The sequence below is a fragment of the Artemia franciscana genome, chromosome 19 (genome assembly GCF_032884065.1).
Source record: "Artemia franciscana chromosome 19, ASM3288406v1, whole genome shotgun sequence".
Lineage (NCBI taxonomy): Eukaryota > Metazoa > Arthropoda > Branchiopoda > Anostraca > Artemiidae > Artemia > Artemia franciscana.
The window spans coordinates 13,727,023-13,836,609 of record NC_088881.1 but is presented as its reverse complement, the minus strand read 5'-3'; the positions used below and the strand labels follow the sequence as shown (position 1 = coordinate 13,836,609).

At 34.6% G+C, this 109,587-nt stretch overlaps 1 protein-coding gene across 2 annotated transcripts; it reads right to left on the bottom strand.

The window, feature by feature from the left end:
• Positions 1 to 31,163: 31,163 nt before the first annotated feature.
• LOC136039307 (monocarboxylate transporter 12-like) lies at positions 31,164 to 108,712 on the bottom strand. Of its 2 annotated transcripts, XM_065722915.1 has the most exons (13): positions 108,109 to 108,712; positions 105,114 to 105,414; positions 99,457 to 99,724; positions 95,922 to 96,102; positions 92,928 to 93,228; positions 78,560 to 78,691; positions 67,414 to 67,603; positions 61,216 to 61,359; positions 56,659 to 56,864; positions 55,671 to 55,806; positions 45,320 to 45,465; positions 37,252 to 37,474; positions 31,164 to 34,670 (listed from the first exon to the last, which is right to left on the bottom strand). In XM_065722915.1, exons 1-13 carry the CDS (start codon positions 108,279 to 108,281, stop codon positions 34,426 to 34,428), a joined length of 2,646 nt encoding a protein of 881 aa, XP_065578987.1. In that variant the 5' UTR covers positions 108,282 to 108,712; the 3' UTR covers positions 31,164 to 34,425. The 2 variants fall into 2 exon arrangements, with proteins under 2 accessions (XP_065578987.1, XP_065578988.1); XM_065722916.1 differs by lacking the exon at positions 78,560 to 78,691 and having other exon boundaries at positions 108,109 to 108,710.
• Between the last annotated feature and the right edge of the window lie 875 nt (positions 108,713 to 109,587).

Sequence of the window (109,587 nt, the reverse complement as noted above, 5' to 3'; positions counted from 1 at the left end):
CCAGGGGCTTGGCATTTACAGCTAAACAATGGTAATAGGAGTCCGCATAGTGGGTGAAGTTTTTAGCAGTTTGATTTGACTGCGACAATCCCATGTCAAATCTTTAATTCCTTATTCTTCTGTAGCTCATATATCGTTTGTCATTCTAGCTATACTTACATCTCATCACTATTCTAAAACTAGATCAGTCGTAATGATGGTGTCTCACGGAATTTGCTCCTCTAGTCTATTTTATCTGAGCTACCTATTCTGTACGCGCATCTGAAGTCATATATTCTTGCTTACTCATAGAACAAACTCACTTCTTCCATACCTATGATTTTGATGACTCGGTCTTAGTTTCCTTAACAAGGGACTGCCCCCCCCCACTCAATTTCTTCTTCGAAATATATATTTTTATTGGCGTGTTTAATTTAGACGGATTGGTAATAGTCTTATCCTGGATTTTATGCTTCTTTTCATCTTACTACTGCATCTGGTTATGCTCTAGCACCAGCCATGGAGAAAGTCCCTACATTTCTAACTGTTTAGAGCATAACCTAAAGGAATACATAATCGGAAGAGTGCATTTCATTCCATTATTAATACTGGTTCTTCTTCACTGTTATAGTTTAAAAAGAACATTAGTTTGTGGAACTAAAGAAGAATCATCTCTGACAGTATTGTTATATTTCATACTAAATAAAATTTTAACTGCGACTTTAACTTTTTTTAAATGAAATTAATCAATGCATGCATCTCTTTAAACCCCCCCCCCCCCCACACACACAAAAAAAAAGCTCCATTGCCTTTGAACGTAGGAAAAAACATTAAAATCACATCTGTCAAGATTCATAATAAAATTTATTGGAAATAAACAAGGAGATGAAAAAATAACAGAAAAAAGAAACAGAAAAATGCAAATAATTACATCAAACCTCTTTTTTTTTTATTTACGCTCAGTTGAACTAACCAAACAATATATATATATATATATATAACAATTATTACTTAAAAAAAGAAGAATAAGAAGAAAAAGTCACCAAAATGACTTTTCATTAATATTTTGAAGACCCCAATGGAGTGACAATCTCTGATATTCTTTGGTTGGGAGTTCCAAACCCTACTTTATGCGTATACAGGGCTGAAATCTGACCTCATGGTTGGAATCTTAACAACCAATAAAACTTCAGAGTTACGAGTTCCAAGAAGATTTACACTAACTCGGGGTTGTAACACTTTCAAAAAACAAGAGGGAAGTTGACCATAAAGATATTTATGAACAAAAATAACCCAAGATAGGAAATACTGTGGACGGAACCTATATCTAAAACTAACTGACGGGCATTTTCAAGCAGAAGAGACATTGGTTTTAATAGAGATGGGAAAGTACTCATCCAAACAATAGAATAGTAATTTATCTACTGCTATATGAGAGAATTATAAAGAAGCTTTAAAATACACCCTGGAAAAATATACCTTAGCACACGTATCAAGTTTCTTGACACTTTTAATCAGATAAGGTTAATATGGTTCTTAAATAAAAGATTTTTATCAACAAGGCCTCCTAGAAACCAGATAAACTATTTTGTGATCTAGAAATAATACTTTTAGAACTTGGGATAATATTCAAACCAGGAAATCGCAAGGCAATTCCGGAAAAAAACAAAACTTTGACTTGGAAATTTTTACAGCAAGACAAAATGCTTCAAACCCTTCATCATAAGGTCTGTCCATCGGTATTTGAAGCTTTATTACTAAATTATTCTGATCCCGCTTGGCACAAACAATCGTACTATCATCAGCAAATGCAAATAAATCAACATTTTGTTTAATATATATTGAATTAGGATACTGCAACTCATCTGGGTGACATATATTGCAATAAATGGACCTTGGAGCATCTATTATAGCCGAATATAAGTCATTGGCATATACAATATAAAGCAAAGGACAAAGGATAGACCCTTGTAGAATTCTAAAGTCTACTTCGGCCTTAATATCAGGCTTTGGATCAAAAGAAATAAACCGGCCATGAAGATAAGATTACAACCATTCTAATACTTCTCCCCGAATGCCAAAATATGAAAATTTTTCTTGAAGAATATCATGGGACACATTGTCAAAAGCTTTTCTAAAAAATTGTCAAATTTTTGGAAAAAACATTCTAAAAAATTACCACTGGCGTTTTCTTCAATTCTAAAGAAATATTCACCAAATTGAGAAGGTCAATACAAGCCTGTTCAGTAGAATGCTTTGGACGAAGCCACATTACGTCTTATTAGCTAATAGAATGGTAGTCATTTGTTGTTAGTTCCTACTATTTGTGTCAAACGAAATTTATTTATTGAAAATATCCCTACCGACTACTAAGATAGAATACAGAATCTTTCCCCCTAGTAACAAAGTCACTACTTTTTAGGTGCGAGATGTGGAGAAGTGGCAGATGTTAGGAGTGGAGTGGAGTGGAGTGAGAGTGGAGACGACTCCAACTGCCAAGACTACTATGACAAATTTTGGGGTAAATATTCTGTGCGATTCTGTATAGATAAGAGTTAGAAAATTTATTTATCTGAAGTGAAACATTTTGCTTAAATCAATAAAATTTTGCTGTTTATTAACTGAAGAAAAATATACTGTTGGCATTTTCATTGCATAAGTAGTTAAAAGAGTCTCTTTTTTTCCCTTTTGGAATTTTTTATGAAAATTTTATTCTAAAATTTTATTATAGACGCCAAAATTTAAACAGTTGCCTGGTTGTTTTGCTTGACAAAAGTTACTTTGCTTCGCTTGTTTTTGTTTTGTTTTTATTAAGTTAAACAAAAATTTAGCTTTTGAGACAACGCCAATCGACACAATAGAACAGATAGAAGATCCACTTTGAATTTCATCGGATTTGAAGCTTTTTACGGTTTTTTTACGGTGAATTTGTTTTAAAACTTTGTAATTTTTTTTCAAATGCAGCAGTTTTCTTTAATAGGAGCACTTGGTCATTACTGGGTCACTCTAGTCTAGGGTGGATAAACATTCTAAGATATATTCTTAGAAATTATGGTTTGTCTTTTTATCTTTGTTTATCTTGTGCTAAGGACGCCTAATTAGCATACAGGTGAAATACCCGCGGTATTTTAGTTTCACATCTTTTCTTTCTACTGGCTGCCGTTTCATTTGATGTCTTTTCATTGAGTTTTATCTCTTTGTTGTTTATTGTCATGGCTGGCCAAGAACTTTCACTCTTTCTTTAGAATAAATTTGGTCAATTGAGCATAAAGCTTCAAGAAGTATAAGATTTCAATAAGAGAAGATCTTAAAGTATATAGAAAGAAAGTTTGTAAGGGTTTTGATCTGCATGTTACTAGAGAGAATTGGAACTTTGTTTTGATGTAGTATATAAGCCTCCACAGAGACTGCTCTATGACTTTATGGACCTATTTGAAGAACAGTTAATGAAACTCAATTAATTCTATGCCATGTTTTATAATTGGGGACTTTGATAATTAGGGGCTCTAAGCCTCGTTGTTGTATTGTTTTGGGCTTAGATCAGGGTTTTCAGTGGTTGGAAGGGGAGGGAATTCTTCATTAGTGAGAACTAGAGCCAAGACTTGCAATTGTATACCTGATTTAAGGATAGCTTCATACTTTTTTGGCAGCATCAATGGTGATATTTTCTTCTATTGCCTTATTGATAGCCTTTCAAACATTTTTTTTTTATGGGACCTGCTTTGTCTTTAGTATGATTAAAAAAACAAACAAGTTTTTTGAAATGAAAGTAAGGAGCGACATTAAAACTTAAAACGAACAGAAATTAAACCGTATATGAAAGGGAGTTTTCCTCCTCGACACCCGCTCTTTACGCTAAAGTTTTTTATTGTTTTAAACAGTAGAGTTGCGAGAAAGAATCAAACTTTAGCGCAAGGAGCGGGATGTCGAGGAGGAAAACTCCCTTTCATAGACGGAGTAATTTCTGTTCGTTTTAAGTTTTAATGTCGCTCCTTACTTTCATTTCAAAAACTTGCTTTTTTATTTAATTTCTGAAAGTTTTTGAATTAATGCATGTCTGATTTTGGCTCTCCGTACATAAATTATTAAAAGTTTTGATTAGACGATTTTGAGAAATAATGTGTGGGGAAGGAGGCCTAGTTGCCCTCCAATTCTTCGGTTACTTAAAAAGGCAACTAGAACTTTTAATTTTTAACGAACGTTTTTATTAGTAAAAAATATACGTAACTTAAGAATTAACTTACGTAACAAACTTTTATATTCTTATATTTTTGATTATATGAGGGGGTTTTCCCCCTCGTTAATACCTCGCTCTTCACACTAAATATTAAGTTTTGTCCCAATTCTTTAAGAATGACCCCTGAATCAGAAAGGCCGTAGAATCAATAGTTGAAATTACTGAAAACAATTTAGCATATAAAGCGAAATATTTATCTCCTCCTAAATACCTCGTTCTTTATGCTAAAGTATTTTTAGAACCCCCCATATGCGTAATATTCTCTGTTCGTTTTAAGATTTAATAAACTTATCTTTTTGACGACTACAAGCGCAGCTAGGCATAATAGTATAACCTGCATAACAAATTAAACTTAAATATTATAAACTGGCAACAGAATAAGTACTTCAGGGCTCAAGGTTCTCATACATATAATCTTAAGAGTTAGTTAAAGCGGCAGATACTCCACGTGAATGAGCAGCATAGAGGATCGACTCATGAATTAGCGAATTGGAAGCTTAGCCTATATAGAGACCTGCAAGAACATATTGCTCCTTATTTAAAGCCACATCTACTATAATGAGCAAAGGGTAGATGGGGCATGGGTATACCTCAGGCGATTTTGGAACCCAAATTTATATGGCTTTTTTGATATTCTATTGATATGGTTTTTTGTTGTTTTAAAAAGTAGAGCTGATAGAAATGGTCAAACTTTAGCATACAGAGCCAGGCGTTGAGGAGGGGTCAACCCCTTTTATATTCGGAATAATTTCTGTTCGTTTTAAGTTTTAATGTCGCTCCTTACTTGCAGTTTAAAAAACTTTTTATTTATTTAATTTCTATCAGGAATTTGATTTCAAATTTCTAAGCATTTTATTGAGCAAATTGAGCGAAAGTATCAAATTAATAAAATGTTAGATTGAATCGACGTCATAATAAATTCAAGAAAAATTAAAAATCTAGGCACATTCAACAGCTTCATTTTTACGCTACCATTTTAAACTCATGTTAATAACGTCTTATTGACGACTATGAAACTTTAAAGGAATCTCAAAATATATACCTAGAGCAGAGTTTCTTAAACCTTTGACATAGGTTACCCGTCATTTTATTTTTTCTAATTTTGTGTTCCTTTAATATCTTTTTAATTTTACTTAACAAGGAGTAATTTTCATTAAAATATTGATTTAGTCTAATAACCACTAAAATGTGCTTATTTTTCAGTTTTTAGCCCAAACACAAAATAATAATTAAAGAAGTTATAATATAATCATAATATATAATATAATTGAATTACGAGGAACATTTAATTTGGATCAATTAAATATTTAATTTGGATCAATGAGAAGGCTAAAACAGAGGGCTTCGGACTACACATCAAGTGGTAGTTCTCTTTTGACGAATTTTTATTTCTTATACAGAAGCATTAGCTCAATTATTTATAGCCACACCTCGTATATAATTGCTAGTTGAATTTCTTATAAAGTGAGCATGTTACTATTTGGATTATGTTACGTTTTGGAGATAAATTTAATTGTTTGAACGACAATTTTTGTTGGAAGGGTATGAAACTACTTTGTTTTACCTAAAAGTATTAGAGCGAGCATGCTAAGTTCTAGGAAAAGGGGGGCTAAGATTGTGTTTTTTCAAATCCACGTAAAGTTTTTACCATGCAGGCTTTTGCATTACGTAGTGCAGATTTACTTCACTAAAGATATTTGTTAACTATCTTTGTAAAGGAAATTACGACAGTAGATTCATATAATTGATTTGTTCTCATCAGAAATGGTCACCTTATGACCCTCCCTCGAATTAGGATCACTAGTTTTTATACGATCACCCCTGGGGAAAATAAATCAACAAATTTACTTCCAAGATCTACAAAGTTTCTGATCCATAAAGTAACGTAGTGAATATATTTTTTAACTAAAGATGTTTGTTAACTGTCTTTGTGAAGGAAATTACGACAGTAAATTCATATAATTGATTGACTGATTGATCATATATTGATTTGTTCTCATCAGAAATGGTCACCTGATGACCCTTACTCAATTTTGTAGGATCAACAGTTTTTATACGATCACCCCTGGGGAAAATAAATCAATAAATATGCATTAATGATCTTATTTTCCGATCACTCGATGTTCTGGGGGGCAGTGATGTATGTTCCCGCATATTGAAAACCGGGCAAATTTTCTCTGTCTCCTTACTTATTGTGTGAAATTTAATAAAAGCTTAATCAATAAACTATTATTTACTTTAAAACTCTCTAAAATTACCATAATTAATATTTAAATGTCATTTGTGTTCTTCCAAGGTTGTTTGTTCTTCTTCTTTTATGCAATGATTTTTTACATTCGAGAAAAAAATTCAGTCATTTAGGCATTTAGTGCCGAAATTAATATTAATTTGGTTCTCTCCATGTAGGTTCAATTTTAACTTTTAGATTTGTTTTTTTTATTGCTTCTTTACTTGTCTTTTATCTCCAATCGATTGACCGTCCCAGGTTGAATCTTGTAAGAGCTGAGCAATAATTCGAACAAATTTATGTGTAAACCTGGACGCTGTTGCTGTCTTTTTGTGTGATAGCGTTCAGCTTTACGTAGAAAGTCATTGCAGCAGAACAGGCCTCTTATAGTCGTAAAAGTTAAATAAAAATCAAGGGTTCTAAACCTTAAATTTATTATATTCTTGGTAAAATTGTTATATGTTCATCTTTCTCTCCCATTTCACATTTTACAAGCTGAAGAACCCTTAATATGTTGGAAATAAAGTTTTTTCCTCTCTTACCGAATTTACTGTTCATTCAAGCTCTTCACTTACGTGGCCTCTGCTCCTCTGCCAATAAACTGATTCCTGAGTCAAAATCTAGTTATTATTGTATTTTATAATATTGAAATGATTAATAAAATATTGTTTTTTGTATTCTGGCAAACTACTTGCTTCCCTTAGGGTTCAAACTTGTATAGACCATCTTGCTTGTTGACGAATCCCAGGAAGTACTACTTCTCTGTTCTCATTGATTTATACCATTGAAATGGGAGAATAATAATTATAAACTAGCTATTACAATCCATTCTTTCAAATATTTATAGGAATAAATTGCGAAAGCGATACTCTCAACCGAAAAATGTCTATCAAGGAGGCACACTCGTGCCTCTTTAAAGAGGCGAACCATGACAATGTTAAGCGATCTTCGGTTCCAGTGGTTGCAGAGGGATCGGGAGGGATGCATTTCATAGCCCGAGCTCCAACTAAGAAACCTGCCAAATTTCATCCACCTCCGACTTTTCCTTCATGGGGAAAATCTGGCCGAAAGTTTCGACCCGTCAACCCCAGCTCCCCTTTAACGTTGTCCGATCGGGCTGAAATTCACAAGTTAAGGTCCCCTAGGGCCCAGGAGCTTATGCGCGAAATTTCAGCTCGATCCGAGAACTCCTTCCCTGTTTTCCAGAAACCACGCATAGCCACATAATGCTCATGTTCTCTTTTTTCTGAGACGCCTACAGGTTATAGCCAACATCGGATCTGGGTGTACGAAGACTCATTCGACGCGGAATTCTCCGAGTAATTTTCCTGGAAAGTTTCGTCGGAAAATCTTAACTCCCCGATTTTCTAGCTTAGAAAAACCCATTTCCCCATTGAAGGTAAAATTTTCTCTTGTAATAACATCACTTATTTGAAAAATTCTTACACTAACAGTAGCTTGGCGTAGCGGAAGCGTCCTGGGCCCATAATCCAGAGGTGGGTGGATCGAAACCACTAGCTGCTAATTTTTTTCAAATTTGTAAAATTAGGTAATTTTGTCAGTTTGACTTTATTGATACAGAAAGGGAGAAAATAAACATGAAAACATGTGATCAGAATTACATACTGGAATGTTCACAAGAATTTATACTGAAGCGGGGGTAAGGCTTGATGGAAGCAAGTTAAAAAAACCATTTAAATTGATTTCCTAATTGAAGCCGTTGGTGAAATTTTCTATTGTAATAACTTGTTTGATAACAAGCATAACAGCAGCTTGGCGCAGAGGAAGCGCGCTGGGCCCATAAACCGGAGGCGGATGGGTAAAAACCACTAGCTGCTAAATTTTTAATTAAGCTGCTAAACTATTAAAATTATCAAAATTAGATAATTTTGTCAGTTTGAATTTATTGATACAGAAAGCGAGAAAATAAACATGGAAAATTATTATTAAATTACATCCACCATGGATTGTAGAAAAACGTACAGAAATAATATGAAAAAAACTTCGTTTTTTTGAGGGGCGGCAGCCCCCCAACTGCCTCTCCTAATTCCTGTACGTTTTAAGGTTCGACTTTGGGATGTAGCCTCTTTAACTCTTTAAAAAAACGAAGTTTTTTTTTCATATTATCTACATTAAAGAGCCAATGACATCAAATTTCCCGTTGATGTAAATCAACACATATCCTTGAATCATACTCTAAAATTCGTTCCAAGGTTAATGGTCTGGTAGGTGCTTGACTTAATTAGCTGCCAAAACAAAAAAATGAGACTAGAAACAAAGAGTTTTTTTAAACAGCCATGCACAAGCTGCAACACCTTAGTAAAAAAAAAATGCCAAAACCACGTGTATCTTCATCATCAATTTTATAGGCAGGTAAACCCTAAGCAATAAATTAAGTATGGGATAAGAAAACAAACATATGTAAAAATAGCTTCACGGATAAGTTAATAAATTTAAGTATCTTTTATAAATTTATTAGCCCTTTAGGTCTCTGTTTTTTCTATGGTTTTATTAACACCGTTGGCGTACGTAGCTTCTTCTCTAGAGGGTGGGGCGGGCAGCGGATTCTGTGACGAAGGGTGGGGGAGCTGAATTAATATTGGCAGTTCACAAAACCTTACATTGCCAGCAAGTTCTATCATACATATGGAACAAGCATAAGGTACAACACAAGCGTACAGCGTAAGGAACATATCCAATTGAAGTTAAATTACAGCTACATTTTTTGGAAAGTGGGGGATTTAATATTCCCCCCTTGCGTGTATTTACTAGCCAAGTGCAGTGAAATAGGTTTATAGACGAAATTGGATATACTCTTCTGGCCAAAGGGCTTTTTAGCCTACTTTGTGGACATCTCAAACTTTATCACCAAAGAGAATACAACCAACCCTTTCGAAAAACCTCATAAGTTAACAATTAACAACTTGCATAATTTCTTACTCTTGCCCCGAGGGCTCCGGGCTTTCAAACCCAGGACCATAGCTATTTGAGACTTGGACTGTTTCGAACAAAATTACTATCTAAAAAAATTTCCAACCGTGGAGACATTATCATATACTCTTTGGACTTTCTTTGAACAAAATGGTCATATCAAACTTTTGATTAGATGCATTTGGGGAATACAAGGACGTGCGGGGGCTATTTGCTCTCTGATCACTTTGAATCTTGGAAAATGATCTAGAACTTTCGATTTCCAATCAAATGAGGCTCCTTAAAGATTATTAGACCACCTCTTCCATAAAAAACACTATATACCCTGGGGCATAACTTACAATCCTTAGCCCCAATCTTCGGGTAGTTTTTCGATCCTTGAGGCACTGTTATATAATCTTTTGGCTATCTAGAATAAACTGGCTATATCAAAATTTCAATCAGATTTTTTTCCGGCAAAAAAGGGCATAGGGGGGGGGGGATGGCCAGCTAATCTTCGGTCACGCTGATTCAAGAAACCTTATATTTCCTGGGGCATAACTTACAACACTTGCTCCCGTTTAATTGGAGGTTGTGTCAACCCCAGAATTTTTGTTTTCCGATTCTGGACTATTTTGAAAAAATGTATATCTAAAAATTTTAATCGGCTACATTTGGGGAAAAGAGACGAGGTGGGGAGGGGGGCTAACTGCTATTTGATCACTTTTGATTTTACAAGGGCACTAGAACATCCAATTTCCAATCGAATGATCCCCTTCCGAAGTATGTTAGACTACTTCTTCCACCTTGGCGTGATTGTTAGTGCGAGTGTGAGTGAGTATAACTGTGATTGAGTGAGTGAGTATGAGTGAGTGAGTGAGCTCGAGTGAATTTTGTAAGCCCTCATGTGAGTGTGAAAGTTTTTACGGCCACTTCTTCCATAAACACCTTGTATGGCCCCGAAGGATTACTTAAAATTCTTACCTTCAGGCTCTGGGCTTTGTGTCCAACCTAGAGGCATTCTTATATGATCTTTGGACTTTTTTGAAAAAAATGGATATATTAAAATTTTAATCCTATATGTTTGCCGGATAAAGGGCGTTGGAGGAGCTAGTTCCCTCCTATCACTTTTGACTCTTAAAATCGGAATTGGAACTTTCATTTTTTAATGAAATGAGCCTCATGCATAGTTTATGCGACCACCCCATCCATATGACGAATCTCTGGTAAAGAAATAATAATAATATTTGGAAACTTGCATTTAAACAAACAAGTTAAAATAAAACACAATCAGAATAAAACATTCTCCCTTTTCGTTGTATAGTTGTATAATTTACAATTATTGCCCTAAGGGTTTCAGGGGCAATATATCACCGGAAGCATAATTACTAGATCTTTAACCTAGTTTGAACAAAAGTGTAGGGATTCTAAAAGGGCAAAAGAGGGGAATTTTAGTCCTCCAACTTCTTTTCAACATTTCCCCTTAATATAACCTTAGTCTCAAGTTTCGGCTTAATACCCTAGCCGTTCTTTAGATATTCCAAATATGCTTTCGTGAAAAACTGGATGCAAATAATATCTTTTAGATTGTACTATTATAGGAATTTATTTCTGTTTGTCATGTGTCAAACAGTTTGTCATGTGTCAAACAGTTCGTGGTAACGAACAGCGACCCGGCTCAATAGTAAACGAAACTCTAAAAAACGGAATTTCGATGCTAAAAGATATATCAAAAGAATCAGATTTTTATGCTGATTTTAAATATATAAGTTTCATCAAATTTAGTCTTTGTCATCCAAAGTTACGAGCCTGAGAAAATTTGCCTTATTTTGGAAAATAGGGGGTAACACCCCCTAAGAGTAATAGGACCTTAACGAAAATCACACCATCGCATTCAGCGTATCAGAGAACCCTGTTGTAGAAGTTTCGAGCTCCTATCTACAAAAATATGGAATTTCGTATTTTTTGCCAGAAGACAAATCACGGCTGCGTGTTTATTTGTTTTTTTTTTTTTTTCCCCCAGGGGTCATCTTATCGACCAGGTGGTCCTAGAGTGTTGCAAGAGGGCTCATTCTAACGGAAATGAAAAGTTCTAGTGCCCTTTTTAAGTGGCCAAAAAATTGGAGGGCACCTAGGCCCCCTCCCACACTCATTTTTTTCCCAAATTCAACGGATCAAAATCTTGAGATAGCCATTTTGTTCCGCATAGTCGAAAACCATAATAACTATGTTTTTGGGGATGACTTACCCCCCACAGTCTCTGGGGGAGGGGCTGCAAGTTACAAACTTTGACCAATGTTTACATACAGTAATGGTTACTGGGAAGTGTACCGACGTTATCAGGGGGATTTTTTTGGTTTGGGTGTGGGGTTCAGGGGAGGGGGCTATATGGGAGGATCTTTCCTTGGAGGAATATTTCATGGGGGAAGAGAAATTCAATGAAAAGGGCGCAGGACTTTCTAGCATTACTATAAAAAAAAAACAATGAAAACATAAACATGAAAAAGTTTTTTCAATTGAAAGTAAGGAGAAGCATTAAAACTTAAACCGAACAGAGATTATTACGCATATGAGGGGTTCTAAAAATACTTTAGCATAAAGAGCGAGGTATTTAGGAGGAGATAAATACTTCGCTCTCTATGCTAAAATTTTTTTAAATAATTTCAACTATTTATTCTACGGCCTTTCTGATTCAGGGGTCATTCTTAAAGAATTGGGATAAAACAAGATTTAGTGTGAAGAGCGAGGTATTAACAAGGGGACAAACCCCCTCATATATATAATCAAAAATAGAAGAATATAAAAGTTTGTTACGTAAGTTAATTCTTAAGTTACCTATTTTTTTTTACTAATAAAAACGTTCGTTAAAAATTAAAAGAACTAGTTGCCTTTTCAAGTAACCGAAAAATTGGAGGGAAACTAGACCTCCTTCCCCACCCCTTATTTCTCAAAATCGTCTGATCAAAACTAAGAGAAAGCCATTTAGCCAAAAAAAGAATTAATATGCAAATTTCATTTTAATAATTTATGTACGGAGAGCCAAAATCAGACATGCATTAATTCAAAAACTTTCAGAAATTAAATAAAAAAAACAAGTTTTTTTAAATGAAAGTAAGGAGCGACATTAAAACTTAAAACGAACAGAGATTGCTCCGTATATGAAAGGGGCTTTTCTTCCTCGACACCCCGCTCCTTGCGCTAAAGTTTGATTCTTTCTCGCAATTCTACTTTTTAAAACAATAAAAAACTTTAGCGTAAGGAGCGGGGTGTCGAGGAGGAAAAGCCCCTTTCATATACGGAGTAATCTGTGTTCGTTTTAAGTTTTAATGTCGCTCCTTACTTTCATTTAAAAAAACTTGTTTTTTTTATTCAATTTAATAAGGCTCGTTACGTTTTTTTGAAAACGAAATATCAATGTGATACATTTGGGAAAAAGAGGGCATTTGGGGGGCTAGTTACCCTTCGATCACTTTGACTCTGAAAAGGGAACTGGAACTTTCAGTTTCCAATCAAATGAGCCTCTAGTTTATATGCCACACCTTCCATAAAAAGTCTTATATTCCCCGGGGCATAATTTACAACCCTTGCTCCCCTAGACTCTGAGGGATGTGTTCAAAAACGTCTCAGGGGGCTTACCGCGGACGCATTTTTGTATGATAGACGGAAAATTTTGAACAAAATGGCTTTTTCAAATTTCGATAAGATGCATTGGGTAAAAGAGGCCATAGGAGGGGCTAGTTACCCTCCAACCACTTTTGGCTTTTAGACAGGGAATTGGAACTTCCAATTTCCCATCGAATGAGCCCTCTCCGAAGTCCATTCGACCACCCCTTCCATATGAAGTGCATCTGGGAAGAAAAAAAAAACAATAAAAAATATTGAAGATTTATGGCCTTTACTATATGCATAATGGTACCTAGGATTTTTTTCGGGGGGGGGGGGGGTAAAAAGTTTTTTCTCGAGGAGGGGTGATAAAAAAATTAAAAACATATAAAATAAAAAAATTACCAATATTGTTTGCAGACGACACAGCAATTAGTTTGAAGGCTGGCAACGAGGAGGACCTGAGAATGGCCCTCGAAACTGTTGCTTTTAATGTAAATTCTTGGTTCCATGCTAATCCACTAATTCCTAACCTAGAGAAGTCGGAATTTGTAATTTTTGGGAGAAGTTTGAGAGCAGTGAAGTGTATGTCATTTAAAACTATTAGCATTGGAACTTCCTTCATAAAAAGAGTGGATGTATTAAGATATTTAGGTATCTACATTGACTCAACTCCGTCTTTCAAGGCGCATATAATTAAACTCGAGGCAACAGTGTCCAGGAATCTCAGCTGTTTGCATAGAGTAAAGTTCTTGTTTCCTTACCAAATAATGAAAAAATTATATTTTTCATTAGTGGAATGCTATTTTCAATATGGCCCTACCGTTTGGATGCTGACATTCCATTCGCATTTACGAAGACTCCAAATCGTCCAAACCAAGGCAATAAGAATTCGGGACCTTTTTTTAACACACCCTAGGAAGACAAAAGAATTATCTGAAACTAAAACATCATTTTTATTTCTTGATATTCTTCATTTACAATAAATTTTTCACCCTAATATAGGCATATGGTTTTTAGAAATCCAATGTAGGGATAATTTTTTCAATAAAATGAAACTCTTGGTGGAAAATAAGCATAGCCATTTATCAAGAGCAAGGAATAAGTTTCTTTTTCCTTTTATTAAAAATGAGAGATCAAGACTAAGTTTAAGATATCAACTTGGATATCAAATGGAACACTGAAAACTTCAGTTTTTGATCTATTGTGTCCTCTTTTAATATTTTTCGACCACTTCTTTGATATGGTCACCCAAAAGGAAAAAAAAAGAAAAAAAAACGCGCTTCCGTTACCCTATTTCTTATAAGAAGAATGTAAAATTTCGTGCTTTTGTATCTAGTAGTTGGAAACTTCCATAAAAAGTCTTTGGATATTGTAAAGATGATTACAAGATTTTCAAAAATGTTTCCCCCTCTTTAGGGGTTGCTACAGAAATTTGGTTCGCTCGTGACTCTTATGAGTTATTTCAGTTTAATTGATTAACAATATTGTCATCAAAGTTTCACGTTTTTAACTGTTTCGGTCACTAGTGGCTTGCGTTTCTCTTTACTTACAGTTCGTGACCATGAACTGTTTGATACTGTTATAAACTAGTATATTTAGGTAAAAATTGTACTGTGATATGGAATGCCGAACTCTTTGCAGAAATTTTTCAAAACAAAGACTTTAGTGAACAATTATTATATCAAATGTTCATAAACGGATTAATCTAATAAAAGATGAGCTAATAAAAATTGGATAAAAACTAGTTAGTGGAGCGACTGGAGCCTTGCTGAATAGAAGTATTTTCTATACTTATTGGTATTTTATGAGTTTTTTTTCCTTTTTTAAAAATTAATCCAAATGGCTGTCGTACCTAAATTGTGAATAAAAGATTATCAAATTGCAGGGGTATATCTAATATATAATCAAGAAGAACAGCTACAGATACCGTTTTGTAATAACTATCAATCTTATCATTTACCAAGATTCAAATCTTGGCGCCTTCTTTCTGTCAATTAGTATTTTCCAAAAACAAATCAAATAGATTTATACAGCAATTAATGTCAGCAATTATAATGAAAAAATTCTACTGCTAAGGCCTTGATACGTGTTGTGGAGACTATTACCCATGGGTCACGTCTGTGGCACAATACATTGAACTTCTTCTCTTGGAGAAAACTGGTCTGTCTCGTTCCACGTTTATACTGGAATTATACAACTCATAAATATTTTCATGCACGCGAAACATCCGTAAGGTGATAATATTTTCTGTTTTCATTACCTAAGTTATGGCTCTGGATGATTTCGTAATCTTCAGTCATGAACCGTCAATGAACACTTTATTTGCAATGGTATTTACTTCTTCCTACAATTTCTCTTTTGTACTGTAGGATCAGATTGGAGCCCCCTGAAGATGCAACTAAGATCCTTGCTGGAAATTACTATCCTATTTAATTTAGATCTGACATTTCCTGATGACCTGATTTAAAGCCGTCCTTCATTCTCGTCAACAGAAATATAATTGTGCCCTGGCTTCAAAAAACGGGGAGCTGGTCAATCGCTCTTCTGCTTAAATTTGGGTGACTCGAGGAAAACTCTTTTGGCACACGTCTTGATCAGAAGAATATAGGGATACCAAATAAATTAGATTGTTCCTTTACTCCAAAAGGCACAACTAGAACAGTATCTGTTACCTCTTGTTAAGTCAGCTTTATATCCAGCATGCTCTTTTGGTAGATATACAGACGAAAATTTGGGCAACAGGTAATAGGAAGACTTTGAACCTTTGAGTTTCTTTATGGTGTTGGATATGAGAGTACCTAAACCTTCAAAAATTAATGCTTCAGATTTGAAAGGACGGAAAGTCTCCCTCTTGAAAAATCGTTTTGTTTTGTAAGGCAATTCGCTATTAAGCCCTTATTTCAAAATATTGCTAGTTAGACTTTTCCGTAAAATGAAGAAACTTAAAACGAAAGTAACTTATCTTACCTATGAGAGTGGATACGACCCCCTACCCTCATTTTTGTGGCCTTAAAACCATATTCAGGTCTTAATACCATCTTAATACCAACTAAATCATATATATATATATATATATATATATATATATATATATATATATATATATATATATATATATATATATATATATATATATATATATATATATATAGATATATATATATATATGATTTAGTTGGTATTAAGATGGTATTAAGACCTGAATATGGTTTTAAGACCACAAAAATGAGGGTAGGGGGTCGTATAAAATATCTTCTATTTCTGTATCTATTTATGCCCCCGGCATCCCCGTTGTAGTTGTGTCCCAGAGTCCCGGTCGTCATTTATATTCCCAGTGTCCCGGTCGTGATTTGTGTCCGGGTGTCCCAGTCTGTAATTTCTCTTTGAGGTTCCCGGTCGTCATTTATATCCCGGTTTTTAAATTCAAAAATCAATTTTTGAATTTAAAAAAAAAGGGAATAGTTGTGGGAAAAGTCAAAGTCATGGCCAATTGTAGAAAAAAGCCAAGACAGATTGTTCAATTAAGTGGGCAGCCCAGTCAAGGTTAATTTTATCCCTTTGATTGCCGTTGTCACTGTCTCCCATTTATGCTACACCTTTCCGTGCATGTGTGTATAAATGGGAAACAGTAAGAACGGCAATCAAAGGGAAAAAATTAACCTTTTAACCATTCTATCCACCATTCTCGTTTATTCTATCCACCAAGCTTCATCCCGATTTCTACACTCCAAGTGTTTTTCCAAGATTTCCCCCTCCAACTCCCCCAATGTAAAACGATCTGGTCGGGATTTGAAATAAGAGCTCTGAGACATGAATTCTTTCTAAAAATCAAATTTCATTAAGATCCGATCATCTATTCGTAAGATAAAATACCCCAATTTTCACGTTTTCCAAGAATTCCGGTTTCCCTCTCCAACTCCACCCAACGTCACAGGATCTGGTCGGAATTTAAAATAAGAACTTTAAAGCACAAGATCCTTCAAAATATCAAATTTCATTAAGATCTGGTCACCCTTTCGTAAGTTACAAATACCTCAATTTTCAAAATTACCCCCCCCCCCTCCAATTCCACCAAAGAGAGCAGATCCGGTCCAGTTATGTCAGTCACGTATCTTAGACAGGTTTTTATTCTTCCCATCCAGTTTCATCCTGATCTCACCGCATTAAGTATTTTCTAAGATTTCCGGTCCTCCCCCCGACTCCCCCCCCCTTACCCTTGATCCGGTTGAGATTTAAAATAAGAGATCTGAGTTACGAGGTCCTTCTAAGTATGAAGTTTCATGAAGATCCAATCACTCCTTCGTAAGTTAAAAATACGTAATTTTTTCTTATTTTTCAGAATTAACCCCCCCCCCCAATAGATCGGATCCGTTCAAATTATGTAAATCACGTATGTAAGACTTCTGCTTATTTTTCCCACCAAGTTTCATCCCGATCCCTCCAATCTTCCATGATTTTAGGTTCCCCCACCCCAAACTTCCCCCGACGTCACCACATCCAGTCAGGATTTACAATAAGAGCTTTGAGACATGATATCTTTCTAGATATTAAATTTCATTGGGATCCGATAACCCGTTCGTAAGTTAAAAATACCTCATTTTTTCTAATTTTTCAGAATGAACCCCTCCCCCAACTACCCCAAAGAGAGCGGATCCGTTCCGGTTTTGTCAATCATGTATCTAGGACTCGTGATTATTTTTTCACCAAGTTTCATCCCGATCCCTCCACTCTAAGTGTTTTTCAAGTTTTAGGTTTCCCCCTCCCAACTCCCCCCCATGTCACCAGATCTGGTCCGGTTTAAAATAAGAGCTCTGAGCCACGATATCCTTCTAAATATCAAATTTCATTGAGATCGATCACCTGTTCGTAAGTTAAAAATACCTCATTTTTTCTAATTTTTCAGAAATACCCCCCCCCCCCCCCAACTATACCAAAGAGAGCGGATCCGTTCCGTTTATGTTAATCATGTATCTAACACTTGTGTTTATTTTTCCCACCAAGTTTCATCCCGATCCCTCCACTCTAAGTGTTTTCCAAGTTTTAGGTTTCCCCTCCCACCTCCCCCCCCCAGTGTCACCAGATCCGGTCGGGATTTAAAATATGAGCTCTAAGACACGATATCCTTCTAAACATCAAATTTCATTGATATCCGATCACCCGTTTGTAAGTTAAAAATACCTCATTTTTTCTAATTTTTCAGAATTACCCCCCCCCCCCCCCCGCCAACTACCCCAAAGAGATTGGATCTGTTCCGATTATGCCAATCATGTATCTGGGACTTGTGCTTATTTTTCCCATCAAGTTTCATCCCGATCCCTCCACTCTAAGTGTTTTCCAAGATTTTAGGTTTCCCCTCCCCCTCCAACTCCCCCCAATGTGATCAGATCCGGTCGGGATTTAAAATAAGAGCTCTTGAGACACAATATCATTCCAAACATCAAATTTCATTAAGATCCCATCACCCACTCATAAGTTAAAAATACTTCATTTTTCCGAATTAACCGGCCCCCCACTCCCCCCCCCCCCCAGATGGTCAAATTGGGAAAACAACTATTTCTAATTTAAGCCAGCCCCGTCCCTGATACGCCTGCCAAATTTCATCGTCCTAGCTTACCTGGAAGTGCCTAAAGTAGCAGAACCGGACCGACAGACCGATAGACCGACAGAATTGGCGATATGTATAATAATACATTTCCTGTGAGCATCAGAAACATACTGAAGCTTCTGTTGCATATTCGGCTCGCATACGCTAACGGCTGTATACCATCGCGGTGATTGGCTGGTTGGGAGTTAACGATATTTCTAATTATAAAGGCTAAAGTTTTTCCTGGGGGGTCCTTTGAGCTGATCACGGGGGAGGTGTAACCCCCTCCCCCTTCTACCAGAGCGTCAATTTGGTGATATTTTTTGCCCTCTCTTCTTTGCAATCGATTTAAGAGAATACGAAAGAGGGAAGTATTTTTCCTTATTATTAAAAAATCCCAACTCGTTTAAGAAGAATAATAAAAATGAACAAAAGCTAAGAGCTCATATAATACTCGTGACGAGGTCGGAAGAGCCAAGAGCTCATATGGCATGAGCTCTGGCAAAGTTCTAAGAATCCATAGATTGGTTTAAAAGGAAAATCAGAAGCTTAATTCCGGTCGGGATTTAAAATAAGTGCTATGATTCAGGAGGTCTTTCAAAAAATATCAAACTTCATTAAGATCCGATCACCCACTCGTAAGTTAAAAATACCTCAATTTTTCAAATTTTTCCTCTCCCTTCAGCCCCCTAGATGATCGGATCTGGGAAAACAACTTTATCACGGTCAATTTGTGCAGCTCTGGCCGTTAAAATCTGGATAGCCGTTAGAAAATTTTGCAGTTTGATTGCACCTATTGTTTTTCTGAATGCAGATTTACAAACAGAGGGGTAAAACTCTGAGAATTAAAAAAAGGAAAAATTAGAGAATTAAAAAAGAAATAGCAAAATATACAATATACAAAAGGAGGCTAAGACGATGCGGTATCTTAAAGAATCACTTTTTGTCTATTTTGCCAAACTAATTAGAATTGATTGGATGCCACAACTTGTAGAGCTTGGATAAAAGATCCGAATACACAACAGAAAACCAAATTGCCGACACATACTTTCAAAAAGAACTTTTAACTCCAATCTTAGAAAAGCCATTTAATTTCACCAGTTTTTGTCCACCTAATGAACCTTAAACCATTATGTAAGTTTTGCATTATATAATTTTCATCATGATGTAAATTTACATCATTATGTGAGTTTTAAAATGTCCCTTTTAGGTAAGGCGTTCGCCAATGTGAAGTTTTATCCCCATATTTAATCAAGATGTGCATTAATCATACGTTGACTAATATCGAATCTACCTGTTTTCTAGGCTACACTAATATCTTCAATGCTGGTTATACAGACCATCTCTTCTTGATTGGTAAAACGAAATTGGGCCTCGGTCCTCTCGGTTGATCTTCTTTCTCATCTTTTTCTAATATGGGATTAAGTCTGAATGTTGATAAATGTGGTTACCTAGCATTTAATGTAAAATCACCATCTAAAGTTTTGGCACTGCCATGTGGATCTTCTTCAATCCAATGTTCTGGTGCATTATGTGCCTTGGAATCCATATTTTCAGTAGGCTGTCTAGGCTCCACGAAAAGGCTCTTGTCGACATGAAACAAAATATTCAAACAGGCTATGGGAAAAATCGTCACTAATCGTGGTCGTTACTCACGTCGAGCCCTTTCCCGTCCTTACAGTACTTTCTGTGGTTGTTCCGTTTTATTTATGTTTCGTATGTATCCTCTATTCGAAAAAAAGCAATTAAAATCAATTCAAGTAATGCATTTTCGGTGTCTGAAATACCTATATTATTTGCCTCGATCTTGCCGTAATCACACCATTATTTCTGTGTCGTTCAAAAGATTAAATTCGGTTTTAGCTGATCATCCTTTTTATTTCGCGGGGCTGTTCCCACCCGCTAATCCAATTGTTTTGCCGCTAATGGTTGTGTCATATTTGTGCAGATTGAACCTTTTTTGCTTCTTTTTCCTATCACTCTGCTTGATTTCTTTGTTTTTAGTTGCTAGTTCGAAGCTATTATAAAGTATGAATTTTGGTTTATCAATTGATATGAGTAAAATCTTCCTCTCCAAGTTCATGAAAGGGTAGTCCCTAAGAATATTCTACCAAACCTGTTTGGAAAAAGTCAAGAATCCGCAAAAAGGAGGTATCTTTAGATTGATTTAACAGTTTTAGGAATTTCCTGTAGCTTACCCACCTTGACTGAAAACCTTGAAGGCACATAAAGCCGTTTACTTACCAACGGTCATTCGACACTGAAGCTCGCAAAATAATTTTTAAGATATCAAATGGCCTCAATTTTCTTTTACCTAAACCATCCTTCTTACGAAGAAAAATTAAGCAAACAATTCTGTTTTTTCCCCTTTTAAAAATATTAAGAATACATTTTTCTGTCTTATAAATAAAATCTTTCTTCTATTTTAAATTAATATTTTCTTTAAAAATGCTAGAAATTGCCAAACTGCTAACTTATCTTACATAAGTACCATAGGTTAAAAAGAGTATTCTTTAATTTGTTATTGTCACCTTCTAAAATTTAATAACATTTCATCTTTCTTATATATGAAAGGTTTATTTTTAGATTCAATTCAAAAATTAGAAACATGCTAGAAATTACCAAACTGCTTACTCACCTCCCATAACACCATAGGTGAAAATGAATACATAAAAATTGTTTGCCTGTGAAGCCCCAATAAATGATACAAATCCAAGAATACTGCCAAATATCACTGTCCTCGCAAAACCAATTACGTCTGCAAGTGCATGAGCAAATGGACATTTAAAGAAAACAAAAAGAAAACCTCAATTTCAAATCATTGAGCATTAACTATCGTAAACTAAAAGAAAAAAATTAATTATGAAGGTTATTAATAATTAATAATAATAAACATTAATAAATAATACGAGTATAAAAATAATAATGACATTAAATAATAATAACAATAATAATAAGCATAATACAGTACAACTAACTATTAGATTTAAACATAATAATAAAGACAGAGAATAATAATGTAAATATTTAAAAGAAGATTTAAAAGAAGAATATTTAAATATAAAAAAGAAGTCCAACAAGTAAAAGTACTTAGTTTCAATAATCATAAATCAACGTAAACAACAAGCCAATCTTCCTCCAACGCAATCTATGCAAAGACGCTCTCTTTACCCCCTCCCAACAAGTTCAAACTTACCCTACATCTTTCCTTACGGCATCCTCCCACCAAATTTGGTAGGACCTGCTTTTTGTGTGTCCTTACAAGAGTGATATTTTGAAATTTGTTGTCCCTCATCTGGAGGGACGTTTCCTAGCCAACTCAATCTTTCTTTCATTACAGCCCGTGAAAGCGAGATTGAACCAAATTTTTTGTATGCCTCACTACTTAAAATACGGTCAGTCAGACAAGTACCCAGATTAATCCGTAGATAATTTCAATGGAAAACATCTAACAAATCCTTCTCCGTTTTTATGAGCACCCAGACTTTAGAACCCTACTTGGCCATTGTCCCATTGTGCCTTCTAATATTCTAATCTTAGTTTAAACTTTTTTGAAATTTGAAAAAGACGAAGGCCTTGGCTATTCTACTTTAACATCTTCCTTATACCTACCGTCTTTACTAATAATACTATTAGTGGAATTTTTAGTGGAAAAGACGTCTAAATACCTTTGTTCCAATTATTGTCTCAATACTATCTTAATAGCCTAGTCTACAATTAGAAATAAGAAAAGCCCACTCTTACTGTAAAAATAGCTTTAAAGTTTAAAAATACTTTAAGACAGTAGAGGGTCAAGATTTTTGGCATCTCCACACATTGAATTCTACATGAAGTTCCAAAGTATAGAAAATTTAGTTCAGAAATGAGAAACATCACAGCACGCAAAAAGGGAATTTTCCCTTTGCGTCACAGCAATAGCTTCAGTTGCTACTTGGCATTCAATCAGATATATATGTCATTCAACTTGAATATATATTCAACAGAATTGGCATTCAAACAAAATATATATGACATGTACACTTTGAATTGTTGTTGTTGTTGTTGATTATTAACGTCTCCTCTAGATCCAGCTTCTATTTCTTGATGGAGTAATCTGAAACAAACTTCATAATTTCTGTTTTTCCCTTTTTATTTTATTTCAAACTAATGTAATATTCTAGCTAAAATCATCCAGTCTATCATAGAATTCTTGAATAGAATTCAAGAACAGCATGATCATTTCCAGTCTTATAACATCATCATTTATCCCTATCCCAAGCTTAACATTGAGTTTGACAAGTTTGACATTGAGTTTGAGCTTAACAAGACTAACATTGAGACTGCCAAGCTTTTCTCTTTGACATAAATTTCTCATATTCCTTCTAAGTCTCTCGCAAAAAGAGACACTCAATTAGAAAGTGATGTAGAGTCTCACTCTACAAATTACAAGCTTTACAAATTGGGCTATAAATTTTCCCAATCCTAAATAGTCTTATATTAGTACTTACAGGATCTGATAGAAAAAAGAATAACAATTTACAATTATTTTTATCCAACTTACTATAAATTTTATTATCAAAGTGGTTACGTTTTATCTGGGCTACAAGCTGATTATGGATTAAATCCATCAAAATCTCCTTTGACTCAATCCTCTTCTGATAGCTCTCTTATAATCATCTCCCTCTGCACAATGCAGGTACTGTGCTGATGTCTATACTATCTGAATTTCAAATCCGTTTTGAAGCAATTGAACAAGTGTGCTGTAACAACTGCTGATTTCTTGTTTGTTTTTTTTTAAATAAAACTTTGGTGCTTTTTCATTGCTGCAGTGGACCTGCCATCTGCCACTTCTATAGCTCAAGGTCTTCTTGATAAAGTAAAGGATTGGTGCTGGTCAAATGGTATGGCTTTTAACAGCCGAAAGAGTGCCATTGTCAACTTCAGGACCCCTTACCGTATGAGAGACGCACAGGAGCCAATCACCCTGACTTTTGGGAACGACATTATATCACCTCACAAAATGGACATCATCATTTATCCCTATCCCAAGCTTAACATTGAGTTTGACAAGTTTGACATTGAGTTTGAGCTTAACAAGACTAACATTGAGACTGCCAAGCTTTTCTCTTTGACATAAATTTCTCATATTCCTTCTAAGTCTCTCGCAAAAAGAGACACTCAATTAGAAAGTGATGTAGAGTCTCACTCTACAAATTACAAGCTTTACAAATTGGGCTATAAATTTTCCCAATCCTAAATAGTCTTATATTAGTACTTACAGGATCTGATAGAAAAAAGAATAACAATTTACAATTATTTTTATCCAACTTACTATAAATTTTATTATCAAAGTGGTTACGTTTTATCTGGGCTACAAGCTGATTATGGATTAAATCCATCAAAATCTCCTTTGACTCAATCCTCTTCTGATAGCTCTCTTATAATCATCTCCCTCTGCACAATGCAGGTACTGTGCTGATGTCTATACTATCTGAATTTCAAATCCGTTTTGAAGCAATTGAACAAGTGTGCTGTAACAACTGCTGATTTCTTGTTGTTTTTTTTTTAAATAAAACTTTGGTGCTTTTTCATTGCTGCAGTGGACCTGCCATCTGCCACTTCTATAGCTCAAGGTCTTCTTGATAAAGTAAAGGATTGGTGCTGGTCAAATGGTATGGCTTTTAACAGCCGAAAGAGTGCCATTGTCAACTTCAGGACCCCTTACCGTATGAGAGACGCACAGGAGCCAATCACCCTGACTTTTGGGAACGACATTATATCACCTCACAAAATGGATGTATTCTTTCTTATTTCTGTGATATGATTTGAGCTTTTCAACATAGTTTTGAAATGAATCATAATTTTTATTATTTTTCCCAAAGCACCCACCAGCCTTGCAAGTACTTTCACATCCTCCTCTTCCTCTAACAGCATCATTTTTTAATGATTTTATTGCTTGATATTCAACTTCTTTTACCATGATTTCTGTTATTAAACTTTTTAAGGGATAGATTTTAGTGTAGTGAGTAACTTATGAGCTGGAATAAATTAAAACTTAGTTCAAATTTGTAGAAAATTTTGTAGTTTGAAAGACCAACCCAAAACTTCTACTTAGAAGACACAAATATTTATGCAGTTTATAAAATAACTAAATATCTTATAGTTTACATATTTTGCAATTATTTTTATAGTTCGTTCTTTGTTATAAACTATCAATTAAGATTTCAATTATTATGAACTAGCGTTTGTCCTAAATTATAACAAGCGAAACAAAAACCAAACTAATTTTAAAATTTCCAGGTATTTTTCTGGTTTGAATCAAAAATTTAAATTATTGGTAGGACATCATAAATATTTTTGTAGTTTGGAGTAAAATAAAACTATTTTATTTAAAATTTTCAGGTATTATTATAGTTTCAGTTGACAAATCAAGTTTTTGATAAGACTTTCCTAAAAACTACTGCAGTTTACGTAGCTATGTCTACATGTTTCTTATAATGGAAAAAGTTCTTTGTTAAAATAAAAATTTATTTTAAGATTTTTTTGTTAATTACAAAAACACGTTAAGCCTGGATTATTATGTTTAGTTCGTTCGTTTGTAATTTCATCTTTGGTAGAACTTGCTATACTTTTGGTGTTTTCATAGATGATTTTTTGCGTTTCGAAAGGAAATCGTTGCTTGGCTCTCTATTAGTTGGAGTCCACATGACTGTAGGTAAAAAATCCATTTTGCTGATTTCTGTTTGATTTACTCTTGAAATGTTTCTTAATCAGGTACCTACACATTTTTAAACTAAAACGTTTAAAAATTAAAGTTTTAGTTTTGTTTTAAGAATCAAAATAATAGGAGGGGAACTAGCCCTCCTCCCAAAGCTTTCTTTTCCTCAAACGTATCTCTTCGCAGTTGTGAGATACCAATACAGTTTAAAATAGTTCAAAGAACACAGGAAAATCCATGCCCTCTAGTTTACTTTTCAAATTAAACCTGATCTAAAGCAACAAAATAGCTAGCTGATTATACCACTACCTATTTAAGTACTTTACCAATGTATGAAATCTTAAGTATACTTCAACAGGCTTACCTTAAAGACGGAAGTAAATGAGCCTTGTTTTTAGAGTGTTGAATTTGAAACCAACTTTTTTAAGCGAATAATATTTTTTTTAATTTTCTGACAAAACTATAGGTTCCCTTCAAATCACAAGACTAGAGAGAAAAGTCGTTAGCCATCAGTGTTTTTGCAACAATAAAAGGTGAGTATTCTAATCCTGGCCATCTAGAAAAATTTGGAGTACATATATCGACTCGGCAGCAGTTTTGAAAAATTTTGCTGAATTTTTGCCTTAAAAAAGTTGTACAGGTCGGAAGAAAATATATTTATTTTGTTACAATTGTTCCACACATTCTAAAACTAGATGGGATGCTAAATGAGGACTCAGTTGACTTATGCTGGTTATAATTTGTAAAATGTCATTTTCTTTTTGCTGGACAGAATGTTTTATCTAACTGTTTTGATTTCTTTTTTGAAATGCTGAAAGTAAGGAGCAACACTAAAACTTATAACGAACAAAAATCATTCCGTGTACGAATGGGGCTGTTGCCTCTTCAACGCCCCACTCTTTCCGCTATTTTTTGTATTGTTTTAAAAAGTAGAGCTGTGAGAAAGAATCAAACTTTAGCGTGAAGAGCAGGGTGTTGAGGAGGGAATAGTCCCTTTCATATATGGAATAGCGTCTGTTCGATTTAAGTTTTAAGGTTGTTCCTTACTTTAAGTTTTAAAAAAGTTGTTTTTTATTTAATTTCTGAATGTTTTTGAATTAATACAAGTTTCGATAATTTTTTGGTTGCATAAAACGGCCACTAAAATTTTTAATTTTATTTACGAACGTTTTTATTAGTAATAAATTATACGTAACTTGCAAATTAACTTACGAAAAGAATTTTTATGTTCATATATATTTATTAAGTATACGTGGGGGATCGCCCTCTTGTCAATGCCTTGCTCTTTACACCAAAGTTTGATATTTGTGCCAATTCCTCAAGAATAACCCTTGAACCACAAAGGCCACTTAATTAGAATAAATAGCACTTTTGAAATTACTAAAAATAGTTTAACGTACAGAGTAAGGTATCGAATAAAGGACGAGCCCCCTCATATACGAAGTATATTTTATTTAAAGTCTTAATGATGCTCTTTACTTTCAGTTGAAAAAACTTGTTTTTTTATTTAATTTCTGAACGTTTTTGAAATATTGTAAGTTTTGATTTTGGCTCACCGTGCATGACCAATCAAAACGAAATTTGCATGTAAATTTTGCCTTTTTTGGCTAAATGTCCTTCTCAATGTTTTGACCGGATGATTTTGAAAAAAGGGTGGGGGAAGGGGCCTAGTTGCCCACCAATTTTTTTGGTTACTTAAAAAACGTCATTGATTCACAAATGTTTTTATTAGTAATTTATAAACGTAACTTACAAATTATCTTACCTAAAAAACTTCTATATTTGTATATTTTTATTACGTAAATAAGGAGGCTCGCCCTCTTTTCAATACCTCGCTCTTTACATTAAAGTCCAAATTTTGTTCCAATTCTTTGAGAATGACCGCTGAATTACAATGGCCGTTAATTAGAATAAATAGCTCTTTTGAAATTACTAAAAATACTTTGGTGTAAGGAGCAAGGTATTAAGTATGGGACAAACCCCCTCATACATAGAATAATTTTGTTTTCGCCTTAAGTTTTAACGTTGTTCTTAAATTTCAGTTAAAAAACTTATTTTTCATTTAATTTCTCTTTGTTTTTAAATAGTACTGGAAAAGCCAGCGCCCACTTCATGGAAATTCTCTTCGTCCTTGACAAATTTATCCATTGAAAGATTCTCTCACGTAACATCTAACCCCCCCCCAGTCATCAGAAAATAACCCATGAAAAAATTCAATATTTTCCCTCAAAAACCAGTAATATATGTAAACCATGGGCAGTATTAAGAGCTTGCAGCCCTTCCCCTAAGGATTTTCGGCAATTTTTGACAATGGTGAACAAAATGGCAACCTCAAAAGTTTGCTCCAATGACTTTGGGGAAAAATGAGCTTGGGAGGGGGCCTGGTCATCCTCTATTATTTTTTCTTACTTTAAAAGGGCGCTAAAACTTTTAATTTCCCTTAAAATGGGCCCTGTTATGATATTCTAGGACCATTGGGTCGATGCAATCACCTCTGGGAAATCTTTTTTTTCTGGCAAAACTACAAAATTTCAAATTTTTGCATATAGAAGCTTGAAACCTGTAAAGTAGGGTTCTCTGATGCGGTTAATCTGATGGTGTGATTTTCATTAAGATTTTATGGCTTCTAGGGGCTTCTGTTTTCCCCTATTTTCGAAAAAAAGGCAAATTTTCTCAGGTTCATAACTTTTGATGGGCAAGACTAAACGTAATGAAACTTGATAAAAAGAATGACATTTTTATGATGATTTCAAATATACAAGTTTCATTACGTTTAGTCTTGTTTTAGTCCTTGATATTAATAAAAATTAATAATTTATTTGTTACCCGCTTGTTTTGACAATTTAAGCGGAGTAAAAACGTTAAGGAAAGAAAAACAAAATAACACAAACAATACAATCAATACAGTCTAAATAAAAGGGTGGTAAGGACCCAAGCGTTGACAAGCCTCAGCACCTAATCTAGCATGGGTTTTTTATAAACAAAAATAATATCAGTGGCACAAAACCTTCTAATAATCTTCTGATTTCTATAAGAACGCGGCAGATACAATAAATATTTGCAATAACGAAAATACAGAACTCTTATACCTTGCAAATCTTGATTATTAAAAAACGGGCACAAACCGAAAGAAACAATATAGAATGATTGCAATATGTAGAATAAAGCCTGGATAAAGCCTTTCGTGAAAATCTGCCTCGGTTCGGGACAATTTTTGCGTACCAATTTTAAGTTTACTTTTAATATCATTAAGCCCACAAGATCAAAAAGCCGATAAAGATGAGCAAATACTAATACCAAGCCACCGAATCGAAGAAACAAGCTTAACTGAACAATAACCACAAGCAAGATCACTACTTTGATGCTTAGAATTAAAAACTAAGTATTCACATTTTTCAGTATTAAGTTTGAGGCCAATTTCCTCAAAAGACTTAGAAACAAGCTGGGTCGACTTAATTAGGCTAGATTTAGTACGGCTGATCAAAATTAAATCATCTGCATATGCAATATTCGAAAGATTAGTTAGGCCTAAGAAGTATGATGGATTAATACGTGGCAAAACAAAATAAAGACAAGCATTAAAAAGATAAGGGGATAAGACTCCTCCTTGTCTAAGACCAGAACGGATGGGGATATTATCAACGTAGGTGTCACCTGACTTGAGTTGAACATATGAATTAGCATACCAAAAACGAAGATTTGATATAATAAACACATTAGCACCAAGTTGGATTAAAGAATACCAAAGTTGGCTATGGCATATTGAATCAAATGCTTTTGAAACATCGAGTGCACAAAAAAGAACCTCAAAATCATTTTTATGCGCTTCAAGTAATAGCGAAACTATAGCACGATGAGCATGTTGTCGTCCTATATAAGGCTTGAAGCCAAACTGATTAGAAATATAATCACTTTAGACAGGAGATCAGGGAGCAAAAAATATTCAAATACTTTACTTAAAGTAGAAGCAACCGTAATAGGCCTATAAGAAGCACAACTAGTTGCATCCTTACCACGTTTCAAAATTGACGTAATGTTACCAACTAAAAAAGACTCAGGGACTAAAGAAGAGCATAAACATCTGAAAAAGTAACTGCAAATGATAAGCTAATTCTTCCGAATCGGTATTGAGATGAAGAGCACTGATGCCGTCTATATTATAAGATTTCGTTTTAAGTCTCTCTACACTTCTTTTGACACAGTCAACACAAATGGGAGGTACATGACCTTGAATGATTTTCCATGACTTTTAAGGCGACAGATTAGAACAGATCTTGGCAAAACGAAAATGAACCGCATATATCACTGTATCGAAAATCTTACTATAATGATTGATCAATGATACATTAGGGATTCGGTCGACCGCAGGCGATCTATCGAACTTCGCGACATTAATCACTTTTTTCCACTGGCTAAGAATCTGAGGAAATTCGGCACCATTATACCTGATTCTTCAAAAATAGCGCTTAAAATCAACCTTTGTTCTTTCTTTAATTTTGAAAAATTACCCCTTAAAGAGCGGCTGCAAGTTATCCACATTTTTAGCCACAATTTAGCCCGATTTTGTATAGTTTTGAGCTCTGGGTTATTCTTCCAAATTCAACTTCTTGTTTGGGCTCGAAAGCGACATAGGGGAACAGCTACCTCTTCAGACCTCTTTAAGCACGATACAATGTGGCTATAATAAATATTAAGCTGAATTCTGGCTTGTGGGGATCCAACACCTGTATACAACAGATTAAAAGGGACTTTAAACGTTGATAGAAGGCTAACGAGCGTAGAAAAATAAAGAGGCCAGTCAGCTTTGTTCCATTCTCTTTTAGAAATCCATTTTCTAGAATTAGAACGAAGGTTCTTTTCAGTAGTAGCATTAAGGGTAACAGGGAGGGATGGGGGTAGATGGTCATAATCAGGCTCATCCTTATCAACATGGACTTTGCGACAGATGAGACGAGAAGAAACGATACAATGGTCAATGTCCGAAAGTGAGCCACTATTATGGATATAGGAATGGGAGGCATCTTTTTTCGAAATTTTGTAACTATTCAGTAGGGAATCGAAAAGAAGCTCAGTCCGCACTTATGAAGAGTTAATATTACAGTTCATATCACCGATTAATAACCAGTCCAGTCCATTACTCTCAATGCCATTCAGAAGACTTTTCATTAATGCGCAAGATTTTGTAAATTTAGTTAAACTTCTGAGGGATTTCTGGTCGCAGGGGAGATTGACATTAATGAGGACAAGGTTGGCAAGACGAATAGCTATATAACAATCACTCTCCTGATAACATAAAGGGGGTGTTGAAAACATCGTCTTTTTTATTAAACATGCTAGGTTACCTGATGGTCTGCCAGAGGTTTTGCGTGCAGTTTTAGAAAAAACTAAGTGGTCATTACTTCTCCGTAGGGAGTTTAAGCTCACTAAAGGTAGGAGATGTTCCTGGAGGAATAAAACATCAAAACTTTCTAATTTCTGATCCAAAGAAACGTCTTTATCCTTAGTACCGTTAATATTGAACGAACATAAAGTGAAGTTAGTCTTCAATATATTGTGGTTTCAAAGACTATATAGTTGAGCCAAGCCTCTTCTATCGATTCCTTCAATGCACCAGTGCAGATTGAAAACCACTCTTGCGGTAATCGTCTTATCGCTTTATGAATACCTTTAAGTTTGACAATTCTAAATTAGTAGTGATAGGCGTATTTTCCCCCCTCCCCTATCGCTTGGAGACTTTGTCCGAGTGCAATATTAAAAAGCAACAGAGAATATAAGACAAATAAAAATGATTTTAAAAAAAAATTTAGGAACTTTCTCCCAATGTTAAAAAGAAAAAAAACATGCAGAAGATGTGGTTTACAATATTTTATTGTTCACTTTTACAATTTGTTCCCCTACCCCAAGGGTTCTTATGGCTACACTATCATTGGATAAAAATTTATTGATACTTTAAACTATAGTGAACAAAAGAAACACATCAAAAGCTAGATAAAATATACACAGGGACTAGATTAAAGAGATATAATCAGAGCTAGATATAATCAGGGGCTAGATCTAAAATATAGACAGGGGCAAAATATATACAAAAACTAGATTTCAAAATATGTTCTAAGAAAGTGGCTGGTTTCCCTCTAATCACTTTAAGCTAATATAAAACGTATATTGTTCTTTCGGTGCAACAGGATTTATTGCTAAAATTTGGAACTTTTGACATCAAATAAACTGAGTTTTTTTTTAATAAACCAAAATATTCATATTAAACCTAAAAGTAAGTTATAACATATTTCTTATATGACGGGTATTGCCACTCTTCATCTCCTTGCAAATCCCAATAAATCATTAGGGTAAATAACTTTTTCTGTTTTCTTGGTTGACAAAGAAATACATGATTAGATCTTCTTAAGGCAAACTGAAAAGTATTTTTTACTCTGGTCTTATTGCCCTTGTATGTGATTGGGCATCAGGACTTCTCATGATAGGGGTCAGAATGGCTTCAGCTCTATAATAAACCAGAAATTGCAAAGACTTGTAACCTAAATAATGAGAAAGCCCCTCCTCTCTTTCTGAATCACATTTTTAGTGGTGATTTCCTTTCTTTCCTGCAATTAAGACATTATAAATTTATTTTTATTGAAAAATGAAAATATTTTTAGTTTTTAAAAATGTTCTCAATTACTTAAAGAAAAATATCGACAAAGAATTTATTTAAATAAAACAGTAGAACAACCTAAAATTATCAACAACCTAAAACAAAATAAATAAAGCCACAAACTATTAGAACGAACAGAGTTTACAATGAATCACTTATATAATTATAATTAAAGCATTATACTACTTATTATAGTTATATACGAACAGAATTTAGCCTTAAAAGAACGTTCCCAGAGAAGTATTTCAAGGAAAAGTAAAGAACAACACCAGAGTGTAAGAGAAAAAGAAACAAATTTATTTCACATCGAAATAGAAAAAATAAGTTTCAAGGGCATCGTAGAACATGGAATTATTAGGCCGAATAATTGAATAGCCAAATCATCATTGTATCCCATGATTTGGATAAATTAATGCTAATTGGCACCTGGAATCAGATTTATCATCTTTCAAGGTACGTCAGCTTTTCAAAAATTGCTTAGTTAGATGAAAAGAGATCAATAGGGATCAGTTTCCCTTGTTTGTGTAAAGTTTTTTCTTTCTTGGGTTTCGGTTTGAACTAGCTGAAGTAAATTCTCGCATAAACTCGTTTAACCGAACTGGGTGATTCTACTTGGGGTTTGTGTCTGTGTCTATCTTTTTTTCATCTAATATAGCAATTTCTCCGTCTATGCCAGTTAAATACAGATGAAATCTTGCGTTCAAAAGTACTTAACGTTATTTTGAATAAAGTTAACGTTAACTGCTTAAAAATAATTTGTAAATGAAATATTGAAAGTGAATAAAATAAAAGGTTGCTAATGAACAGATTTCAAGATATTCCATTCCATTGCTACTCAACACTTTACATACAGGCTAAGAATATCGGTCATTAGGTAACTAGAGTTTTCTTTTTCAATGGTCACCATCTCCCTCTATAGTTTCACGAGTGATGTTATCATTAAATCATTTAATTTTTGAATATACATATCATTTGCTGGTTATATTTTTGAATTTAAATATTTTAGTGACTGCTGTTTTGTTTAGTTTTAGTTCTGGATTAAAGTTTACAATTATGAAGAAGCATAAAACAAACAGCTTGGAATCCAAAATTTAGGTCAAGAAAAAAACTTTCGGATATTTCTTTATACAGTTAAAAAAAAAGTATTTGGGTTTTCAATATGTTTTAAAAGTAACAAGGACGTGAGTATCTACCGTTTCTGTCTCAAAAGTTATATGAGAAAATGAACTTTATGTTGAACAAACTTTTTTTTTTTCTTTCACTTAGATAAAGAATTTTCCTGGAAATACTTTTCTGCTCAACATCAGCTTTATCAACGTCATATTTAGCCAGAATTAGTTCTTGTATCTCAAGACTGTATCCGTAGGGGAGGGGGGGGGGGGGTTAATGGGTTTGAACCGATTTTTCCACCCTGTCTTAAAGTGACAAGTGTATTTTTAAAAAAATTTGATGTGTTTTTTAAAGGTTTTCTCAAACAAAAAACGACCCCGGCAATTGATCCTCACTTAAATGAATCAACAGGGGAGATTATTTTTTATTTTATGTCCTTGGCACTTTTAGTGTGACTTCATTTCCGTTTTTCGGTTTCTGTTCTATTGCCTGAAGAAAATGAATTGGTATTGCTAGGGTCAGCCATCCTTGCCCGATTTGATGCTGGTAAGTCTGAAAGCTTACAGCTGCCATTATGAAGATCTCTGGTTCAGCTAGTTCAGTTACACCGAATGTCGTGAACAAGAGTTTTGTTGGATTTTACTGATTTTGATAAAGTACTCAGGTAAAAAGCTAAGCCTCCTCCCATGCTCTATATTTGATAAAATTTCGTTGACAGATTATTTTAATTATCATTTCTAAAGACTGAAGCAACAGCTACTCAAGTCAAACAATACTATTTTTTTACTTTTTCTTCCATTTCTAGTATACTATTTTTCTTTTCTGTCATAAAAATGTATATTTTAATGAGGGAGCAGTCGAAAATGTGATAATTATCATATAAGTGAAAATATTGAGCAATACATAAAACAAAAAGAATGTAAAACAAAGCTAAAACTAAAACAACAAGCTGTAAAAAAATAGAAATTTCACAGGAATTCTCTTGAAACATATAAATATCCTTATTTTAACAACAACAACATCAACAACAACATCAACAACAAGCATCAACAACAACAACAAATCAAATATACAATTCAATAAATTTTACAACGGGGGGAGGGAGAGATAATAATTTTAAGGCCGTCAAATTTTCTGATAATCTTGGAGAGGAGTTACTGTTATTTTTACGATGATTCTGAATCACATATATGAAAATTTAATTTGAAATTAAAAAAAAAAGAACAAAAGTAGTCAGGGAAAATAACAGTTTTCTACTAGAATCCTGGCTTCTTATGCATAATAAATGTACATCAAGTAAACTAAAGCTTCGAATAATTCTGATTTTAGTGAGACGGCCACAATGCAGCCAACACAAGCCGTTTCTATGAAATTTTTGGTTTCAGAAGATTTTTGACTCAGCACTATCACTGTCACTGCTGTACAACTACTTTTGTGCAACTTGTACAACTGCTATTAAGCAATTGCACATTATAGAAAAACACAAAAACACTCCAGCGACAGTAAATAGAACTTCGTAAGAAAACGTTGTGGCGTAGAGCATACGAGCAAAGGGTGGTCCGACTATTAAAGCGATACCACGGGAAATGCTGTTTACTCCAAGGTATCTTGTCAATTTTTCGGTATCAAAAACGTTGATAATGACAACTTGTATTAGTGCGTCAAAAGCGCCTGAAAAAAAACATATACAAAAAGAAAAAAAAATAGTTATCGTATTATTAGACATGAAGGAGACATACTTCTGTTACTACTACTTTGATTATTAACAAATAAAATCTGCTGCTCCTAGTACTTCGTCCTTGTAACCTCTCCCAAAATCTATTCGGTGATAACCTAATATGATCCCAGATGAATGGACAATTTCGTACAATCCATGGTAATCATCTGTGAAACTTGGCTAAGCAATCTTAATGTTTCTTTCATCAGAGCCTTAGAAAATGGGATCTAATTACGTTTTTGTACAGTTAATTGATTAATATACGACCAGTTGAAATAATGCTTTAGATAATTTCGCTAGAATACATTTAACAAGCCTTCCTCGGCCTTTCAAAGCATTCACTTTTCAGAACCATGCTTAGCTATTGTCATTACTGTAACTTTCAATATCCTAATCTCATTATGGACAATTATCTACCTATTCTTCCAACTTTTTCACTATGAAATTCAGCTTTTTCATCGTCATCAGCATCTTATTTACTAAATTGGTAATTGCTTCAGTATATGTACTTGGTATACCATTTGAAAACTGCTGCTTCTAAACCCATAAATATTCGAGTGGTTCCTATCACTATTTGTAAAAGACTAGTTCATGAAGTGTCCACTCTTTGTTTATAAACTGATTCGTATCAGTGACTAACTTATTCAACCTATCAGAATCACGTAATGGCTGTTAATATGGTATTCCTGTTAGTTGGTTGTCAATCACTGATAAGAGTCTGTATATAAATAAAGTCTAGGCCCTAAATGAACTAGTTTATTACAGATAGTGCTTAGGATCCATGGATGTTTGCAGACTTAGAAACAAATGCCAACAGAAAGGGGATTTTCCAAAATTTCTATCTGGTGCCACTTAAAAACAGCCACTTCCAAATCAATGTGGTTCCAATCACAATTTGTAAAAATTTTAGCACACTGGGGATGAAAGTGCTGTGAACAAGCTATGTTGCAGGTCATCAAATGATATCATCCTCAGATGATAAATGCAATCAACTGGTTTGGAAATGATTTTTATTCCCTAAAAGTTGTGTCTGGTACCACTTTTCCTTAAAAATATTTTGAACATTATTCAGCCACAACTTTGGCAGATTAATTATAGTAGTATGAAATACATCTGGTGAATGATTTTGAATCCCCAAAAGTTGCATCAAGTGCCATTTATTCTTAAAAACATAAATACATTCAATTATTAATCTTAGATTTATTTGGTTGAATCATCCTCTGCCTTTTCTAAAATCATACTGTTTTTCTTTAAAAACTTAATCTACACCAACTATTAATCTAATAAATATCATCATGATAAGCACTTTCTTTCCTACAGAAATCAAACTGATGCCTCTGTAATTATTACACTCACTCTTGCAACCTTTCCTATAAAGTGGTTTGATTAAAGTTTTCCTAAATTACTTTGTACCTCCTTTTTTTCAAAAGTCACATCCACAATCTTCAGTAACTTATCTCTAATTCACTAATTTTTAGTGTTTTCATAGGAAAAACAAAAAAATATTGCCCCCTAGATTTTAATAAAGACATCCCCTCCTACTTTTGAATGAATTGACACGGTTGTATCTGTACAATATTTCAGGAACAAAACATGAACATTTCATAAATTTTCAACTGAAAACAATAAAAATCATTTCAAAACCATTATTAAGGCTCCCTTTTTGGATAGTTTTTACAATTTTTTTAATTAAATTTAAAAACACGCGCTAGTGTCAATCATTTACTGTTATCACGAGCACTTATGACAGCAGTAGGTAAGACGGCAATGTATAGTTATTATCACGTGCCACAAAGATGTATCATAATTACTTGCGTTTCGATTCAGTTAATTAGAAAAATATGTTTTTAATTTAATTATACTGGAACACAAATGACACAGTTACAACATCCAAGCATTGGAATATGACCTCACCACATTAGAATATGACATCATCTTAAAAGGATGAACCAAAGACTGTGAAGCTGTTGGCAATGTAGCTTACGCGGTCAAAAATTATTTATTTCCAAAAAAAAAATTTTTTTTTGTGCGGTCAAAAATATACCTGACACAGTCAGATTATATACGAAAATTCTACAACAACCAGATTTTTCTATAAGAGAAAAAAGATGTCCCTAGAATTTATTTTTACATTTTAGACCCTCCGTCCTCTAAATATTTCCGAGGTGAACTTTTAGTGATGCCCATAATTTTCAAAGCATTACTACAAAAAAGCTAAAATTCAATTTAGACTGTGGGGTTGAAAGAGGTGACAACCTCCCTTCAATTTAAGCGAGTCCTTTATGAAACCTTCCATTATAAGAAAGTATGAGTAAAAAGGACGCTGTGTCAATTGAAATCGTAACTCTAAATATTAAAACAATATCCAAGTCCATGAAAACGTCATGAATAAAGTATATAGAGCTGGCAAATATTAGTTGAGTAATATAAAAATAGGCAGCTTGTCCTGGTATCACCCTAGCACCTGGCCGCCACCATCACCCCTGGCATCCTGCTAACTCTAACTGAGGAAGAAACATAAAAAAGCAAGCTTACCTGAAAAAATGCCAAAAAGGACAGTAAGTATTCTCATTTCGTAATGGACTTTGAAAAAAAGGAAACAGAAAATGAATAAGGCACTCCAGGCCCTACAAATATTTGTCAAAAGAAGGATATGCCCAGAGGCTAAGTCACTCAAATAGCCAATCAGAAAAGTGCCGAATATGTTTGCTAAGGTAATGAAAGTTGAGAGGTCATCAGCTGCTGTAGAGTCATCGCCCTGAAAGTTGATTAGTAAAATTAAATTATTCTTCCTGCTTCACAAATTTCATGTGAGTTCCTTTTCTAAATATGGAATCAGAGCTTAAGAACCACTTACACACTAATAAAATTGATAGTTATGAGTAAATTACTCTGTACGTTATTCCACCTAAGCCATCTGTTGATTTCTCCAAATGAAAAGAATGAAAACCTAGGGAACTAATTGGTGTGGGGCTATAAGCAATCACCTGCATGAATTAAAAAAATATTGCTTTGGTATTTTCATTAAAACACAACCGAAATAATCCTCCTTAGATTTTGACAGACCTATTTTTGAAAAAAAAACATGGGTAAGCTCCTATGGTGAACTCATAGTACCTGACATATTTCATAGGAGTTTATTTTCTAAATGTACAATCAGAACTAAACTAAAACTTTTGTAAAATTAAAATGTGTAGTACTGAGTTAATTCCTGTGAAAATCATTCCACAAAAGCCATCCGTTGATTCCTTTAAACGAGAATTCAAACCAACGGCACTAATGGGGAGGGGGTCAACCACAAAGGTTTTGAAAAACTTTTGTTAAAAATTTTGAAAAAAACTAGATCGCTACCGAGGTTCTGAAAAACATATGTTTTGGGTTTTCATTAAAAAAAAAAGAAGTTGATTAGCACCTCTAATTAAAACTCAATCTTACCTAGTGATTAAACTACAAAATAAACTAGCGGCATGTTAGGTGCTTTGATGTGCCTGGGGAATAAAATACAAATTTCTAAAAGAACCCATTCATCAATTGCCCTTCTAAGACCAAAAAACACTTTTCAATAAACCACGATTTAGTAATAATCATTATAACAGAAGTATTTACCGCAAAAATGATTGGTGCAGTGATAATTTTCTCTTACCGACAACATAACGGTGCAATTTCAATTTTCAAAATCAAAATTAAAAAGTTTTTGAGAAGGAAAACTATGCAAAGTCCTCAAATAAAGTTTCTAGCTTCTTGTCAACCATTCCATTGAATAGTTTTGAAATTTTCAAAGGATCCGATGCCTTAAGCATCATTTGGTAAGCCTCAACTAAACATCGTTCCTTTGTAAATTTAAATTAAAAAAACAAGTTTTTTTAACTTCAAGCAAGGAGCAGCATTAAGGCTTAAAACGAACAGAAATTACTCAGTACATGAAAGGGGTTGCTCTCTCCTCAGCGCCCAGCTCTTTACGCTAAAGTTTTACTCTTTGTATCAACTCTACTTTTTGAAACAATCAAAAACTTTGGCGTAAAGAGTGAGGCGTTGCGGAGGGGACAACCCCTTTCATGTACGGAATTATTTCGGTTCGTTTTGAGTTTTATTGTCACTCCGTTCTTGCAGTTCAAAAAATGACGTTTTTTATTTTTTATTTTTTATTTCTGGGGGTTTTTGAAGTAGTGCATCTTTTAATTTGGCTCAAAGCACATAAATAATTAAAACTAAATTTGCATAATAATTTCTTTTTCTAAATGGCTTTCTCATAGTTTTGATCGGACGATTTTGATAAACAAAAGGGGCGAGGAGGCCTTTTTGCCCTCCAATTTTTGGTTAATTAAAAATGCAACTAGATGTTGTGTATATTAAATAAAAAAAAAACTAATTTTTGTAGCTGAAAGTAAGGAGCGACACTAAAACTTAAAACGAACAGAAATTACTCCGTATATGAAATGAGTTGTCCCCTTCGCAATCCCTCGCTCTTTACGCTAAAGCTTTTAATTGTTTTAAAAAGTAGAATTGTGGTAAAGAGTCAAATTTTAGCGTAAAGAGGGAGGGATTGCGGAGTGGATAACCCATTTCATATACGGAGTAATTTCTGTTCATTTTAAGTTTTAATGTCGCTCCTTACTTTCAGCTAAAACAATTAGTTTTTTTTTATTTAATTTCTGAACGCTTTTGAATTAATGCATGTTTGGTTTTGGCTCTCCGCACATAAATTATTAAAATGAAATTTGTATATTAATTCTTTTTTTGGCTAAATGGCTTTTTCTTAGTTTTGATCAGACGATTTTGAGAAATAAGGGGTGGAGAAGGAGGCCTAGTTGCCCTCCAATTTTTCAGTTACTTAAAAAGGCAACTAGAACTTTTAATTTTTAACGAACGTTTTTATTAGTAAAAAATATACGTAACTTAAGAATTGACTTACGTAACAAATTTTCATAATCTTATATTTTTATTATGTATACGAGGGGGTTTGTACCCTCGTTAATACTTCGTTACACTAAATCGTAAGTTTTGTCCCAATTCTTTAAGAATGACCCCTGAATCAGAAAGCCGTAGAATAAATAGTTGAAATTACTAAAAATACTTTAGCATAAAGAGCAAGGTATTTATCTCCTCCTAAACACCTCGCTCTTTATGCTAAAGTATTTTTAGAACCCCTCATATGCGTAATAATCTCTGTTCGCTTTAAGTTTCAATGCTACTTCTTCCTTTCATTTGAAAAAAACGTTTTCATGTTTATTTTTCATTGTTTTCTTATAGTAATGCTAGAGAATCCTGCGCCCTTGTCATTGAATTTTTCTTCCCCTATGACAGATTCCTCCAAGGAAAGATCCTCCAACATAGCCCCCTCTCCTCAGCCCCACCCCCAAACAAAATAAAATCCCCCTGAAAACGTCCGTACACTTCCCAATAACCATTACTATATGTAAACACTGGTCGAAGTTTGTAACTTGCAGCCCCTCCCCCAGGGATTGTGGGGGATTAAGTCATCCCCAAAGACATAGTTATTATGGTTTTCGACTATGTTGAACAAAATGACTATCTCAAAATTTTGATCCGTTGACTTTGGGAAAAAAATGAGCGTGGGAGGGGGCCTAGATGCCGTCCAATTCTTTTGTCACTTAAAAAGGGCACATTTCCGTTAGAATGAGCCCTCTTACGACATTCTAGGACCACTTGGTCGATACGATGACCCCTGGGGAAAAGAAAAAAAAAACAAAAAAAAAAACAAACAAACAAATTAACACGCACCCGTGATTTGCCTTCTGGCAAAAAATACGAAATTCCACATTTTTGTAGATAGGAGCTTGAAACTTCTACAGTAGGGTTCTCTGATACGCTGAATCTGATGGTGTTAAAATCCTACGACTTTTAGGGGGTGTTTCCCCCTATTTTCCTAAATAAGGCAAATTTTCTCAGGCTCGTAACTTATGATGGGTAAGACTAAACTTAATGAAACTTATATATTTTAAATCAGCACTAAAATGCGATTTTCAATTTTTTTGAGTTTTGGTTACTATTGAGCCGGGTGGCTCCTTACTACAGTTCGTTACCACGAACTGTTTGATTAGTATTTACAGTATATATAGTACTTTATGTACAAACATTTCTATTAGTAATAAACAAACGTACCTTATGAATTAACGTACGTAACGAACTTCTATATTTTTGTATCTTTATTACGTATATGAGGGGGTTTACACCCTCGTCAATCCTTCACTCTTTACACTAAAGCTTGAATTTTGTCCAAATCTTTGAGAATGACCCCAGAATCACAAAGGCCGTAGAATAGATAGTTAAAATTACTAAAAATACTTTAGCGTAAAGAGCAAGGTATCTTGGAGGAGACGAAGCCCCTTATATGTAATATTTTATGTTCGTTTTAAGTTTTAATGCTACTCATTACTTACAGGTGAAAAAAAGATTATTTATTGTCTCATTGTTTTTTTTTTGTTTTTTTTTAATAATGCTAGAGAATCCTGCGCCCCTTTCATGGGAATTTTCTTCCCTCATGGTAAATTCCTCCATTTAAAGATCCTCCCACGTACCCCCTCTCTCCAGCCTACTCCCACCCAAACGCGAAAAAGTCCCCCTGAAAACGTTTGTACACTTCATAATAAGCATTACTATATGTAAATTAAATTAAAAAAACAACTTTTTTTAAACTGCAAGTAAGGAGCGACATTAAAACTTAAACCAAACAGAAATTGTCCCGTATATGAAAGAGGTTGTCCCTTCCTCAATACCTCGCTCTTTACACTAAAGTTTGAGTCTTTGTCACAACTTTACTTTTTAAAACAATAAAAAAAAATTGCGTAAAGAGCGAGGCGTTAAGGAGGGGATAACTTATTTCATATACAAAACGATTTTTGTTCGCTTTAAGTTTTTAATGTTGCTCCTTACTTGCAGTTAAAAACACTTGTTTTTTATTTAATTTCTGAATGTTTTACATGTTTTACATGTTTTGATTTTGATGTATGTTTTGATTTTGGCTGCACACGAATAATTAAAACAAAATTTGTACTTTAGTTTTTTTTTGCTAAATAGCCCTTTCATAGTTTTGATAGGACAATTTCGATAAAAAAAGGGACGGGGGAGGAGGCCTAGTTGCCTTCCATTTTCTAGTTACTTAAAAAGGCAACAAGAATTTTTTATTTTTTACAAAAGTTTTTGTTAGTAATAAATTTACGAAACTTGCGATTTAACTTACGTAATGCACTTCTATATTTTTGTGTTTTTATTACGTATATGAAGGGGTTCGCCCCCTCGTTAATACCTCGTTCTTTATACTAGAGCTTGAATGTTGTCCCAATTCTTTAAGAATGACCCCTGAATCACAAAGGTCGTAGAGTAAATATTTAAAATTACTAAAAATACTTATCGTAAAGAGCAAGGTATTGTGGAGGAGACAAACTCCCTTATATACATAATATTTTCTGTTCGTTTTAAGTTTTAATGCTCTTCATTACTGCAAGTTGAAAAAAATCTTTATTTTCTCATTGTTTTTTTTTTAATAATGCTAGAAAATCCTGCACCCCCTTCATGGAAATTATCTTCCCTCATGATGAATTCTTCCATGGAAATATCATCCAACGTAACCCCCTTCCGCGATCCACCCCCACCTAACACGAAAAATACTCCTGAAAACATATGTACACTTCATAATAACCATTACTCTATGAAAAAAATAGTCAAAGTTTGTACCTTACAGCCCCTCCCCTGAGGACTGTGGGGGATGAAGTCATCCCCAAAGACATAGTTGCTAGGTTTTCGTCTAAGTTGAACAGAATGGCTATATCAAAATTTTGATCCGGTGACTTTGGGGAAAAAATGAGCGTGGGAGGGGGCCTAGATACCCTCCAATTTTTTTGGTCACTTAAAACGGCACTAGAACTTTTAGTTTCTGTTAGAATCAGCCATCTCGCGAAATTATAGGACCACTGGGTCGATACGATCAACCCTGGCAAAAATTACAAATTCCACATTACTGTAGATAAGAGCTTGAAACTTTTAATACAAGGATCTCTAATACACTGAATTTGATGGGGGGGATTTTTGTTAAGATTCTATAGCTTTTAGGGGGTGTTTCCCCCTATTTTCCAAAATAAGGCAAATTTTCTCAGGCTCGTAACTTTTGATGGGTAAGACTAAACTTGATGAAACTTATATATTTAAAATCAACATTAAAATTTGATTCTATTGATGTAACTATTGGTATCAAAATTCCTTTTTTTTTAGTTTCGGTTACTATTGAGCCGGGTCGCTCCTTACTACAGTTCGTTACCAAGAACTGTTTAACAATGATCAAAGTTTTAACTTACAACCCCTCCCCTGGGGACTGTGGTGGATGAAGTCGTCTTCAAGGACAAAGTTATTCAGTTTTCGACTAAGCTGCACAGAATGGATATCTCGAAATTTTGATCCGGTGACTTTAAAGGGAAAATGTGCCTGGGAGGGGGCTCAGGCGCCCTCTAGTTTTTTGGTCGCTTAAAAAGGGCAATAGAACTTTTAATTTCTAACGGAAAAATCCCTCTCGTGACATTCTAGGACCACTGGGTCAATACGATCACCCCTGGGAGAAAAAAACAACAACAAAACATACAAATAAACACCCATCCGTGATCTGTCTTGTGGCAAAAAATACAAATTCCACATTTTTGTAGATAGGAGCTTGAAACTTCTACAGTAGGGTTCTCTGATACGCTGAATCAGTTCGTTACCATGAACAGTTTGATTGGACAAACATTACTTAGACATTTTGTGATAGAAGCTACTTACTCAAGATATGCCTTATTTGGTTATCAATTTTACACCTTTTGAAGCGAGATGTATCTTTTCAATTTTAGAGTAAATTGTTTTTTTGTGGGAAAATGAAAGGAAAATGTGTTTTTGGAAATCCAGCTGGGGGGGGGGAGGGTTAAATTTATCTTTTCCAAATTTGTCATGTTCTAGCGGGGGGGGGGGGGGTAAATTTATCATTTCCAAATTTGTCATTTTCATCATTATAATTTTCAGGGTTTAGCTGTTTTAACTTATAAAATAAATATTTGTATCTAGGGCAATGGTACGTCTTAGAAGGGGCGTAAGGTGTTTCTCTAGATGTAATAGTGACAACTATTTGTACCAGCTTAATATTTTTAAGGTTTTCCCGAATTTCCCCAAAAAGAAATTTGAACTCTCCAGCATCAATCCAGAGATTAACAATTTATACTTTGCGTCTATTCGTGTTATTACGATGGTTAATTTTTGTGATTATTGGTGAGCCCAATTTGCTTTTGGGGACACTGCAAATTCTTGAAAAATTCGGAGCTAATCCTGATGGTAGTCACTACCATCACCTTTTTTCAGTTTTTTTTTTCCAGGTAGGTTCAGCTTTTTTAACTTTTGAAATAAATAAGTGGTTTCTAGGACAGTGGGACGTCCTAGAAGGGGTGCAAGATGTCCCCCTACTTATGATAGTACTACTATGAGAACCCGCCCGAATTTCTCAGGAATTTGAAAATCTTGGGAAAGAGCAAATTGGGTTAAAAAAAAATTGATGATTTCTATCTATATATATATAAATAAGTTGTATGTTTGTACGCATATGACGTCATTATAAGAATATAAGGCTTTGTATTTGACGTCATTATAAGTATATAAGTATATATTAATATATAATTTTAATATAAATCCTACAATAGCAGAAGAAACAGCCGAGGAAGCTGCTCAAAGAGTTATTTCAAAGAGAAATTTTAGTATAAATCCTACAATGGCAGAAGAAACAACCGAGGAAGCTGCTCAAAGAGTTGATGCCATAAGGCTTGCGGCTAATAGAGAAAGTAAGAAAAGAAAGCGTACCGGGGAATCACAAGAACAGTGTGAAAACAGGCTTGCGTCTCAAAGAGATATTACCAAAAAAAATCGTGCCGACGAATCCCAAGAACAACGTAAAAATAGGTTCGCGGCTCAAAGCGAAATTACCAAAAATATTGTGCCGACGAATCACAAGAACAACGTGAAAACAGGCTCACGGCTCAAAGAGAAATTACCAAAAGAAAGCGTGCCGAGGAATCACAAGAACAACGTGAAAACAGGCTTGAAGCTCAAAGAGATAAAAAAAAATTAATTAAGAAATTTAAAAAATTAAAACTAAAAAACAATGGATTTCAAGAATTCAAAAACCTTAAAGAAGAAAACCAAAACTTTGGAGCTTGGTAGATATCATTGATAAAAATTGGAATTGCTTTAATAATCAAATATCTTTGAAAAAAACTGCAATAGAACACAATGAGAATCCATATATAGAAGCCTGCCGCGTGCCGTGCTGGGAACCAGCTAGTTGAAATATATAATAATAAATTGGAAATAAATATTTAGAATTATCACTTTTACATTCTTAATGAAAAAAAACTTAAAAATTCACCAATCTGAGCCCTTAAATTCTTTCATTCGTTAGCATGTAAAAGGGTTGCCGGCATGTTCAGTTCCTAGAGTGCTATTGCCCAAATTTGCGCGCTACACAGTGATTTTGGTTGCTTGAGGTAAAAAAGAATTAATTTTAATTGTGCTAAAGTAGCTACAGGTGATAACACTGGCATGCAAACTACTTAATAAAATTGAAAATCCCTACCTGGGAAACAGCTACATCAACTATAAGAACAGAAACAATGTTCACTCCAATGACATCAAGAACGCTGCTAATAGCTAACAGGACCATCTTTTTATCTTTTAGAACAGAACATCCAACATTTTCCCATAGATTATTGAAAAAATTCCCTGCAATAGAAAGAAACAACATTGAAATCATCTCTAATCTGGTCTTGGGTAGGGGTGAATCCAGAATTTTCTTTGAGGGGGGGGGGCATAATAGGTTACTTCGATAAACTTGGGGACACAGAAATGCCTGCAATTTAAAGGGAACCTCAACAATTATGTGTCGTAAGTAGGTAGTGGAAATGGTCGTAAATTTAATCTAAAATGTGGTGAGGGTTAAAGTTCTAATAAATCTGTTGAAATCAAAATGGTATGAAAATATTGATACAAAAAAATAGCAAGTTTTAAAAACAACCCTGCCATAAAAAAAAAAAAAAACAATAATAATCTGTTCAAGATCCATAGAAAATAGGATATTTAGTATTTTCTGCATATTTTTTTGCCTTTGTACTTCTGACCACTATCACTACGAGTGAATTAAGCTTTTTATTGTCAAAAACAGATTGCTCCTGACCCATCTTTTGGAGTCATACACTCTTTGTGACAATTTCTATATAGGTCAACCATTTAGCTTGTCGCTTAACTTTATGGCATCGCTTAGTAACTATGATAGTAATGAAGCCGACAAGTAAAATTTTTAATTAATCTGCCATTATCATAATAATAATTAAAAAAAAAATTCTTCAGTTTAACCTTTCAATTCAATTCAATTCAATTTATTCAAATAAAACTACAATATAACACCAATAATAATAAAGATCCTGGAAGCGAACTTGTTGAGGACCATAACCACAAAAAATTGAAAATGAAGAAGAGAAAAAAAAAAAAAAAAAAAAAAAAAAAAGAAAAAAAAAAAAGAGAAAACATGAGTAACTAAAGCAAATTGAATAAGAATTTAGAGAGTTATAATATCAAAATTTTAGTACATTGCTATACAGCGTGCGAAAACTTGTGGATAGCTCGACACTGGAGGGTATTATATTCCATTGAAGTATAGATTTATAAATGGGGGATCGCTGGGCGGAACTAGAGACAAACTTGGGGACAATGAAGGAACGGTTGGATGAACGGAGACAGAGGCCTTCAGAATTATTAATATTAAAATAAGATAATAATTGAGGAGGAAGATTTTTATGGTAAGCGGAGTATGCAAGGTATAGATTTAATTTTTTGATGATTTGTTCAAAAGGGATAATACCAAAATCGGAGTACAAGTCCTGGGTGGGATATAGTCGGGGCAGCCGAAAAACTGCTTTGATGGCACGGTTTTGGGCAGATTTTAATTTATTGGTAACTGAAGGAAAAGTGTTGCCCCAAACAGATCCACAGTATGAGATATATGGGTAAATAAAAGAGTAATAAAGGGTGACAAGGATATCGGGAGGAAGAAAATAATTCGCACGATTAATCATACTTACCTGTCGCAAAATTATGGCTCTGATGTAGGACACGTGTGTTGCAAATGATAGGGAGGAGTCTATGTGAACACCAAGAAACTTGGCAACTTCGACCTGTGGGAGGAGATTGGTAGAATATTTTAGGCCAAGTGCTTGCTGAGGTTCATTTTTTTTGTAAGGGGTTCGAAATAATACAACCTGACTTTTCTTGATGTTAATGGTCATGCAGTTAACTAGACACCACTCCTCTACTCTATTCAGAAGGGTTTGAGTAGAGGCGACAACGGATGGTAAATTAGGACCGGTGATGAAACAGTTGCTATCGTCAGCGAAAAGTACTGGGTGCACTGATGGACCCAGGTCCGTAACCAAATCATTAATATAAAGGAGAAAAAGTATTGGACCAAGAACAGAGCCTTGTGGGACGCCCCTTCGGACAGGTAGGGGATGTGAAGTCAACCCGCCCAGACTCACACTCTGTACTCTACCAGAGAGATAAGAGCCAAACCATGAGAAAGGAACTCCACGAATCCCTAAGTTGTTGAGTTTACTTAATAGAACACTGTGATCAACCATATCAAAGGCCTTAGAAAAGTCCAGAAATAAGCCCAATACAGTATTTTTAAGGTCAAGTTGGGAACGTATAAACTGTGTGGCGTCTATTAGTGCATGAGCAGTTGAAAATTTGGAACGGAAGCCATATTGATGAGGAGAAATCAACGAATCTGAAGAATGAATCCCAAATAAAAAGGGAGAAAGACGTCGGAATATAATTCTCTCGAGCACTTTAGATATAACTGGGAGAAGTGAGATTGGACGATAATTACTTATCTCAGACGGATCGCCTTTTTTATGAATCGGGATAACAATTGCTGATTTAAATATTTCTGGGAAGACTCCATTGGTCATAGACAGGTTTGCTATGTGCACAATGGGTTCACAAACATAGGAAGATACGGTCCTAAGAAGCTTATTACTTATGCCAAAGAAGTCAGGTGTACTACTATTAGAGAGACAATTGATAACTTGAAGCACCTCTTTACGATCAGTTGGAGAGAAAAACATAGATCCAGGATTCTTGCTAGGTTGAACTGACTGGGAGAAGGAACAGGAGTTAGCATTTGGAATATTAGTGAAATAATTATTAAAAGCATCCGGTACTGAACTTGGGTCAATTAATCTGCCACTGATGTCCTTAAGGTTAAGAGGTACAGATCTTGAACTTCTTTTTTTTGAAAGAATTTCATTTATTGTTGACCAAATTTTTTGCAAGTTCCCTTTGCAATGAGAGATTTTCGAATAATAATAATTTTTTTTTGCTTCCCGGACAAGTTTGGTATATAAATTTTTGTATTTTTTATAATTAGTCAGGTCAATAACGTTACTGGTTTTGCAAGCTAACTTATATAGGTCATTTTTTCGATATGAAGAGATTATCAGGCTATTTGACATCCAGGGGCGTATATGGCTAGTTTTTCGGTTTGATTTACGAACTGGAAAGGTTGAACTGATAAGATCACTCAGTCCTTGTGTAAAACCATTTGTGGCTGAATTAACATCCTGACAATCCAAAACCTTGGACCAGTCAAAGGATTTCAAACGATCCGTGAACCTGTTCATATTCACAGTATTATATATTCTATTATACGTAGGGGTTTTAGTTCTAGAGGGCTGAGTAGTTGGTAGGGAGGGTAGCGAGAGATAGATTGGAAAGTGATCTGACAGGTCAGAAAATATTATTTTGGAGGACAGGTGGTTTCCCAGGGAAGTGGATACAAAAATGTTGTCAATTACAGTAGCTGTAGACCTCACAGGATCAACTCTAGTAGGAAAAAGGATTGTGGGAAGAAGACCACTTGAGGTGAATGTTTCAAAAAAGGTATCACAATCATTATTATTGCTAACATTTAGTAAATTACAATTGAAGTCCCCAAAAACTATTGCCTTCTTTTGTGGTAAATTAATAAAACTAGAAAAATCATCAAATAGGTTACAAAAGAAAGGGGTCGGAAATGAGGGGGGCTTATAAAATAATGAAAAAATAAGAGAATTCTCGTCAACACTTATGTCTACGATTATTGAATAAATGCATCTATTATTTATAGGTTGCGAGAATAAGGATTCACAGTCTAATAGCCTGGTGAATTTCAGACTTGACCGGATGTAAAGAGAAATGCCGCCAGAGGACTTGGTTAATTTTCTTTCAATATGAATAGCTTGAAAACCAGGGAGGGAAAATTCATTCTTATCATCAATTTCTGAAAGCCATGTTTCCGTTATTCCAATTACGTCGAAAGGGCAGTAACCATTAATTAAAACTAAGTCTTTAAAATTAGCCCACTTATCCCGTATACTTCTGATGTTAAAGCAAATTACATTAAGTTTGGTCTCTTCCATTAGCTTAGGTTTCACATTTTTTACAAAATCAAAAGTGTCGAGATATTCACAGTTAATTTGATTTAAAGGGCTATCGGGGCTAGCTAAGGGGCTGGTGGGCAAATTATTTTGGTCATCGTAATAGTTAAAAACAACATTATTACACAGTGATAAATTCGTGAGAAACGTAAAATCTTGTACGGTGCACATTTAAACATCCATTGTGGTCTGAGTTTCATCATCTCCTTGATTAGAATATTGGAAATCTTCTTCAGCCGACGAAATATCATTGGTGGTAATTTTGGACTGGGATGGAAAGTTTGCCGTTTTTTTCTTAGATTTCTTGCCTTTGACTAGGGCAGTGGCATCGATTACCGTCTTGGGGGTTGTGGCAATTTCAGAGCCTGCATTGATTTGATTTGCAGTTGAGTCTACAGACTTAACTAGCTTTGATGTGGAATCTATGTCCTTTTTCATGGAGGATAATTGAGCCATAGCTGTTTCTAATATGTCATCACCTAGGAGTTTAGTGATAGCTTTCTTCTTGAGAGTATTTTTGGTTTCCTCAGCTTCATTACTAACCTCAATTAAGTGACTGACTGTGAGATAAGTTGCAAGCCTTTGCCATTCTTGGCTATTTTTAGATGAATCTTTTGGAGGGCAGGATGTTGAAGTAAACTTAGGTAAGGGATGGGGGGAATGACTAGAACCTTGAGTATGAACATTATTTGCCTCTTTTGGAAATGATACTGTCTTTGCATCTGCTACAGCAACTGTTGCTTGGCTTCTACTGGGCCGATGGGGTGTGGGTTGCCAAGGGATTCTTGCAGCTACAACTGAGTAGGGTAGGTTCATTTTATCAGATGTTCTAAGGATTACAACTCGCTTTTGGTGAGCTGGGCAAGATTGTTTTTGGAGGGCTGTGTGTCCCTTCCGGTTACAATTTCTGCAGAAAGGGTCTGACTCAGGGCATTCACTAATTGCGTGGCCTGTTTTCCCACACTTAAGGCAAGACGGATGGGACTGTTTGCAGTGTTTTTTGCTGTGGCCGTGGGCTAGACAAGTGGAGCATTGTAGGGGCTTAGGCTTATAAATCTTGTAAAAAAGAGACATACCGTACAAGAATATTTCTCCGCTTAGCTCAACTTTGCAGCAAATGAGGATTGAACGGCTAGGGTGAAGAAAACCTTCTTTGTTTAAACTTAGCCTTATAGCAGTTGAAGGATTGATGAGAAGACCTGAAGAATCTATTAGTTCAGTTTGTATTTCCTCCACTTTTACACTGGTATCAACACCATACAGCACATACTTGTGTAACTTTTCCACATCTTTTTTTGTGGCTAAAATTTTTGAGCCATCAAGAATTATTTCTTTGGATTTTGACAGGACATGGTCTGCCGCCTGAGAAGACGTAAAGTAAATATCAATAGACTCGTCCTGCTTGAAAACAAGTTCAAAATTCACCTTGGTGATCAGAAAGACAGCTTTCCTAATTTGCATTATTCGATCTTTTGAAAAGGGTTGGCCATTGGTTTTCTTGATTGAGACAGTATAATAATTGGGGTGATCGTTAGCACTTGTTTCTGGGACACTTGAAGAGAGGGGTTGCACTATCGTTGGTGAACGAGTTTCATCCTTTTTCCTCTTTTTGCCAGGCGTCTCACCTCTTTCATTAGAGTTAGTTTCGGCTAAGGCCTGAATTCCTGACAAGTGGCTAACAGTTTTGGATCGCGTAGTTGGGGGGGTTCTAGGAAGAGTTTTATAGGTAGGTTGGAATGGCGACCGGCTAAGGGTTTCAGTGGGAGTATCCTTCTCGGGTGGTAGCCTTAGGGGCTTTTTCCCCGTCATTTATTCCGACGAGATACTGCAGATTCACAAACTTAATCACAGTTTTTAATCAGCGATAACACCAATATATTCAATTATACACTAATAATAACTCACTGTGTATGAAGTGAGCAATCCCTCACAATTAAGTCCGCAAGTTAATTGCGCAATCACAATACAGTACAAAAAGTAATCCGATTAGGTTCATAAGCTAGTTCCTTTTAGTTCAGATACTAAATTCATACATACTTTTTAAAATAAAAAACCAGATTTGTACGTAAGATTTTGTATTCCTTGTCTTTTTCATTGTTAGGTTATTTTGTCACGTGGAATTTCTTATGATGATTATTATTCAGCAGTCCTTCAGTTTTAATACGCAGGGACCTTAGTAGTCAAGAAGCGTCGTTAATCTGATATAATATTGCTTGCGGGAGATTTCAGGCAAACATTACCTATAATACCTAGATCAGCCACTGTTGACGAAATGAATGCTTGCCTGAAAAATTCTAAGTTATGGGCACACGTAAAAACATTAAAATTAACTACAAATATGTGTGTCCAATTGCAAAACGATGACTCTGGTCAAAGATTTTCAGATCAATTGCTGGCAATTGGAAACGGAAAGCTCCCAGTAGACTCAATTTCAGGACGTATACAACTACCTGCTGAATTCTGTAATTTAGTGATTTCCAAAAATGAATTGATTGAAAAAGTATTTCCGAATATTCTAAACAATTATAAAAATAATAAATGGCTAAGTGAAAGAGTGATTCTTGCACCCAAAAATACAGACGTCCACGAAATCAACAATATTGTTTTGACCAAGATTCGAGACCAGGCAGTCCTTTACAAGTCAGTCGACACAGTTTTGGAACCAAATGAGGCGGTTAATTATCCATCTGAATTTTTAAATTCCGTGGATCTTTTAGGGTTTCCACCAAACGTGCAACAACTCAAAATAGGCGTACCAATAATACTGTTAAGAAATATCAACCCAACAAAGCTTTGCAATGGCACGCGACTCACCGTAAAAAAAAACAATGGAAAACCTAATAGAGGCCACAATCTTGACAGGGCCTTTTGAGGGTGAGGCTGTTCTTATTCCTTGCATTTCATGATTCCAACGGATCTGCCTTTTCAATTTAAAAGATTGCAATTCCCAATTCGATTAGCATTTGCAATCACCATCAACAAAGCTCAAGGTCAATCATTAGAAAAATGTGGTATAGATCTTAATACTGATTGTTTTTCCCATGGACAATTGTACGTTGCATGTTCGAGGGTCGGTAAACCTGACAACCTATTTAAATGCAGCGACAATTGGACAGCGAAAAATGTTGTATATTCGCAAGTTCTACGCAGTTAATTTGTATTGTATCTATCTATCTATCTATCTATATAAAAACGAGTTGTCTGTATGCTTGTTTGTTTGTTTGTAAAAGGAGCGTTTGCATATGACGTCATTATTAGTACATAAGGCTTTGTATATGCACAGACAATGCGAAAGCCAAGAATGTTGTATTTTCGCAAGTTTTACGTAGTTCAAAACATATATAAATCTATCTATATTCATAGGTGGTACACAGGGACACAACTACAATGGCGCGTAACTAATATGGCACGTAACGACTTACGCGCGCAGGGGGGAGGCGCGAAGCGCCTCCATCTACTAGGTGTTGGGGTGGCGCGAAGCGCCACCCCAACATAAATATATGATTAACTTATTTTGTCGTTAGATTAGGTATTTTCGCGCTGTATTCTGTTTCTGTGCGTGCTTGTAATTTGTACTGTTGTTTAATTTTCTTGCTTGTGTGTTATTTATTTATATTTTTGTGTGTATATGGCCCTTAGGCTTTTGAAATACACTTATCTATCTTATCTATCTATCATGAAAAGAGAAATCACCAATGCAACAGCACAAAAAAAAGAAAAAAAAGAGAGACAGAAGGAGAAAAGGAAGACTGTTTTCCTAAATTAGTGACTAATATAGACCAGCACTTGAATGAGTTCAAACAGCTACTCATCCATACAATCACATAGGTCAAACAGCATAGCCATACACAATCAACCATAAAGAATAATCCATGGACAGGTAGTCATGTCGTCAATAAGTATAAGTCGTCATTTACCAAACAATAGAAAAAATAATAAAGACAAATAATTCAGAGGCAACAACCCAACACAAGGGCTCATCAGGAGAATACACTGGGTATAGGGTTTCGCCACTTTAAATTCTCTACCCAGCCAAGTGTTGTGGCTACCACAGAATATCCATGGCGTCCCCGTGTCAGGTATCACCCCCAAAATACATGCCTATGAAAGAAAAAAAAACAGCAAATGTAAAACAACCAAGTAACACCAAAACAAGCTTATCCTGTTAACATATCCCTCTTTTTAGCAACAATAGGAAAACTAAATATAATAAATTTTACCAAATCACAAATATTAACACATTGCAAAAACCTGAATGAACTAAACAATTATAGAATTTATCTTTACCATGTGGCTTATTTAAAAAAATCCGCTCAATTAGAAACACAATTCAAAATAAATGGCGCTGCAACATCATTTCTCGAACCTCCGAAATTAGTTGAAAATTTCTTTAAGTATTTCTAGATAATTCTTTTGATATTTATTCAAAAGTTCGTTATAATGAAAATAAAATTTTTTTAAATTGCCAAGTTAATTTATTTGCAGAAAAACCTCTTGATATCAATTTTTGGCTTAAGATTTGACATCTATTTTTAAAATCAATATAATTACTACAAATCCTTGCATAACGAAGTAACTGTGAGAAAAACGCTGAATATGTGATATTTGAGTGTATATTACTTTCAGGGAATGGGAAACTAATCAGTTCAAAATCAAAATCATCCGTTTTATTATACATTTTAAAACTTAATTTATTATTATCACAAATATTAATATTTAAATCTAAGAAATGATCTTCATGACCAGCGCCATGACTAGTTTCAAGAATAAGCTCTGAAAGATATATATTTTTAGAAATATCAATGAAATCCTTATAATTTAAGACCAAAATATCATCTAAATATCTTTTATTATTTGACAAAACATGTTTTAAATTATTTGGATTATTCTTATCCATCACATATTTATATTCTAGTTGACTTAAAAACAAGTCAGCTATAAATGCGCTGGCATCCCCCCCCACTTGGGAATTCCCAAAATTTGCTTGTACAAATCACCACCAAATCTTATATAAGTATTGTATAAAACAAATTCTAATAACTCAAAAATCATATCCAAGCTGTAACATCTCAAGTTAACTGTAGTATTAAAGCAATTTGTCCATATAGCTTTTTTATTATAAGTGTCTATTTTTAAGAACCTTTTACTAGATAAGAGGAAAGATTTCTTGATAACAGTTTTTAAATTATCTAACACTACATTAAGTGATAAATTAGTATACATTGTCGCAAAATCGAAAGACTCAATTCTTTTAGCTGAAACCATTGTTAAAGAATCTATCACCTGCAGTGAATTATTAACACTCCAATATGGATTAAAATTCGAAATTTTTTTAATACCAGAACAATAGGTTTTAAGTTTATTTACAATTTCCTTTAAAATTAAAGAGAGGTCAGTAGCAGCAATGCGGGTTGGACATTTAGCTGCTCCAGCAATAAACCGTGGTTTAGGGGGATTCTTATGAAATTTTACAGTCCGATATAGGAAAGGGAACTTTTTATCATTGTCATTTATTTTAATATTAAAATTTTAAAAAGTATTTCTTCAGTCTTTTCAATTAAATTCTCATCCTCTATATTTACCTTTTCGTAAACATTAGTTGTGCATAACTCCCTTTTTAAGATGTCACAATACAGCTTCTGACAAATTATGGCAAAATTATTATTAGCTTTATCCACTGGCACAATTACAAATTCATTCTGTAGATTAGCAATTGCTTGTTTAATCTTCGCATTATAAAATAATGATTTAGTGTTACTATTTTTTAAGTTAGAATGTATTTTATTTCGTATTCTACTAATAATTAAATTCCTCCAACTTCGAAAACTCTCTTTATTTTTATTCTCTTTCTTACACCACTTATCAATAAATAAATCAAAATTATTTTCCAAGCCATCAAGAACACTCGATGGTTTCAGATGATGAGAAAGACGGAAATTAGCCCCTTTATTCATTATAATTTGAAGATCATCTTGCTTTACTATTGAAAAGTCCCCTGTTATAACATGTTTGTAAGTAGGATTTACAAATGGGCCAAGTTGCTAACAATTACAAACCGGTTTCCAATTTATATCACTATCTAATCTTTTTAGTATTAAATTATAATTAAAAATAATTTGCCCAATAGTTCTTGAAAATTTATAAGTTAAAACTGGACTATCATTATATTTCAAATTACTAGGAATGGCCTGTTTCACATGCCGCTGATTTAAAATTTCTGATAAATTAATATCTTCAATCTGCTTACAAGTAAAATTAATAGGTAAATATAATCTGTTATCCTTATTACTAATCTTATCGAACTTTTTCTTTTTTGAAATAAATTTCGATATATACATATATTTATATATATATATATATATATATATATATATATATATATATATATATATATATATATATATATATATATATATATATATATATATATATATATATATATATATAAAATCCCACCTGATTGCTGGTGAGTAGAACTAGCTGAACTAGAACTAGCCAAAGAGTAAACTTCTTGTTCCCTCTTCCCCTCGTAATCACTTTGTTTCTTCGACTTATGACAGAGTGGTAAAGGAGACATCAGAGCTCCAAATACCTAAAAAAATACATACAAATATATTATGCTAAACGACGAGTAAATAGAAAAAAGCAAAATAGAAGGCGAATAAATAGAAAGTTACGTAAAGGAAAGAAGAGAGGTAAAATAGAAGGATATTAAATAGAAAAATCATCGGCACTTTAACATGTTTATGATACAAATTAAAATCTACAATCGCCTTGGACAGTGCAGCTATTTATTTCCGTTTTTAGTGAATTTTACGGCGTCTCCCCAAATTTCCCCGAAAAAAATTTGGATTCTCCAAAATATACCTGAAAATAAACGCTAACAAAAACTATCGATTTGTATTTAGTGTTAATATTTGTACGTTTGCAAATACCTAATTTTATTTTTAGAAACTCCCCGCGGACATTGTTTCTTTAATCTATATGGATGATCCCGTCGCAGCTTTCGTGCGAGCTACACGTTCGCTAATTAATTATTAAGCACCAATAAAAACAAATTTTGGCGGCAAATGATAGCATTTTGACAAATAAACTTCATTTCAACTGCATGATTCTCGTAAAGTTACATAGGGTGACTGCGTTACAGCAAATTCTGTATGTTGCAGCTTTCTGCAGAACGCTTCTGAAATCTGATATTAAGCAAATTTGGTCTTCGCTCACGCTCAACAAATCACTCGAAATTCGACTTAATGTTCAACAAAATGTCGACGCAAAATTCACATAATAGCCTTTATCATAAAAGCAACAGATCCATGTCATGCCATTCGAAAACCGACTGGCAATTTCAAGACAAAGCTGTCGCACAAGTAGTTGTCTTTATTACGGCAGTAGCCTCAATATAGTGTTTTAAGGATCAGTTCAGTACTATTGCTTCCATACTTACACAACAAAAGAGTACAATGACACTGATAATCAAATGAGCTACACGCCAGCCATAAGTCTCTTCGAGCCAAGTGGCGAAAGGCGCAAAACACAAAATTCCAAAACATGGGCCACAGGAGCTAATGGCGATGGCGCTTTTGAGTTTTTTCTCAAAATATAAATGGGGTAGGAACACAGCGGGCGAAGAAATCAAGCCAAGTCCAATTCCTGAAAGAGGAAATATTGTCAAAAACAGAGATTCCAAAAAATTATGATTCCAGTTTATTTCCTTATGACGGGTGGAGAATGAACGACCGAAATATAAGGAAGCATTTTTATATTTGCGTCCCATTGCCTTTAAGAAAGTGTCTTTTTTTAATTTAAATTTGTTTGTTTCCAAAAATGTAAATTTTTACATCGATATTTCGAAATCATTCATCTTCAAAAAAATTCAATATATTCTTATTTCTTCCCTGAGAAAATTTTATATTTTGAGACAATATTATTGAACTAGCTAAAGTTAGTGTACAAATATATCTATTTTTAAATATCATCAAATTCAAAAAAAAAATCGAAAATCCTACGATTATTTTTTCATAGCCTGTTATTCATATCTTTTCACCCCTACAACAGAAAGAGAAATCTAGCAAGCTGATTACAAGGTAATTGTAGCAAATTTGGAAGAGAACATTTGCAGACAATATTTTTAGAAGAAAATCGTTGCCAGCACTAAGGACCGGATGAAAAAAATATTTAGCTCATTTACCCAAGCACAAAATTTTAAGTCCCCTTACCTTCTTCAAGAAACCTTTATAGTAAATTTCAACTTGATCTCACAGCCGTTATACAAGAACAGGATGTTTTTTAAGAAAATGTAAAATTCGTCTTCTTTATGAAACCAGGCTATATGCAATTTGCAAAATGAGAAATTTTGGTGAGGTTTCAGGCATAAAGCAAATTATAATAATAATAAAAACATATATAATAAACATTTGCTCTGAGTATCAAAAACATACTGAAGCTTCTGTTGCATATTCGGTTAACTGCTGTATAGCATCGCGGTGACTGGCTTGTTGGGAGTTAACGATATTTCCAATTATAAAGGCTAAAGTTTTTTCATGGGGGATCCTTTGGGCTGATCACAGGGAGTTGTGACCCCCTCCCCCTTCTACCTGAGCGTTGATTTGGTGATATTTTTTACCCTCTCTACTTTGCAATCGATTTAAGAGCATACGAAGGAAGGAAGTATTTTTCTTATTATCAAAAAATCTCAACTCGTTTTAGAAGAATAATAAAAATGTAAAATAAAACACCACAATGATGATAATTAAAGTTAAAAATCTTACCCATCAAAATTAAGAATAAAATCTGGATAGCCATTAGAAAATTTTACAGTTTGATTGCACCTCATGTTCTTCTGAATGCAAAGATTTAGAAACAAAATGGTACAACTCTGAGACTTAAAAAAAGAAAAAAAGGAAAAAATAGAGAATAAAAAAGAAATAATAAAATATAAAATATACAAAAGGAGGCCAAGACGATGCAATATCTTAAAGAATCATTCTGTCTCGTCCCTCACATATTTTTTTTATCTGTTTTGCCAAACTAATTAGAATTGATTGGGTGGTATGCCACAACTTGTAAAGCTTGGATAAGAGATCCGAATAAACAACAGAAAACCAAATTGCCAACACCTACTTTCCAAAAAAAGTTTTAACTCCAATCTTAGAAAAACCATTTTATTCAACCAGTTTTGTGCCAGTGATAGTGAGACCTATTGAGCCTTAAATCATTATATAATTTTTTTTCCATCATATAATTTTCATGATGATTTAAATTTACATCATTATGTAAGTTTTGAAATGTCCCTGTAAGGTCAGGCACTCGCTAATGTGAGTTTTTATCCCCATATTTATTCAAGATGTGCATTAATCCTATGTTGACTAATATCGAATCTACCTGTTTTCTAGGCTACACCAATATCTTCTATGTTGCTTGCGCAGATAATCTCTTGTTGATTAGTAGAACGAAATTGGGCCTCGTTCACTCGGTTGGTCTTCTTTCTCATCTTTTTCCAATATTGGATTAGCTCTGAATGTTGATAAATGTGGTTACCTAGCATTTAATATAAAATCGCCATCTACAGTTTTAGCACTGCCATGTGGATTTTCTTCAATCGAATGTGCTAATGTATTATGTGGCTTGGAATCCATATTCGCTGTAGGCTGTCATGGCTGCGTGAAAAGGCTCTTGTCGACACGAAACAAAATATTCAAATAGTCTATGGGATAAATCGTCACTAATCGTGGTCGTTACTCATATCGAGTGCTTACCCGTCCTTACACGTCTTTACTTTCTGTGATCCTTCCGTTTTATTTATGTTTCGTATGTATCCTCTATTCGAAAAAAAGCAATTAAAATCAATTCAAGTAATGCATTTTCGGTATCTGAAATACCTATATTATTTGCCTCGATCTTGCCGTAACCACACCATTGTTAGTAAATACTGTGCTAGGGATATTTCTGTGTCATTCAAAAGATTAAATACTGTTTTAGCTGATCATCCTTATTATTTCGCAGGGTTCTTCCCACCCGCTAATCCGATTGTTTTGCCGCTAATCTGGTTGTGTCATATTTGTGCAGATTGAACCTTTTTTGTTTCTTTTTCATAGCACTCTGCTTGATTTCTTTGTTTCTAGTTGCTAGTTGGAAGCTATTATAAAGTACTAGCTGTTGGGGTGGCGCTTCGCGCCACCCCAACACCTAGTTGGTGGGGGCGCTTCGCGCCCCCCCCAAGCCCCCCCGCGCGCGTAAGTCGTTACGCGCCATAATAGTTACGCGCCATTGTAGTTGTGTCCCTATGTCCCACCTGTGAATATAGATATATATATATATATATGGTTTTAACTACGTAAAACTTGCGAATATACAACATTCTTTGCTGTCCCATTGTCTTTGCATATAAATAGATTGTCAGGTTTACCGACTCTTGAACATGCAACATATAATAGTCCATGGGAAAACAATCTGTATTCAGATCTATACCTCATGATTCTAATGATTGCCCTTGAGCTTTGTTGATGGTGATTGCTAATCGACCATTCCCTGTCCCGGTCGTCATTTACATCCCCCTGTTTCCCCCGGTGTCCCCGTTGTAGTTGTGTCCCTGTGTCCCGGTCGTTATTTATATTCCCTGTGTCCCGGTCGTCATTTGTATCCCGGTGTACCGGTCTGTATATACATTCGTTTTTTAGTTTTGTTTTTCTCCTTTATTTTTTTCCTTTTTTTTTCTTTTTTAGTTTATTTAGATTTTTAGATTTTTTAGTTTTTTTATTAGTTTTTAGTTTTTTTTTCTTTTTAGTTTTTTTGTAGTTTTTACCTTCTTTTTAGTTTTGTTAATTTTTTTTTTTACTTGTGTCCTGGTCGTCATTTATACTCCCTGTGTCCCGGTGCTTTGTTGATTGCTAATCGAACATTCCTTTTGTCCTGGTCGCTTTCTCTTTGAGTGTCGTCATTTATTAGTTTTTTCCTTTTTTTTTTAGTTTTTTATTGGTTTTTACCTTTATTTTAGCTTATTTTTCAGTTTTTTCCTTTTTTTTAGTTTTTTTTTATTTTTTATTTTTTTTAGTTTTTTACCTTTTTTTAGTTTTTATAGTTTTTTTAGTTTTTTAGCTTTTTTACTTTTTTTATTAGTTTTTAGTTTTTTTTTGTAGTTTTTGCCTTTTTTTAGTTTTTTCAGTTTTTTTTTAGTTTTTTATTGGTTTTTACCTTTATAGTTTTTTTAGTTTTTTAGCTTTTTTATTTTTTTTATTAGTTTTTAGTTTTTTTTGTAGTTTTTGCCTTTTTTTAGTTTTTTCAGTTTTGACGTCACCTAATCCAGTTTTTTCAGGTGACGTCACCTGACACATCCATCCATCCATCCATCCATCCATCCACAGACAGACAACTTATTTTTATATATATAGATAAATTTTGATTTATCAAATGATACGAGTAGAATCTTCCTCTCCAAGTTCATGAAAGGGAACTTGGAATATTCTAAGAATATTCTACCACACCTGTTTGGAAAAAGTCAAGAATCCGCAAAAAGGAGGTATCTTTAGATTGATTTAACAGTTTTAGGAATTTCCTGTAGCTTACCCACCTTGACTGAAAACCTTGTCAGCACATAGAGCCGTTTACTTACCAACGGTCATTCGACACTGAGGCTCGCAAAATAATTTTTAAGATATCAAATGGCTTTAATTTTCTTTTACCTAAAGCATCCTTCTTACAATGAAAAATTAAGCAAACAATTCTGTTTTTTCACCTTTTAAAATATTAAGAATACATTTTTCTGTCTTATAAATAAAATCTTTTTTTATTTTAAATAAATATTTTCTTTAAAAATACTATAAATTGCCAAACTGCTAACTTATCTTACATAAGTACCGTAGGTTAAAAAGAGTATTCTTTAATTTGTTATTGTCACCTTCTAAAATTTAATAAAATTTCATCTTTCTTATATATGAAAGGTTTATTTTTAGATTAAATTCAATTCTTTTCAAACATGCTAGAAATTACCAAACTGCTTACTTACCTCCCATAACACCATAGGTGAAAATGAATACATAAAAATTTTTTGCCTGTGAAGCCCCAATAAATGATACAAATCCAAGGATACTTCCAAATATCACTGTCCTCGCACAACCAATTACGTCTATCAGTGCAAAAGCAAATGGACCTTTAAAGAAAACAAAAAGAAAACCTCAATTTCAAATCATTGAGCATTAACTATCGTAAACTAAAATAAAAAAAAAATTATGAAGGCTATTAATAATTAATAATAATAAAGATTAATAAATAATACGAGTAAAATAATAATAATGATATTAAATAATAATAACGATAATAATAAGCATAATACAGTACAATTAACTAATAAAAATAAACATAATAATAAAGACAGAGAATAATAATGTAAATACTTCAAAGAAGATTTAAAAGAAGAATATTTAAATATAAAAAAGAAGACCAACAGGTAATAGTGCTTAATTTCAATAATCATAAGCCAACGTAAATAACAAACCAATCTTCCTCCAACGCAATCTATGCAAAGCTGCTCTCTTTACCCCCTCCCAAAAAGTTCAATTACCCTAAATCTTTCCTTGCGGCATCCTCCCACCGAATTTGGTAGGACCTGCTTTTTGTGTGTCCTTACAAGAACGATATTTTGAAATTTGTTGTCCCTCATCTGGAGAACATTTCTTAGTCAACTCAATCTTTCTTTCATTACAGCGCGTGAAAGCGAGATTGAACCAAATTTTTCGTATGCCTCACTACTTAAAATACGGTCAGTTAGACAAGTACCCAAATTAATCCGTAGATAATTTCAATGGAAATCATCTAACAAATCCTTCTCCGTTTTTTTGACCACCCAGACTTTAGAACACTACTTGCCCATTGTCATCATTGTACCTTCTAATATTCTAATCTTAGTTTGCAGATTTATCTTCCGAATCTTCCAAACTTTTTTGAAATTTGAAAAACACGAAGGCCTTGGCTATTCTACTTTTAACATCTTCATTATACCTAACGTCTTTACTAACAATACTACCAAGGTAAGTGAAGCTATTCATTTGATCTATCTTCTCGTTACCCAGCGCAACCTCTTCAACTTTACTTACTCCCATTCTGCAATCGAAAAGAAAAGAGCTCTAAGGTTCAACCCTAATCCTAGTAATTTTTCCAACTTCAGAAAATTTCTCAAAAGGTTTCTTTCGCTTATGGTATAACTCCCCCCCCCTCCAAAAAAAATCTTCCCTTAAACTTGTGAACTATTTTCATTTCTCTATAAACTACAAAATGTTTTCCCCAATATAAAGAAAGTATAGAAAACACGAAGTTTGAAATTCATTAAGAATATAACTGCAGACTCAAGACGTAAAATTTATTTTTCCGATTATACTTTGCTTATTGGATCTTCAACCTTTCACCATTATTGGATATATTCTCTAATAGTCAAATGGAAGCTAACAATCCTTGTTGCGTAATTCCAATTATTGTCTCAATACTATCTTAATAGCCTAGTCTACAATTAGAAATAAGAAAAGCCCACTCCTACTGTAAAAATAGCTTTAAAGTTGGAAAATATTTTAAGACAGTAGAGAGTCAAGATTTTTGGCGTCTCCACACATTGAATTCTACATGAAGTTCCAAAGTATAGAAAATTTAGTTCAGAAATGGGAAACATCACAGCACGCAAAAAGGGAATTTTCCCTTTGCGTCACAGCAATAGCTTCAGTTGCTACTTGGCATTCAATCAGATATATATGTCATTCATCTTGAATATATATTCAACAGAATTGGTATTCAAACAAAATATATATGACATGTACGCTTTGAATTGTTGTTGTTGATTATTAACGTCTCCTCTAGATCCAGCTTCTATTTCTTGATGGAGTAATCTGAAACAAACTTCATAATTTCTGTTTTTCCCTTTTTATTTTATTTTAAACTAATGTAATATTCTAGCTAAAATCATCCAGTCTATCATAGAATTCTTGAATAGAATTCAAGAACAGCCTGATCATTTCCAGTCTTATACCATCATCATTTATCCCTATCCCAAGCTTAACATTGAGTTTGACAAGTTTGAGATTGAGTTTGAGCTTAACAAGACTAACATTGAGACTGCTAAGCTTTTCTCTTTGACATAAATTTCTCATATTGCTTCTAAGTCTTTCGCAAAAGGAGACACTCAATTAGAAATTGATGTACAGTCTCGCTCTACAAATTACAAGCTTTACAAATTGGGCTATCAATTTTCTCAATCCTAAATAGTCTTATATTAGTACTTACAGGATCTGATAGAAAAAAGAATAACAATTTACAATTACTTTTATCCAACTTACTATAAATGTTATTATCAAAGTGGTTATGTTTTTTCTGGGCTATAAGCTGATTATGGATTAAATCCTTCAAAATTCTAAATCTCCTTTGACTCAATCCTATTCTGATAGCTCTCTTATAATCATCTCCCTCTACACAATGCAGGTACTGTGCTGATGTCCATACTATCTGAATTTCTAATCCGTTTTGAAGCATTTGAACAAATATGTTGTAACAACTGCTGACTTCTTGGTTTTGGTTTGTAATAAAACTTTGGTAAGGTCAGTATAGCAGCTTTTGAGTCACTATAAATATCAAATACACTTTGAATCAGATCAAAATTAAATGCTTTTGAAGATAGCTGTGAGATTGTAACTAGTGAATATTGATAACTGGAAAATGCTACCGAATTATTTTTTATTAAACTTTAATTGTAATTTTACTAATTGAGTCATACGGAGAAAACATCAAACAATAGGGTCCCCTATATTTTCATCTCAATGCGCAAAAAAATTGTCATTGCGCACACGCTAAAATAGAGTCATGAAGAAATGTGTGTAACTGATCTGTCTAAAAAATCTTTAATGAAGAATATAAAAATTTTCCTTACTGTGTAATGTTAATACTATTGGCAGCTCTGAAATTTTCATATAGAAATAAAAGCTACAAAAAATCTCGATTCTCCTCTGGCTTAGTGCAACTCCCCATTCAGTTCATTCTGAGCGGGATAGGTTCTACTCCTTTTTCTAACGACGTAGAAATTCTTTTTTTCAGATTAAAACAACAATAAAGAGACAAAAGGAATCTTCATGTTGATTCAATTTACGAAAATGTTTTCTAAACTGGGCCCTATTGATAAATCAATTTAATCAGCTATAAAATAATTCATTATAAAAAATGAATTATATATTCATAATAAATTATATATATTATAGTAAATTCATTACATAAAAACTCATTAAAATCTGATCACCCACTCGTAAGTTGTAAGTACCTCATTTTTTCAAATTTTTCCTCTCCCTTCAGCCCCTCAAATGGTTGAATCGGGAAAAACAACTTTATCAAGTCAATTTGTGCAGCTGCCTGACACGCCTAGTGATTTTCATCGTGCTAGCACGTCCAAAAGCACCAAACTCTGCACCAAACAGATCCATTCCAATTATGTCAATCATGTGTCTACAACTTGTGCTGATTCTTCCCATCAAGTTTCATCTCGATCTCTCTCCTCTAAGAGTTTTCCAAGATTTCCTATTCCCAGAATCTCTGTTTCTCCCCTCCAGCCACCTATGTCCCCAATATTCATCGTCTTAAGACGTCCAAAAGCACCGAACTCGCCAAAGAACTGGACCCCCCTAATTCCCCCATATAGAGCGAATCCAGTCCAAGTAGGTTAATAACGTATCTACAATATTTGCTCATTCTACCCACCAAGTTTCATCCCGATCTCTCCACTCTAAGCATTTCCCAAAATTTCCGGTTTCCAAGATTTCTGTTTCCCCTCTCCAACCCTCTATGTCCCCAGATCCGATTCGAATTGAACATGGAGCATCTGAGACGTAAGATCCTTCTATATATTAAGTTTCATTAAGATCCGATCACCCATTCGTAAGATAAAGATACCTCAATTTTTACGTTTTCCAAGAATTCCAGTTTCCCCCTCCAGATCCCCCCAATGTCACCATATTTGGTCGGAATTTAAATTTGAGGGCACTAAGGCACAATATCCCTCTTAATATGAAAATTCATTCAGATGTGATCACTCGTTAGTAAGTTACAAATACCTCATTTTTTCTAATTTTTCCGAATAACTCCCCCCCCCCAGATCCACCAAAGAGAGTGAATACGGTCGGTTTATGCCAGTCATGTATCTTGGACTTGTGCCTATTATTCCCCCCAAGTTTCACATTGATCTCTCCGCTTTAAGCGTTTTTCAAGATTCTCCCCCCCCCAACCCCCCCCCCCCCCAGGACTCTTGATCCGGTCGGGATTTAAAATAAGAGATTTGAAGTACGAGGTCCTTCTAAATATGAATTTTATTATGATCCGATTACTTCTTCGTAAGTTAATACTTCATTTTTTCTAATTTTTCACAATTAACCCTCCCTCCCAAACTCCCCCAAATAGAGCGGATCCGTTCCAGTTATGTCAATCACGTATCTAAGACATCTGCCTATTCTCCCCACCAAGTTTCATCCTGATCCCTCCACTCTAAGTGTTTTCCAAGATTTTAGGTCCCTCTCCCCCCAATGTCCCCAGATCCATTCAAGATTTAAAATAAGAGCTCTGATACACAATATACTTCTAAATATCAAATTTCATTAAGATGTGATCACCCGTTCGTAAGTTAAAAAAACTCATTTTTTCTAATTTTTCCGATTTTACCATCCTTTTGCGAGCCTCCTTTTGCGAGCCTCAGCTTCCAAAGACTGTCTCAAAAACAAGGGGCACATAAGTGAAATTTCCCAGCCCCCCCCCCAGAGAACTACAAAAGCTGGCCTCAACTCTAATCTTACCCGTTCATTCCGGATTCATTTGAATATCATGGATGCAGCAATGGCGGCAACCTAGTAAAGAGCGAATTACGGCCCAATGTAACCAACAGTTTAAAAATACGTTTCTAATCGAAACTGACAAGCGAGAGAGTTTTCAGAATTCTAAAAATTTATGCTTAAATCCGCGAATGGTTAAAATGTTGCTGAAGCGGTATCCATGCCCAATACACGAACCAAGGTTTTGCAAATTCTTTAAATTAACTAATAAATACCAGACAGTCAGACCCTCATCCCATCTAGCCACCGCTTAAAGCATGGATGCTTAAAGTCGTTGAAAGGTTATATTATTTCTCTGGCGGTAATCAATCGCTAAATATGTACCAACAATTTAGTCCTTTCTCATGCCCATATTCACTGCTTAAAGAACGGATGCCTTTAAGCCGTGGTTTGCAGATATATCGGTTCCCCCTGCGTGAATTAGCATGAGAGAACCTCAACAGGTTGACTCTAGTTCGGCATTGTGTAGTGACATGTATGAGAGGTGTAAAATAAGTGGGAGACAGTAACAACGGCAATCAAAGGGTTAAAATTAACCTTGACTCGTTGCCCACTTTGGACAATTGGACAATCTGTCCTGGCTTTTTCTACAATTGGCCACGACTTGACTTTTCCCACAACTATTCCCTTTTCAATTCAAATTTATGAAAGAAAAAAAGGGTAATTTTCCTGCCAGTTGAAAAAACGAAGCGTAAAGACAAAAACAGAGTGGTTTTGCTAGATTTCACTTGAAAAGGCTAGTTTTTTTGTGTTTGATCACTGAGGAAGGCTTGAACAAGATCTTTGCAAAAAAATTCTTTTCTGTCTTCTCAACTGGCTGAAATCATCTTAATTATCTTAGACAAAACATAAAAATTAAAATATACAGGCTTCGTAAGGTTCATTTCAATAGGCTAGTTTTTTTTCTGTGTTTGAGCAATGAGGATGGCTTAGCGGAGGTCCTTGCCAAAACATCTCTTTTCGTGTTTTCGATTCTTTTTTTCATCTGGCTGAAAATCATCCTCGTTCTATAGGCTTTCTTAGTAATTTTTGTGTTTTATTTACTATTTACCAAACTTCATGTATAGCCAGTGAGGTTCTGGAAAGTATTAATAACAAAGGTATTGTCAGGGCATTAAAATAAAAAAAATTTTGAACGATTAGGTAAATAGCAAATCAATGGCAAGAAATGTGCCCCCCCCTCCCCTTACTAAACACTATTTTTATTACTTTCCCAATACTTTCTAATAATTTTTACATGAGTCACCCATCTTTCAATTTCAAATCCGTATCCCCCCTAAAAAAAAATTTGCGTACGAGCCTGATTAAGAAATATATAGAGAATAATTCAAACAGAAATCATCGATATGGGTTCTTACCTACAAGCACGTGAACACCAGCTAATAGAGATCCAGCCCAAATAACGAATCCTTTTCGAACTGAAAATTCAGCGATAACGTCATCCATAAAAAATCCAAAAATATGACAAATTCCTTCAACGACAAATCGACACATGAATGAACAAACGAGAATTGTCCACGCATATCCTCCGTCAATTGGTCGAATGTACTAGTATTAAATAAAAGCAAGTATTAAATAAAATAAAAGCACTGGTATAAAAAAAAATCCACCGATATCAAATAAAAGCAAGAACTTAAAAAATTGCACTTGTCTGTTAAACGGAACACACTCAAGAATTACACTGTGTAAGATCTGACATGAACTGGTTTCCTCTTTGGAATTGCTTATGATCCCAGAAAGATAAAAAAAACTCATTGAGTGAGTCTCAGTAAACAAAAAACTTATTGAGACAAAACTCATTGACTGCTTTTTGATTGAGGAGAACTACGGTATATGATGTTTTAATTACATATTCAATATATAGAGGTGGTTAGGGTAAATATATAAAATAACGCATTCTGAACGGCCTGCTTTGCATAATTATTTGTCGTAGTTTCCATAATTTTGTTTCTAAAGTATTATATTATCATCATGTTTTGGTATATTTCAATAGTACTGACCTAACTTCACTTTTTAGGTGTATTTCGTTTAACAGACAAGTACCAAAAAAAAATCAAATGCAATATACAATAAATAATTATTGAACATAAAAAATGACAGAAAATTATAGCTAATACATAGCTCAATGCAATACCTCTTTTAAAGAGCCAAAGACAGTGAAAATGGAACTTGATTGCTTGACTTGGTTACGAGGGGACTTACACCACAGATTATCTATTAGGTTTTACCAGATATCTCACTCTTAACAAAATAAATGGACCGACGTGATCCTCAATTACATGGGCTATCAAACAAGACTAGCCTGCCCGCGCAATGGCAGTGGATTTAATTGGATAAAGCTGCACCCACGCTTGGATTGGAAAACGCTCGCCTCCCTCAATGTCATTAGATGTAGTCAACCTTAAGGAAGTCAAATCATCTGATTGGATGGCTTTTGAGGTTTGAAAAAAGACTGAAGTGAGAAATCTGTGTCAGCATCAATAATATACGCTTACGAAGCCACATGTATGTTCAAAAATGAGGAAAAATCGACAATTCAATTTTTAGTGGAAAAGACGTCTAAATGCCTTTGTACAATTTTTTGTAGGAGGTGGTACCAAATTTAAAAACAGAAACGTTGACAAAAATCAGAAAAAAAAAATAAACAGAAACCATATGGCACAAAAACTTAAGAAGGTATAGCTTTCCTTTAGGCATATATGTTCCGAGAATAAACATATTGCAGAAGTTTGAATTTTTATAGATGAGAACCGTTGTCAAATTTGCAGAATTAGTTTTGCCTATTCAAACAGTTCGTGGTAACGAACTGTAGTAAGGAGCGACCCGGCTAAATAGTAAACGAAACTCTAAAAAACGGAATTTTGATGCTAAGAGATACATCAAAAGAATCGAATTTTTATGTTGATTCTAAATATATCAGTTTCAATTAATTTAGTCCTTGTCATCAAAAGTTAAGAGCCTGAGAAAACTTGCCTTATTTTGGAAAAAAGGGGGAACCATCCCCTAAAAGTCATAGAATCTTAACGAAAATCACACCATCGCATTTGGCGTATCAGAAAACCCAACAACAAAAATTTCAAGCTCCCATCTAAAAAATGTGGAATTTTGTACTTTTTGCCAGAAGACAAATCACGGGTGCGTGTTTATTTGTTTTGTTTTTTTTTTTCTTTTTCCCAGGGGTCATCGTATCGATCAAGTGGTCCTAGAGTGTCGCAAGAGGGCTCATTCTTACGGAAATGAAAAATTCTAGTGCCCTGTTTAAGTGATAAAAAAAATTGGAGGGCACCTAGGCCCCTATTTCCTGTTTTGTGTTTTCCTATTTCCTGTTTTTCCTATTTCCTGTTTGTGCCTATTTCCTGTTTTAAATTTTCTAAATTATCCGGCATGTTTTTACCCGAAGAGAAAATTAACTAACTTGACAAGAATGATATTATGTTTATTCTGTTCCATAATCAAAAGGGTACAACATCTGATTCATCATTAAGGCTGTGTCATTATTACGTAGTTAAGCTGCTGAAGCATACAAAATATCAAGGAATTAGCTGACAATCTTAACTGTTTTATTGTCACTGTTTACTCTCATTTGAAAAAAGGCTTACTTTTGTGATGTTTTTAATGAAAAAAAAAGAGCAGAGTGAGACCTAGGGAATTGTCCAATTCCTGTCATTGGAAACGTACGGGGGTGGAGAGCCATCCCTAGGAAACAAAAGAAACACGATTTTCCAAGCCACAAGAAGACAACTATAGACCATAAAAACCTTTCGCTTGCAGTGGTCAGCCCAATTGTGTTTTTTTCATAATATGAGCAAAATTTATGTTAAAAAAGTTGTACTTTTCTTAAGTCGTTATTACCAGTTTTATTACAAAGGATGGGCCTACTATTAGTGGGTCGGGGGTCAGGTCTTTAAGGCCCATTGCCTTAAACCCCAAAAACTAAGCTATATTTATGGTTTGGGGGAAAATGATGGGTATGCTTCCCCACCCTTACCATATATCTTGTCAGCTATCGGACTTCTCCTTCCCTTACTATATCCTCCAGCATAGCAATAATATTATGAAATATATCAAACCCCTGTCGTATCCTAGCTGGTTATTCTTCTATCAGATGCCTTCTTATTTCCACAGTGATCATCTCGCATATTTTGCATAATGGGGATTCACCTAAATCTGTTTTGGAAAGATTTTTCCCTAGTTTTCCAATTCCTGTTATGGCTTCTGTAACCATTCTCGTCTTATACCTTTTCAGTCGTAGAAAATGTTTAGCCAGAGCGGGGTTGAACTTCGGGAGTAATTCCTTGGTGTCTTTACACCCTACTTTCCTATGCCAATTTTGTTTTGCACTCTCATTACTCCAACCCCTCACTGCCATCTTCCAGCAACTCTGTGAAATTGGGATGAAATGTTCTGGATCATAATATCTCAGTGATATCCCACTCTTAGTTGCTTTACCTGCCATCTCCTTATCCTTTATTCCAGAGTGCCCTGGGATCCACATCAAGGTAATTATGTTTTCTTTGGATGCAAAGCTATTCAAGGCTCCGTAGCATTAAAATTCTCTATTTTGCCAGCTCTTTCATTCTAAAAACTTTTTGGGCATGCTTGATTGTCAGTTAAGATATGTATATCTTTTCCTGTACTTCCTGTTTCCAAAAGTCTTCGATCTTCCCGTTCAATTCCGAACATTTCAGCATGGAAAACTGTAGCAAACTTTCCCATGTGATAACTGATTACTTCTCTGTCCAAATCAGGAGTATTCTGATATATTACTTCTCCTGTTGCCGATTTTTCATGAAGCCGCAAACCATAAGAATAAAATAACATCGGATTAATTTGATGGTGCAGCCCTATTCCCTGCTCCACTTCCTTTCTGGCCTTTATGACAATTTGGAATTGGCTCTGCTGATCATATCAGCTGTTTTTGAGTTCATTGACCGTTTATCGGAAGTCTAACAACAATTTTTACTTTTACTTCCTCTATAAAATTTTCTACAGGAAAAAGTCCAATAATAAGCTCCATGGATGCTGTAGCGGTTCTATGATACGCCGATAAAATCATTAGTTTGTGATACCTTGGATGTGAAGGAAGATTTGTTTAGCGAGGAAGAATTAGCGACAGTACTAGAGGGATTAAAAAATAATAAGGCCCCAGGTGCTGATAGTATGATTAATGAGTTCCTTAAATATGGTGGCTCTGAGGTTAGGAATAAGCTACTGAAGATTATGAACATGATTTTTGAAAAAGGGGAAGTACCCAATGATTTTAGAAAAACCTTAATTAAACCACTGTATAAGAAAGGTGACAAGAGTGAGTGTCGTATTTATCGAGGCATTAGTCTGGTCTCTGTAGGTAGCAAATTACTGAGTAATATGATACTTTTTAGACTGAGACATGCTGTAGACAAAGTTTTAAGGGAAGAACAATGCGGTTTTAGAAAAGGTAGAGGATGTGTCGACCATGTTTTCACTCTTAGGTTAATAATTGAGAAGTCCCTTCGTTGTCAAACACCTTTGGTCCTTAGTTTTATCGATTATGAGCAAGCTTTCAATTCTGTTGATAGAACAGCATTAACAAACGTCTTATCGTTATATGGTATACCAGAAAAATACATTAAAGTGATCTGCGCTATGTACGAGAATAATACTGCTGCGGTTAAGGTAGGAAATGAGGTTAGCAGCTGGTTTTGTATTAAATCAGGAGTTAAGCAGGGTTGTGTTCTATCCCCCTTTATATGGATCATTTTGATGGACTTCGTCTTAAGGAGCACAGAAAAGGCAATTGGAGACCATGGAATCAAATGGGGAGGAAGAACGCTCCTGGACTTAGATTATGCTGATGATTTAAGCATATTAGATGAAAGTGTGAGCAAAATGAATGAATTTTCAGAGGTTTTACGAGTTCAGGGTGCTAAAATAGGCTTGAAAATTAATGTTAAGAAGACTAAGTCACTAAGGCTAGGAATGAGTGAAGATGAACAGGTGACATTAGGTAACCAAAAGATTGATCAGGTTGGGAGCTTCAGTTACCTTGGTAGTATTATTAGTAAAGATGGTGGGAGCAGTGAAGATGTTAAAAGTAGAATAGCTAAAGCTCAGGGTGTTTTTTCACAGTTAAAAAAAGTTTGGAAGAATAGAAAGATAAGCCTACAAACCAAGATTAGAATATTGGAAGCTACAGTGATGACAGTGGTCAAATATGGCTCTGAAGCATGGGCACTCCGAAAAGCAGATGTAAATTTACTAGATGTTTTCCAGAGAAATTGCCTACGGATTGTTCTGGGTACCCGGCTGACTGACCGTATTTCAAACAGTAGGTTGTACGAAAAGTGTGGTTCAATCCCGCTTTCTGGGGCTATAATGAAAGAAAGGTTGAGATGGCTAGGCCACGTTCTACGGATGAAGGATGACAGATTACCGAAGATTGTCCTTTTTGGCCAACCGTCTGGGGCTACACGGAAAGCAGGTCGTCCTTGTCTGGGTTGGGAGGATGTCATAAATAAAGATTTAAAGGAAATAGGAACTTCCTGGGAGGGTGTAAAGAGGGAGGCTTTTAATAGATTAGGTTGGAGGAGGAGCGTGCGTAGCTGTGTTGGCCTCAGGCGGCTTGGTGCTGCAGTGAGTTAGTAGTAGTAGTAGTAGTAGTAGTAGTAGTAGTTCCTTCCCGTTATTTGTTGAGACTGAATTAGGATTTTCGTGCCTTCTCAAGACAATGAGCTTTCCAGCTCAGGGATAATTCGGATAATAGAAATAATTGGTGGTCAATTAAAAGGGCAAGGGCAACATAACCGTGTTCCAACCTATTCACAAACTCCTTCATCCATGATGCCGTCCTCCTGGAACCTAACTTTTATGATACCCTCCTCTAATATCTTGAAGGCAACGTCAAGACCAAATTCTAGACTCCCTTCTATGATTTTGGAAACTTTAATGATTTTGCTCATTTTTCAGTGTTTAGACGGATTTACGTTTGGTTTTATTTATGCTGACACAGAAATACGGAAAGAACTAATTAATTAGATTTATGAAAAGAATTAATATAGAAATATGAAAATATAGTTCAATCCTGCTTTCTAGGGCTATAGTGAGAAAAATATTGGGATGGCTAGACACCATATACGGACGAAGGGTGATAGATCGTCTTTTTCGGCCAACAATCTTGGATCAAAAGAAAATAAGGCTGTTCTTATATGGGATGAAAAGAAAAAAAATTGGAAAAAATATGAACTTCATGGGAGGGTTGTAAAGAGCACTTAAATAGATTAGGACGGAAAGAAAGCGTGTGAAGCTGTTTTGATCTTGGGCGGATAGTTTCAGTCGAGTAGCAGAATTATCCTCCTATATGTGGAAGATATAAAAATATGGTTCAATCCTGCTTTCTAGGGCTATAATGAGAAAGATGGCTAGGACATCCCAAAAACGTTAAATTACGTAAAAAATGTATTAAAAGTGGCTAGACCACTCTTTTCTGTTTGATATGTTCCTGGAAATTATATTGTTGTAAGCATAGTGTTAGCGATATCAGTTGTCATGCAAACACAAACGCGCAAATACACTTATGAATTCCCTCAGACAGTATCTGATCTGTCAATATTTTCTTTTGTCTTGTTACGAAACTTTTAACTAAAAAAGTGTTGCTTAAAACTTTATTTTACTTCAAAGATCTATAATTTAACCAAAATTATTATTATTAGTTCATGAATCCGTTAAAGGAAAACAGTAACTCTATCATTGACTCATGCAGCCTCAAAGAGCAATTCAACAACTCAGAATATGAGATGCTCAATGTGTTGGGTGTTTTATGATCGACTCAAAATAGTCGTTATGATTGTTATCATCAGCCTCAAAGAGCAATTCAACAACTCAGAATATGAGATGCTGAATGAGTTGGGTGTCTTATGATCAACTCAAAATAGTCGTTATGATTGTTTCATCAGCCTCAAAGAGCAATTCAACAACTCAGAATATGAGATGCTGAATGTGTTGGGTGTTTTATGATCAACTCAAAATAGTCGTTATGATTGTTATCATCAGCCTCAAAGAGCAATTCAACAACTCAGAATATGAGATGCTGAATGTGTTGGGTGTCTTATGATCAACTCAAAATAGTCGTTATGATTGTTATCATCAGCCTCAAAGAGCAATTCAACAACTCAGAATATGAGATACTCAATGGGTTGGGTGTTTTATGATCAACTCAAAATAGTCGTTATGATTGTTATCATCAGCCTCAAACAGCGATTAGACAACTCAGAATATGAGATGCTGAATGTGTTGGGTGTTTTATGATCAACTCAAAATAGTCGTTATGATTGTTATCATCAGCCTCAAAGAGCAATTCAACAACTCAGAATATGAGATGCTCAATGTGTTGCGTGTTTTATCATCAACTCAAAATAGTCCTTATGATTGTTATCATCAGCCTCAAAGAGCAATTCAACAACTCAGAATATGAGATGCTCAATGTGTTGGGTGTTTTATGATCAACTCAAAATAGTTGTTATGATTGTTATCATCAGCCTCAAAGAGCAATTCAATGACGACTGGGACACAGGGATTGTTCGAATAGAAATTACAGACCGGGACACAAATGACGACCAGGACACCGGGACACAGGGAATATAAATGACGACCGCGACACTCAAAGAGAAATTACAAACTGGGACACCGGGACACAAATGACGACCGGGACACAGGGAATACACACAGGGACACAACTACAATGGCGCGTAACTAATATGGGACGTAACGACTTACGCGCGCGGGGGAGCTTGGTGGGCACGAAGCGCCCCACCAACTAGGTGTTGGGGTGGCGCGAAGCACCACCCCAACAGCTAGTATTCTTATATTTTTATTATGTATATAAGGGGGTTTGTCCCCTCGTTAATACCTCACTCTTTACCTATAAAGCTTAAATTTTGTCCCAACTCTTTAAGAATGACCCCTGAATCAGAAAGGCCGTAGAATAAATTGTTGAAATTACTAAAAATACTTTAGCGTGAAGAGCAAGGTATTTAGGAGGAGTTGAACCCCTCATATGCGTAATAATCTCTGTTGATTTTAAGTTTTAATACTGCTTCTTACTTTCAGTTGAAAAAACTTTTTTATATTTATTTTTTCATTGTTTTTTTATAATAATGCTAGAAAATCCTGCGCCCCCTTCATTGAATTTCTCATCCCCCATGACATATTCCTCCAAAGAAAAATCCTCACATATAGCCCCCCCCCTCACCCCCTCCCCAAACCAAAATTATCCCCCTGAAAAAGGTCTGTACACTTCCCAATAACCATTACTGTATTTAAACACTGGTCAAAGTTTGTAACTTGCAGCCCCTCCCCCGGGGACTTTGGGGGAGTAAGTCATCCCAAAGACATAGTTATTATGGTTTTCGACTATGCTTAATTATTCGGCTATCTTAAAATTTTGATCCATTGATTTTGGGGAAAACTGAGCGTGGGAGGAGGCCTAGGTGCCCTCCAATTTTTTGGTCACTTAAAAAGGGCACTAGAACTTTTCCTTTTGTTAGAATGAGCCCTGTTGTGAAATTCTAGGACCACTCGGTCGATACGATGACCACTGGGAAAAAAAACAAAGAAAACAAACAAACACGCACCCGTGATCGGTCTTCTGGCAAAAAATACGAAGTTCCACATTTTTGTAGATACGAGCTTGAAACTTTCACAACAGGGTTATCTGATACGCTGAACGCGATAGTGTTATTTTCGTTAAGATTCTATGACTTTTAAGGGGTGTTTCCCCCTATTTTCCAAAATAAGGCAAATTTTCTCAGGCTCGTAACTTCTGGTGACAAAGACGAAATTTGATGAAACTTATATCTTTAAAATCAGCATAAAATCCAATTCTTTTGATGTATCTTTTAGTATCAAAATTCCGTTTTTTTAGAGCTCTGTTTACTATTGAGCCGGGTCGCTCCTTACTACGGTTCGTTACCACGAACTGTTTGATAATTTCGGCCTGAGTGGCAGAATTATCCTCCTATATGTGGAAGATTTAAAAATATGGTTCAATACTGCTTTCTAAGGCTATAATGAGAAAAGTATTGGGATGGCTAGGACATCCCAAATTAGATGTTAACGTCTTATTACGCAAAAAATGTCTTAAAAGTGGCTAGGTCACTCTTTTCTGTTTGATATGTTCCTGGAAATTACATTGTTGTAAGCATAGTATTTAGCTATATCAGTTGTCATGCAAACACAAACGTAAAAATACACTTATGAACTCCCTCAGACAGTATCTGATCTGTCAATATTTTCTTTTGCCTTGTTACGAAACTTTTAACTAAAAAAGTGTTGCTTAAAATTTTATTTTACTTCAAAGATCTATAATTTAATCAAAATTATTATTATTAGTTCATGAATCCGTTAAAGGAAAACAGTGACTCTATCATTGAATCATGCAGCCTCAAAGGGGCAATTCAACAACTCAGAATATGAGATGCTGAATGTGTTGGGTGTTTTATGATCAACTCAAAATAGTTGTTATGACTGTTATGTTGATATGACAAAACAGTCAAATCAACGTTTTTGATCAACTTAAAAGAGCATGAAATTTTATAGTCTGTTTCCATTAGAGGCTTAAGCTCAGTCAAAAATGTATAGCTTTAAAACTATAGACTGCTTCAAGAAAGTCGAAGAGGTTCCTTGTAAAACAGCTTGTTACTGCACTTGTTTGCCAGCATAGAATATTGACCCACGTATAGAGAAAGAAAAGAATCAAGAGCAACTTCACTCCCAAGCAAGATTGCCTACGGGTGGCAGTCAAGTGGTAATGTTTTTTACATTGAATGGAGAGCCAAAATCAAACAGTTCGTGGTAACGAACTGTAAGTGAGAAAACTCGGTCCAACAGTGGCCAAAAATTCACGATCATTTGGTTGTTATTCTTTTTTTCAGTAAAGTGCAAATTATGCTCCGATCTTGAGAAGGCATGGGGGTTGTCAGCGATATTCATTCTTATTTATGACCGTGTTGAGATTGACTCGGTTATCAATTTTTGTTCATTTTGATTTCACATCCTCAAGTTCAAATGAAAAATAAAACTTAATACTTTCGAGTAATAAGCGAGTAATTCCAACAAGGGCACTAGCATTCAATTCTACCGGGTTCCTAGCAAACAATTCCAATGGGGAGGCGGGGTGGGTTCGCTAGTTTAGTGGGGAACCTCCGGTGGTAACGTAGAATGGTGCAATCCTGCGCGACATGCTAGACCTTAGAGGACCTTGGGGAATCTCTTGTTGTAACTGAGGACGGGGCACAAAGAGGTATGTCTCATGATACTATCTTACACCTGTATGTTACAACCTCTACCTCTAGAGTAAGATATATCCTTTAGCTCTTTGCTTTAAAGTAATATAGTGTGTTAAAATGCTTATTGTTTTATTTCGATGGCCTTTGTGTTGGAACTGTTGTTCTTAAAAAGTTGATGATGAAAGTTGAGATAATATTATTCCCACTTGAGGCGTGGCACATAATAAGAGATTGTTTACTTATGTTAAGGATAACGCGTTCTCGAGTGGATTGTTAGAGGTCAGAGCCTGCCAGTCAAGCGGAAAACCCCCGCCTGTACAGTAGTCTGTACAAAACGTGTGGTCGAATCCTGCTTTCCAGGGCAACAATAAGAGAAAAGTCTAGATGGTTAGTGCACTTTGTGCAGATGAGGGATGACAGATTGCTAAAGATTGTCCTTTATAGCTAACTACTCAGGGCCAAACATCATCTCTGTTTAGGGTGGGAGGATGCCATAAGGAAAGATCTGGAACATCCAGGGAGTTTGTAGGGTGCAAGGTATTAAATAGATTGGGATGGAAGAGGACCACGTCTAGCTGTGATGACTTCAGGCTGCTTGGTGCTAAAATGAGTTATTAGCAGTAGGATCAGTAATATCGGAGATAGTTTTTATTTACAATTGTATAACTTATGGTGTAAATGTCTACCCCACCTGACCAGTCATGGAACATAAAAAAAGAACACCTGACCAGTTAAACACTTAGTTCTTTAGTCCTCAGAGGTAGTAGGTCAATAACATTTGAATTTGTAAAAATTTTGAAAGAACCGATCTGAAACACAATAGTCACTCTAAGCGTTTATAGGAGGGAAGTCATTTAAACCACCATTGTAAAATTTAGTAGAGTGGGATAGTATTTAAAAACAAAAAATTTGCAGGGTCAGGTCAAAATAACAAATTTTTGACCCAAAGCTAATGAATAGGTTACTTGTAACTTCATGTCTATTCTCCAAGTTAGAAATACATATAGCTGCTCCAATCTAGGAAACTTCTGTCTAACATATTGTATATAAATATATATAATAACAATATTGATTCTTTCCTGGTGAAATTTATCAAATAGATCATAGGTAGTCAAATATCAGAATCATTATTCTGGCCCCTCCTTGTCCACAATGGAGTACCCCAAGGTACTCTCATTGGTCTCCTTCTTTTTTCTGTTACTGAATAACAGTCCTTAATTAGTCCCATACAGCAAAGACTTACCGGCTCAATATAATCGTCTGCGGTCCGTTCAGGTGGTATATCAAGACGAACTATTGATCCTTGTTCAGGACCTGGGAAATCACTCTCGCCAGCAGAGATTTCAATTTCTATATCTTCTTCTTGAGGGACACACTAAAATGTAGAAACATTGGTTAGTACTTGCCATGGTTTTCAGGAATGAAGCCTGCTTAAAGCTCTTGGTCATACGGATCATATTTTTCTCTCGGGAAAAAAAATTCAGCACATAAGATGCAAATCCTTATGGAATAAACTACAGGATTGACAAATATGGTCCATACACTAAGACATACATCACTTACTCTGTGGTTTATTAAGGTTTTAACAGAGGGGGAGGGAGAGGGGTAGAAATTAAAATCTAATTGCTCTTGATTCTTGGGTAAACTTTTGGTCCACGTCTTGATTTTTAACACTGAAGAGGGGGAGGGGAGGCAACATTACACCTATTAATGCAATGGTCTGTTTCTATGTAACATAAAATGTTAAATTCACATACCTACCAACACAGAGGTGGAAAAGCCAAGGCGGGGCATGTGAGCTTTGCCAAGAAAACTCTTGGGGACGGCGGAAGGGAAAAGTCCTACCAAGAACTTTGCTCTCAGAAATTTTACCTGTAACATTTCCCTGTTCAAATTTCAATGTTTTAAAACATAAACATAAAATATATTTGTTTGTTTTGTCTGTGATAATATCGAACCCAAGTCCTGGAAAATCCAAAAACCAGCTCATTCCATTGAAAAATATTATGGTGCTATTTTGAAGTAATAAGAGTAGACGTTTAAACACATCACTTTAAAGCTCTTGATCATATGTCTGTGCTCTTTGTAAATAAAATAGCTTACTGTGATAAATATTTTCTAATAGTGTATGCAATTCTACGGTCAACTTTTTTTTTAAATAGATGTTTGAAAATGTACGCTTTAAAATTATAGAAACGATTTGGAAATGAATCTGTCTGATGTATTTTATAAAGATGTTTACAATGTTTTTTAAATTGAACTTTGAACCTTCACTCAACTCACCGCTTAATGTTTGAAACTGCGGTGTATGTATGTTTGCCAAGTGTATTTTAGATTGGACGTAGCCAAAATGTACTCTGGAATTTTTTTTCAGTATTTAATGGCAAAGAATTTCCCATTTTTAGGGAAATTAGGGATTTTTTTAGGGCTTAGTGACAAGAATTTGTCACTAATCACACTCTTCAGGTAATATCCTTGTGATTGTGTTGTCGTACTGTAGTACAGTATCACGCGTAAATAAATGCTATACTTGCTATTTAGTTTAAAAAAAGTGTGAAATGATCCAAAAAAGAAAAAAATGGTAAAGAAGAATTTGGGGACTGCAATTGCCCATCCATTAAAATGACTGGATCCCAACTAATATTTATGTGATGTACAATGCCAGGGTACACTGTCTCGAGAAAAGTGTCTGGCTCTCTCTGAAGTGGCTAGTGGCTCTAATGAAACAAGTTATTATCTCATGCTCTTTCTCTGGAATAACAAAAAAAAAAAAAAAAAAAAAAAATTAAATTGTCTACAAAAGACACTAAATATATATAAAAAGTTGGCATAAATAATAACACTCAAAACACAATGAGTGGCTATGGCTTGTGGTGACATAATCACGGCAAGGCAATAATTTTAGAAGTTTCTTATTTAAAATACTCATCGACAAATATGTGCTCTTGAAATTATTGAAACTAAATTGATTTAATGTCTTATCATAGTTGTCGTTATTGAAGAAAGCCTGTCTATCCCTTCTCCTGATTGTACCGTCATAGGATCTTCAATACTATGTTACGTTTTTCGTCATTGTCGAAGGAAGCATCTCTACTCCTCCTGAATTTCTTAATTGCCACTAATTGTTTTAAAATGGTGTATACTAACTTTGTATTTTTTCAAATTAGCTAGTCCACAAATCATACAATTAAAAATTGGCCACTTTGGTTTTATATGTCCGGGACTTCCTTGGGAAGAGACAAAATGGAAGGCCTCAAAAAGTACAGGGTTAGCTAGTTACCAATGCACTAGAAAGATTATTGACCTGAGACAGTCACCTTTGTTTGTTGGCGTGAACGAAAAAACGTAAGGCGCAGAGATGGCTTAGTGAGCTCTTGCAGCTAGAAGACTATCGAGGAGGCGTTCTTGGCAGAACAATAACCTCTTAATAATGATTCTCTGTGCTCTTTAGCTAAAATTAAATTACAAATTTAATTCAAATTGAATGAAGTTTTTAATTTTATTGAATAAAACTACAAATTTGGCTATGGTGTAATCATAAACTTAATCATTCTTAAGGAAAAAAAAATTATAAGAGTGTTTCGTCCTAATTCTCCTCTTATTGCTAGATCATTAGATTTATCAGTGGTGTAACAATATCTTAAATACTCAAGCTGAATAGTTTCTAATAGTCAGTTTTTTCCCCATTTTCACACAGTTCTGGACCTGAATATGCTGTCGATATCAATACAATTATCTTTTGCAGGTCAATATCCATAATGCCTACCTCTTTAATGCTGTCTTTTAGAAACATTCACTTTGACCTTTTTTCCTTTTGTCATTTCATTTTTTTGCCTCTTCCCTTTTTAATTAGCCATTAGTTTGATCCCCTGGATAATCGAATCTTTCAACTACTTTTATTTTCTCTCCTCCATAACTAAATCTCTGTCTAACTATTCCCCAATAGTCTTAAATGCTATAACTGCAAACTTCTTCGTATTCAAAGCTAACTGCCTTTCCCTTTAATAATTTAAAGTGGAGTCTATGAGTTTTTGACGGTTTTTCTTGCTATTGTAAGAAGTGCTATGTTACCTGAAAATGATAATAGAATCAGATTTATTTTCAACCCTTAAACACCCCTTTTGTCATAAAATTCGAAAACCACGATTTTTTCGTATTTTTCTTTGGGTTCTTACATAAGCCATCAGAGCAGTACAACATTTTCACCATTGTTGCCACATGTTGAACCATGAAGACGACTATATAAACCTAATTAATGAAATTTAGCAACGCTTTTTGCCCTTGAAAATACAAACATTAATAATATCTATACTCCCATGGTCAAATACAACTGGTACGAATTCTTAACTGTTTGCCGATTTTCACCCACGTTGCTTTCTTTGTAAAACTTTTACCCCCTAATACAAAAAAAACCTGCATTTTTTTTTTTTTTTTTTTTTTTTGTGTTTGTGCTGTTGCATTGGTGATTTCTCTTTTCATGATATTCGATATATAAAGCTGGTTAGGGGTTAGCTTAGACATTTGATATAACCCACTCTGCACGGCCTGCTTTGCATAATTATTTGTCGTAGTTTTCATAATGTTGTTTCTAAAGTATTATATTATCATCATGTTTTGGTATATTTAATGAGCACACAATAAATAATTATTGAACATAAAAAATGACAGAACAATATAGCAAATAAATAGCTCAATGCAATACCACTTTTAAAGAGCCAAGGACAGTGAAATTGGAACTTGATTGCTTGACTTGGTTACGAGGAGACTTTCACCAAAGATTATCTATTAGATTTCACCAGATATCTCACTCCTGGCAAAATAAATGGACCGACGTGATCCTCAATTACATGGGCTATCAAACAAGACTAGTCTGCCCGCGCACTGGCATTGGATTTGATTGGATAACGCTGCACCCGCGCTTGGATAACGCTCCCCTCCCTCAATGTCATCAGCCTTGATGTTGTGATGTTGTCAACCTTAAGGCAGTCAAATCATCTGATTGGTGATTGAGGCGATCCACACTTTTGAGGTTTGAAAAAAGACTGAAGTGAGAGACCTGTGTCAGCATCAATAATATGCGCTTACAAAGCCACATGTATGTTTAAAAATGAGGAAAGATCGAGAATTCAATTTTTAGTGGAAAAGCTGTCAAAATGCCTTTGTGCAATTTTTTGTAGCATGCGGCACCAAATTTAAAAAAACCGAAACGTTGACAAACATCAGATAAAAAATCAACAGAAACCAGATGGCACAAAAACTTAAGGGGGCATAGCTTTCCTTTAGGAGCATATGTTCCGAGAATAAACACAATGCCGAAGTTTGAATTTTTAGAGACAGAAAGCGTTGTCAAATTATAGAACTAGTTTTGCCTATTCATTTTCAAGGTGCAATATGGGAACCCTGACTTAAACACGGCACTGCCTTAAAATGCTCATAATATTGAAACAAATAAAAGAAAAAGCTTAGAAAATTGCGGTTTTCAGATATGAATAGACCAAAGTTTGAAAAATAGTGGGCGCAAAAAGTGGCAACAAAAGTGGCAAAAGGTAGGTAATAAAAAAGTGGGTAACAAATTTCTAAAACAGAAACGTGGCTAAAAATCAGCCAAAATAAAAGCTAAAGCATATACGACAAAAAAGCATAAGAAGGAAAAGATTTCTTTGAAGGTGTAGTTGTCTTTCGGAATAGAAAGATTGTCAACGTTCGAAATTTTATAGACGAAAAGCGTTGTAAAATTTAAAGAATTAATTTTGCTTATTTATTTTCAAGGTTCAAAATAACAACATTGACGGAAATACGACACTGCACTAGAAATTTCATAATATTGAAACAAGAAAACAAAAACCTTAGAAAATTGCGGTTTTCAGGTATGAATACACTTAATATAGAAAAATAGTGGGCATAGAAAGTGGCACTGTTCTAAAAACACAGCTTTCTAAAACAGGAAAGTGACTGAAAAATCACACAAAATAAAAGCTAAAACATATTGGACCAAAATGTCTAAGAAAAAAACTTCCCTTAAATGTTTAGTTGTCTCTCGAAATAAACCGACTGTTAACGTTCGAATTGTTGTAGACAAAAAGAGTTGTCAAATTTAAAGAATTAGTCATGCTTATTCAAATTCAAGGTCAATTTGGCAACACTGACGAAAATAATATACTGCCCCGAGAAGTTTATGATTTAGAAACAAGTTAAATAGATTTATTAAAAATGGCGTTCTCAAGGTACGAACATATCAAAGATGGCCCAGGAGCAAACAAATGTTTGAATTTTGATGTCTTTGGTAGCTCAAATAAGTAATTAAGATAGGCCAGATGTATATTGAAATTCTCTGCTAACTCTAAAATTACCGAACTATTGATTGCCATAAGAGTGAATATTGTCCCAAAAGGATATAAAACTAATAAATAGGAATATTGGTCACTAAATTACATAGAAATATCATATAATAGACCTTTAATACTATATACAGAAGATGAGTGGAAATTTATTACAGAAAACCTGTAATCAGTAAAATTAGAGGCCGTGCCTTTTTTCAAAACTTGTTAAGTCACCCAAAAGTCTAATCCTGGACTACAAGCCTAGCGTCGTTTCAGTAAAGCTACTAAAACTGATTTTTGTTGTATACTTAAAATAATGAATCGTTGGACAGTTTAGAATTTCCATTTCTAAGCTGTCCTGAAAATCAATAAATGGAAACAGAGTTATAAATAAAAAAAAGGAATAAACACTAGCTTTTGGCACTATACACAATATGAATAGAATTGATCATGAAAATTCTGAAATCCATGAATGCTTACACAAAGGAGTCCTCTGAAAATACATATCAAGCGCCATTTCCTTAACTTACGAAGAAGCAAAGTTTTAGATATTCAATAAAAAGTAAATAAATAAATAAATAAAAAGTTTTAGATATTCAATATAAAGATTTATATCCATTTCAAAACTGTCCTCAAAACCAAGACCGTATCCAGATGTCGGGCTTGAGCCCATCCCCTTTCCAAAAAAAAAAAGAATTGTCCGAATCGTGAGAAAATAAAAAATGCTTATTAACCAATTTTGCACAGGTACTTAAGAGTTTGTGTAAAAACCCACTCCAAACGAAATCCTGAATAGTTTTTGAAAAAAAACTCCCCCCAAATAATACTCATCCCCCAAACAAAAATCCTGGATGTCCCCTAGGTTAAGAGTGATGTAAGTGCAAATGCTTGTTAGCCAATTTTTTTTCCTCAAAATTTTCATCTTCATGTTTTTATTATATGTCTCCGTGTTTTAGAGTCAATTCAAGCTTGGGATCCTAATCAAAACTGCTTGTCGATAAACAAATTAATTTGTACATACCTTGGATCAAAGATTCTTCTTAGACCCAAAATTTCACAAATTTCAAGAGAACTTTTGCACGAGCCACAGGGACGATTTACTAATAGCCTGTCTGTATCCAGGCATTATGGTATGGGGTGGGGCAGCACATTGTTACTCTAGGGCTTTTTCTGATTTTTTACTATCAATTATAAAAGTATCATTTTAATAATACCAAAACACAAATTTTAATTGATAATATGAATAAAAAGTGCCTTTTAGTCTTCATTAGTATCATTAAAATCTTTAACATATTCTCCAATTATTCTCATCTCTTTACTTTTGTAAAATTAAAGGTGGGTATTTTCAGGGGGGACGCCTAGAACCATTCAAATTAGTCTCTTATCTGGCTGAAGATTACCACAAACTTTAAATTAAAGCGATGTCGTTCCAACCATTTTATTCATCAGTAAGTTTATGCATGTTCAAGCCTCACATTTTCCTTCACTTTTAGAAAATATATATGAACAATGTGACATAATAGAGCACACAAATTTGCATGTTTTGGCCATTAGCATCAGGATAAGAACATGTTTGACAGGGTCGCAAAATATATGTTTACATTTAAAATTACTGGTCAGGTTGGGATAATACAAAACCATTATCTAATCGATGAAAAAGTATCTTGAAAAATTACAAACATAGATTGACCAATAAAAGTTTCTTCACATGAAAAAGGAAATAAATAAACGTTTTCCAATATGGATTTTTTTTTAAATAAAAAGATGAAAGAGATCCTCTCCCAGAAAATTCTAGATATTTGGGTGAATAAACCGACTCCCGTAGGAGCAATGAGGAAGCGGTGTCATTACAATAAACGACAAATTATTATGGAGTCGCTCAAGGACATTGGCGCCATAAGAAACTTACCGTTTTTGTACACAAAATCAAAACACTGAAGGAAAATTAAAATCAGAAAGTTTTTCCAGTTTACTCGTTTGTTAAGAAACTTTTCAAAATGGAAAAAAACAAAAAGGAGTTAAGAAAAACAGTCGTTTGAAAAGGGAGTTTTTTAACTTTCATGGAAACGGATCAATTGTAGTTTCGCACGGTTTATTGTCAAGCTATCCCCTCCCCCTAAAAAATTGATAAAACAAGACAGATTCTAACCTATCCAACAGTTAACCAATTTTGAACTATATTCTGAACAGTACACCAAAATATTTTCAACTATCAAGTGCACCAATTGGGGGGCAGAGAAGGGGCTACTGCCCAATCCCTAAGTTGTGTCCAATGGTAATGAGCTCTTAGTCAGTTTAAGAGTTCATAAACGATACAGTAATAATAATTTCCCATGAGTAAGAAGTAGGTGAGGATTTCGTTTGTTTATAATCACGTCATAATCACTCACCCATTAACAGAAAGTGGGTATTCACACCTTATAATTACTAAAGTTGGAAATATCAAAAACAGATTCACTGAACCCCTAGCAGTTGATAGTAGGGTAATATCAGAAAATTTTCAGGAAAGTTCTTTTTATCTAGGAAAACAAATTCGACAGAGCTTGGGAAGTTGCGAACGGTGATACTCCTCTGAAAATAGCGCCTTAGATTTACTTGTATTTCTATACAATCTCTTTCTATAAGCGAAACTTTCGACTTTATGACAAAGGAATCAATAATTTTACTATTATAGAGGTATATGTAGCAAAACAACTAATTTAATACTTTATATATTAATTTTTAAAATTACCACAACGCAAACAAAATTTGCTTAATGTTTATTTGCTTAATAAGCAAATAAACAGCACATGCAGGGCTGTATTCAGAATGGCGTTACCCGGTTCGACCTTCCCCCTCCCAGAAATGTTTGTCCGATTCGTAAAAAAATAACGTAATAGAAGTAAAGGGCAATCTCTGTCATCTTTTGTACTTTTTTTTAACCCTTCTCCCGAACAAAACTGCCCCACAAACAAAAGTCCTAGTTCCCGCCCTAGGCACAAGGCGTGAGTTTGGAATAACATGAGCTTCTTTGATTGGCTAATTTGGGAGCATTATCAAACGAGGTACTAGGTAAGCACATGTAGCCAGATAGTAGGCAAGGCCATATCCAGGGAAGGTAGGTAAGGGTTTGACCCAACAACCCCCCTTCAAAAAAAAGAAAAGTTTATCCAACTCGTAAAAACATACAAAAATCCGTAGAAGCAAATTTTTGATGCCTTTACATATTACAATATTTACAAACATTCAAACCAGGTCAGACGTAGAAGAGATCGTTGATTTTATCCCTAATCCTGATAGATTCCTAAATAATATATACTTCATCACATCAAACACCTCATCAGTTTTTGTTAATGTATGGGGATCATTTCATTTATTTAATGAAAATTCAACATTACTAGGGTTCCAAATTCCCATCAAAAATTAGAATGTGTAAATTTTAGGGGGAAATATATCGAATTTACGGGAAAAATTCAAACTTTGCTTACATGCACACTACAAAAGCAGGATTAAGGAGTAAGTAAAAACGTAACAAAACAGACAGCGCATTAACACTCCAAATTTGTCGTTTCAGGTCCTGAACAAAGCCCCGGTCTCAGGTCACTCCACACCCAGCACTAAATTGGAGCACCCAACAAAGCACTAACCCAGCACTAAGTTATTCTTGCCGGTAAAAGAGTGAGCTTTGTTTAACTGTAATGGCAACTTAGACCTTGTCACGGGTTTTTTGATCCCCACAAAGCCTTTCCCTGTGTGTGATAAATATCTATAAATAGCAAAACAGTATTATCCATTTTTAGCAATTAAAAGTCTTTGAAATCTTTATGCATGAGTTTAAAGCTTTTCAAAAATTAACCGGTGAGATGAATGGAGGTTCAACTCACCTTCAGTACAAATGATTCAATGACCAAATTTACGCTTGAATTTTAAGCCAATAATCAGTACAACTTCAGTACAACTTCAGCTCAATTCAACTCACCACGTAATGTTTGAAAAGCTTTTAAGCTTTATATGAAGATTTCAAAGACTTGAATAATACTTTATTTGCTATATATATATATATATATATATATATATATATATATATATATATATATATATATATATATATATATATATATATATATATATATATATATACATATATATATATATATATATATATATATATATATATATATATATATATATATCACAGACAGAGCAAAAGCCCTGTGGGGATCCTCACAAGGTCACAGTTGCTGCTCTAGTAAAACGAAGCTAACTATTTTACCGGAAAAACTTTGACAATTTCTCTCAACTCTGCTTTTTTAAACAGTAAAAACTTTAGCGTAAAGAGCGGGGTGTTGATGAGGAAGCAGCCCCCTTCATATACGAAGTAATTTCTGTTCGTTTTAAATTTTAATGTCGCTCCTTACTTTCAACTAAAAAAACTTGTTTTTTAATTAATTTCTGAACGTTTTTGAATCAATGCATGTTTTGATTTTGGCTCTCCGCAGAGGAATAATTAACCCGAAATTTGCAAGTTTATTTTTTTTTTTGGCCAAATGGCTTTCTCATAGTTTTGATCGAATGATTTTGAGAAAAAAGGGAACGGTAGAGGAAGCCTAGTTGCCCTGCGATTTTTTGGTTACTTAAAAAGGCAACTAGAACTTTTAATTTTTTACGAATATTTGTATTAGTAAAAGATAAACGTAACGCATAAATTAGCTTACGTAACGAACATTTGTAATCTCATGTTTTTATTACATACATGAGGCATTCACCCCCTCGTCAGTACCTCGCTCTTTACACTAAAGATTAAATTTTGTCCCAATTCATTAAGAATGACCCCTGAATCACAAAAGCCGCAGAATAAATAGTTGAAATCACTAAAAATACTTTGGCGTAAAGAGCAAAGTATTAGGAGGAGGTGAGCCCCTCATATGCGTAATAATTTCTCTTCGTTTTAAGTTTTAATGCTGCTCCTTACTTCCAGTTGAAAAAAAAAATTCATATGTATTGCTTCATTGTTTTTTTTTTTAAATAATGCTAGAAAATCCTGCGCTCCCTTCATGGAAATTTTCTTACCCCATGACAAATTCCTCGACGGAAAGGTTCCCTAACATATCCCCCTGTTATCAACCCTTTTCCCAACCAAAAAATCCCCCTGAAAACGTCTGTACACTTCCCAATAACCATTCCTATATGTAAGCACTGGTCAAAGTTTGTAACTTGTAGCCCCTCCCACGGAGACTGTGGGGGAGTAAGTCGTCCCCAAAGACATAGTTATAGGGTTTTCCGACTACGCTGAATAAAATGGCATTCTCAGAATTTTGATCCGTTGACTGGGGGAAAATAATTAGCGTGGGAGGGGGCCTAGGTGCCCTCCAATTTTTTTAGTCACTTAAAAAGGGCACTAGAACTTTTCATTTTCGGTCGAATGAGCCCTCTTGCAACATTCTAGGACCACTGGGTCGATACGATCACCCCTGGAAAAAACAAACAAAAAACAAAAACAAACAAACAAATAAACACGCATCCGTGATCTGCTTTCTGGCAAAGAATACAAAATTCCACATTTTTGTAGATAGGAGCTTGCAACTTCTACAATAGGGTTTTGTGGTACGCTGAATCTGATGGTGTAATTTTCGTTAAAATTCTGTGACATTTAAGGGGTGTTTCCCCCTATTTTCTAAAACAAGGCAAATTTTCTCATGCTCGTAACTTTTAATGGGTAAGACTCAACTTGACAAAACTTATATATATAAAATCAGCATTGAAATGCAATTCTTTTGATGTAGCTATTGGTATCAAAATTTCCATTTTTTAGAGTTTTGGTTACTATTGAGCCGGGTCGCTCCTTACTACAGTTCGTTACCACGAACTGTTTGACTACTGTGCATTAGATGCTACTTGCGCTCTTTAATGGGTCGGGATTAGTAGAGCTGCGAAGGCTAGGCTGCCAAATTGACACATTTTGTGTCAAAATGACACAATTTGATGTTGCGTGACACAATGACACATTCAGTCGAAATGATGACACAATCGACACAAATGACACATTTTTCGATAAAAAATGACACAATCGAGGAAAATGACACATTAAAAAAAAAATGACACAATTTTGTCATCCAAGTCTTGTTTTTTAAATGGTAATAAAAGAAAAGTAAAAATTCAGTTTTCTACCTCCAGAAAAGCTACAAATTAACGGAGGGGAATAGCACTATCTAACGGTGACAGTAGTACACAAACAGTGTGGAATACAGAACATATGCCATCACCATATTTAGAATTTAAACCATGAGAAGAAAACAGCCATAGGTGGAAATTTCAAATCAAAATGCACGTTGAATGGTGAACTTAATTAGCTGCTTGATTGAGTATGTGATGTAGCCAACTGGTACGAACTTGAATAGTAAAAAGTAAACAGCGTGCAGTTTACCAAAGTTGTATGCATAAGCAGCAACTCACATTTTTAAGAGTACAGGAGGGGTATCCCACCTCGGACAAGATTACAAATTTCCAGAGAAGACTTTCCTTCAGAATAATTCATCTCGTACCACAGGAACCCTACACGACTGGGAAATTCCTTCCGATATGCAGAAGAATTTTATGGCCTGGTACAAGAAGAAAGAAAAAGAGAACAATGAGTCCTAGATATAGCCAGGGTCGAATATACTTGAATTTCTGTGGAGGGGGGTCTGTGTGTGAGAGATTACCAAGTTGTTCAGTGCTTATATATCTGATATTCATCTGTAATTTTTAGTACAGATATGCGATTGATTTTGGCTTACATTTTTCGTCGGCCTCTAGGTCCATTGGAAGTACGATTAAGACAGGAAGACTTAGTAGTATTGTTGGTTCAAACTAAGCTTCAATGAGGGCATAGTGACATGCTGTACAAGAGAAGAAAAGTAGACACAAAGCATGTTACAACAAAAGGAAGTATGTTCAGGCGTTAAACTTCATTTTTACGAATTTCTTCTCGATTAAATCCAGATCTCGGACAAGTTTTATGCTCGCAAACTAAAAAGCTTAACGCACCTACTGTGGTCTTATATTTTTCCATTTTCGAAGGTGTCAACTAAAGCTTAGCCGATTATGATTGCGACTTCATGCGAAAAGTCTTTAATTTACTGTCGGAATTGATTGTCCCTAAAACTTTTATAAATGTAAACTTTCCTCGTTGGCCGCCCAGACACACATTCACATTATGTAACATTAATTTAATCCAATATTCCTATTACTTTCATGACGTAATAAAAACGGCTCGATCCCAAGATAATAGTTTAAGAATAAGTTTACTCCTTTTTGAACTGATTTGGAAAAGATTATATATTCAAAACTCTAAATAAAGATTTGAAAATTAAATTTGATACCACTTGTAGCAAAAAATGACACATTTTGTGACACATTATGGAGTCCAAGCATTAATTGCTTTGTAGGAAACCAGTATCTATCCTGATTTGCAATATACACAGATATTAAAATTACTTGGCGTTTAAGTGTGATGTAATGACGGTATTAAAAGGTAACAATTACTGTATTTGTATATCTTCAAGAACAAAGATATTATCAAACGTTATTTTGAGTTTGATATTTATTTTTTGTAGCTATCACCCATGGAGCTACTGTGCTAATTAAATCTATCTATCTACATATATGTTGCAAATGGATAGAATTCTAGGGTGGCAAATGCTAAAAAAAAATTCTAACACAAAAAAGTGTATTTCCCATAATCGTAAATATTCTCCACATTTTTTTCAATATTTATATTTTAGAGTAAGGGGGATCCAGGGGATGAACATAAAGTTGTGGAGTTCTTTTGTAATCCAGTCATTTTAGATTATAAAAAAATTTTTCCCTGGAAATCAGCTTTGTATACCAATTCTATTATCAAACACTTACTTTTTGACATGGGGACTTATTCAATAATTCCGTCACTATTCCACCTAATAGTGACATCTTAAAATTTTTGAGATAAATAACAAAAAATTATCCACTAGCCTGTTCTCAAGCGGAGGATCAGTAGGGCAACCTAGGTCAAATAGTTCCATGGCAATTATCTCAGCAATGTGATAGTAGCAAATAGAACCTTTAGGCGTAAGAGCCACAGGTCATTTTCCTAAAGGGTCACTTCGCTCCTATCTTTCTATTTTTTAAGGAATTAAAACAAACCTTCTAAATACAATTGCTAAATAGCCAAGGCTAAAAATTACCATGACTAATTGTAAAAAAAAACCGACTGCAAAAAATTAATGTGTTGAAACTACTCTTTTCTTCTTAAAGAGTTAAAAATAGGCAGACATTTTGAAGAGCCAAAATCTTAAATCAGAAGAATTTTCCAAAAGCTATTTACTCCTTTAATATTCTCTCACGAATACGTCCTTTGAAGTAGTTTAAAGTCGAAACGACAATATTTAAAAACGGCTCTTTAAAAAAAAAGACAGTAAAGATGATATTAAGATGAAATAGTAATAAAATTGCGAATATGTTGGCTTCATATCCGGAAGCCTTTATTAAAGAAAAAAAAATAGCTTCAAAAGCAGAAGAAAGAACAAAGAAATGCACCCACTCTCTTTACAAAAAGAAAAACGAAAGGAAACTCATATTTAAACAAAAGGCATTTCACGTAACAAAACAATAAAGGACAAGGCAAGATATTTGCAATATATTACTGTATGTACACGTCCAAACTATTTTCTTAGAGGAATTCATGTAGGGCCGAAATTCTGGCTAAAATGTTCTTCGCCAACTAATAATAAAAAAAGAGCATCACACTATAAAAGGTAAAAACGAAGACTTCCACAATCCTCAGTTATATGGTCTTCAATATCCCTTAAAACACACCAATTTTCACTTTCGACACTTTTAAAAAATTATACTACTTTTAAATTTAACAAAACTGACTCGTTATTCGGCATTAGTATGAAGTAAAAAAAAAATTTCAGATTTATCAATAATGTAAAAATATTTGATTAGAACGATCAGAGGAAAGAATTAGATGAAACTAAAAAGACAACAATAGAGTTTGAACAGAGTAGCAAGAGACTTACATGGATTACAAGAGACTAAAGACTTACAGAACAAGAGACTTACAAGAGATAAAAGACAGCTACAAGAATTACAAGTGACTAAAAAAAATAATAAAAATGAAAAGTAAATTTAAAAAAGCTTATATCTTCAAACGTACTGTAAAATTGTTTTAATTGGTAGCGAAAAAGAGTGAAATGTTTGTAACAAAAAAGCAGAACTCTTGAAGTTAAAATACGAAAAGAAATAGAATTTAAAACTAAAATAATTAAAAATTAAGCGAAAATACAAACTTACATGATCTCTTTGCGAGACAAGGCGTTTCATTTCAGCCAATTCTATATCGTCTGATATTTGTGAAGGAGGAAAATCCTGAGATGCCCTCTGTTGTGGAACATTATAAGCACCAACTGCTGCAGCTGGGTCAACACCTACAAGCGGGGAGTGAAGAGCGTAAGCCGGAACACTGGGTTGAACTAAAGTTGGCCCATAAATCGGGCCACCTACAGGGTGGGTAAACTGCTGAGGCCCTCGCTGCGATTCTCTAAAGTGTGTATGACCATTGATGATTGGTACTGAATGATTACCAAACATGGCTCTATAAGGAGGAGAGGCAAATAAGTACATTAAAAAGAAAAACGGAAAAATGAGTAAACACAGTTAAGTCCAAACATATGGGAATACAGGATTGTTTGACATCCCGTGTAACAACAGCATATCCAGGATTTAGTAATTTTTTTTTCGAGAGGGGGGGGGAGTTAACATTTTTTGGTGTAACAGAATAAGAAGACAAAGAGTATTGACTATTTATTTATTTTTTTCTACTCCCTATGTGTACGGGTACAGTAATACACTACTTTAAACCAGTTTCCTGCAACTAAAGTAAAGCACTCCGACAATACAACACGTGTTGCTGATATTCCTAAAAATCATTTAAATGTTTACAAAACCTCTCAACTAATCAACTGTCTAAAAATTTTGACCCAATGTCAGCTTGTGCAAAAAAAATAAACAAAAGGTTTGACAAAGAATGGCACAACACCCCAAACTACAGATTTGCAATTTCTTTTGCTACTTAAAAAGATGAACTAACTTTATATGATTGGTAAGTGTCCGTAATTCTCAGTCAATTACCGCTCTGAAAACAAAGACGAAATCGTACAAAGCATACCCTAACCGAATCGTGCATCCCCCCATAATACACTATGAGACTTATAGCTTAAATGAGCGCACATTTTTTTTTCTTGGTTTCGATAGTCTACTGTATTGATTATATTATAAGAGAGCATATTGTTAAAACGAGGGCATTAAAGAGAGATTTAAAGAGAGCAAACGTTTTTGACAGTTTTCCCAGTCTACTATATTGATTATATTGTAAGAGTCCATACTATTAAAACGAGAGCATTAAAGAGAGCAGACATTTTTGACGGTTTTACTAGTCTATTGTATAGATTGTATTGTAAGCGTCTATTGTAAAGATTGTAAGTTTGGCTTGTTGGGCTAGTCTAGTTATTGTGTTTGGTTATGTATTTAATTTATTTATCTAGTATGGTATGGCTCAGAAGCATGAGTGCTCCGAAACACGGATGAAGATCTGCTAGATGCTTTCCATAGAAACTGCCTTCTGATTGTTTTGAGTACCCGACTGACTGACCGCATCTCAAACAGTAAACGCTACAAAAAATGTGGCTCAATTCCATTTACTAGTAATGTATTAAGAGAAAGGATGAGATGCATGGGACACGTTCAGTGAACGAAGCCCGACAGATTGCCAAAGATAATCCTTGTCGGCCAACCATCTAGGGCTAAACGAAAAGCAGATCATCCCCAAATGCGTTGGGAGGATGTCGCAAAGAAAAATTTAATTGAAATGGGAACTTCTTGGAAGGGTGCAAAGATCGAGGCATTAAATAGACTAGGACAGAGGAGGAGCGTGCGTGGCTATGTTGGTCTCAGGCAGCTTGGTGCTGCAGTGAGTTGTTAGTACTAGTATCTTTGGCTAGTCTTTAAAAGTTGTGCATGAGACATAAATTATGTAAAATTACAAATTTAATAGAAAATAAAATATAAGTTTGGTGAAATAGGGGTACATTAGTCACGGATACCCCCATGGACGCCCCATACTACATTTTCTTATGCTTATTCTTTTAAAAAAAATTAGAGATGGAGGAGGAGCATGCATAACTGTGTTGACGACAGATGGCTTGGACTACAAATAATTTCTTAGACTAAACTGTTTTTCCATTCACGAAAAACTAAGCAAGAAAAACGGGTTTAATTTCAACAAAGCAGCGAACAAAAAATAAAAACAAAACAAAATTTTAATTAAAAAAGATCGAATATTTTGGCTCCACGTTCACAAGCCTTTTTCAACGAAAAAAAGCAAAAAAGCAAAAAAAATTAAGTAAGAGATATAACAGTTGTTTTTAAAAATAACACAAAAAAAAGACAACTAAACACAATAAAAGAAAAAAAACAGTAAGAACAACTCACATTATAAACAAAGTTCCAGAACTGATGCTACTGCAAAAGAATAAAACCAAAGCGAATGTTTAAAATGAAAACAATGTGTCCCTCTCCTCTCAATTTTCAATGGAGAGTGACCGATTATTTTCACTATAGACATTCGGTTTGGTTTTATTCTTAAGTAGTTGCATTAGTGCTGGAAGTTTGTTTATAAAGTGAGCTGTTCTTACTTATTTTTTTTTCTTTGTGTTTAGTTATCGTTTTTTGTTTGTTATTTTTAAGAACAGCTGTTTTTTCTGTTGAGAAAGGCTCCCAGGCGTGGGGCCGAAATATTCGAATTTGTTTTTTAATTAAAGTTTTGTTTTGTTTTTATTTTTTGTTCACTACTTTGTTGAAATTAAAACCCTTTTTTCTCGCTTAATTTTTCGTAAATTGCTTGATATTGCAGTGATTTATAAACAATAAAAAGGAAAAATCATGACAAGAATTGATTTTTAGACGAATATATCTTTCGGGATAAAAGCCAATAAATGCTCCTCTGGCATAGTTAGCACATACAAGGCTGTCTCTAACAATGTAAAAGGGAGGGATAGTGGTTTCGTGTAGGGAATAGTATAAAATACGAAGGGAGATCTACAGGGTTCACCCTTTGAGACCCATCCCAAGGCCAGCCCATTCGAAAACAGAAAATACAGCCCTAAAAACACACGAAATGCACTTTAAGTGATATTTTATTTATTCCTTGTGAGATCAATCCCCCCCCCCATACCCTTGGAACTCTTCCTTAATAGATATTAATTACTAATTTCAGTATTTGACACAAACCTTTGCTCGATAGGGCTGTTTGGGGCACTAATGGGGCTTTTGCTTCGAACCATGACAGGAGACAAGGAGCCATCTTGAGCAGTATTGGTGTTTCTTTGTTGTCCAGTCGGAACAGGTGGCGTTCGAGTCACTAATGGGCTATTTGGAGGCAAAGGTGACGATTGGTTAGCCATCAATTGCGCTGAAATTAAAGAAGATATTACCAATAAATAATGGAAATAGGCTTTCTAAATTTTTCATTAGGTGACGATTGCAAAAACATATCCAGAAAAGAGACTTAATATATGGTTGGTAGTGTGTTTATTTGTGTGACGTTTTTCGCTTGCGTAATCACTTAGATTGGTTAGTCGTATAGAACTCTATGACTCATCACTCTGACTGTGAAGTTCAGTTTCAGTTTATGTCTGGCTTTATTTGATTAATAAACGAACCAAAAGTATTAGAACGATTTCTGTTCTTAGCGATAGGGCCATTACTTACAAACTAAAACTTGCAGCACAAACAGGCGTTTTTCCGCCATACATGGCATCTGAAAGTCAGATGTTACTTGGTAATTTATTTAACTTGGAACACTTAATTTGTTTATTTATTTATTAAAAGCTTATTTATTTATTTAAAGTTTATTAATTTATTTAAAAAAATTATTTATCTAACTTAATTAAAATTTATATAAAATTACGAAGTTAAGTTTATTTATTTAACTTAGAATTTAAGTAAACTAGGCACAGCATACAGTTATTTAAGTACTATTTGTATTTTCGAGAGCTAATGGTTACCGACAGTAGCACCAATCACTGAAAATGTTTAGAAGTAGAAGATATATTTCAAAACCTGGGGGGGGGGAGCACTAAAACAACCAAAAACGGATAATTTTCAATGACAATACCAGAAAAATGTATTTCTCGATGGAAATACCAAAAAGTACTTTTCGAAAAAGGAGGGGGGAAGGCAAAAGACCCACCTGTCCATCCTCCAATTGGTGCCACTAGTTGGCAGGTCTCAGTCAGTACAGTAATACAGCGTTCATATACAGATCTAACAAGGCTATCTTGCCAAACATGTTTTTGTTATACACTTGGTCAGGTGAAGAAATCCAATCAGACATACATTTGAGCGCGACCATAAAGTGGGAATGATAAGTAAACTGAGGAAAGAAGCTTCCCTTTGGGGTAGAATTCGAAACCATGCTTCAGTCAATCACTGATTTCACTGATTTATGTAAACGAGAAAATGTCGATATATATTTTGATTACCTAAATAAAAACTTAAAAAAGAAGAATTTTTGCAAAGAAAAGTAAAGAGCTATATTAAGCCAAAGAAAAGTAGAAATAAACATGTTTAGCATTTCAAACTAAAAATGAACAACAATCACGATAAAAAGTTAAGTCAAGCATGAAAACCAGAAATTATCACAAATAGAAGTGGAGCTCCCCCCCCCCCTTTGTTTCACAGGATTAACAACACAAGAACAAAAATGATATCTCAGGCTAATCGTAAATTGAAAATAAAAGGGATGCTCCTTGTTTTCTACCCTCCTCCTCAAAACCTCTAAATGACTTGAATGTCTAATGACTTGCATTTCGTTGAAAGTATGTTTAACAATGTGTTGTTGTTCGTCAAAACATGAACAACAACAACAAAAAAAGAATATAGCTATAATAACTTTGGTTACTGAAAAGTACTTTTGAAAGTAGACTGATTGTTTAATATATAATGATCATGATTCATGGAAGTATCAGCAATTTTTGATTTATCAATGTTGTACAAGAGAAAATGTTTAAAAATGACTTGGCTAGTGGAGCACAGATAACACTTAGGCCTTCAAAAAACTTAGGGTATGTTAGAACCAGTTCTGTTTGATTTAATTTTTCCTTTTTTTTTAGGTTTGCTTTATCGTTCACTGTACTTTCTGTTCGCTTTCAATCTCACTTATCCACTGAATAGTAATTTATGTTCCTTTTAAGCTTGAAATATCATACGAGTTTATTTCTGCTTGTTTCAAGCTTGGCTCAATACAGCTATTTAGTTATCTTTTTTTGAACTATCAAACTTTTTTTTGAACTATTTGACTAGATTTTGTTCGTCTATAAGGAAATGGGAAACGGAAACGAGAAAACGGAAGGTAGTCTGGTTGTCCTACAATCCCTCTGGACTCTAAAAAAGGGTACCACAACTTTGAATTTTCTACTTAGATGGCAAATTTTTGTTCTTGGGATATTGCATATAAATAGTTTTGATAAATTGGGTGGATACAGTGTGTTTTGACTTAGCTCTGCCATTTCCCCATATTCATGTCTACTTACCCCCTTCCTCTCGAAGTTGCCTGAAAGTTTCAACTTATCCTAAGCCGGTCTTGAGATACTACAGATGCATAATTTGGAAAACTTGAGCGTATATAGCGTCTTCTGATTAATCTAACTAATTTATCGTGCATGAGTAATAAGACCCATAAGCCATAAATGTGAAAAAAACAGTCACTTTGCTTGAATTAGAGACAAAAACTGTTTAAGCTCCTATTTTTAAAGTTTAAATTTGATATCCTTAACTGCTTCTGAGATTTTGCAGATATGCCTTTAAGAACCCCAGAATGCAAACAGCGTCTTTTGATTTAGTTCAAAAAACCCTTCAATATTCCCTGAAAGTCTCGACTGAGTCCCAAGCCATTCCTGACACACTTCAGATGTACAATTTCGACATCGTGGATACATTAACTGTCTTTTGACTGAGACAAATTCCCTTCTCAACGTACTCCATAAGTTTCAACATAATACAGTTAGCTGTTCTTGAGATATTGCAGATGCGCCACTTTAATAGCCTGAATGGACCCTCAGCTGTGCCTAAGACACTGCATATAAGCTATTTTGACAACCATGCCTCACATTAAGTCTTTTGATTTGTCTCGTTACTTAATCGTACATAATTTATAAATCTCATAGTAGCTTAAAGTGCAAAACGTTACTGTTGTCTAGATTGCAGACAAAAATTGTTCATCCCTCATACTACCCCAATACTAAGTTGAATTTCCCATGCCTCACTCCCCCCTTTCTTTGCCCAAAGGAACCCAAAAGTTTCAACTGGATCTCCAAATGTGTTCCTAATATATTGCAGATCGGGTATTTCGATAAACTGGATATAGTAGTGTCTTTCAATTTTCCTCTGCTCCCCTTTCCAAGACAAGATTTGAAGTACACTCGACCTCCTCTCCTTTTCCGATACTCCCTAAGAGTTTTAACTCCATCCCTTCAGCCATCATGTAAATACTGTAAATAATTTGAGGTGTCGGCTGCTCGTAGTGTCTTTCGATTTCGTTTCTAGAGTACACTCTTGGGGAGCTTAATGGCATAACCATCGATTCATAAGAGCTTGCTCAAAATACAACTAATCTGGAAAAAAATTATTCACCCATTTTCAGGCCCCTAAACACCAACCCCTCAATCACCACCATTTCTTTGGCTGTCAAAATGTAGAAGTGACAACCGTGACAGTTAATTCTCAAACAATTTTTTTAGTTGAAATTAATTGAACAGTCCCTTACCTTGCCTCAGAAACCCCTCTTCATCATCACTCATTGGTCTCGCCTTTTTCTTTCTCCCACCATCCTCTCGAATGATAACACATCTACCTATTTTCAGATCTCTCAATTGACCCTCAAGGCTGTTCAGTTTAGTGACGGCTTGAAGGTAAATCCGTTCCCTCAGTCTGACACCTCGACGTGTTGATGATTCTTTCAAGAGTCGTAAAGCAGCAGCTGTAATTTTCTTCTTTAGCTGAACTTGAAGCTCCAGGGAAGCTATAGCTTCGTCCTGTAAGAAAGCATTAATAAACAAGTTTTTAAAATAATGGACGAGTTTTCAAAATAATGGATCTAAGTCACTCGTTCTCAGTCTGTGGATCGCAACCCCGAATGGGGTTCCGGTACCAATGCCACAAGGTCACCAGTCGATTTTGAGCTGAATGCCAATACTAGAATGAAAAACGTAGTAAACAGCTATATAAATTTTTTACAAAGAGAGTAAAACACTAGCAACAGTTCTTACCACCTCTCAGTCACCACAAAACGCAAAATCTTTTACAGCAAAACGTGAAATTTGCGCCCACCCAAATTTTGAAAAACAAATTTAACCCCCCCCCCCCCCCGCCCAAATGTATGTGATTCGACCCTAGTGCGTCGATTAGCTAAAGCCAAATCCCTTTTACCATGCTCAAGATATCGTCAGATAATTTAGTTTTAAATTTAGATTTTGACACAAGCTGAACCTTAGATCTACCAAAATTTAAATTTTTGCTCAAATAAACCTGGTATTTTAACCTACTGCAAAATACTGCTTTTGCGAAATTTTAGCTGCTTAGTTTTAGCTTTAAATCTGAGTTTCCATGAATATGAACTTTACAATATAAATATATATAAACTTTTTGAACAGCTATTTAAACTCTTTACAAGGTGAGTAACACACTAGCAACAGTTTTTATCATCAGCAGCAACTTAATTGATGTCTTCTTCAAAAAAAAATTCGACCGAGTGAGAGAAATTGTGCGGAGTATGTACTGACGAGGCACCTTTAATGTTTGGCTCCGAAGCTGGCTTCCAATCGTCAGTTGAAGTGACCCCAGAAGTAATTTGGACTGAGATGATTCACCGACAAGCATTACTTGCCAATACTCTGCCTGAGTCACTCAAAGAAGTGTCTAACCGAGTGACTCAAGCTGTAAATGCCGTCAAATCAAGGCTATTAGAAGTGTTCTTATACGAACAGAAGCGAAAAGTCCCATACTTTCCATTAAAGGTTATTGAAACACATCTAAAACCACAGAAGCTAAAACACTCTTCACGACTCCGCCGTCGCACACGCGCAATGACAAACGATTAGGGCGGCACGACGAGCTTATGGGAAAGAATGCTCTGACGGTCTCGGAATTTCCCAGATTGCACGCAACGAAATATGTGTCATTCTTGGAGAAACTTTTCACTATCGTTCGTATATATAAATATTTATACTGTGGTTAGGTGTTTCTTGAGAGAACAGGTGTTGAAGAGATTTTTTGAATTGAGGGGAAAGTTACAAATACTTTTCGTGTCTCAAAATACAAGCAGCCTTGCTTATAGATGAGCTTACGTTGAGTGCAAATTGGCATAGCTGGTCAACATTTTTGAGATATCTGATGGTTTTGAGATATCTGATTCAGAATAATTCATGTGGCTTAAAAAAGCACCAACAAATATGACAAAAATACTAGATTGAAGCTAGTTGAATGGCTTACATATTGAGTAAATAAACATAGCTTCAAAATTTCTAACTGAGCATAACTTACTAACTAACTGAACTAACTAACTGAACTATTTTCAAACAAGATTACTTCATTCTAACCTTACCTTGTTTCACTTAATAATGATGAAAAAGGTCAACAAGATCAATTGCTTGAATTTGGAGTTCCAGAGTAGTGACACTCGCATTCACAAACTCCTTTTCAGCTCAAGGGCAACCATGAAGTCTATCATGAAGTCTTTTGTCAAAACTGACATCTTAGAGAATGATGATGCTTTTGTCATACCCATGATCTCGGTTGTTTCAAGGAAATCTCCGAGATTTCTTTTGGTCCAAATACCGAAATACACGTGCATGTCCATAATATATAACATAATATACAATATAAGGGTGTGATACCCTCGAATGATCTCAAACAGTTTAGGTTGAACTGCCTGAGCTTCCTTGTAGAAGTTATCAAACAAATGAGGAAATAAATTGATCATTCTGATCCCACTTTGAAAGCTCTGGCTCGTTTAGACCCAGTGACTGCTTTGAGCGGACTAGTGGGACTGACCGGTCGGTTCAGCAGCTTACTTGGGAAACATGAAGGTGAAGTGAAAAGGTCAAAGAATGTAATAGAGACTCAGTGGATCTTGACGAGTGAGCACAGGGATGAGATTATCAGAACCATGGGAACTGAAATGTCTCCTTCGATCTTTTGGAAGACGTTATTGAATACAAAAAATGCTCAAGGCAAGCCGCAGTTCGAAGAGCTGTCCCTTTTCATACTAAATCTGTGTGCTCTTCCGCATTCCAGTGCAGCTGCAGAACGTCAATTTCCAGTTCTATCAAATATAAAAACGAAACTCAGGAACAGTCTACTTCTCGACACGATAGACTCACCGATGCAGGCAAAGCACCTGGTCTCTCGTACCACAGGAACCGTACACGACTGGGAAATTCCTTCCGATATGCAGAAGAATTTTATGGCCTGGTACAAGAAGAAAGAAAAAGAGAACAATGAGTCCTAGATATAGCCAGGGTCGAATATACTTGAATTTCTGTGGAGGGGGGTCTGTGTGTGAGAGGTTACCAAGTTGTTCAGTGCTTATATATCTGATATTCATCTGTAATTTTTAGTACAGATATGCGTTTGATTTTGGCTTACATTTTTGCCTGGCCTCTAGGTCCATTAGAAGTACGATTTTAACCATTAAGACAGGAAGACTTAGTAGTATTGTTGGTTCAAACTAAGCTTCAATGAGGGCATAGTGACATACTGTACAAGAGAAGAAAAGTAGACACAAAGCATGTTACAACAAAAGGAAGTATGTTCAGGCGTTAAACTTCATTTTTACGAATTTCTTCTCGATTAAATCCAGATCTCGGACAAGTTTTACGCTCGCAAACTAAAAAGCTTAACGCACCTACTGTGGTCTTATATTTTTCCATTTTCGAAGGTGTCAATTAAAGCTTAGCCGATTACGATTGCGACTTCATGCGAAAAGTCTTTAATTTACTGTCGGAATTGATTGTCCCTAAAACTTTTATAAATGTAAACTTTCCTCGCTGGCCGCCCAGACACACATTCACAGCATGTAACATTAATTTAATCCAATATTCCTATTACTTCCATGACGTAATAAAAACGGCTCGATCCCAAGATAATAGTTTAGAATTAAGTTTACTCCTTTTTGAACTGATTTGGAAAAGATTATATATTCAAAACTCTAAATAAAGATTTGAAAATTAAATTTGATACCACTTGTAGCAAAAAATGACACATTTTGTGACACATTATGGAGTCTGAGATGACACAAAAAGCACATTTTCGGAAAAAATATGACACACTCCTTAAAAAAAAATTTGGCAGCCCTGCGAAGGCAGACTCGTAAGTGACATACTGGGTTCCCAGGATGATTTTAAGTCTCTTTTGCACTGTTTCAATTTCATTGTTGTGGTAGTCAATATTATGTACATGTGGTTCCCAAACTGGGCTTGCGTATTCAATCAAAGAGTGTATATTAAAAGTGTATCCAAGCATTAATTGCTTTGTAGGAAACCAGTATCTATCCTGATTTGCAATATACACAGATATTAAAATTACTTGGCGTTTAAGTGTGATGTAATGACGGTATTAAAAGGTAACAATTACTGTATTTGTATATCTTCAAGAACAAAGATATTATCAAACGTTATTTTGAGTTTGATATTTATTTTTTGTAGCTATCACCCATGGAGCTACTGTGCTAATTAAATCTATCTATCTACATATATGTTGCAAATGGATAGAATTCTAGGGTGGCAAATGCTAAAAAAAAATTCTAACACAAAAAAGTGTATTTCCCATAATCGTAAATATTCTCCACATTTTTTTCAATATTTATATTTTAGAGTAAGGGGGATCCAGGGGATGAACATAAAGTTGTGGAGTTCTTTTGTAATCCAGTCATTTTAGATTATAAAAAAAATTTTCCCTGGAAATCAGCTTTGTATACCAATTCTATTATCAAACACTTACTTTTTGACATGGGGACTTATTCAATAATTCCGTCACTATTCCACCTAATAGTGACATCTTAAAATTTTTGAGATAAATAACAAAAAATTATCCACTAGCCTGTTCTCAAGCGGAGGATCAGTAGGGCAACCTAGGTCAAATAGTTCCATGGCAATTATCTCAGCAATGTGATAGTAGCAAATAGAACCTTTAGGCGTAAGAGCCACAGGTCATTTTCCTAAAGGGTCACTTCGCTCCTATCTTTCTATTTTTTAAGGAATTAAAACAAACCTTCTAAATACAATTCCTAAATAGCCAAGGCTAAAAATTACCATGACTAATTGCAAAAAAAAAACCGATTGCAAAAAATTAATGTGTTGAAACTACTCTTTTCTTCTTAAAGAGTTAAAAATAGGCAGACATTTTGAAGAGCCAAAATCTTAAATCAGAAGAATTTTCCAAAAGCTATTTACTCCTTTAATATTCTCTCACGAATACGTCCTTTGAAGTAGTTTAAAGTCGAAACGACAATATTTAAAAACGGCTCTTTAAAAAAAAAGACAGTAAAGATGATATTAAGATGAAATAGTAATAAAATTGCGAATATGTTGGCTTCATATCCGGAAGCCTTTATTAAAGAAAAAAAAAATAGCTTCAAAAGCAGAAGAAAGAACAAAGAAATGCACCCACTCTCTTTACAAAAAGAAAAACGAAAGGAAACTCATATTTAAACAAAAGGCATTTCACGTAACAAAACAATAAAGGACAAGGCAAGATATTTGCAATATATTACTGTATGTACACGTCCAAACTATTTTCTTAGAGGAATTCATGTAGGGCCGAAATTCTGGCTAAAATGTTCTTCGCCAACTAATAATAAAAAAAGAGCATCACACTATAAAAGGTAAAAACGAAGACTTCCACAATCCTCAGTTATATGGTCTTCAATATCCCTTAAAACACACCAATTTTCACTTTCGACACTTTTAAAAAATTATACTACTTTTAAATTTAACAAAACTGACTCGTTATTCGGCATTAGTATGAAGTAAAAAAAAAAATTTCAGATTTATCAATAATGTAAAAATATTTGATTAGAACGATCAGAGGAAAGAATTAGATGAAACTAAAAAGACAACAATAGAGTTTGAACAGAGTAGCAAGAGACTTACATGGATTACAAGAGACTAAAGACTTACAGAACAAGAGACTTACAAGAGATAAAAGACAGCTACAAGAATTACAAGTGACTAAAAAAAATAATAAAAATGAAAAGTAAATTTAAAAAAGCTTATATCTTCAAACGTACTGTAAAATTGTTTTAATTGGTAGCGAAAAAGAGTGAAATGTTTGTAACAAAAAAGCAGAACTCTTGAAGTTAAAATACGAAAAGAAATAGAATTTAAAACTAAAATAATTAAAAATTAAGCGAAAATACAAACTTACATGATCTCTTTGCGAGACAAGGCGTTTCATTTCAGCCAATTCTATATCGTCTGATATTTGTGAAGGAGGAAAATCCTGAGATGCCCTCTGTTGTGGAACATTATAAGCACCAACTGCTGCAGCTGGGTCAACACCTACAAGCGGGGAGTGAAGAGCGTAAGCCGGAACACTGGGTTGAACTAAAGTTGGCCCATAAATCGGGCCACCTACAGGGTGGGTAAACTGCTGAGGCCCTCGCTGCGATTGTCTAAAGTGTGTATGACCATTGATGATTGGTACTGAATGATTACCAAACATGGCTCTATAAGGAGGAGAGGCAAATAAGTACATTAAAAAGAAAAACGGAAAAATGAGTAAACACAGTTAAGTCCAAACATATGGGAATACAGGATTGTTTGACATCCCGTGTAACAACAGCATATCCAGGATTTAGTAATTTTTTTTTCGAGAGGGGGGGGGGAGTTAACATTTTTTGGTGTAACAGAATAAGAAGACAAAGAGTATTGACTATTTATTTATTTTTTTCTACTCCCTATGTGTACGGGTACAGTAATACACTACTTTAAACCAGTTTCCTGCAACTAAAGTAAAGCACTCCGACAATACAACACGTGTTGCTGATATTCCTAAAAATCATTTAAATGTTTACAAAACCTCTCAACTAATCAACTGTCTAAAAATTTTGACCCAATGTCAGCTTGTGCAAAAAAAATAAACAAAAGGTTTGACAAAGAATGGCACAACACCCCAAACTACAGATTTGCAATTTCTTTTGCTACTTAAAAAGATGAACTAACTTTATATGATTGGTAAGTGTCCGTAATTCTCAGTCAATTACCGCTCTGAAAACAAAGACGAAATCGTACAAAGCATACCCTAACCGAATCGTGCATCCCCCCATAATACACTATGAGACTTATAGCTTAAATGAGCGCACATTTTTTTTTCTTGGTTTCGATAGTCTACTGTATTGATTATATTATAAGAGAGCATATTGTTAAAACGAGGGCATTAAAGAGAGATTTAAAGAGAGCAAACGTTTTTGACAGTTTTCCCAGTCTACTATATTGATTATATTGTAAGAGTCCATACTATTAAAACGAGAGCATTAAAGAGAGCAGACATTTTTGACGGTTTTACTAGTCTATTGTATAGATTGTATTGTAAGCGTCTATTGTAAAGATTGTAAGTTTGGCTTGTTGGGCTAGTCTAGTTATTGTGTTTGGTTATGTATTTAATTTATTTATCTAGTATGGTATGGCTCAGAAGCATGAGTGCTCCGAAACACGGATGAAGATCTGCTAGATGCTTTCCATAGAAACTGCCTTCTGATTGTTTTGAGTACCCGACTGACTGACCGCATCTCAAACAGTAAACGCTACAAAAAATGTGGCTCAATTCCATTTACTAGTAATGTATTAAGAGAAAGGATGAGATGCATGGGACACGTTCAGTGAACGAAGCCCGACAGATTGCCAAAGATAATCCTTGTCGGCCAACCATCTAGGGCTAAACGAAAAGCAGATCATCCCCAAATGCGTTGGGAGGATGTCGCAAAGAAAAATTTAATTGAAATGGGAACTTCTTGGAAGGGTGCAAAGATCGAGGCATTAAATAGACTAGGACAGAGGAGGAGCGTGCGTGGCTATGTTGGTCTCAGGCAGCTTGGTGCTGCAGTGAGTTGTTAGTACTAGTATCTTTGGCTAGTCTTTAAAAGTTGTGCATGAGACATAAATTATGTAAAATTACAAATTTAATAGAAAATAAAATATAAGTTTGGTGAAATAGGGGTACATTAGTCACGGATACCCCCATGGACGCCCCATACTACATTTTCTTATGCTTATTCTTTTAAAAAAAATTAGAGATGGAGGAGGAGCATGCATAACTGTGTTGACGACAGATGGCTTGGACTACAAATAATTTCTTAGACTAAACTGTTTTTCCATTCACGAAAAACTAAGCAAGAAAAACGGGTTTAATTTCAACAAAGCAGCGAACAAAAAATAAAAACAAAACAAAATTTTAATTAAAAAAGATCGAATATTTTGGCTCCACGTTCACAAGCCTTTTTCAACGAAAAAAAGCAAAAAAGCAAAAAAAATTAAGTAAGAGATATAACAGTTGTTTTTAAAAATAACACAAAAAAAAGACAACTAAACACAATAAAAGAAAAAAAACAGTAAGAACAACTCACATTATAAACAAAGTTCCAGAACTGATGCTACTGCAAAAGAATAAAACCAAAGCGAATGTTTAAAATGAAAACAATGTGTCCCTCTCCTCTCAATTTTCAATGGAGAGTGACCGATTATTTTCACTATAGACATTCGGTTTGGTTTTATTCTTAAGTAGTTGCATTAGTGCTGGAAGTTTGTTTATAAAGTGAGCTGTTCTTACTTATTTTTTTTTCTTTGTGTTTAGTTATCGTTTTTTGTTTGTTATTTTTAAGAACAGCTGTTTTTTCTGTTGAGAAAGGCTCCCAGGCGTGGGGCCAAAATATTCGAATTTGTTTTTTAATTAAAGTTTTGTTTTGTTTTTATTTTTTGTTCACTACTTTGTTGAAATTAAAACCCTTTTTTCTCGCTTAATTTTTCGTAAATTGCTTGATATTGCAGTGATTTATAAACAATAAAAAGGAAAAATCATGACAAGAATTGATTTTTAGACGAATATATCTTTCGGGATAAAAGCCAATAAATGCTCCTCTGGCATAGTTAGCACATACAAGGCTGTCTCTAACAATGTAAAAGGGAGGGATAGTGGTTTCGTGTAGGGAATAGTATAAAATACGAAGGGAGATCTACAGGGTTCACCCTTTGAGACCCATCCCAAGGCCAGCCCATTCGAAAACAGAAAATACAGCCCTAAAAACACACGAAATGCACTTTAAGTGATATTTTATTTATTCCTTGTGAGATCAATCCCCCCCCCCATACCCTTGGAACTCTTCCTTAATAGATATTAATTACTAATTTCAGTATTTGACACAAACCTTTGCTCGATAGGGCTGTTTGGGGCACTAATGGGGCTTTTGCTTCGAACCATGACAGGAGACAAGGAGCCATCTTGAGCAGTATTGGTGTTTCTTTGTTGTCCAGTCGGAACAGGTGGCGTTCGAGTCACTAATGGGCTATTTGGAGGCAAAGGTGACGATTGGTTAGCCATCAATTGCGCTGAAATTAAAGAAGATATTACCAATAAATAATGGAAATAGGCTTTCTAAATTTTTCATTAGGTGACGATTGCAAAAACATATCCAGAAAAGAGACTTAATATATGGTTGGTAGTGTGTTTATTTGTGTGACGTTTTTCGCTTGCGTAATCACTTAGATTGGTTAGTCGTATAGAACTCTATGACTCATCACTCTGACTGTGAAGTTCAGTTTCAGTTTATGTCTGGCTTTATTTGATTAATAAACGAACCAAAAGTATTAGAACGATTTCTGTTCTTAGCGATAGGGCCATTACTTACAAACTAAAACTTGCAGCACAAACAGGCGTTTTTCCGCCATACATGGCATCTGAAAGTCAGATGTTACTTGGTAATTTATTTAACTTGGAACACTTAATTTGTTTATTTATTTATTTAAAGCTTATTTATTTATTTAAAGTTTATTAATTTATTTAAAAAAATTATTTATCTAACTTAATTAAAATTTATATAAAATTACGAAGTTAAGTTTATTTATTTAACTTAGAATTTAAGTAAACTAGGCACAGCATACAGTTATTTAAGTACTATTTGTATTTTCGAGAGCTAATGGTTACCGACAGTAGCACCAATCACTGAAAATGTTTAGAAGTAGAAGATATATTTCAAAACCTGGGGGGGGGAGCACTAAAACAACCAAAAACGGATAATTTTCAATGACAATACCAGAAAAATGTATTTCTCGATGGAAATACCAAAAAGTACTTTTCGAAAAAGGAGGGGGGAAGGCAAAAGACCCACCTGTCCATCCTCCAATTGGTGCCACTAGTTGGCAGGTCTCAGTCAGTACAGTAATACAGCGTTCATATACAGATCTAACAAGGCTATCTTGCCAAACATGTTTTTGTTATACACTTGGTCAGGTGAAGAAATCCAATCAGACATACATTTGAGCGCGACCATAAAGTGGGAATGATAAGTAAACTGAGGAAAGAAGCTTCCCTTTGGGGTAGAATTCGAAACCATGCTTCAGTCAATCACTGATTTCACTGATTTATGTAAACGAGAAAATGTCGATATATATTTTGATTACCTAAATAAAAACTTAAAAAAGAAGAATTTTTGCAAAGAAAAGTAAAGAGCTATATTAAGCCAAAGAAAAGTAGAAATAAACATGTTTAGCATTTCAAACTAAAAATGAACAACAATCACGATAAAAAGTTAAGTCAAGCATGAAAACCAGAAATTATCACAAATAGAAGTGGAGCTCCCCCCCCCCTTTGTTTCACAGGATTAACAACACAAGAACAAAAATGATAT

Excerpts from the sequence above, each read along its gene's own strand:
- LOC136039307 (XM_065722915.1), bottom strand. The coding sequence starts at position 108,281 with ATGGCTAACCAATCGTCACCTTTGCCTCCAAATAGCCCATTAGTGACT. Across the intron at positions 105,415-108,108 it reads AACAGCCCTATCGAGCAAAG|AGCCATGTTTGGTAATCATT; the intron begins GTTTGTGTCAAA and ends TCCTCCTTATAG. Across the intron at positions 34,671-37,251 it reads CCTTTTTGGCATTTTTTCAG|GCGCTTTTGACGCACTAATA; the intron begins GTAAGCTTGCTT and ends GTTTTTTTTCAG.